We start from the raw sequence: 139858 nt of genomic DNA on the forward strand, positions 1-139858 counted from the left end.
CATTATCTCACAGTTTGAGGGTCAGAATTCCAGGCGTAGTTGAGCTGGGTGGCTCTGGCTCAGGGTCCCTCAGGAGGTCACAGATTGTCTGTTTGCTGAGACTACAGTCATTTCAAGGCTAGAGAGGGACTGAAAAATACACTTCCAAGCTCACTCATGTGTTTGATGGTGACCCTTAGTCCCTTATAGTTTGTGGGCCAGAGGTGTGGGCCACTCCACACAAGGCCTGAGTGGAGGCAGAATGGGTACTGAAGACCCCTTGCTTGGCAGGGGAAGGCACCCCCAGAAAAAGGGAAAATTAAAAAGTAAGCTGAGGGAGTCGGGACAAAGAAAAGTCAGCTAGTTTACCTTTAAGCCAGCCATTGCTAAATTTCCTATCTGAACAAGTTTCCGGCCTTTTCTGAAACTCTGGCCTATTGGAGATACAACTTACAAACACCCCTACAGAGTCTGTGAACACTCAGAGGAAAAAACAATGACCATAGAAGAGGCTATGTCAAGACCTAGAAAGACACAATATCTAAGTCATTTCCTGCCCATTAGACAGACAAAGCAGAAACCCATGGTGGAGATTTGCATCTGGCTGGGGCAGAGACCAAGGGAATAGCTCGAGCCCTGAGAAGTGGGCAGGAGAGCTTATATTCCTTATTGCAGAGGAAGATCCTCTGTGGTGGTGATGAGAGGAAAATTCCTCTCTCCCATTGATTCCTCCCTCGAAGAGATTGACACCAGTGGTATTTTACTCCACAGGGAACTAGCAGAGTTTGACAACTCCCTAGGAATCTGTGTGTGTGACTCCAGACAGGAGGCTGCCCCCACACAAGGCTCAAGTTTCAGATTTCTCAAGACTGCTCAGATCCTTCAAGTTAGTAATAATAACAATAGGAGCTGATATGCTCACTCAGAGAAACTGCTGGCATCTTTGTTCCCTCCCTCATCCTACCATCTGGGCAAAGAGATTTCAATAAAAGCTGAGTGGAACTGACACTCAAGGCCATTTGCCAGAACCCCACAAATGGGCAGTGGTCCCCTGAGTGCCCACCTTTGAAAATTCTATTCTGTCTCTTTTCTCTTTCTTGCAGTTTTTTTTTTTTTGCCAGGGCGGGGTTTGAACCTGCCACCTCTGGTATATGGGGCCAGCGCCCTACTCCTTTAAGCCACATATGCCACCCTCTTGTGTCTTTCTTTATTATCATAGTTCCTAACTTTATGTTTTTTCAGTCGGTCACCGCCGCTTCCACAGGTCTTAGCAAACCCTTCCCCAGGGTGGGACCCTGACACATGACAACTGAATTCTCCCTGAGTAAGGGACAGAAAAGAGAGAACACACTTCCACAATGGAAACTGAAAACTTTTTATTAATATCACCTAGTCTCATCTCTAGCTTCTGCAGACTGACCCTGGAAAACTGTGGAAGGAGTTGGGAATACCAAGAAGCACAGGTCATTGGGGCTCAAGTTAGAGGGGGACTACCACACTCACAGAATAAATAACCTGCTTGTCCTCTTCATTGAACACTCACTTAATACACCCAGTTGCTGCTCTTGGAGCACTGGCTGAAAGAAGTAAGGAATATTTCCTTTGTTCAGTGACTGTTTCCTGGAAAAGAGTTGAATTACAATATTTTATCTTTTTGATCATTCTCTAATCGAGTTGTCTCTTTCCTCTAGAGTCCATGGAGCACAGAAAAATGTGTTGTAAAGTTTTCTGCCTGCTCCTATGCTCTTCTAGGCCAGCTCTTATTACTCAAGTAACAACTTGAGTTGAACTCTACACCCTTGCATGGTACTGGCCAACAGCATGTCATAGCGTGGCCCATTTGGGCTATATTCTTACCTTAAAATAGAACAATGTCTCAGGAAAGAGAAGAAATGATAGAGACTCAAAATCACTCCAGTGGGCAACAAGTAGCTATAATTTTTTGAGAACCTGCTGTGGCCCAGTAACATTGCTGTTTATTGCAAAGCATTCTCCAATGCTCCAAACACTTCAAGAAGTGGATTTTTTTCTTTTTTTGAGACAGAGTCTCACCATGTCACCCTCAGTAGAGTGCTGTAGCATCACAGCTCACAGCAACCTCAAACTCTTGGGCTTAAGTGATTCTCTTGCCTCACCCTCCCAAGTACCTGGGACTACAAGCACCCACCTGGCTATTTTTTGGTTGTGGTTGTCATTGTTGTTTGGCAGGCCCGGGCTAGATTGGAACCCGCCAGTGCCAGTATATGTGGCTGGTGCCCTAACCACTGAGCTACAGGAGCTGAGCCATGCCAGCTACTTTTTTTGTTGCAGTTGTCATTGTTGTTACAGCAGGCCCTGTCTGGGTTCCAACCCACTAGCCCTGGTGCATGTGGCCGGTGCCCTAATCACTGAGCCACAGGCACTGAGCCCAAGAAACAGATTTTTGTTGCCACTTACAGATAAAGAAATTGGGATTTGGGATAAAGTCACTTGTCCAAAATCATTGCAAGAGCCAGTACTTTCAGATTCATGATGTAAGTTCAAGCCTACCCAGACCCTCAGCTGCCTCCTTCCACTCCGTGTCTGTAGGAGGGGGGCTCATATCCCAACTTCTTTCAGGGCTGTCTGCCCTACTCATAACCTCAGTGAATTACAGAAGCAGGACGTTCAAAGAGAAATATCTTCATTCATTTATTCGCTGATGAACAAGCATTTCCTGAAAGGCCTACTGTGTGCCAAGCCTTTCCCCAAGGGAGAATATAGGTGGTGGAACCCAACCCTCAGCAGGGAGTGCCCAGTGATCCAAGTTGGGAAGCAGAAAGGGAATTCCCAGGCCACACAGTGTAGGACTCCAGAGCCTCCTCAGTGGCAGGAATCAGACTGCAAGAGAAATTGAGAGAAGAGCTTCAATATAGGAACCAGTCAAATCATGTCATTCTTCCCTGCCAAGAACACCCCCCCCACACACCAAGACAGAGAAAATAGCAAGGTGGTGGAATAGTTGAAAGAGTCTTGGTGTCAGGAAACTCAGTTCAAGTCTAGTTTTCACTGTAAAACTCTAAGCGCAGAGCACTGAACGAGATCGTCCTCAAACTCCACTGATCTTTTGGGCTTTAACCTTCAACAACATGATAGAAATAACCTGAATAACAGATACCTAGTGCACACCGCGCTTTTCAAAGCACTTTCAGTTTTATTATGTCCATTTTACAGATAAGAAAACTGAGACTCAGAAAGTCACTTGCCCAGGGCCCTCGCCTGGAGTGGCTGGAAAACTCAAAGCCACAGGTGATCCGGTGGAAATCCTTGCTCTGAGTCCTGGGGAACAGTACTCTTGGAGGACTGGGAAGTCCTAGGCTCTGCAGGGGTTCGGGAATCCCCCTGCCATACTCCTGGACCTCCCGAGGGGTAAGGCTGAGAAGGGCTGGAGGAAGGGAGGTTGGTCTGTTCCAGCCCCTGGCTTACCTTTTGTGGGGGAAACGCAGGCTTTTCCGCACATGCCCTTGCAGCACTTGAAGTCATCCTGGCACTGCCCATCCCTCTCACAGTGGTTGGGCGGGTTAAGCATCATGCATTGGCCATGGACCACGGGGCACTTCCCAGGCTTTTCCTTCACTGGTGAGAGCAGGCCCACAGGTCAGGCCTTATACTTTGGACATCAGCCCTGCTCCAGCCTGAGCAGAGGCATCGTTTCTTGTTCCCCCACCCCCATCACGACCACCTCCTCTATGAGGCATCCCCTGAAGGTAGCACCTGGCTCCCCTCTAACATCAGGCCTCCAGTCAATGCACCAGCTGTCCAGTGCTGACTGGCGGGAGGCTTCCTGTGCCTGGCTACCTGAATGCCCCAATGATTCTCTGGAAGACTGACCTCTTGACAAGCCAGTTGCTTCACCAGCCTGGTCACTAACTTCCTGCCTGGTGCAGTGAGGTCCTTGACCCACTTGCTCAATAAGTCTTTGAAAGGAGGAGGTCTAGGCAGGACCCATTGCCCAGTTCCAGCCCCTGGATTCTGTGTCCTCCGATCACTCCCCTCTGCCAAGCTCCACAACCTGCTCACCTGAGGATGAGATGGCAATAGGATCCACGCATTTGGCGCCACAATCTTCAACACAACATCTCTTCTTCCCTGGACACTGCCAGTCACTGAGGCACTTGGACTTCTCAGATCCAGGGCACCCGATAAGTTTTGTGGGAGGGCAGGCTCCAGCTTTCACGGCTTTGAAGAGAAGATCCAGAGATCAGGAGAGAAGCTGAGTAGCCATCGTGACTCCTGGGCAAAGGACCCTCACTTTGCCATCCACCAAGTTCAAAGGGACATGCCCATCTGACCTCCAGGAAGAGCTTGATTGATTAAACTAGACACATGGACAGGACAGTCTCAGACACATGAAAATAGCAGAGAGCATCCAGTCAAGGTCTCCCACCTAGCCCAAGACAAAGCTATAGAAAGGCAGTGTAAGGAGGAAGGCTGGGAGTGATGGAGATGGAGAGAAATAAACAAACATACACACTGCAGAAGCAGCATGAGAGATGCTGAGGACTAAAGCCAGAGGCAGAAACACAGAGACTAAGCAGAAAGAGAGAGAGGCAAGGGAGAAGCAGGGACAGACTGGTAATCACGGGAGAGTCACAGACAGGGCTGAAGAGTGAAGGAGATGAAGACCAAGAAGGACGAGAAGTGTGTGGACGGGAGGAGAGTAAAAGAAGCCTTTGTAAATGCTCAAAAGCCCTTGCAGGGACCTTGGAACTCAGCTGGACACTTACTCTACCCTCAGGGAGCGCTCCTGAAACTAAGCTATCAGAGTCTAGAGGAGGGGGTATGCCTACACCACCAGAGACACCCCACCTCCGCCCCTGCAGCCAGCACCAGCTGTCCAGTGCTGACTGGTGGGAGATACCCTGATTGGCCCAGAGTGACTCCAACTCACCATTTTTAGAACCTTCCACAGCCCAAGGTGCCAGAGTTCCCAGGGCAAGAAGCACAGCGAGGGGAAATAGGCTGCTGGACTTCATGGTGAAGGCAAGTGACTCTGATGGTCAATGCCAAGCCTCACTATTTAAACTTTAGCTGGAGGGCGTGGCCTACCCGAACTTTTTTGGCCACTCCCAGCTGCTATTGCACAGACAGGAAGCTTGGCCAAAGACTAGAAATCCTGATACTAGGAGGATGGTGGTTCTTTTCCGTTCCAGGCAAGACTATGAAGCCCGCAGCATAATCACCAGAGAAGAAAAGGAAGAGATTGGTCTAGAAAGTGTCAACAGGCTGATAAGGACCCTACCTCAGGTGACCTTCTGAGCCCTGAACATCATGGGGGCCCAGCCTACTAGCCTTGTGGGTGGAGAGGGGAAGGAGAGGTCAATTGCAAAGGCGCTACCTGACCTGGAGTTGAAACCAGACACCCAGATTCCCAGCTGAGACTTTGTGCAATACCTCCCTAGTTCTGACGTTCCTAGTCTCTCAGGCAATTGCAAAACTCTGCTGATAGCTCTGTGCAATTTCCTTCTCGAATGTCCTATGACACTATCACTCAACGAACAGCTATTTAGTGCCCTGAAATATCTGCATCGTTATGTCCCCTAAGCTTACTCCATGCCTGGTAACAGGGAAGGCACCCCTTCAATGCACGAAAGATGCAGAAGGAAGAGCTCTGCCAGAAGTAAATACTTTTGGAGCTGGGTTTTCCCAGCTGTGAAATGGAATGGTAGCTACCAAGTCAGCCCTTCTCAAAGGGTTGTGAGATCAAGGATATGAAAGGATTCTGAAAAGAATAAATGAATTGTATCCTTTTCCCCCAAAGAGAATTGAAGTGAATCTGAGATAAAAGGGCAAAGCAGCTCACTAGTTACTGTAATAAATCACCATTTAGCGATGATGTAATTTGAGATGCTAGAGGAATATGCCCTAAAATGCCCCTCACTCCCCAACAGAGCCCACATGACAGCCAAAAAGTATGGCTGCTATATATCAAACTGGTTCTGTGTGCTACCTGGCCTGCATAGATCCCTTTTAATTGTGAAGAGAATGATCATTATGTCTAAAATTCAACCCACACCCCTCTGACTGCAAAGTCCAAGCTCTTGCCTCACCATCGTGTGATCTCTTGGACTTGGGATTCTCCCAGTCATTCCTCAAAGCAAGAGCATGTAGACATTCTGACAGACACGAAAGGCCCACTCGCTCAAGGAGTGACATCTCCACAAGAAGTAATTCAGTATTCTCCAACAGGCAGTCAACCAGCTGCAGATCCCTCTATGCCAAAGTCACTCAATGGTTTAAATTTGGATGGAAAAAAGAAAAGAAGAAAATGAATATGCACTGGATAATTACTATGAGCCAGGCATGTGCTCTCCTAGATGGAGTGGGTAAGAGAACAGAGTGTCTGAGGTTCACCAACAGGAGGCATCACTGTCAGTCAAGGTTTTTGTTCTCGCCTCCACCACCCAGGGGACAATCTGATTCCTCTCACAGAGCTCCTGGACTTCCCACTCTCTGTTTTCCTCCATCTTCTTCAACGCCATCCTCAAGAAGAGTATCTGAAGTTTTCTAAATATCTGGGTCTTAAAGATAAAACAAGGAGAGTACTATAGATAAAGCTCTCTGTCTGGGATTGACTCATTGATTGATTTAAGCCAACTCCTTTCTCATAAGACTCCTGTGATCAATTAGCACAGGCATCCTCAAACTTTTTAAACAGGGAGCCAGTTCACTGTCCCTCAGACCATTGGAGGGCCGGACTATAGTTTAAAAAAATAAAACTATGAACAAATTCCTATGCACACTGCACATATCTTATTTTGAAGTAAAAAACAAAATGGGAACAAATACAATTCACACTGTTTCATGTGGCCCGCGGGCCGCAGTTTGAGGACGCCTGAACTAGCATGTCTTCCAGGGGCACCATAGGATAGTGATGTATAATCATTTCTGTCCTTGACGCAGTTGGTTCTAAATCTTTAAATCACAGAATGTTAAGACTAATGGCTGGGCAGCACCTGTGGCTCAAAGGAGTAGGGCGCCGGCCCCATATACTGGAGATGGCGGGTTCAAACCCAGCCCTGGCCAAAAAAAAGGCTAATGGGAACCTCAAAGGTTATCTAGATGAAGGGTCAGAAAAATACCATTCCTGGACCAAATCCAGCCAGCGCCTGTTTTCGTAAATAAAGTTTTATAGAACAGAGCCACATTTTCATTCACTTATGTATTGTTTAAGGCTATTTTCCCACTACAGTGGCAGAATTGAGTAGTTACAACAGAGACCTAAAATAATTACTGCAAACCCTAAAATATTCACCATCTTGTCCTTAAAAATGTTTGCTGATCCCAATCTAGGGGACCAGAGACTAAATCTCTGGAGAGAAGGTACGAGCCCTAAGGTGTTCAATGAGCTCATTATACAACATGACCTTGAGCTTTTCAAAAATCGGTCACACACATGCTGAGTTGCAGAACCTGTTTGATGGTGGACACTCCCCCAACCCAATCTTAACCTGAGATTGATTCACTAAATCTAATTCACAGCCCCGACTGCCTCCTGCCCAAATCCTATAGACTCACCCATCCATTCTTCGGTTCATTCACACAAAAATAATTTAACGATTTCGTACCACATGCCAGGTATTGTGCCTATTATAGCCCACCCTGAGGCCCCAATAAAGAACCACAAGACATGGACTTGATGGCTTGTGGTTGTTAAGAACTTGAACTTTAAAGTCAGACTCACAAGTTGGAAGAAAATCCCTGAGCCTCTCTGAACTTTGGTTACCTCTGCTGCAAAGTGGGAATATTACTGTCTTGTATATTGTGCAGCTGTGAAGATTATTTAGTAAACACTCAGCAGTGTCTAGTCCATTCAGCACAGTAGATGTTGTTTTTGTTTTAGGCGCACAGGGAGCTGTCGGTCTCTAACACAGGCTTAGTCCTGGAGCTGGATCCATCTTGCTCTGCCCCATTCAATGTTTGACCAAATCTGCCCCTGTTTTTTTATAAAATAGGCCAGCTAGGCCTCTTGGGATGCGTGTGTGTGTGTATGTGTGTATTTCCTCTTGTTATGTGTGATATGTGTGTATGTGCATATATGTATGTATACCTCCTATTGGTGTGTGTGTATATATACAGGGAGTGCAAAGAAAGTATATAGATTTTAAGAAAGGAAAAAATTGTATTAAAATTGTAATACTCGACTCATGTTTGACTTCCACAATTACAAGAGGTGCTCCATGTGACTCGTATTCATCTTTTGTTATTGGTATATACTATCGTATACATACTGGGTCCGTCTGTCTGTCTGTCTATCTATCATATATCATCTATCTGATTCTATTTCCCAGGGGGAGCCTGACTAGTGCACCCTGCCTGGCACGGTGGCTCCCAGTACCATTTATTTAATGCTGGTTATATTATCACTTGTGAGGCTGCATCAGCCTTTATGCTGCCCCTGAATACTGGTTTCCAATTATTGTCTCAAGGATTGTTGGCGTGGTTCCTTGTCGCTAACCACCAGTGAGCTGCTGGGAAGAGAATCCTGGCAGCTGGTGGGTCCTGTACGTGCCCCAAGTGGCAGAGTGGGGACCCTGGGCATCTATGAAGGTCTGTACTTTCCCGGTGGGTATCCACCGTCTGTGGGGGAGCAACATTCAATAAGTTTGTAAAACACCAGGAGAGGTCCAGCGAGAGATTGCAAGAGAAAAGGAAAAACAGGGCGGCGCCTGTGGCTCAAGGAGTAGGGCACCGGTCCCATATGCCATAGGTGGCGGATTCAAACCCAGCCCCGGCCAAAAACCACAAAAAAAAAAAGAAAGGAAAAACATTAATTTTAGTATTTCTAACACTTTTTGCCTGCTTTGAACAAGGGGCTTCGTTTTTTTTTCTGTTTGCGCTGAGCCCTGCAAATTCTGTAGCTGGCCCCGGAGGGGCTCATGGGTGAAACAAGAGAAGCGTTTTGTTTGCACAAGATACATCGTTTCTCATCCGTCACATTCAAGGCTGACCGGGAGAGCCCACGTTGATCAGAGGCAAAACAATAAATAAAAAGGACATGGCCTGGAAAGGCGCTGGGGGAAGAGATAGCCGCGGTCACAGGCTCCTGCCAGGGGGCCGTTGAGAGGCAGGGGACTGCCCTAGATTCCACAGGGAGGGAAAGAGTAGAGATCAGGAAACAGCCCAGTGGGAGGAAGGAACACCAGGACCCACGCGGGTCTCAGTACAAGCTGAGGGTGCTCTGTCCCAGGGGTTCTGTTGGTCCCAGCTGGCCTCAGGTGCTGGAGGGGAGCAGGGACAATTTTGAGGAAAGCGCTCCAAAGCCTAAGGCCTCCTTGAAGTGTGAGGTGCAGAGCAGAAGCCTCATTGCTCAAGTGTAAGAAGATACGTGCCAGGTCTCTCCACCTGACAGCAGATGCCATCTTTACCCTTAAATATAATTCACTGTTCTTAGCTAAAATTCAGTATGTTTCACAGTCTCAAAAAAAAAACAGGAAAGAATAGCAAAACCAATCCTCTTTCAGAATCTGGCAGGAACTCAGATTCTCACTGTTCATCACTGTGTGAATAAGGCAGCCACTGCCTTTTTCTGGGGCTCAGTTCCTCCCTCTGTCCCAAGTTGGTAACTGTGACTCTAAAACCATTTTTCCCTGTTTCCTCCCAGGTCATAAATTCACCCCAGGAGCCTCAGCCAACTTTCTGGCCTTTACAGTTGCCTTTATAACTTCACCTGACATATTCCCATGAATGAAGACACAGAAGTCAGGAGTTTTGGGGAGGCAGCTGGGCACCGGTGGTCAGAAAACGGCTGAACTTGGACCAAGAAAGAGAGGAGAACAGGGAAGGGTGGGGTCATTTCTATCACCCCCGGAGATGCATGGGTGACAGAATTGGCAGTCAGATCTCCCACACCTTAGAGGCAAACAGATGCCCTAACCACTCCTTCTTGGTGTTTCTCTGCCAAGAAAGTTTGAATTTTATAAGCTTTGAACTTCCTTCCCAGCCACTTGTCATAGTCCTAGTAAAACCTGGAAAGGTAAACTGTTCTTTTGGGCTCAAGTGTGCATGGATGAGAGGTGGCTGAAGCAGAATCTGAGCAAGGGTGAAAAATGCCCATCCAGTGAAAAAGCAGCAGGAGGAAAGAACCAACCGTGGTCAGTCTCAGGTGTCTTTGTGTTTAATCCCTTCTGAGAGATGGTTTGGTGTACAGGTCAGGACCTGCAATTTATTTCTACAAAGTCTGTGCATCTGTCTCCCTAGAGCAAGGCAGCCATCCATTTAGCCTAAGGTTAATAAAGCAAAAGCCGTGGTATGTCATTAAGAAATACTTTAGGGTGGCGGGCGCCTGTAGTCCCAGCTACTCCCAAGATAATCGCTTAAGCCCAAGAGTTGGAGGTTGCTGTGAGCTGTGTGAGGCCACGGCACTCTACAGAGGGCCATAAAGTGAGACTCTGTCTCTACCAAAAAAAAAAAAAAGAAATACTTTAGGGACTTGGTGCCTGTAGCTCAAGCAGATAAGGCGCTAGCCATATACACCTGAGCTGGTGGGTTCAAATCCAGCCCGGGCCTGCCAAACAACAATAACAACTACAACCAGCAGCGCCTGTAGTCCCAGCTATTTGGGAGGCCAAGGCAAGAGAATCGCTTAAGCCCAGGAGTTGGAGGTTGCTGTGAGCTGTGATGCCACGGCACTCTACCCAGGGTGACAGCTTAAGGTTCTGTCTCAAAAAAAGAAAGAAAGAAATACTTTAGGAAGGATCCTTATGGCCAGGAGTTCTAGACCAGCCTGGGCAACATAGCAAGACCCTTTCCCTAAAAACAATTTTTTTAAATTAGCCAGGGATGGTGTTGCATGCTTGTAGTCTCACCCACTTGGGAGGCTGAGGCAGGAGGATCACTTGAGCCCAGGAACTTAAGGTTGCAGTGAGCTGTTGTGATCCACTGCACTGTAGCCCAGGCAACAGAGCAAGACACAGTCAAAGGCAGGGAGGAAGAAAGAAAAGAATTGCTTTAGCAATCTGGTAAAACAAAAGGAAAAACAAGTATTAGTAAGAAACTGCCAACAGGACTGTCTATGGAAGCAGATAGGGAAAGAAAAACTGAACTATTAATCCCTACAACAGAGCTAGAAGCAGTCTGAGAAAATATTTTCCTGAATCACCAGACTCTATCTCCTTTTGCCTGGATACTGCAAGCATCACAGACTCTGAAATCAGTCAGCCCTGGGTTTATTATGGCCTGGATTCATCACGTAAAAGCTATATTACTTTGGAGACAGTTACAATCACCACCATTAATATTTATCAGGAAATCACTTATTGAACCAGTCACAGTATCAAGTGCTTTGTGTGTTCTATAACATTTACCCCTGACCCAAAACTTGGTAGATACTAATGCCATCTCATTTTGCAAATAAGAAAAATGAGTCTCAGAGAATCTCTCCATAAAGCATGACAGGAGGTGGCAGAATCTTGGATGGACATGGTCCACAACACCTTGTTGATCACTACGACTGGAGAGTTCTATGTCCAGACTCACACCTGACAGCATCAGTTCTGGCATCCAAGGCCCTGTGGTCAGCTTGAGAGAAGTGATTGTAATATGACTACAGCATCTTTTCCCATCTTCTCGAATTCAAGTCCAATAAGGACTTCTGAGTAATTCCACTGACTAGAAGTGACTAGAAGTAAAGCTTCAAACCAATGATTGGTAAGAGGAAGAGACATACTGATCAGTTTAAGCCAAGGTCACAGGACTCCTGACTGTGTGAAACCCCAAATGCAGTGCAGTTTTCAAGAGTGGGAGAGAAGTGATTCTCCAGGGATAAATTAGAATAAAGCTGCCAAAAGGAGGGTAGAAGAATGCTCAATGGTAATATCGGCAATGTCCTCTAAAACCATTAAAATATTTTCAAAACCACCAATACCTACAAAAAAATGAACCCAACCTCTGTCATAAAGAAAGGCAACAAAATGTCTTTCCTCGTACCACATTCATCTCCAGGTCTAGAGTCTGGATAAAAGGAGTTCTTGTCAGTTAAATCCAGATAAGACTCCTTACAGATTAAGGTTAGTAGGCCTGAATATGTTTAACCATTTCAAATGTCCCCAATATAAAATGGTAGAATAACTGCAACAAAAATTCCTCTTTGCAAAGAGGAAATATAAGAAGCAATATATATTGCTGGTGGCAGGTGGTCACTGGCTCATAATATAAATTACATATCCTGTAAGACACAGAAATGACGACATCTTACCTGGAGGTGGAGTGACTTCCTTGTTCAACCTATCCGGAAGATCGAGTTCTGCTTCTTGGGAGCCTTTCTCTTGCCCATTACCATCCATGGCCACATGTCATAAAAGTATTGCAGAGGATGCAATTCTTTGGGGGAAGGGAAGGTGTTCCTTTTCAGGAACTCACTTCATATAGGTGCAGCCGGACCTGGAGATTAACATGAGCAATCAGTGGTCATTATCGGTTTCATATTTAGTTGGCTCTTAGTCCATTTGCTTCAAAGAAAAGCATGAGTTAATAGCTGTAGTCAGAAATCTTGCTGAGTTATGCTGTGTTTGATATATTCTGCTCAACCCTAAATGTGCACTTTTAATCTGACGATGCATATCTTAATTTAATTCTGCAAAATGTCCTCCCTTTATCTTTGAATATTACTTCTCTATCATTCTCTCCATTTTATTTCTGGAACTTCCACTGGATATTTGTTAGACCTTCTATTTCTATTATCTTTGTTTTGCCTTTGTCTCATAGTTTTCTCTTCTTCAACTCTCTGTACAGTGATCTGGGTAAATTCCTCAATACCGGGCGGCGCCTGTGGCTCAGTCGGTGGGGCGCCGGCCCCATATACCGAGGGTGGCGGATTCAAACCCGGCCCCGGCCAAACTGCAACCAAAAAATAGCCGGGCGTTGTGGCAGGTGCCTGTAGTCCCAGCTACTCGGGAGGCTGAGGCAAGAGAATCGCTTAAGCCCAGGAGTTGGAGGTTGCTGTGAGCTGTGTGAGGCCATGGCACTCTACCAAGGGCCATAAAGTGAGACTCTGTCTCTACAAAAAAAAAATTCCTCAATACCAGCTCCCAGTTCACTAATTTTTCTTTCAACTGCATCCAATCTAGATTCTCTTTTGTCTAATGAATTTTTTATTTCAATATTCGTTTATTTCCAGGTTTTCTATTTGGTTCTTTTTTATACACCCATCTGAATAAATCTAAATAATGTATTTTTTTTTTTTTGCTATCCTTTGAACAAACTAAGCAGAATGACTTTTGACCAATTGTCATGTGTCTTCATGCCCTGAAAATTCAGGTAGACACCTAGTCTTAATCAACAGCACCTAATAATACCTGCCTTATCTGGGATTATTCTTCCTTTTGTGAATAAGAATCAAAGTATCAATCAGTAATGTCTTACTGTGAATTTATTTTCAAGATTGTCTCAATCAAAAAATTAGCCAATGGTGATTCTGTACACAAAGATATCAAGTTATATATTGGTGGAAGAAGCAAAGGACAGAAATTAGCATGACTTGCAAATCTAATGTGTGCCTTACAATTTTCACATAGAAAAAGGACTCAATGCTATGCTATTCTGGTTTCTGCCATGTTTTGTAGGTCACTGGGTAACTTGGCTTTAATTTCTGGTTCTTATATACCAGAAAGCCAGAAGCACTCTAACTCCATTTCTTCTACTGACCCATGAGCTGCTACCCTTTCCCTGTCTTTCTCTAGTGTATTCATGTACATATCTTCAAAATTTGGAATTGTCTAAGCATCTACTTCTGAAGCACAGCTCTGCTGAGATGAACTTAAAAACTCTGAGTCATCTGTCACTGAGCAATTAATTGATAATGGCTCCTGAACACTGTTTGGTAAGAACTCATGAGAAAGCATTATACTTGATTAGTTATTGATATGCATAGAGGATAGGACAAGACCAGATATCTGCCATCTGTAAATTACAATTGATTCTAATCCTAAACTCATAGACTTTTTGCAGTAAAATGTATTTCATAAGCGATTTAGGTCAACCCATTTAAAAGAGCAGACAACAGAGTCCCATAAAGGAGGGGACCCATCGAAAGTCACACTTGCCATATGTGAAATTTGGTTTGTCTGAGTCAAGTCACTCCCAAGTAACCCCAAGAGTGTGTTCAGTTTTGGTTCTTTGGATTACAGGTTCTGACTCCATCTTCTCCATCCAGCCTCTATCATCTCTTCCTATGTCCATTAGCCTTAAGGAAATAATTTCCTTAAGGAAATTTATTCAGTCATTTACTTAAAAAAAATTGTTGAGTGCCTGCTATGAACCAGATTTAAACTGGGCCTTGGGAGTGCAACAGTTAGAGAGTCACATAGATGCAGTACTGTGTTGGGGATAAATACATAAACCCAGAGTTAAGCCAGATTCAACCCTTGGCACCACAGTTTACATCTTTGTGACCTTGGGCAAATCCAGAGATTTCTGTTAGTGTCTGTTTCTATAAAATAAAAGGGAATACTTTTCCTTCTTATAGTTGTAAAGAGTAAATAAGCATCTGGCCTACGGCCTGCCATACAGTAAGCACTTAATGATGGTGTCTGTCATTATTATTATAAAAGTGTCTCTCTCTGTCTCTCACACACACATGCACACAAGCATGTACACACACCCCAGAGCTCAAAGAAAGATACCAGGTCTTCTGACAAGTCAGGTTATTATACCTTGAAGGATCTTACAGAATCTGGATGACTATCGACCTAACTAGCTATCAATCTAAGGGTCACTGGCTCACTGGGTGACCTTAGTCAGAACACTGCAGCTCTCTGAGCCTCAGTTTCTCCATCTGTACTAGGAGGAGGTTGAACTAAGAAAATAGTGATGTTCTCATCTAGAACTGATGTTGCTGAGAAGTGAGACCCCCCCCAACCCAACACAGACTGAGAATAGCCTACTCACTGCTGGGGTTTCTCATGCTTTCAAGGGCCTACCGTGGCTATATTCACAAGCTGGTCTGCTGAGGTGGAAAGAGGGAACAATGGAAAAAGTAGAGGCTGCTCCTTCTAATGGGAGGCTGGTCTACGTCACCTCTGGTTCCTCTTGACTCTAAGATTCTTGTCTCTCAAGCCCATGTTTCTGTCTGATTGACTCCCTCCTGTACTCACAAATATCATCTGCTTTACCATCCACTGGCATTGGGGGAGGTGAGTGTAGGGAGTCTGTAACTCCCTTTCTGTGTTAGAGGCCCCTTCTTTTGGCCTTGCTTTATCTAATTCTTTGTTTGAGGATTTGTATGTCTCCACTCTGGACGGGACTTCCTCCTTAAGGGAGAAAACTTGTATCAATTTTGTTCCTTATTGGTACTAGTAAACAGTAGGCCTCAATAAACATAAGTGGTAAATTCCATGAGTTTAAGAACAGGATCTATTTTGTTTCATGGTGGCAGAGGCACCTGAGACCTAGTTTTGCTGTATCCCAGTGCTCAGCCTGGCATAGAAAAGCAGTTTAATGAAAGAAAGAGCCAGAGAATGAATGAATGACTTAGGGAATGAAGCTAGGAAGAGGCCATCAATGGTCATCTATTGATCCTCAGTCTTTCATAGTTTTGCTTTTCCTGAAGCAAAGGATCTTAAGACCAGAAGCTCCAAGAGACTAGCCAAAATGCAGGAAATGCAATAGTAGTGGGTGTTTAAAAAAAAGAAATCAATAAAAATAACCAAAACTCTTGTGCAGATGGGACAAAGAGAGGCTAAAAAAAGAATAAAAACACAGGAGGGTCTGAGTATCCAGTCATCCCTGTTGGTCCAAGAGCAACACACTTTAAGAGAGAGGCTGGGTATTCAACTCTTTCCCTTTTAAGCTCCCCTTGGCTTGAACTTGGCTATTTGTCCAGGTTGGATTCTTCTCAGCAATTCTGGACAGATGGAGAAAGGTGGTTGCCCTCAAAGAAGAAATCAGTAGTAAAGAGGGTTGGAGGAGGAAAAGATGGGGAGAGCTGGGATCTGGGGGCAATAACGGCAAAATCTGAACCTGAAATAGAAGAAAAATCGGGTGGTGGCAGAGGCACCTGAGACCTCCCCACCGAAGAAATGGTGTCAGATCTAGAAACAGGATGTTTCTTATGTTCCACCCTCAAGGGCCTGTATAATTTCCCAAAGTAAAACACTTGTTTGCTCTATGACCAACAGAAAAGAAGCTGTAACCAGTCCATAAGGAAGTGGCGTGAGGCCTTGGTAAGATGTTGAGAAACCAGTGTGGCCTCTGGGAGGTTGAACATGTGTTTGCTTTGTAATTATTCACTGAATAATTCTCAGCAATGCTGGAGCCTCTGGGAGAGGTCAAGACTTGAGAAAGAAATGACCTATCAGACTGTTCTAGAATAAGGATGATGCACACCCCAAGCTCCAAAGCCTGGGAAACATCTCCCAGATTGTCAGCTCCTAACTCCTTTGGCTTGAGTTCAATGACATTCATTAAAAGATCACAGTTCGGAATCAGACTGTCCTGTTCTCAAATCCTGTCTTTCTTAATAAATGTGTTCCTTCAGATAATTCTAATAATTATGGCTAATAATTACTGAGCATTTATTAGGTGCCAGGCACTATATTAAATACTTTGCATGATTTTTCACATTTAAAGCTCATAACGATGTATAAAGTAGGTACTATAGTCATCCAATTTTACAAGTAGGAAAAATAAGGCTCAGAGTTGGCCTCCTATACAAGGTAACAGGAAGAGGGAATATCTTGGATGAATTTGATAAGGCTGCCTGGGGACTAATGCTACCTGCCCAGGCCTGGAGAGCAGCCAAGAGGATGCCCTTTGCCCAAGGCTGGGGTCAAAAGGGAGAATGAGTGTGAGGGTCCCCTCTGTAGCTCATGCAATCGATATGCATAAAGTAGAAATGAAGTTCTGGGTAGGGGCACCAGGTAGAACAAACTGGTTGTGGTGTCACCTTTCAAAAAGGGTAATTTTTTTATCTTGATGGAGTACAATTTCACTCACTTTTTCCTCTATACGTTATACTTCTTATGTCAATTTTAAGCAAACCATCTTTACCCAAGGAAAAGTCTCTATAGTTTTAAAAATATTTTTTGAAATTTTATTTTTCACTTTGAGTCATTTATCTATCTATGATTTTTTTTTTTACAACAGTTTCTAGTGGAGACCTTGTTTTTTTCTTTGTTTGTTTGTTTGTTTCTAATACAGAGTGCCAGTTGTTCCCTATATCTTTGATCCCCTATTGATTTATAGAACCACATTTATTTTGTTCCGAGTTTTCATATATGGAAGTTTCATATATTGCTGTACCCCACCTGCTTTTCTTTTCTTTTTTTTTTTGCAGTTTTTGGCTGGGGGCAGGTTCGAACCCACCACCTCCAGTATATGGGGCCGGTTCCCAACTCCTTTGAGCCACAGGTGCTGCCCTCCCACCTGCTTTTCTTATTCACTTTGTCCATTCTCAAATCAATATCACACTCCTATAATTTGTACATATATTTTCTATGTCTTGGTGCTTTGCTGTTCAAGTCTTTTCTGTTTTACTTATTCAGAACTGTTTTGGCTATGCTTCTGCTTTTACTCTACCATATAAATTTTCGAATCAATCTGTCAAGGTCCTTAAAAAATCATTTGAAATTTTTATCACAATTGTATCAATGCTATAAATTACCTGGAGGAGCCAAAATATTTACCATACTACCAAGTCTTCTCGAGTATAAAAAATAAATATCCCTCTACTTATTCAAACCCTCTTCAAGTCACTTAATAAAATGTTATTTTCACTATATAATTTTTACAAACTTTTCCTGAGTTTATTTCCTGGTAGTTATAAAATCCATGACTGTTGTGAATGGGATCTTTTTCTCTTTTAATGTCTCTGTTTTGGGTGCCTAAATATCCAATTGATTGTTTGCATATTGACTTTTTGTTGATAAAAATTCAATGCCTTTTCTCATTAATTTCAATAGTTTGAAATTTGATTCTCATGAATTTCATATGAGGACAATTGTATTATCTGTAAGTATTGACAGTTTTCCCTCTTCCTTTCCAATATGTGTATCTCTTTATTTTTATGCCAAATTTTATTGCATTGGCCTAATATCCCTAACACAATGTTGGATGAGAGTGGCGATGTCCTTGCACCTGTCTTTAAGGATGCTGTTTCTAAAGTTTCACTATTGAGTAGAATATTTGCTGTAGGTAGTTGGTAAATACCCTTCATTGGGTTAATAAGGTTTGCTTTTGTTCCTAGTACAGGGTGTTTATATTTTTATCATGAAAGGATATAGAACAATACAGAATGATTTTTATGAATCTGTTTAAAGATTCATTTGGGTCTTCTTTAAATTTTTAATTTGTTTGATCCCCTTAATAATTTCTTTTTTCTTGAACTGCCTTTTCGTTTCTGAGACATACCCTATTTATTTATGAGGGATTCCTTTTAGCATACCGTAGAATTCAATATCTTAACATTTGTTACACATGTCACTTTGTGGCTCAAGGGGTAGGGCGCCGGTCCCATATGCCAGAGGTGGTGGGTTCAAACCCAGCCCCGGCCAAAAAAAACCAAAAAAAAAAAGAAAGAGTTGAAATGTACAGAAAAAAATGGAAGAATAATACAAAGAGTTGCCATAGTCCCTTAATCCAGATTCACTAAATGTGAACATTTTGCCACATTTGTTTCATCATTCTATTTCTTCCAAATATGTGAGAGAACAAAATGTTTTCTTCTGACCAGTAAGAGTAAATAGTGCATATTGTACTCCTTTTTTTTGAGACAGTCTCAAGCTGTCACCCTGGGCAGAGAGAGTGCTGTGGCGTCACAGCTCACAGCAACCTCCAACTCTTGGGCTTCAGTTATTCTCTTGCCTCAGCCTCCTGAATACCTGGGACTATAGGAGCCTGCCACAATGCCCAGCAATATTTTTGTTGCGGTTGTCATTGTTGTTTAGCTGGCCCGGGCCGGGTTCGAACCCACCAGCCTCGGTGTATGTGGCTGGTGCCCCACCCACTGAGCTACGGGCGCCACCATATTGTACTCAATTATGCATAAATACTTTAGTGTGTATTCCCTGTGACTCGGACCTTCTTTGTTTTTTTTTTCAAAGACAGAGTTTCACTCTGTACCCTGGGTATAACGCTGTGGTGTCAGAGGTCATACCAACCTCAAATTCTTAGGCTTGAGGAATCCTCTATGCCTCCCGAGTTGCTGGGATTACATGTGTGTGCCAATACGCCTAGCTAAGATTTCTATTTTTAGAGATGGGGGTCTGGAATTCCTGAGCTCAAGTAATCCACCCCTCTCAGCCTCTTGGAGTGCTAGAATCATAGGTGTGAACTGCCACACCCAGCCAGGACATTCTTTTTCACATAACCTCACTACAGTTATCTACTTCAGGAAATTCAGCATTGATAATTCTCTATCAGCATTGATAATTCTCATTGATAATTTTTCCATCTATCTTCATAAGCAATAAAAAGGGTCTATGAGCTTCTTTCCTGAAACTCTGATTATGCTATGAAATACGTGATTCAAAGATAAACTTCACAAAAGTTTCTCTGCCTTCTTCTTTGTCTCCGAAATAGTTTGAAATAGAAATTATATCTCTTCCTTGTAAGTCTGGGAAAGAACGAATAATATCATACCCTTTCCATTTATAAAGAAAGAGATTTGGGCGGCGCCTGTGGCTCAGTCGGTAGGGCACCGGCCCCATATACCGAGGGTGGCGGGTTCAAACCCGGCCCCGGCCAAACTGCAACCAAAAAAATAGCTGGGCGTTGTGGTGGGCGCCTGTGGTCCCAGCTACTCGGGAGGCTGAGGCAGGAGAATCGCCTAGGCCCAGGAGTTGGGGGTTGCTGTGAGCTGTGTGAGGCCACGGCACTCTACCGAGGGCCATAAAGTGAGACCCTGTCTCTACAAAAAAAAAAAAAAAAAGAAAGAGATTTAATTACCAATAAAAACATCTTCACCTGTTTTCTTTTACGAAAGGGGAATTTTGATTGCCATTTCAAATTCTTCAGTGATGAGAAGTTTATTCAGGGTTTAGATTTCCAGAAAGGACAAAGAGAGAAGAGGGAACAGGACCTACCAGGTAGCCACTGCAGTAGACACTTGATAGAACTCCCAATAAATGATGGCAAGGAGGCCCCTCCCCTTGTGTGTGCTGACCTAATTTCTGAATCACATCCAACAGAAATCACTAAACCACACTGACAATAGCAACATTCTCAACTGAAGGTGGGATGAGAACTGGTCCAGCAAAGAACCTGGGCTCATCTGAAAAGAAAATAAATACCAATCAATTTTGTTGTTGTTGTTGTTGTTATTGTTTTGAGATACAGTCTCACTTGATCGCCCTCGGTAGAGTACTATGGCATCACAGCTCACAGCAACCTCCAACTCCTGGGCTTAGGCAATTCTCTTGCCTCAGCGTCCCGAGTAGCTGGGACTACAGGCGCCTGCCAGAACTCCCAGCTATTTTTTGTTGTTGTTGCAGTTTGGCTAGGGCCGGGTTCGAACCCGCCACCCTCGGTATATGAGGCTGGCACCCTACTCACTGAGCCACATATGCTGCCCCAACATAGCAATTGTTGACCTCTAGTCACTGTATAACGCCTTTTATCCTCACCACCATACAAGAAAGGAATTATTACTAACCCGTTTTACATACATAGAAACTGAGGCTCAGAGAGGGGAAGTCACCTGCCCAGTGATGTGCAGCCAGTAACTCACACAATTATGATTCAAGGCATGATCTGCCTGACCCAACACCCTCTGGTCTTTCCACTCGACATGCTGGGGGAACCAGGCTAAACGTCCCGTTACCCCTCTCAACCTCTCTGCTTTCCTCCTATCATCCCCATGACCCATGGGATGTGTAGGAAAGCTATGTTAGGCAAGAATTCCATTTCAGACGAGTAAAGGGGATGTGACAAAAGATGTGTTAATAAAAAAGGAAGGCATTGGGTCTAAGAGAGTTGAACACCACTTAACTAGAAAAACTCCAGAAAGACTGCCTATAATACAAGGCCTGCTAGGCCTGCTCCTATGCAACCATCACACACCCCTTCCCAACCCGCCCAGAGATCCTAGCAAGCCTGCGGGGTCCTAGTAAACCTTTTTTTTGAGACATAGAGTCTCATTCTGCCTCTGTCTCCTGGATAGAGCGCCATGGTGTCATAGCTCCACAGAAACCTCAAACTCTTGAGCTCAAGTGATCCTCCTGCCTCAGCCTCCCATGCCTGGCTAGTTTTTCAGTAGAGATGGGGGGAGGGGGCTCACTCTTGCTCAGGCTAGTCTTGAATTCCTGAGCTCAAGTGATTCTCTTGCCTCAGCCTCCCAGAGTGCTAGGATTACAGGCATGAGCCCTTGTGCCCAGCCACCTAGCAAACCATTTTAGAGATGAAGGGCAGAGACCATGGTGGAATCTATAGACCAGTTCACTCAGCATCCATTTCAACTACCTTTTTGTGTACCTCTCCATTATGCAGAGGCCAAAACCTTAAAAGCCACACTTCCCAGACCTCCGAAGCTCAGGTTCTGGCTGCGATTTAGCTTTCATTAGTCTCTGATGTACTCTCACAAGTGTTGAACCAAGACTAAGTCAGGAGGGGAGCAGAGTGCAGGACATAAATCTCACTGGCGCAGACCATGGCAGGGGCAGAATAGTTCTCCAGCTGGCTTCTTCCGGAATTGGGCCAAGGCAGTGTGACTCAGGGCAGGAAAACTTCCCCAATACTCAATTTGGAGCTTCCTCCTTCAGCCCTTCTAGTGGTTATAAATCACTTGCTATTTAAACTAGTTAGAGTGTTTCTGATTTTGAAACTAATCCTTAACCAACATGGAAGATAGGAGAGATACAGAGGTTTGCCTGGGGTCAATTAGCCAGCCGATGGCAGTCCTGACATTCATACCCAAGACTCTTTAGGATGTGGCCTCCTGTTCCCTACTTCCAAGCAGCCTTCACTCTCAGGACCCTGATCAAAGGAGACTGGGGCAAAAAGAATTCTTAGGGAGATCCTACAGACTCCTCTTTAAATTGCCCCCTCTTTGCCCCTTTGGTGAAGGAGGGATTTCTGACCTAGGGTTAGGAGTATGGCCAAACACAAGCCTGGGCAGATGAGATCAACACACCTCAGAGAAGGAGGATGCTCCATGCCACACAGGGCCAACCAGGGGTTGCCCTTGGGAACAGAGTGAGAAACTGTGGAGCTGTGGTAGGCAAGATTTATAGTATCAAGAGGGTGGGGTGTCCTCTGGTTCCCACCAGAAGATATGGTTGACTTGACTAATCCTACAGGCTGGCAGGGAACCCCCTACTCAGGAATAATCAGGAACCGAGCCTGGTCCTTTGATAAGGAGGTTAGTTAGCTGGGGGACGTTATTTGCAGGAGCAGAGTGAGGAGGGAGAACTTAAGGTTAGAATATTCCAGGTCCCCCACTAATTTTACCAGATGTCAAGGCAGTAGATAATATTGAATCTTAATTTCTGATTTGGGACCACAGCTCCTTGGCAAAACTACTGAAGTGATGGAAGAAAGTGTTGAAAATAGAAATACCCACCTATTCATTACTTCCCCATGAAGTGATGAACAGGCAGATAGCTTTTTATCCATGGCCCAGGGTACCAGAGGTTGGGGCCATAAGTGGGTTACATGAGGTCAGCCTCTCCTGGATTTTTCACAGCAGGAATACAAGCTTTCCCACCCATGCCCTGATAGCACCAGAGGCCATCTTTGCACTGTCCTTTCTTCTGACAGTTGTTTGGGGCTTTGAGCATCATATACTGGCCTCTGGTATTTCCAGGCCTTCATTGCAATAGGTGAGGGCAAAACCATGGGTCATCCCTGTTACTCAGCCACTTTCTGCTGGTGCAACAGAGTCTGAGGATTACCTTCAAAAATAAGCAAGCACCCTGTTAGCAAAAGTTGGACTTTCCCTGGTAATGTAACCCATGTCTTCCCTCAGCTGCTTGTCGGCTTGCTTCCAATCAATGCCATGGACTTGTAACTGAAGCCAAGTTTATTGTTGCATAGGTGTTAGTTTATTCATTCTGCTCCACTCTTAACGTATGGTCTGACCAATCATATCTTTATTCAATTCTAGAAAATTGTCCCCCGTTACTTCTTCAAATACTATCATGTTCTTTTCCTTCATTCTAGAACTTGAGTTGGGTATATTTACAACCTCTTATTTTTTCCATATCCATCTGTTCTTGATTTGTGTCTACCTGATTTTATTATAACCTCTTTTATAGACGTTAAAAAACATGGATGGAAAGTCTTCTCTTTTCATGCATGTTATTCCTTTTATCCCCTCAGGGTCTCAAGATTCTTCTTCCAAAGTGAAGTTTGCAATTAGGCTATTATTTGCATTTGGTCTTGAGTGAACTCATCTACTTATTTTTAAGTTTGTCAGTTATTGTTTCAAGAGCTCTTTAACCAAAATGGCTTTTATGAGCCTGGAACCTCCTAACACTAACAATGAAACAATTTTTCTCAGTGTGGGTTTAAAAATAAAGATAAATTAAGAGTGCAACAATTAAGCAAGTTATGCCAAGACCAGTGTGCATTTCCCAGAGACATAAATTTTACATGTTGCAACAAAACGAACATAAAATGATTACAAAGGACACATGAGACCTTTCTTGGGGCAAACATGGTGCCAACAGGCTCATTTGTTTAATGTTGCAAAGCAGAAAAGGACTTGTGGAACCTGCCTCAGGGAAGTAGTGGAATGAAAGTAGGTTTCACCACAACTGATCATTTCTGCATCAAGAAAGATCAGGAAAGGGAACTGAACGCCTCCCTTTTTAAAAGTAAAGTTGTAATAAAAACCTTCTTTGCTCCTTCTTGCCATTACTACTCACTCCCTTAAAAGCACACATCTGGGGCAGCACCTGTGGCTCCAAGGGGTAGGGCGCCAGCCCCATATGCCAGTGGTGGCGGGTTCAAAGCCAGCCCCGGGCAAAAAAAAAAAAAAATAGCACACATCTGTTTGGATTTTTAGAAAATAAAAAGAAATCTATCAAACAGAGGACTGGAATCAGTATGCTGATGACTAAAGAGTGTATGGGGAACAGATTCAGGGCAGCAGAAAAAAGGGTCACAAGGGATTTTGATTTTCTAAAACTTCGGCCTTGTGGCTTGTATTAAATTAACCAAAATTAGCTCTACCATAAGACAAGAGTCTCCCTTGATTTTGTCAACTGCCTAAAATAGCTTACTAGCCTTGTTTTTAATGCATATGCTTTCTTTCTTTCTTTTTTTTTTTTTTTTTGTAGAGACAGAGTCTCCTACATCTTCTAGGCCAGAACCTGGTTTTATGTGATAAAGTTTTATAGAGTGAGACCTATGTAATGACAATAATGACAACAACTGTTTTAGGCTTGTTAGCCGTGGCGTCACAGCTCACAGCAACTTCCAACTCCTGGGCTTAAGCGATTCTCCTGCCTCAGCCTCCCGAGTAGCTGGGACCACAGGCGCCCGCCACAACACCCAGTCATTTTTTTGTTACAGTTTGGCCAGGGCTGGGTCTGAACCCTCAACCCTTGGTATATGGGGCCGGCTCCCTACCCACTGAGGCACAGGCACCACCTGGATATGCTTTCTTGATTTAGTTGGCAGACTTACCTTACCTAGAACAAAAGGAAGGCTTTTGTTTCCCTTCTCTGTGCCCACCCTTCTTGTTTGGTTTTGAGAGAGGGTCTCGCTCACTGAAGCTGGAGTACAGAGGCATAATCGTAGCTCACTGGAGCCTTGAACTCCTGAGTTCAAGGCAATCATCCTGCCTCAGCCTCCCAAGTAGCTGGGACAATAGCCCTGCTATTTTCTTTTATTTTTTATAGACACAGAGTCTCACTCTGGTGCCAGGGTGGTCTTGAACCCCTGGCCTGAATTAATCATCCCAAAGAGCTGGGATTATAGGTGTGAGCCTTTGCACCCAGCCTACCAGTGGTATGTGGTCACCTCCTTCCAGTCCCCAAGCATCTTCCAGGTCAGAACCTGGTTTTATGTGAATAGCTCAAAGCTAGCCTGACCTGGTTGTAAATCATAAAACCACAGTATGTTAGCACTAGAGGGGATCTCGAAGATCATTCAGGCTAAACCATTTCTCAGGGGAGGAAGAGCCCTGCTTGAGTCACCTCCCAAGTAGTTAGCTGCCTCTGCAGGCACTCCCAGGAGCCCTTTCTGTCATGCCCCGGATCTCTAACCTGATCTGGCTCCTGGAATCTAACTGAGGCTTCTCTAGCCAGCTTCCAGTACCTCCTTCTCAATCTTGTTTACTCCTTCAGTGCCTCCAAGATGCCTGCGAGGTTCCCAGCACTGTGCCCGACACTGGGACACCACTGTGAGTGAGGAACAGGCAGAGGCAATGGCAGTGAAGAGGTAGGCTATGGGATTTGAATGACTCAAGTTCAAAGCCTGATGCTGCAATTTGTTTCCTATGTGAACTTGGGCAAATCAAGAGATCTGTTATTTTTAATAACCTACATAAAACAGACTGCATCCTGCAGCCCTTATCTAGGGCTGTGAGGAATAAATGACAGGTCATAAAGCACCCATCTCAGTGGCTGGCACCGTACCAAGCCTAAAACAGTGTTGTCATTATCGTCATTACAATGCCCTTCCTGCCTTCCTGGAGCTGAGAGGTGATGTCAGCCTCTTCTGTCACCTGAGGTCCTCATCTCTGGGGAGCACTAGCTCAGGCTAAGATATGAATATCTTACATGAAATGTCCCTACATTCATGAAAATGGCATCCACAGCAATTGAATGCTGATTGAGGGCTGGGTATATGCCAGGTTGCTGGAAATAGAGAGGTAAAATATACTGGTACATCTTCTACTTTGAAAGGGCTCCCAGTCCACAGCCCAATCTGGTCCTCTGTCTGAATCTACAAGCCTTTCCTCACTGGTTTAGCAGATGCCATCTTTAACCTTGACTGGAGACCCTCTACTCTCTGTCCCACTGTCTCTGAGCTGGTAGTTTAATCACCTGAATTCTTGGGACTGTGTCCCTGATTCACTGTGTAATCTGGACCAATGTATTGCCCTTCTCTGGGTCTCTGTTGTGTTGGGCTAGATAAAGGTGAAGACTTAGCACTGAGATTCCTCAAGCTCCAGGAAATGCCATGCTCGTGTCCCCCCAGCCCTAGACTCAGATGGACAATCTCCCAGTGCAGGCCGGCCCCCGTGCTCCCGGGCCAATGTTCACCAGCTCCAGGCAGATTTCTTACAGGTGAGAAGGAAAGAGGACTCCTTCAGTGGGGCTGATCCAGCTATCCCTGACTGCGCTTCATTCTGAGGCCTTATTCCTCTGCCAAGAATTCTTTATCTGAGGTCAGTGAATCCTTGCTGAGATCACTAAATCCCAGGAAACCAGATGCAAATGTCCTATCTAAAACAGTACAGACCCCAGAAAGGTTAAGACCCATTGCTGAGAGTCTAGTTCATGCCTCTATCTCTTAACCTCTGTTCTTCTCTCCGTCTCTGCTGTTCCCCAAATTTCCCTGATTTTTTTTGCTTTGAGTTGTATCTACCAATTAGCTTGTGTTTCCTTGCACTTGACTGAGACCCCTTGAGGGTAAAGACCGTACCAATCTTTTTTACCTCTGTATTTCTATCAACCTAGCATATACCAAACACTCAATACTTGGCTAAGGCAATGGGAGGATTTCTCCCAGCCTGAGGGCAGGAGACTGGGTCCATGGCCACATGCCCTCCTGGTGGTAGTGGTGAAGACCTCTGCTAGGCAAGACAAGAGAGAGAGAAATTGGGAAAGGAGTGAAAATGAGGAAAGATCAGATTATTCATATCCTCCCTGATAATCAATGGGTGACAGATGTAATGGCAACATCACCTCCTACTCAGGAGACAACTGCATGGCCAGCCTCTCCCCGCCGGAGTTTCCCCACTCCGGCCTTCCTGACTTGCACCTTTGATTTTTTTTTTTCTCAATGATTTCCCAGAATATAATTCTATGCAGGCTGGTAGGGGGTGTTTATCTTTAGAGGTAAGAAGAGGGGTGTGAGGTTTCAGGGAAGACCCAGAATCTGGGGCAAAGGCAACAAAGGTGTGTTTTAGAAGACAGGGAAGTAGACTGATGAGGGGAGAGCTTGAACACCCTCCACTAGCAACCGCCCCAGAAATGATTTGTGGCAGAGATAGACCAGGGCATTTCTGGCAACCCCTCAGGCGTTTATGGGAAGGCATCCCAGGTGTCACATTGCTAGTGGACGAAGTTGTGATCTGCCACCAGGAATAGAACTTTGGAGCCATGACAAGACATTGAGAAAAGATCACTGGAAATAAAGCACCCATCAAACAGAGCTGAACACTGTCAGCCAGCGAGGCCTCGAGCCAGAGGGGGTGGTTCTCTAAACTATTAAACAGAGCACACATTATCTTCAATCCTTTTATAGGTACAGTTATATTCATTAAAATGCAGAGATCTCAAATATACTGGTTGATGAGTTTTGATAAATGTATAAACACATATAATCACTGTCCCAGTAAGATGTAGAATGTTTTTGTCACAGAATATTTCCCTGTGTTCCTTCATAATCAATTTCACCACCCCCATAATCCCAAATTTAGGCAGCCACTGATCCGCTTTCTTTCCTTATAGATTAGTTTTGTCTGTTCTAGAATTTCAGATACATGGAATCGTATTGTATGTAATATTTTGTGTCTAATTTCTTTGGTTTGACGTGTTTTGGAGATTCATCCATATTATTACTTGTGTTGACAAACTGTTCCTTTTTGTTGATAAGCAGTATTCCTTTATATGGATATACTGGAATCTGCTTATTCATTCTCCTCTCGTTGGGCACTTGGATTTTTTTTCTAATTTAGGGCTATTATGAGCAGAGCTTTAAGAAACATTCTTTTCAAATCTTTGCACAGACATATGCTTTCATTTCTCTTGAGTAAATACCCAGGAGTGGAATTGCTGATCATAGGACTGGCATTAGGTTTAGCTTTATTATAAACTTTCAGACAGTTTTATGAAGTGATAGTACCATTTTGCACTGACACCACCAGCGTGTAAGAATGCCAGTTGCTCTGCCTCCTCGGCAACACTTGATACTGTCAACCTATTTTGTCTTAGCCACTTAATTAGGTACAAAGTTATATCTTATTTGGATTAAATTTGCATTTTCTTGTGACTTACATGTTAAGCATCTTTTCATGTGCTTATTGGTCATTCATATTTCTTCTTTGATGAAATATCTGTTCAAGTCTTTGGCCATCTTATGTGTGTGTGTGTGTTTTGTCTTTGTATGACTGAGTTTGTAGGAGCTCTTTATATATTCTGATCTTATATGTGTAGCTTCTTTCAGATAGAACATCTGTTGGCAGGCTCTTGTTTTGTGAATACTTTCTTCAAGTTCCACTGACTGACTTCCATTTTCTCAACAATTTAGTTTTTTTCTGAACCACAGAAGTTTTAAATCTAGAAATCATTTTCAAGGCTACACTGCAGTCTGAAGAATAACAGCTCCTAAGCCATCCAACTGGCTCTCTGCCCTAGTTACAAAAAAAAAAAAAAAAGAATGGGCTCTGGGGTTAGACCAAGCTGGGGTCCAATTCCACGTGTCATCCCTCATTCAATCCTCACAGTAATTTTATGAGTTTGGTACTTTTATGATCATCACTATACAAATAAGAAAACTAAGGTGTAAAGATGCGTTGGCCACAGGCCAAAAGATATCTCAGACTTGAGGAAGAAGGAACGGTTTCTGTGGCCATGTCTGTAATCAAAGGACAGAACTATTAGAAGGGGCATTACCTGCTGCCTTCCTGAAACAGATAGTGGACAGCTACATGTGACAGTTTCACTGTGTGCCCCAAGAACAATGGTAACAATAGTGACCATCCTGGGCTAAGAAACAGACTATTTCTGATCGGAGGGGCCCTAATAAGCCTCACAAGAAGCTTGTAGAATCCCATGAAAATGAGAGAGGCTCGATGATGTACGTGGGTGGGGGATAAGGCCAAATGTAATTTAATTTAGAAAAAAATCAAATGAAATGTTTCTTACACCCAGATATTCTGGAAAAATTCTTGACTGTTCCTTAGAAGCACTTTCCGGTGCTACTTCATCCAAGGAAAACATACACCACGGTGTACACAGCCAGCCCAGTCTTGTTGATGTTCACATTGTTTCCGGTTTTCCCTCCCTATTATGAATAATTCTGACATAAATGTCATCTCATCATGCACAAAACTCCTCCCCTTATTTTATACATTTCCATCAGTCCCTATCTCCTGGGGAAGATAGTCAGAAGTGAAATTTTGACGTCAGTGTATTTGTAAATTTCTTGGTGCTTATTTCCCAAATTGCAAAATTGTACGAATTTGCACTCCCACCTGCATGTCTAAGAGAGACTGGGCGACATTCCTGGTGACTAATTGGGTTGTCCATGTATCTTAATAGCAGGAAGGGCAGAGGACAGGCTCCAGACCTCATACTTGGGTGTTGAGAACACTGACCAGGTAGATACTCCTCTGAATAAACTGTCCAGTCATGTTCCAGATGTTCTCAAATGACAGTGAGAACCCTGGCTTAGTCCAGACTGACCCTGATTCTAGACCTTACTTTATCACTTGCTAGGTGTGAGTCCCTGAGCAAGTCACACACCCCTCTTTCAATTTCCCTTTAACTTACCTACAAAACAAAGACAATAATGCCTGTTTATTGTGAAAATGAGGCCATGAACATTCTCATTGTGTTGCAAACCATAAGCCCCTGTGCTGTGTAGGCTCTGACCTTCTCTGTGTTTGTTGATGAAGTCAGTTCCTAGAACACAAACATCTCTGAGGATATCTATCAGATCAAGTTGGGGAATCAGAAAAGTTAAAAAGACTCAACCCTAGACCCAGGGGTGACCACCATGAAGGCCCAATCTTTTCTGCTCTGAGAACAGACACTTCAAAAGCCTGAACTCAACATTTTTGCCCCTCCTTCCTTCATGTAGAGAGCTCTGAGCACTGCCAACCCCTTACCCAGGATGCCCCTCTCCTGGAGTGAAGGCTTCAGCTTAGTGCCTTTCACGCATTTCAAATGGGGAATGAGACAGGCCTTATGCTTTTTCTACCAGCTGCCTCCTTAGCCTCACTAAGATCTAGCTCACAGGTTTAAAGTTGCCTCTTTGAATAGTGGTCTTGCCTTTGTGGTCTTTGTGGTCTTCCTCCCCAAAGCCCATTATTCCAGTGTAACCAGAGAAAGCATTAGACAGACCCCAGTTAAGGGGCTCCCTATAAAACCTGACCCTGACGGTGCTCTTAAGAACCATTAAGGTCAAAAACAAGGAAGGTCTGGGAGACCATCACAGTCTAGACGAGCAAAAGCAGCTGTGATGACTGTCTTAGTCCATCTGTGTTGCTGTAAAGGAATATGTGGGGCTGGGTATTTACAAAGAAAAGGGGTTATTTGCTCTTGGTAGCATGATGCCAGCATCTGCTTCTGGTCAGAGAGAGAGTCTCAGGCTGCTTCAACTCATGGTGGAAGGGGATGGGAGCGGGAAGGGAAGGGCAGTCAGTTCTAACTAACAGAGATAACTCACTTATTACTGCAGGATCTAATTTGATTTAATTAGAAAAAAATCAAATGAAATGTTTCTTACACCCAGATATTCTGAAAAAATTCCTGGATCTGTCCCCATGACCCAAACACCTCCCTGTAGGCCCCACCTCCAACACTGGGGATCAAATTTCAAAACATGAAATTTGGAGGGAACAAGTAGCCAAACTGTATGAGTGACCACATTGAATCCTGGATGGGATACTGGAAAAGCAAACGGAACGTTGGGTAAAAACCAAGGAAATCTGAATAAAGTATGGACTTAAGTTATAATAATGTATAAAGGTTGATTCATTAGTCATAATAAATAGGTCATACTAAGGTAAGATGTTAACAATAGGGTGAGGGATATATGGAAATTCTCTGTATAGTTCTCATGAGTTGTCTGTAAATCTAAAACTATTCTTTTTAAAAATGTGGTTTTAAAAATTTGCCTCTTTTCTGTTGAATTTTTTTAGCCAAAGTGGAAAGCACTTGTTTGCAGCAAAACTCCTCAAAAGAAGATAGTCATATCTGCTGCCTCTTTCCTATGTCACTACCATAGACTGAGGCGGCACCAGAGATGAGTTCAGGCCTTGGCTTTGCCCCTTTCTGGCAGTTTAATGGGGAAAAATAACAACATCTACTTCCTGAGACAATCCTGAGAATTACATCAGACAATGAACTTCAAGGGCCTGGCACTTGGCAATCATGAAATAGGTCTTTGCTGTTGCTGCCCTGCTGTTGCTACCGCCCTCTGAAAAGAGCTCCACATGCTCTAATTTAATCCCTGTGTTTAGAGTTGAGATTTACAGATCAGGAGGTGCTACCAGTGTTTTACAGGTAAAGAAATTGGGGCTCAGCGGGATTACAAGGGATTTCTCCATGAAGCTGGGAAGAGGCAGAACAGGGATTAAAACTCAGTTGGGCCTAGCCCTAAAAGCTTTGCCCTTCCAATATTATACATTGTATCCATTTGCATTTTTGGGTTTTGGTTTTTGAGGCAGAGTCTCGCCCTGGGAAGGGTGCCTTGGCATCATCATAGCTCACAGCAAGCTCAAACTTTTGAGCTCAAGCAATCCTCTTGCCTCAGCGGGGTAACTGGGACTATAGGCACCCACCACAATGCCTGGCCATTTTTTTTTTTTCTATTTTTAGTAGAGAAGAGGTCTTGTTCTTGCTCAGGCTGGTCTTGAACACCTGACCTCCTCCCAACTCAGTCTCCCAGACAGGCGTGAACCTGGTTTGAAATGACTTTCTCTGGGGAAGTGAAATCAGTAAAAAAAAAATATATATATATATATATGCACATACTCCTAGAGAGCAACATGGAAATATATCAAAAGTCTTACTGATGCTTATACCTTTTATAAAATGCCTAAGTAAAAATGGTTGGAATTATATATAACAAAATATTATTAGTTATCTTAGGGTTGTGGAAATGCTCGGGATGTTTTGTGGTCAGACTGTTTTTGCTATCTCAAGACTACTCTTTTGTCTGTGTTTCAGAGATAAGAAATTATACTGTGTATACAAGACATCAAGGAGCCAAGAAACCACAACTTTTCTGAAGGGCAACATGGCTCTGAGACAGAGCTGACACTTCTGGAGGTGGAGGGCAGGGGGACATGAATGGTTTCTACTGGAGAATATAACTAGAATTCTGATCTAGTTGCTGTGCCACAGTGTTACCTTCCAGAATTCTTTCCAATAACACAGGGGCCTCTTTGGATTCATCTCGCAGGTGTCTGTTTTTTTCCCTTCTACTCTCCCACCCATGGTGTGGTTTCTACTTTTGTTACAAATATTTAAATTAAACATGGTAGGCCAGGCGCAGTGGCTCACACCTGTAATCCCAGCACTCTGGGAGGCTAAGGTGAGTGGATCACCTGAGCTCGTGAGTTCAAGACCAGCCTGAGCTGGAATGAGACCCGCCCCCACCCCATCTCTAAAAATAGCCAGGTGTTATGGTGGGCACCTGTAGTCCCAGCTGCTCGGGAGGCTGAGACAAGAGAATCACTTGAGCCCAAGAGTTTGAGATTGCTGTGAGCTATGGTGCCATGGCCCTCAACTGGGGATGACAAAGTGAGACTCTCTCTGCCTCAAAAAAAAAAAAAAATTAAACATGATAGAAGGATGGCACGCATGAGGGGCCCAAGTGCAGGCGGCCCCTCCAACAGCAACACAGACACCTATTAGCTAGTGATTTTTCATTAGAAAAGTAATATGAAAATGTTTGGTTAAAAATGCCAAAATTCAGGTGATAACAGCTCCACATTCTTCTCTGAAACCCACAGCACTCCTTCTTTGATGAAATTAGAAAGCTGTTTCAATCCTGAGCCACAAGTGGTTTTAAAGATGGACATGGGAAGGAGATGGGGAAAATAAAGTCCACTAGGATGGGTTGAGGTTTAGTTCAAATGAAAACAATAGAAGTGACATCTCCCAGTGCAGGGCCTGGCTCACAGTGGGTGCTCGGTGGGCATGATTATGAAGAAGTTCTGGTTTTCCTCCTAATCGTGAGCCAGGCTAGGAGGCTCAAGGAGAAAAGTAAGCTTGAGTGAGGGCCATTGCCAAGAGAGGGTCTCTCTCTCTCTCCTTCTCTCTTTCTCTCTCCCCCTCTCTTTCTCTCACAAGCAAATACACACTTCCTCCAAGGGAAGGGGTGAATTCAAAGCCAAAGCTATGGGCTTGGCACCCATAGCACAGTGGTTACAGTGCCAGCCACATACACTCAGGCTGGAGGGTTCAAACCCGACCCAGGCCAGCTAAACAACAATGACAACTGCAACCAAAAAATAGCAGGTTGTTGTGGCAGGCACCTGTAGTCCTAGCTGCTTGGGAGACTGAGGCAAGAGAATTGCTTAAGCCCAAGAATTTGAGGTTGCTGTGAGCTGTGACGCTATGGCACTCTATGGGGCAATGTAGGGAGACTCTGTCTCAAAACAAAACAAAACAAAAAAGCAAAAGCCATGGAGTCAAATAGATCCTGGGGCAGAATCCTCCACAGATCGGCCAGCGTGAGGTTAACGAAAGCTAACGAAACAGCTTTCTAACCTCACGCTGGAGGACACGTGGAGGATTTGGTGGGGTGGGACCACAATACAACCAGACCCTTTGCCATTCCCAGCCTCCAGTCCAGACCCTCTGTTTTGCACAGCCTGAGACTGGAGAGGACATGGCTGAGCAGCAGCCCTGACAAGGGCCCCGCTTTCTCTGGCTCCCACAGCTGTGACCCATGGGAGGCAGCAGGATTCTGGACTGGGGTCCAAGATGTCTTGTCCTTCCCAGCTCTGTGAATAACTTGACAGATAACCTGAGTTACTCTTCCTTTGGAGTCCTTGAGTTCTCCTTCTGTAAAATGGGGATAAGCACATTGCTTTGTCTTCCTGCCAGCGTGGTTGTGGGCTCTATGGAGCTATGAACAATGGGATGTTGCCTTGTGAATGGCCCAAAACATTAGTCACTGTGATTATTGGTGCCATCATCATCATTGCTATTGTTCATCAATCTACACACCAGCATCCTCCACACCCTCTCTCCTCTGGTCCTTCTGGGATGCAGCTGAACTCAGAGTGGAAGTTGGCCTGGCACCCACACTAGCCCTTCCTTCACTCCTCTCTCTCCTCCAGGATTCTCAGCCTCTTGGCAGCTGAAACAGTGCCAAGGGAAGGCCCCCACTTTCACCTCCCTTGTCCTCCCCATGACTGACCACCCTGACCTAGTGGAAAGGGCCCTGGACATCAGAGTGATCACTGAGTGTTTTGGGGCCCATCCCTTTCCTCTTTGACCTCAGTTGCCTTAACTTCGGAATGAGAGTGATGACAACAACCTTACAGGGTTGCCATGGAATTACACTGGATCACGTCGGATAAGGAGGCCATCATAGTCCCTGGGACACAAGAAGGCCTTAGTACACACATGTGGCCTTGGCTTCCTGGAATCCACCATGAACCCACGATCTCCCTTGGGATAACCACTCCTCTCTTCCCTCCAGTGCCCATACGCCTGAGAGGGGACATCCAAGTCACTAGTCCCTGAAGGTATCGGAAGCCATGCAGATGTTGCCTCCTGTCCGAAGTAAGATCCCCTCCCAAGTCACCAACAACTTCTACCATGGCCCACTGAACTCTGTCATTCTGAAACTTCTGGCCAGTCCTGTGTCAATCAAGTGGGAGAGGTTCACACCTGCACTGTGTGAGATTGTGGACTGAGGTCACCCCCCACCCAATTGTGCACCTGTGTGGAGGGGTGGGGTCAGAGAAAAGGGTCATGAGGATGGGCAGTAGGCTCTCTGAAGCATGTCATCATATTCATCTGTGGAGGACAGAAAAGCTGTAAGTTACCCAGATGTCCATCAATAAGGGATGATCACATGCTGTATGCTGCAAACGTAGAGTAAAATACTATGCAGCCCTTACAAAGAGCAAGGGTGTGGTCAGAGTTCTTGGATGCAAGCAACAGACACATCAAATCTGGCTGATAATGAGGAGACTGGGAGCACTTTTTATGGCCGGGTTTTCCCAGAGCTGAGATGGACTACCAGACTAAGGGCCCCTTCCCTGAGGCATGTAGACTTGCCATTAATCAAGCAGCATCTTACCAGATGTATGTCAGTGACATTTATTTATCCATGAGCTGTTGTTACAATGAAGAGACAGGACCTCCTCCTTTTGCCTTTTTCTTCGAAGAACGGGCTAACGAGAAGAGAGAGCAGGCAAAGCAGCTCCTGAGACATCTGAGAAAACGTGAGGGTGCTATCTGCCTCCCCGAGATTAAGAGGCCTCAGGTAGCTGACTGGGGAAGTGACCTGCAAATCCTAAAATTTGCTCTGCAATTGGAAATCTCCTTAACTGAAGTCCTAGAAGACCTAAAGCTCTGTGCTTCTGAGAATGAAGAACCTGATCTTGTAAACTTTGTGAGAAAATTCCTGGAAAAACAGAAAGAGTGCACGGATTTTCTGGATTATCATCAGAGGACAGTAGAACTGTTTCTCCAGAATCCAGGCCTGGAGGAAAACCCTGATGAGCCTCCAGCAGGTGAAGAGACTGAATTTCCGAAGGCAACACAGCAAGCCTTCCATTGTAGTAGGTCCCAGAGTCAGCTACCTGAAGGTCTTTTTTTTTTTTTTATTACATCATAACTGTATACAATGATATGATTATGGGACATCATACACTCACTTCATAAACCATTTGACACATTTTTATCACAGTGGTTAACATAGCCTTTCCGGCGAATGGGTTACAATTGCCTGATGATTGCTCTCCTTTTTACCTAGTTCTCTAACCTCATTGCTATGCCTGCAAATAAATCTGCTTTGCATTATAAAAAAAAAAAAAAAATGGGGGCGGCGCCTGTGGCTCAGTGAGTAGGGCGCCGGGCCCACATGCCGAGGGTGGCGGGTTCAAACCCAGCCCCGGCCAAACTGCAACAAAAAAATAGCCAGGCGTTGTGGCGGGTGCCTGTAGTCCCAACTGCTTGGGAGGCTGAGGCAAGAGAATCGTGTAAGCCCAAGAGTTAGAGGTTGCTGTGAGCCGTGTGACGCCATGGCACTCTACCCCAGGGCGGTACAGTGAGACTCTGTCTCTACAAAAAAAAAAAAGAAATGGTGCAAATCGAAAGCTTTTCAAGGATATCAGGTAGTTCACAGAAATAATAAAACACATAAAAAAGTCAGCCAATGTCACCAGCAAGAATCATCTGCTCAGGATTCCATCATGGACTTGAACATCATGAATGACTTCCCAACTGTTCCTGTGGCTTATTCTCCCAAGATTCATATTCCCAAGAAGAAAGCATAGGATAATTAAACCTCAGCCATGAATTTTATTTATGTATAAACACTAATGTACCAGGCACTTTTCTAATAATGTTAATTGGATTATTTCCTGTAATCCCCATAATAACCCAGTGGCATAGGGAATATTCGTATCCCCATTTTACAGATGAATAAAACTGGACCCTTTTGACAGAGAAACACAGATGTTAAGATACTTGCCTAAGATCACATATATAGTGGCACCACTGGATTTGAATTGCCAAGCTGGCTCCCATGTCTGTGTTCTTTTTTTTTTTTTTTTTCCTGAGATAGAGTCTCACTTTGTGGCCCTTGGTAGAGTGCCCTGGCGTCACAGCTCATAGCAATCTCAAAGTCCTGGGCTCAAGCGATTCTCTTGTCTCAGCCTCCGGAGCAGCGGGGACTATAAGCATCCCCCAAAACACCTGACTATTTTTAGAGAGGGGTTTCACTCTTGCTCAAGCTGGTCTCGAACCCATGAGCTCAGGCAATCCACCTGCCTCAGCGTCCCAGAGTGCTGGATTATAGGCGTGAGCCACTGCTCCTGGCCCAAGTCTGTGTCCTCCAGAAAAGGAGTACTTGGCTCCCATAGCCTCCTGAAAAGACCCATGAAGAATTTTCCCATTAAAAACGATGGTCAGATACAAAATGATGACAGGCACAAAACAAGAAATGTCCTCTACTTGTACGTATGGATCCACAGGAAAATATGTCCCAGAGATAGCAATAAGTAAAAAGAAAAAGTTGCAGGTAATGCGTAGCATGTCATTCCATTTTTTAAAGACATTCTAAAAATACGTACTGAAATTGCTAACACTCACCTAGTACTTCCAATGTACCAGCCACTGATTGCTTTTAATCAGTGATTAATTAATTCTAATTAATTTATTTACTATTCACATCAATCCGTGAGGTTGGTGCTCTTATTTGATCCCATTTTCTGGATGATGTGATGGAGGCAACTTACCCGGCTTATTTGACACATAAGGAGCAAAGGTGGGATTTGAAACCGCGCTGGGTTTGAATTTGATTTTGAATCCTGGCTTCAGAGCGCTACACTAGCTGCCTCCGTACACACAGGGAATGTCTGGAAGGAAATCACGAAAGAACCATCATTCTGTGGTTGTCTCTAGGGAATGGCATGAAGGAGAGCCAGAGGAATTTTTTTCCATTTGATACCTTCTGTGCTATTTTAACAATAAGCCTGGGTGGTTTGTATAATAAAAAATAATAATACAAAGGTTTTATTTGCTAGATTTTAAAAAAAATCTGTATATATGGAGCCAAAAAACTAATCCCACACTGAGAGGGAAGTGAGGTGGAGAGAACAGTGAGTCATCAAAGAATCTATCAGAGTTGGAGGTTGGGGGACAATTTGTTGGCTACTAAGAATGAGAAAGAGGAAGAAGAGGTGATTGCCATAATTCTCCATAACTGTTCTTAAGCTTGAGTGTGCATTACAACCACAGAGGGCTTGTGAAGACACAGCTTGCTGGGCCCCATCCAGAGCTAAGATCGGTAATCAAGAGTGGACCCCAGGCGGCGGCTCAATGGGTAGGGCGCCGGCCCCACATACCGAGGGGGGTGGGTTCAAACTGCAACAAGAAATAGCCAGGCATTGTGGTAGGCGCCTGTGGTCCCAGCTACTTAGGAGGCTGAGGCAAGAGAATTTCCTAAGCCCAGGAGTTTGAGGTTGCTGTGAGCCGTACCGACCAAGCGAGACTCTGCCTCTAAAAAAAAAAAAAAAAAGGGTGCTCGCTTTGGCAGCACATATACTAAAATTGGAATGATACAGAGAAGATTAGCATGGCCCCTGCGCAAGGATGACACGCAAATTTGTGAAGCGTTCCATATTTTTAAGACCAAAAATCACATCATAACAAAGATAGTTGTACCAGAATGTTTATTGCAGCCCAATTCATAATTGCTAAGTCATGGAAAAAGCCCAAGTGCCCATCAATCCATGAATGGATTAATAAACTGTGGTATATGTACACCATGGAATATTATGCAGCCTTAAAGAAAGATGGAGACTTTACCTCTTTCATGTTTACATGGATGGAGCTGGAACATATTCTTCTTAGTAAAGTATCTCAAGAATGGAAGAAAAAGTATCCAATGTACTCAGCCCTACTCTGAGACTAATTTATGGCTTTCACATGAAAGCTATAACCCAGTTATAACCTAAGAATATGGGGAAGGGAGAAAGGGAGGGGAGGGACGGGGGAAGGGGGCAGAGGGAGGATGATTGGTGGGATTACACCTGCGGTGCATCTTACAAGGGTATATGTGAAACTTAGTAAATGTGGAATGTAAATGTCTTAGCACAATAACTAAGAAAATGCCAGAAAGGCTATGTTAACCAGTGTGATGAAAATGTGTCAAATGGTCTATGAAACCAGGGTATGGTGCCCCATGATCACATTAATGTACACAGCTATGATTAAATAAAAAAAAAAAAAAGAGTGGGTCCCAGCAATGTGCATCTCTAACAAGTTCCCTGATGTCAATGCTGCTGGCCTTAGACCCGGGCTTTACCCTTCTCTTGTGGGCAGCGTTTTATAATTTGTGAAGAATCTGCACATCCCTCTTCTCATCTGATCCTCCCCATGTCCTGAGAGAGAAGGAGAGGGAGGCGTGGCCATACCCAACATATTGCCAAGGCTCTGTGGCCAGTGATGGACAGGTGAGCACCCTCACCCAGTTTGCCAAGCTCCAGTTACCTCCCCCAGCCGCCCCTTCACCACAACTGACTTCCACACATACAGGCCTTCTTTCTAGTGGTCCCCAACCTCTGAGCTGCAGACCAGTACTGGGGGGTGGCCTGTTTGGGAAGTAGCTGCACAGCAGGAGGTGAGCAGCAGGTGAGTGAGTGAAGCTTCATCTGTATTCACAGCCGCTCACCATCACTCCCATCACCACCTGAGCTCTGTCTCCTGTTAAATCAGCCAGGGACTTCGAGTCTCATAGGAGCACAAACTCTACTGTAAACTGCACATTGGAGGGATCTAGGTTGTGCGGTCCTTATGAGAATCGAATGCCTGATGACCTGCGGTGGGACTGAGGTGGTGATGCCAGCACTGGGAAGCGACTGCAAATATAGATTGTCATTAGCAAAGAGGTTTGACCCCACAGACTATAATAAATCAATTGCTCACAGCCTCATATCTCCCCACCCCATCCTTGTGGAAAAATTATCTTCAACATGAAACCAGCCCCTGGTGCCAAAAAGTTTGGGGACCCTGCCCTAGAGCCCCCAAGGCCCCACAATTACACTCTCTCTGTCTGGAACACTGGAAGGCCAGCTGCAGCATCTGGACCTGCTACACCTGTGCTGGACGACACTGTAAACACGACCATGTGGGACAATTGAAATTTTAATTGATTAGTTAATTAATTAAAAAGTTAAAATTCAGTTCTTCAGTCACTTGTCAGTCGCCATATTCTGAGGATATAGAACACTCCATCTTCACAGAAATTGTCTAGCAGAGCGCTGTCTGCTGCCCTGACCCTGCTCTGTCCCCTTCCCAGCAAGTGTCACTCTTTGAAACCTTATTCATTTAGTTGTTTCCTTCCCCTCGTAGAACAAAAGTTCCTTAAATACAGCGTACGATTCCATTTTTTCACAAGTGTGTTTCCAGTACCTAGCACAGAACCTAATGTATCTCCAAAATAAGCATTTAAAAAATATTTGCTGGGGCCGGGTGCAGTGGCTCACACCTCTAATCCTAGCTCTCTGGGAGGCTGAGGTGGATGTATTACTTGAGGTCAGGAGTTCGAAACCAGCCTGAGGAAGAGTAAGAACCTTGTCAAAACTATTAAGAAAAGAGTATAATTATAATGAATGTGTTACTTAGTTCAATGTAAGCATTTCACATTGTACATCAAATCAGTACACCGAACCCCATAGATACATCAATATACACAATTATGATTTAATAAAAACAAACAAAAAAAAAATACTTGCTGGGAAGGTGTTTTATGGCCATCTGCCAAGATTAGGACAGCAGCTCTATAATGGGGGACAGGGGCCGCCCTGAGATTTTCTTGTTCATCTGGGAGAACATGGACCTCTATTATTATCTGCATATTGTAGTTAGTTGGTTAGTTGTTAGTTTTCTTTGCCTACCTCCTCCATCAATCCCCACCCCAGCTCTGCTGCCAGGAGGATCTCGGCCTACCCTGCACTCCCTGGCTGGCAAGAAATCCGAGTGAGCAGCGGTAATTCTATTCATTTCTTTGGAAAAATAATCACCTTAGACCTGGGAAAGAATAGAACGAGGGGGTGGGGTCGGTGGAGGTGGGATTGGCCAAGGCAGGATGAGAATTTTTGTGTGTTTGGGGAGCAAGGGGTGGGGTGGGTGGAAGTGGGATTTGCCAGGGCAGGATGAGGTTTTGTGCATGTTTGGGGAGGTGGGGTGCTTCTGCAAATTTAATACAGATAAAATATGAAATACTTGTGATCTCTATATGCTTGAAATGTAAAGAACCAGGGAATGAAGAACCAGACCCCAGCTCTTGACTCACATGGTCTGGCCTTCAGGCACTGCTCTACCGCTTGCTTGTTGAGCAAATTACTTTCTGGGACTTAGTTTCTTTGTCTGTAAATTGAGAATAACAATGTATTTTGGGAGAGGACACTGTCTGAGCCTTGCCCTTTACTCTCTCCCATCACCTATAGCCCTGTGTCTCCATTTGTCCCCTAATCACCTCCATGGTGTCAGGGCCCTACTTCCTGATGCTACAATTTCAACAAACTTGCCAGACGATTCATGAGCCCAAGCCCTTGTCATGTAACACAGGATGATCCACCTTGGGGACTGAGTCCAACCTTCTTCCTCAGCCTCACCTTCCTCTTGTGCCCTTGAAATGCCACTCAAGCTCTCTGCCTAGGAGACCTCTCCTCCCTGATCATCTGAGGAATGTCTGTTCTTCCCTTTGGGGCATCTCACTTGCCATCTCCTCCAGGAAGTCTTCCCAGCTCCACAGGGCTGAAATGCTTATGCCCTCCTCTGTGGGCTGAACAGCAATTTGCTTTTCATTGTGTGGTGTGACCCACAGCCCTCACTGGGCCTGGGATTCTGGAGCCCCCCAGGCAGGATCTCCTACTTCAGATCAGATGGGAGGGTGGGGAGAAGGGCAAATAATGTCCTGAAAAGTAGAAGGCCCTTCTCGGTCACCCACTGCCCATGTTCACGTTCATCAACAGCTTTGATGGTCCCTCCAAACTGTGAGGTTGATGTTGTCATTCAGACTCCACAAAGGGGGATCGCCAAGGCAAAAGTGCAATGGAGAGACTGCATTGCTAATGAATGGTGGAGCCGGACCTCCGCCCCTCAGCCTTATCTATTCCATATCCTGGGCTGTGCTCTTGTCCACCCCTTAAGTTTCCCAAGAAAAGTTTCTTTTAAAAAATCCAAACTTGGGTGGCGCTTGTAGCTCAAGTGGCTAAGGCGCCAGCCATATACACCAGAGCTGGCAGGTTCGAATTTGGCCAGGGCCTGCCAAACAATGACGACTACAACCAAAAAAAAAAAAGCCAGGTATTGTGGCAGGTGCCTATAGTCCCAGCTACTTGGGAGGCTGAGGCAAGAGAATCGCTTAAGCCCAGGAGGTTGCTATGAGCTGTGATGCCACGGCACTCTACCTAGGGCAACAGCTTGAGGCTCTGTCTCAAAAAGAAAAAAAAATCCAAGCTTGTCCTCCATAAGTAAAGGGTAGAAGTGTGAAATAGGCCTACTCTGGGATCAAAGCATCTGGGCTCATCAGCCTAACTTGGAAGCTCTGGGCCTTGGGCAACTGGCCTCTTTCAACTTCAGTTTTCCCTTCTGTGTTGAGGTCAAGAGGTTTCAACAAAATAGCACAGGGTTAGGGCCTGGCAGTTCCCAGCACACTGTAGGTGTTCTGTAATTGAGAGCTTTCTCTTCTATTTTCTCACTTTCCTAGGTCAAAGAGTCAGAAAGAAGAGCAAACAACCTTGGAGACATCCAGAGCAACAGAGAGAACTGTGAGACTAGGAATCATGGAAAAACAGAGAGCCGGAGAACAGAGAGAGAAGGAATCAGAAAGGGGGTCTGCAATGCACTGAGGGTGCAGGCCCCTCCTGCCCTCTGCGTTCCTATCCACGGCCATGTCTAGCGCATGTTACTGAGTATAAGAAACAGCTCCACGAGCGACATTTCTGCCAACCACTTGGGGGAAAGATAATATTGTCCTTTGTTAATTATTCAAAATCTCCAGGGTACCAAGAGGACTAAGTGCACTGAGTTCCCTCCAGAGGCCCTGAGGTCAGGACTTCCCCAATATGGAAGTGCTCTGTGCAGGTCTCCAGCTCTGAAAGCCATCTTCCTGGACACCCAGAGACTCAGGCCCAGGCTCTGTGCCTTCTTGATCTAAGCTTTCTGGGCAATGTCACTCTCCCCACACTGTCACTCAGTCCTCTGCTCTTGGGTTAACAGATGTTCATTTCATTTAATTGACAAGCCCTTTGTAAGTTTTTTCCTATCCTTTGAAGGAAGAGGGGGCATAAACAAAGAAGCAAGGGCTTCTTATGAGGGACATGTTTAGTGATCAGGAATTCTGTTCTAGCCAACAAGGTAAAGGGAGTAAGAGGAAAAGAGAGAGAAACCAGGAGGTGAGCTAGTACCCAACAACACCAGCACACACCTGGTAAGTAGCAGGGCTGGTCTTCAGATCTGAAGTGTGTGGCCAATGCCTAGGAACAGAAGTAGCTTATTCACTGGCAGGTGGAGACTGTCAGAGTAGGGGGAATGTTGTTAAGGGCAAAGCCTCATTAGTCCCAATGACGGATGCCAGATGCCCACAAAGGCGCTAAGGCCCAGCTCTAAATGAGAGTAACAGGTGCCATCCTGTGGCAACTATGGAGATTGCAGGAGAAAACAGCCAGTGAGAAAAGGAACTTGAGAAGGCGGTGCTGGCCAGAACCAGGAAGGAGAGGAGAGAGCCTGGCCTTTGCCCTCAGTGGCCCCTAGCAGTTGAGCACCCTGTTCCAGTTTTATCCTCCCTAGGCTTCTTCATGGTCCAGCTGGTGTTTTCTGCCAGCTAGGCCTCAGTTTCCCCAACCACATAATGAAGAGTCAGGCAAGGTGAGGTCACATGCCAGGTGCTGTTCGTAACACTTTAGCTCTTCTGATCCTCATATCCAAGCATGAGATTGTTCCCCTTCATCCATAAGAACACATATTCGTGCCTCACTTACCTGTAAGGTCCCCCATGGCCGCCTACAGAAATTCAAGCCATTGTTTAAAGTATGGCTCAAAGATCACCTCTTCTAGGCTTCCTCCAACTTACCTATCATTTGAAATTGTCTCATTCTGCTACAGAAATAGTCAAGTGGACCTCTCCCCTGCAGCCCTGAATTTCCTCAGCTCAGGAGATTTGCTCAGTCCTAAATTTCTCCCTCTTAACCAAGCCTAGCAAAGCATAGAGCATCTGTTCTGCCATCAGTCAGCCTTGCTTCCAGCCCTGTGTGGCAGGCAGGAGGACCCCCCCCCCCACCCAAAGACATCCAAATTCTAATACCTGGAATTCTAAAGTGATTATTTTACCTTATATGACAAAATGGGTTTTGCAGATGTGATTAAGATAAGACCACGTGTCATGGCTCACACCTATAATCCCAGCACTTTGGGAGGCCGAGGCAGAAGGATCACTTGAGGCCAGGGGTTTGAGACGAACTGAGGCAACGTAGAGAGACATCCATCTCTACAAAAAATTAAAAAAATTAGTGAGGTGTGGTACCAGGTAACTGTAGTCCCAGCTACTTGAGAGGCTGAGGCAGAAAGGTCACTTCAGCCCAGGAATTTGAGGCTACAGTGAGCTATGATCATGCAACTGGACTGCAACCTCGGTAACAGAGACCCTGTCTCAAAAAACAAACAAAAAAGATAAAAAGCTTGAGATGAGAGACATTGTCCTTGCTATCAGGGTCATCCCAATATAATCAATCACAAGGGTCTTTATAAAACAGAGATAGGCGGGTCAGGATAAAACGAAAATACCTGCAAATCACTTAGAGTACTACTGAAGACTAAATATACGTATTCGTGATTACTATAATAGTTAATATCTACCATTAATTGTGGGCCTAGTATATGTATCAGACACAGTGTCAGATACTTTAGAAGAATTTTCTCCATTTTGGCCATCACTCGAGGAAATGACAATTGCAATCTCCACTCTATGGATAAGGGAAAAATCCAAAGTAATTTGTTCCAAATCACTAGGGCTTAAAGCATGTAAACTTTGCCGTTTCTTGCACGCACCTGGGAAATTGTACTGACATGTACTCCTTACTGTAGAAGTGTTGGAGTGTGGCCCAGGAGGAGGACAGAAGGAAGGCCACGCTGCCTCTCACGTTCTCACCAACACCCCTCTGCCCAATCCTAACAATTTTAGAGCCGAGTTTGGGGCACCACGAAGTAGGCATGACCAGAGAGGCAAGTGTTTAATCCTAAGGAGGATAAGGAGCACACACTCGCTCCGACCCCAAGAGTTCCCGGTGAGCCCCCTCCCTTCCCGCAGCCTGCATAAGGAGCCATCTGTTCTTGGCTGAATAAACAAGGAGTGGGAAGCAGTGCTGGGTCTCCCGCCCCCCAGCCCGACCCCCACACAATGCGCCTTTCTCCAAGGAGACGCCGCCCGGGCGCCGCTGGAGCGCGCTCCGTCTGGCTCCCCTCCCGCTGGCGGCGCAGGAAGACCCACAAAACGACTCCGTGAAAGTCAGATTTTTTTTTTTTTTTTTAAGAAAAAGAAAACAAAAAAAGAAATCCAACAAGGAACCGAGTGCAGTACACAGCGAAGACACGCGCCGCCCACCCCCACCCTCGCATTGCCCCTGCGAGTCCGGCTTCTGGTCCAAGCGAGGCCAGCTCAGCACAGCCCTGGGAGCCCGCCAGCGCCCCCACCCGGACAGCCCAAGCTGGGTTTCGGTCACCAGTGGCCCTCACTTCTGGTTGGCTAACTGATTCTCCAGCTCTTCAAGGCGCTCCGTCAGCTGGGCCAGTGAACCGTTAAGAAAGCCTTTGGGGTTCTCCGGGGTCCCTTCACTCTCCCTCCGGCCCCCTCCCCACTCCGCAAAGGATATGGTTCTGCGTCAGGCTCTCGAGCGCCCCCAGCGTGCGCCCCTGGAATTCCACGAGGCTTTCGCATTCGCACGGACTCCGGAGCTCTGTCCCCGCGCCGATGCCCTCTTCTGCAAACCCGGCACAGAAAGTCAGCGGAATGAGGTACTGCCGGAAGCCGAGCTGGCCCTGGCCTCTGCCTGTTGGTTTACCTGCGTGCCTATGGTTGAGTATATGGGCTTTGGATTCAGACAGACTTGAGCCGAGACCCAGCCAAGTGAGAAGCTGTGAAATACTGAGAAAGTCAACCTTTCTACACCCATGTCCTCATTCGCAAAATGGATATATATAAGAGAACGTATTCATGGGTAATTTCTAGGATTCATTGATCTGTGTGTGCATGTGCGTATGAGTGTGTGTGTACAACTTACAAGAATGCTTCTCAAATCTTAATGGCTCCAAGAATCATCAGCGAAGCTTGTTAAAGTAGAGACTCCGATTCAGAATGGAGGAGCTGAGAACCTACGCTTCTAATAAGCTCCCAAGTGATGCTGATGATACGGTCGATGGAACACATTTTAAGTAGCAAGAGACCAGAACAGCTCTCTCCAAATGAAACTTTACGCAAGGGAAGAAGCATTCTGCATCTGTCCCATCCATTGCAGTAACCATAAGCCACACACATGTAGCTATTTAACACGTGAAATGTGGCTGGGGCAACTAAGCTAAAATTTATTTTATTTCACTTTAATTAACTTTGATTAAGTGGGTACATGTAGAAGTTACTGCCTACCTTATTAAAAAAAAAAAAAAGGGCGGTGCCTGTGGCTCAGTCGGTAAGGCGCAGGCCCCATATACCGCGGGTGACGGGTTCAAACCCGGCCCCGGCCAAACTGCAACCAAAAAATAGCCGGGCGCTGTGGCGGGCGCCTGTAGTCCCAGCTACTCGGAGGCTGAGGCAAAAGAATCGCTTAAGCCCAGGAGTTGGAGGTTGCAGTGAGCTGTGTGAGGCCACGGCACTCTACCCGAGGGCCATAAAGTGAGACCCTGTCTCTACAAAAAAAAAACAAAACACAGATCTAGAACATTTCCTCCCACAAGTAAGCACTTTCTGGTGTATTTCAACTAGACCAGCAGATCTGAAGTGTGGTCCTTGCACTAGCTGCATCAACATCACCTAATTTATCAGAAATGCAAATTATCAGACCCCACCCCAGGTCTACTGAATCAGAAACTTAAGGCTGGAACCCAGCAATTTGTGTTTTAGAAAACTGTCCAGGTGACTATGATGCACCCCAAAGTTTAAGAGTCACTGATCCAAACCTATTGCCCCACATACTTCAACATCTCTGGGGGAGGGGGAAAGCCTTACAATTAAATTTGGCACCTGTGTTTTTCTTAGCAGTACATGAAATAATAGTGAATTTTAAAACGAATAGTACCTTAGGTTCATAAAATTCTGTAAATGTGTGCCATTGTTAAGATTACAGGTGGTCAGGCCAGGAGTGGTGGCTCACACTTGTAATCCTAGTACTCTGGGAGCCCAAGGCAGATGGATTGCCTGAACTCATGAGTTCGAGACCAGCCTGAGCAAGAGTGAGACCCCGTCTTCACTAAAAATAGAAAAACTAGCTGGGTGTTGTGGAGGGCGCCTGTAGACCCAGCTACTCAGGAGGCTGAGGCAAGAGAATCGCTTAACCCCAAGAGGTTGAGGTTGCTGTGAGCTCTGATGCCACGGCACTCTACGGGGGACGACAAAGTGAGACTCTGTCTCAAGAAAAAAAAAAAAAGAAGATTACAAGTGGTGAAATAGTAAGCACAATGCCTGGCATTTAGCATTTGGCAAAGTTGCTGTAATGATTTATAAGTTATTTCTTCATCTTGTATGTCCCCTTAACAAACTGCTATAGATTGCATTATTGTTAGTAACAGTAACAGTCCCACAAAGACCCGTAACTTCACAGATGGAGAAACCAAGGGTTGGGAGGGGAGATCTGCCCAAGGTCATACAGACAGTTGGTGAAGAGCCTGGACCACAGAGCCCAGACTTCTCTTAGAATTCTAGAGCCGGGGCGGCGCCTGTGGCTCAGTCAGTAGGGCACCGGCCCCATATACCGAGGGTGGCAGGTTCAAACCCTGCCCCGGCCAAACTGCAACCAAAAAATAGCCGGGCGTTGTGGTGGGCGCCTGTAGTCCCAGCTACTCGGGAGGCTGAGGCAGGAGAATCGCTTAAGCCCAGGAGTTGGAGGTTGCTGTGAGCTGTGTGAGGCCACGGCACTCTACCGAGGGCCGTAAAGTGAGACTCTGTCTCTACAAAAAAAAAAAAAAGAATTCTAGAGCCACAGGCAACCTTGGCAGCCAGTATCTCCCCTATTACACAAGAGGAAAGTAAAGGTAGGGGGGTTAAGTGACTTGTCCAAAATCACCACAGGGGATATAAGAATCAGGACGGAAAGAGAAACTAATTCAGTATCTCCAAAATACCCAAGCTAACTATTAGAATTATTTGGGGGAGGGAGACACGTGTGCATACGTATGTATATGTACACACAAGCGCGTAAACACACCTACACATTCTCCAGGCCTACTGACCCTACCTCTGAGGGTGGAGCCTGATAATCTGAAGGAAGTGTCACATCTTTAGCATGGGCTGGAGTGCAAAGAATCTGGTAAAAAATTGCCCTGGAAGCATTTCCTACCTCACCTAGGAAATCCAAGGTTCAGCAGCCCCTTCTCCACAGATAAAGCTGAACCCCTTTCCTCAGCTGAGCAACAGAGAAAGCAGAGAGATTGCATTGGTGAGCTGTTGTGCCCCCAAATTATGTGTCATCTTGTACTTAAAACACACTCAGTTCTCTTTGCCAAGTCCATAAAGTTGAATTCCAGCAAGTTCAAGGGATATATGCTGTGACTCCACTTAGAAATGCTTAAGTTTGGCGTGCCTTTGAAAAGGTTTTCCAAAAGTATTCTGACCTCCCATTAATGTGGGGGACAGGGAGCCTAGTCTAGTGCTGCTTAGATTTTAATATGTTTACAAATCACCTCCGGTCTTGTTAAAATGCTAATTTGGTTTCATTTGGCCTGAGAGCCTCGGAAGTGTTTCAGTTCTAACAAGCTACCACGTGGCCACCGTGCCCTTGGTCCTGGGACCACATTTTGAGTAACAAGACTGTGCATACAGAGCCCACCCCTGGCTATAACTCTATGCAGGGGGAAAGGGGGTATATCGCAGGTGGGCCCAGAGAGAAGGCGGGGAGTCCCAAGAGAGATGTGCTTACCCGGGCAGATGCTGCCTCTGAGGTTCTCCAGCAGGTGCGTCATGGTGTTGAAGTCCGGGGTGTAGGACACGTGCAGTTCCGCGGGCTCGGAGGCGATCTCCCGCAGCTCCTCCTCCACCGCCTTGCCCACGCCCACGGCGTACATGACAATGCCTACAAGGCTGGGAGACTCACAGGGTGCCCCAGGCTTCCCGAGAGCTGCCTCCCCGCGTCCAGCCCAACCCCGGTCCAATGTGCCCAGCCAAGCCCACCTTCGTCCTTGGCACGCGCTGCCCACACCGAGATGTCATCTTGGGAGCGGCCATCGGTGAAGACCAAGCCCACCCGAGGCACATTGAGCGCGCGAGGCCGCGCTCCCTGTGCCTCAGAGAAGCTGTGCTCCACCATGTGCCGCAGCGCCAGGCCTGTCATGGTGCCACGCTCCATGTACTCCACGGCGAGGACCGCCTGCTTCACCTCGGCTGCGGTGCCGTAGCGGCCCAGAGGGAACTCGGTGCGCACACGGCTCGAGAACTGCACCAGGCCCACACGCGTGCCCTCGGGGGACACATCCAGGAAGTCTACGATCTGGTTCACGAAGCGCTTCACCAGCTCGAAGTTCTGCGGGCGCACGCTCTTGGAGCCATCGACCAGCAGAACTAGGTCCACGTGGCCTTCTCGGCATCCTGACCAAAGAGAAGGAGCTTGGAGGGACAAGTCCTTGGATGGCAGCGTCGTCTATCCAACTAGTTGTTCGTTTGTAAACATTTATTATATAACAGCATTCACTGAATCCTTGCCGTGCCAGGCAGTGTGCTACATATAATTATCACCACTATCAGTATCATCATTCTAATTATAACCTTTGACAAAATTTAGTGAGCACTTAGCACAATTAGCAGAAGCATCTTTTAAAATGATAAAGAAAATAGTAAGTACCATTTATTGATTATCTACTATTATCAGGCATAATTCTAAGCTCTGTACCAGTATTAGTAACAATAATAGCTAAAACATTATTTACTGATAGCTTACCATGTGTCAGGCACAGGGATAGGCTCTGTATATACATGTTTATTCTCAGTCCTCCTAATGACTTTGTTATTATCTCTATTTTCTATAATTTGAGGTTCTGAAGGACAAAGTGATTGTCCCAAATTTCACAGCTTGAAGTGACTGAGCCAGGACTTGAAGCCTCTACAATGTTACCTCCCCTATTTTAAGCCAGGGACTTTGCTAGGCCCTGAAGGGGGTTCAACAATAAATAAAAACACAATCTTGATCCATGAAGAAATCAAGATAGAGCAGAGCAAGTCAAATATGCTGTATGCTATGGTTAAGGAAAGTGCTAGAAGAGAAGGTCACGCAGGGAGCCCAAGGTGGGAATAATTTATACTTCCTAGAGTTGTTAAGAAAGGGTGAATGGAGGTGATGACAACTGATTTGATCTTGGTTATGGACTGAATGATTGGGTCTCCCAAAACCAATTTGTTGAAACCTTATTTCCTAATGTGATGGCCTTAGGAAGTGGGGTCTTTGGGAGGTAATTAGAATTAGACGAGGTCATGAGGGTAGAGCCCTTATGAAGGGAATGAGTATTCTTATAAGTGTTCGAAGAGGGCTTGCTTCCTTTCTCCACCGTGTGAGGACACAGTGAGAAGAATACCATCTATGAACTGGAAATCAGGCCCTCACCAGACACTGAATCTGCTGGCACCTTGGTCTTGGACTCCCCAGCCTCCAGAACTGTGGGAAAATAAATAATGTTTAAGCCACTCAGTCTATGGTACTTAGTTACAGCAGCCCAAATGCCCTAAGGCAGCCTTGAAGGATGAGTAGGAGTTGGCCAGGGCAGGGGGGACATTCTGGAAAGTGGGGAGCAGCACGTGCAGAGGTAAGGGAGCTGGGAAGCTCTTGACACACTCAGCAAGGGGCAGACCAGCATGATTGAACATTCTAGCATGGCAAGAGAGGTGATGGGGGTGAGCTGAGGTCAGATTGATGAGCTAAAAAGTGGTTTCAAAATTTTGGCCACAGCCCACTGTCAAAATAGTAAAAAAAAAATAACAGCAATAATAATAATACATACTACATAGGTTCACATGTAACTAAACAAGTATCAAAAGTAATATTCTTTCTACATGCAGTAAACTATTTTATTGTCTTTCAGTCTTTATTTTTTTTTAATGCTAGTTGTAACCCACTAATTTTATTTCATTATCCATTTTAAATGGTTGTGCCCACCATTTAAAAAACTCAAGGGTAAGGCATTCGATCTTTATTCTGTAGACACTGGTGAACACAGAAGGCTCTGGAGCAAAGGAGAAATGTGATCATCAAATACATGTTTTTTAGATTAACATTGGCAGCAGAGTAGAGGATTGAGGGGAAGACAATGGAGGCAGGGTATGGCACAGCTTCCAGTATCTAATACCATCCCCTCAAAACACACACATATACCACAGTCTTGGGGCCAGCAAGGCCAAAGTCAAGGACATTCAGAACATGGGCAATGGACAGCAGCAGACAGAACACTCTCCCACCCATCACTCACGGTTACAGCTCTTGCCATCTGCCTGAAGTTGCCGCCCCTCAGGGCACAGGCAGCGATATGAGAAGCCCTCACTCACACACTGGAACTCGCAGCCATGGTCCACGCCGTTGCATAGGTCCCGGACTTAAAGGAGAGATAGGTCAGGATAAGTCAGTGTGGACCCCACCAAACTAAGGTCTCCTGAGGCTCCCTACCCATGTAGGAGATCCCTCCTCACCCTGGCAGCTTCTCCCATCAGGCAGCAAGTGGTAGCCCTCTCTGCAGCGGCACTGTGGCCCAGCAATGGTGCTGACACACTCGTGCTGACAGCTGTGGTTCCTGAAGCTGCAGTGGTCAATGGCTGGCGGGAAGGAAGAGACAGCAAGATGTCACCTCTGACCGGAGTCATCACAGGCCTCAGACCAAGATGCTCGTGTATGGGTGAGGCACTCACCCCTGCAGCTCTTCTGGTCCTGCTGGAGTACAAAGCCAGCATGGCAGTGACAGAAATAGGAACCCGGGGAATTGACACAGTGGTGCTCACATCCATGGGTCCCTTCAGCGCACAGATCAATGGCTGGGGAAGAGATGAGATCAGCCTCTGCCCAGGGATGCCCTTCTGAGCCCTGGCAGCACAACCATCCGAGGGAATTTTATTTTTTTTGAGGCAGAGTCTCACTCTGTCACCCTGGATAGAGTGCCATGGCATCATGGCTCACAGAAACCTTAAACTGTTGGGCTCAAGCAATCCTCTTGCCTCCCAAGTAGCTGGGACCACAGGTGTGTGCCACAATGCCTGGCTAGTGTTTATATTTTTTAGTAAAGATGGGGTCTCGCTCTTGCTCAGTCTGGTTTTGAACTCCTGAGCTCAAGCAATCCACCAGCCTAAGCCTCCCAGAATGCTAGAATTACAGGAGTGAGCCACTGCTCCTGGCCAGGAAATTTTTGAAACACCCATGACTATCATTTTATCAAAAAGACACCTGCACTCAAATGTTTGTTGCAGTACAATTCAGAATCACAAAGATGGGGAATGAACCCAAGTGACCATAAGTCCATGAATAGATTAACAAAATGGGGTATATGTATATCATGGAATACTGCTCGGCCGTGAAGAAAATGACTTAAAGTCTTTTGCAGCATTTTGGATGGAACTGGAGACCATTATCTTAAATGAAATAATTAGATAATAAAAGACCAAACACCACATTTCTTCACTATTAAATTGAAACTAACTGATGAGCACACACACGCATAGAGGGAAGTAAAACTCAATGGAAATGGAGCAGGGGGGTTGGGTGAAAACCTACCTAATGCATACAGCCAACACCATCTGGGTGACTGGCATACTTATAACCATGACTCAAGTCATAAAAGTGATCCGTGTAACCAAAAATATTTGTACCCCATAATGCTTCGAACTAAAAAGAAACAGAAGTAAAGCTCCCATTGTCATATGAATAATTCCATTTTCCAAATCAATTAAAGAAGATATAATCTGATGATGAGAAAATACCTAGGTCTGGGCCCCAACCCCAACAATCTTGACTGAGTTATTCTGAGGTAGTACTCAGGTGTCTGTACTTTCTGGGGCCCGGTGATCCTCCCAACTCAAGCCGTTGATACAACCCAGAGCCAGCATGCCCATTACTAAGCCAGTCATAAGAGTGAGAATCCACTGTTCCCCTGTCCTCAAGATGCTCCCTGACTCACAGGAGAGGATGTGGCTCAGCCACATTCCTATCTGAGCTTCCATCTTTCTCATCTGCAAAATGGGAACATAATGGGAAAAAGCAATTGTGATTTGCAACTTCTTTCTGAGGAGGATGGAGACCTATGGCCCTGTTGAGCATCTTGACGGTTTGTATGTACAAAGATGGCCTAGAGCTAAGGGAACAGAGCTGAAGAGAGAAGAATTGCCCGTTATAAGAAAAGTGAGAATTTAACATTTCTGGAAAGAGAGGAAAAGAGAACCAGAGAGATGGTGTGAAGATGAGCAACTGTGGGTTGAGGATGAGGCTGCTGGTGAAAAAGCCCCTGTAGTGGGCTAGGAGGACTTTCAGGAGCAAGGGTATCTAATATTCAATTATAAATGATGGGTTTTTCTGGGCAGTGCCTGTGGCTCAAAGGAGTAGGGCACCAGCCCCATATGCCAGAGGTGGCGGGTTCAAGCCCAGCCCCAGCCAAAAACTGCAAATAAATAAATAAATGATGGGTTTTTCTTTTGTGTGTGTATGGTGTGTGTGTGTTTGCCTTAGATGTAACTCACACCTCTGTTCATGCCTATCTTTAGAAAAATTAACTTATGCTCATTTACATACACACACGTCCTTGTGAACACAAGTGTGTAAACCAAAGCAAAGGCTGATTTACATGCATGGACGGAGAATGGCATGTGTAGGGTTGAAAAGTTGAGAGATGATCCATAAATCAAATATATTCAGCAGAAGTTCACAGCAAGGCTCAGCACCTGTAGCTTGGCAGCTAGTGCGCCAGCCATATACATCAGGGCTGGTGGGTTCAAACCCAGCCCGGCCTGGCAAAAAACAATGGCAACTATAACAAAAAAATAGCTGGGCGTTGTGGTGGGCACCTGTAATCCCAGCTACTTGAGAGGCTGAGGCAAGAGAATCACTTAAGCCCAAAAGTTTAAGGTTGCTATGAGCTGTGATGCCACAGCACTCTACTGAGGGTGACATAGTGAGACTCTGTCTCAAAAAAAAAAGAAGCTCACAGCAAGAAGTGACCACCAGCTGGGCATGGTGGCTCCCATCTGTAATCCCAACACTTTGGGAGGCTGAGAGGTGGGTGGATCACTTGAGGTCAGGAGTTTAAGACCAGCCTGAGCAAGAATGAGACCCTATCTGTACTAAAAATAGAAAAACTAGCCAGGTGTTGTGGCAGGTGCCTATAGTCCCAGCTACTGGGGAGGCTGAGGCAAGAGGATCTCTTGAGCCCAAGTGTTTGAGATTGCTGTGAGCTATGACACCACAGCACTCTACCCAGGGCCATAGAATGAGACTCTATCTTGAATAAAAAAAGAGAGAGAGAGAGAGAGAGAGAACACCAAAATGGAGCCCTTGGGGAATTTCCAGAAATCTTGAAGAGGGATTTGAATGTTCACATTCATAGAAATCAGGGTTCAAGCCAACCTTTTGAAGTTTCTAGAGAGAAGAGCCAGCTGACATCTGGGTAACTGGGATTATATAATGTATGAAAGATAAGGTAAAAAGTGCTCCCAGCACAATGTCTGATACTAACTTGGAACTCAGTGATGGCAGCTGCAGTTACGATCACAGAGTGGACACACATCTACATCAAAAAGAAAACCCAATTATATAAGCAAGGCATCGTACGGCATTGTTTTTCAGAAGACAAAAGTGAACACCCTTGAAATCTTGAAACAGTCTTGAAATATTTTCAGAGGCACAGGGGTGAAGCGGATGAGCCCAGGACGGCAGCACATGAACAGCAGAGGTGGACGGGCAGGAATGGGCGGCATGTGGGGGGAAACCCACCGAACTGAAGATCCCCCAACAGTGTCTAAGAAAAGAAACTGAAGCAGGAGTGAGATCCAATCTCTATTAAATAGAAAACAAAAACAAAAAACTAGCCAGGTGTGGTGGCAAGGTACCTGTAGCCCCAGCTACTGGGGAGGCTGAGGCAAGAGGATTCCTTGAGCCCAAGTGTTTGAAGTTGCTGTGAGCTATGATAACGCCACGCTCTCTACCCAGGGCAACAGAGTGAGACTCTGTCTCAAAAAAGGAAGGGGGAAGGGGAACCAGGGAGCAGGAAGAGAAAAGGAGGGAAGGAGGGAGAGGGATGGGTGTGCTCTCACTTAATGGGCACAAGTTAGGGCGAAGGGCTTACCTGGGGACAGGACACAATTAGAAGAGGGACTTCACCTAACAAATGCAAACATTGTACCCTAATTCTTTGTACCCTCAATTAACCAGAAACAATAAAAGAGAGAGAGAGAAACTGTAAGGATGAGTCTGTGAGACAACAGAAACAAGTTTAGGAGGTGGATTGAAACCAAATATGACCATCCTGAAAATAGGCAGAAAAGGCGGTAGAAACTAGCAAACTTAACTGTGGGGTCTCACCAAGGACTGTGTGACCCCAGGTAATACCTCTTTTTTTTAGGTGGGTAAACGGAAGGAAATGGGCTTTTACTTCCAAAGGCCTTTCCAGACTCATTGGTCTGATGCTAGGGCAATAGGGAACCAAAGAAGGTTCAGGAGCAGTGAGATTGCAGGGCAGGAGTAACTCTCACCCAAACAGCTTTTGTTATCTGGCGCTAGCTTGTAGCCAGAGTTGCAGGCGCAGTGGAATGTGCCCCGGGCGTTGACACATTGGTGCTGGCAGTTGTGTTCCCCCTCAGCACACTGGTCCTTCCCTGAGGACACACAGAACTAGAATCAGCAAGAGACAGAGGGCGGAAGCCTCCAACAAGAGTAAGCTGGGGGTCAGAGGCAGACACCACCCTTAAGTATGGCCTTAGGAGGGATGCCATGCATTTGAGAGAGACAGGACCAGGTGGGAAGGCTTAACAGAGCTTGAGTAGCCTTTGGGAATAGGCTTGGGAACCCCACAGGACTAGACGTGTCAGTAGGATAGAACTACATAGGGCAGTGGTGAGATAGGGAGGTGGAGGGGTGCTAAATCGGGTAGGCAGAATAACTCAGAACAAGCCTGGAAACTACGCTGCTGCGTTTATGCGAGGAGCCCAATTGAGTGGGAGGAGCTATGCCCCGTGGCTAGGAGCTTGTGACTCTTTGGAGCCTGAGGTCGCTCTCCGCTTTGAGGGGCAGTACTTCTTTATGTTCAGGAGTTTGGTGTTGGAGTTTGGCACTAAGCCAGTGGAAAACCACAAATGCTCATCCTGGTGGGCAGGGTAAGCTAAATGTTGTTCCTTGTGGATAGAGCCCAAGCAAAAGTGGCCTGAGATGAAATTTGACACAGCCCGCTGTTGGCCAGAGCAACTCTACTCTACCTGGACCGCTCAGGGCCACCCGGGTAGAATGGAATTCACTGTAATGGGGACAAGAATCCAAGCGGCTGGATAGAGAATTGGAGCCTTACTCCAGCACTCCCCTAACTCACCACACAGCCGGCCCTGGAACTGCAGGCCAAACTCCTGAATTAGGTCGAAGGACTCAACTAGGAAGACGTGCTGGTCTAGCGGGTGCGACGCCATGGCGCGCAGGGAATCCACATCTGCTCGCTGCACCCCCACAGCGTAAATTTCAATGCCGCGAGCGCGCGCCTGAGCTGCCACCTCAGCCACGCGATCCTGGGGCCGCCCATCTGTCACGATGACAGCAACGCGCGGCACGCGCTCCTCTAGGGGGCGCGCGCCCTCCGCCACACTGAAGGCCACGTTCATGGCGTACTGGATTGCCAGCCCAGTCATGGTGCCCTGAGCCAGCGGCACCAGAGCACGAATGGCACGCTCCATGTCCTCAGCGCGCGAGAAGGCGCCGAGTGGGAAGACGCTTTGCACTTGACTCGAATACTGGATCACGCCGACGCGCGTGGCATTAGGCCCCACGTTCAAGCCACGGAGGAGGCCCACCAGGAACTGCCTCATCGTCTCAAACTCGAATGGGCGTACGCTGCGGGAGCTGTCAATCACGAACACCAAATCCAGGGGTCCAGTGTGGCACCTGGTACCTGCTGAGAAATCAGAAAGGACTTCCCTGTGTCAGCAAAGTCTCACCTTCTAGGAGACACCACCCCCTCCCAAAAAAAAAAACAACAACCCCAAAACCGAAGGGGAAATACTGTTATCCCGGTATAACAGCATCCAGTGCAAATTAACCCAGCAGACTCACTCGCTGGATGCACTTGCTCCAACGCATCCACCATTTATTTAGGACCTGGGCATGGAGATTTCACAAATTCCCTAGAGTTGCAGGTACAGTGGAAAACGCCTGGGTATCAACACTGAGACCTGTTCTGAAGGGGTATTATGGTTAATAATAAGTGGTTAATAATAATAAGTGGTTCTGTGAAGAGGAGATGTCACAAACTCAAATGCCAGAAGAGGTGACATAAATGAGTGAACTGTTTGGGTTATGATGGTGGACACCCAAAGAGCCTATAACCTTAAGGCAGGCAACTCTAGCCAAGTGTTGCCGTCTGGCCATTCACATTAGATGTTAGCAAATCCTTGGGGTTTTCAAGAGAAGTCCCAAGAAGGAATCATTATGTACAAATCTCCTGAGTTTTCCATGTTTTCAATTAATTTTCCAAAATTAAATGCCAAATGGGCAGTTCTGCATGAGCCCCGAAACTACAATGAAGAAACTGAGGCCCAGAGAAGTAAAGTGGGGAACTTAACCCCACTTTGGTATGTTACAAAGTCCTTGTTTTCCTCTCCCCAGCAGGCCCAGGTGGCTGCCGAAGGAGAACCAGCTTCTGCTTCTGCCTCCCACTGGTGAGAGCAGGGCCCGGCTCACCTGCCACCTGGAGCTGAGTTTCCCAGAGCTGGAGAAGGAGCAGCCACATGAGCAGTGGCCAGAAAAGAAGGCCTCTCATGGTTCTCAGGCGACAGGAAATAGGAGGCGTCAGAGCCTGGAGGAAGGAAGGAAAATAGTAAAGCAATATTTACAGAGCTCTTATTCTGGGTGATGGCTGCTTGGAGAGGGAGGAAGATTATGGATTTATTTTGCTAATCTCTCCATTATTGTGTATGCTCAAAATGCATCATAATTTAAAAATTTTGGGCTTGGAGGCTAGGCTCCATGGCTCACACCTACAATACTAGCAATCTGGGAGACCAAGGCAGGTGGATTGCTTGAACTCAGGACTTGAAGACCAGCCTGAACAAGAGTGAGACCTTGTCTCTACTAAAAGTAGAAAAATTAGCTGGGCGTTGTGGCAGGCAACTGTAGTGCCTGCTACTTGGGAGGCTGACGAAAGAGGATCACTTGAGCCCAAGAGTTTGAGATTGCTGTGAGCTGGGTTGATATCATGACACTCTAGCTTGGGTAGCAGAGTGAGACTCTGTCTCAAAAATTAAAAAATAAAATGAGAAAATAAAAATAAAAATTTCAGGCCCAGAACAGTGGTTCACTGGAAGGGGGAGGCAGCAGAATCATTTGAGACCAAGAGTTGGAGATTTCAGTGAGCTATGATTATACCACTGCACTCAAGCCCCAACAACAGAGCAAGACCTTGGGATTGCTGAGAAACACAAATGGTTCTTTGTAGAACCACAGAATAACAAATAAATAAAAAGTAGGTAAAAATTGGACAGCGCCTGTGGCTCAGTGAGTAGGGCACCGGCCCCATATGCCGAGGGTGGCGGGTTCAAACCCAGCCCCGGCCAAACTGCAACAACAAAAAAATAGCCGGGCGTTGTGGTGGGCGCCTGTAGTCCCAGCTGCTCCGGAGGCTGAGGCAAGAGAATCGCATAGGCCCAAGAGTTAGAGGTTGCTGTGAGCCGTGTGACGCCACGGCACTCTACCCGAGGGCGGTACAGTGAGACTCTGTCTCTACAAAAAAAAAAAAAAAAAATTAAACATTAATGGGCGGCGCCTGTGGCTCAGTGAGTAGGGCGCCGGCCCCATATGCCGAGGGTGGCGGGTTCAAACCCAGCCCCGGCCAAACTGCAACAACAAAAAAATAGCCGGGCGTTGTGGTGGGCACCTGTAGTCCCAGCTGCTCCGGAGGCTGAGGCAAGAGAATCGCATAGGCCCAAGAGTTAGAGGTTGCTGTGAGCCGTGTGACGCCACGGCACTCTACCCGAGGGCGGTACAGTGAGACTCTGTCTCTACAAAAAAAAAAAAAAAAAGTAGGTAAAAATTTACAAAATTTAAACAGAAAGAAAAACCTTTCCTAAATGGGAGACACAGTGTTAAATGTTTTGCATGCAGTGCAGCATTTATCCTCTCTACAATTCTGAAACTAAGGCCGTTGTTTTTCCCATTGTACAGATAGGAGACTGAGGCTTAGAGAAGTTAAGCGCAAGGGAGTGGCTGCACCAGGGTAGAATCTTACGCCAGCAAGAGTTGTTCAGGGCCCTCTTCTCCTGCCAGGCGAACCTCTGCAGACAGAAGCGTTCCCCACCTCGGCCCCCTCCCCTCTGCATACTAGGAGGTGTGTGCTGTCCTTAAGACTACACTTCCTCCAACTCCTCCCCACACCAACAGACAAGCACCGCCAACCGCAGACTGCGAGGGATGGCTGCGCCCTTTCGCCGGATTGAATGGGGCAGGTGGGTGGAGGCAGTGAGTGGGACAAAACCCACTGCTCGCAAGAATTCTGGGCTTGGAGTCTCCTTTTCCTTCCTGCTCTCAGGAAAGGACGCTAGAGGGCATCTGCTCGGGTTTGGCTGCCACCACTGGGTGGCCGTGGGAAGCCCACATCTGCCCAGCAGGTGTCCCTGCCGAGAGCAAACAGGGGACCGGGAGCCCCGGGGCCTTGGAGATAAGACCTGGACGGGATATATTCCGCGCGAGGGCCGGGGTGTGGGGTGTGTAGGTTCTGGGGACCGCTGCGCTGCACGCCCCGGAGGGCCGCAGGTGAGCGGCAGAGGCTTCTAACAGCCGCCATGGACCCTGTGGGGGCAGCAGGTGAGCCTTCATCCTCCCCCGGCTCTGGGCGACACCCTTGAGAATTAGGAAGGTTCCCCATTGTACGGATGGGAAAATTGAGGCCCAAGAAAGCAGCCTACAGCTCTGCAAAAGCAGGATTAGATCCTGGGACTCCTGGCTCCCCTTCTCCTTCCTGAGCCACTTGGCCCCCCTAGCGCCTAGTAGTCCCTAAACCTCTTTTCCTTCCGTCGCCTACCTCACTCTCTGGGCCCCATGCTGCATCTGTGTAGCCATCTTTCTGTTGCTATTTCTTGGTAGGGAAGGCCAGCCGCCCCCTACCCAGTCGCAGCCCCGCCTCTGCCCTCTCCCCTCCAATTTTGTGAATGGGCCTATTCTGAGCAGGGTCGGGTGCCAGCGGCTCACTCCGGGCGGCCTTCCGGTCACAGATTCTTCTCCTTCGCCTTCCAGGCCTGGTAGAACAGAAGTCCTTCTGGCAGGGCCCATCGTGGGAGGGTGACTAAATTACATATGCCAGAGGCTGGTGGAGGTGGGAGGGTGTGGAAGGCCCTCTCTAATTTGGGCCATAGAGGAGGCCGGCATCCCTGGATAGCGTGAGGGTAAAGTCACAAGGGGCCTTCACTACTCCTCATCCTTTCCCACGTGGAGAAGCCTCTGGGCCTCAAAATCGTGATGAAGATCCCCTCATCCTGCTCTTGGTCTGAGCCAACATCTCACCAGACAATCCACCTCCTCCCCCCAAATCCTAGAAAATCAAAATAGCCACTGCCTCCAAGTTCATCACCTTTCCAACCCCCTCATTCTATACAGAAAAGGACTTGGTCCAGAGAGGGTAAAGTCTCCAGCGACTTCCTGGTGGAGCTGACACTAGAACCTGGGACTCCTCTGAGGGGTTAACCCTTGGTTTAAAAGATGCAGAAATGCCCTGATGAGGGAGGAGGAGTGGACTGGCACCAGAGGAGAGGTCTGCAAATAATTCCTCAAGAGTTGGCCAAGAATGAACACCTTGGGGACACTCCTTGGGGTTCCTGAAAGGACAAGATTAGGGAAGAGATGACCCGATTCTGGCGGCGTTGCTGGTGGGGGCTCAATTTGGAAAGGACCCAACAGAAGCGGGGTCAGTGCAGCGCAGGTCAGACGGGGGCATGGTAGGCGGTGCATCGCTGCTAAATACGGTCGCCTAGTCTGACTAGACACCTGTCCCCCAGGAGACCCCTCAGCGCCCCCGGGCCCTTTGACTCACCTGAGCCTGCCGGACAGCTCAGAGGCGCGGCTGCAGAGCGGAGCCAACGGGCGGAGCCTCGCAGGCACTTGGACCAGGTAACGGCGTGGGCAGCGCGCCCTCGGTGGGGATTGCCAGGCAGCTGGAGCGAGCGTAGGCGGCGGCCGCATTTAATCCGGGGCTGGCGGGTGAGGAGGGGGAGCGCGGGCTGCGACCCTCCCACTAGCAGGGAGCGACCCCCCCTTCCTCTGAGGGCCGGGGCGGAGCAAGCCCGGCGCCCCCTGTTCCCACCACCTAGGAACCGCAGGCGTTAGCCGAAATTAGGTTGCCGCGGGAGACTTGGGCGGCGACACTCTCCGCAGCCGGAATGCGTTGGAAGCCTACGAGGCACTTCCCTGAGGAGAGCCCCAAGGGGCGGAGCGGTCCCGGTTCTGGCCGCTGGCTGCCTGGCCCCGCTTCCGAGGGCGCGGCCGTACACTTGCCCTCCGCTGTCCCCTCCAGGAGTAAGGAGAGACCACGGATTCCCCTCTTGCCAAGAGGGTAAAGGGTTCAGAAGGGCAGCGTCTCTGTTGACGGCTTTCCTTCAGCCCCAATCTGCTGGTTCCTCGAATCTCTTCCACCGCAGACTCTTTTACATGCTCCTTACAATGGCCTAGAACTTGGGCCCAGCCACTCTCACCCACACAACCCCAAGCTGAGAAGGCGCCAGAACCCTAGGCTCTGACCGGGCTCACTCCACAGGACCAGTGTAATCGGCCTTGATTCCCCATAATCAGGGTCGGAGCCAATACAGCAACAGGCAGAAGTGGAGGAGTGTTGCTTTGGCCTCAGAAAGACTCAGATTCTCCCACCCCACCACCAATCTGGAAACTCGCTTTAGGGGCTCTTTCGTGTTTGCGTGTTTGCCAGCACGTGCTGGTAGGAAGCCACAGAGGGCACTAGGCAGAGTGCACGGACTGGGTGTCCTGCAAAGGCTGTTCCCTCTGGCTTTCTCCTGGGGTGGGGAAACTTAACCTCTATCAACTCCATAGGCCCTAACATACTTCTCTCCAACCCAAGGCCAGCATAAGAGAGGCCTTTGTATCACAGCCAGGTGTCCTTAAGGCCCTGAGCTGCAATGGGCGTGCAGCCAGACCTACAGAGTGGCACCTGGGTGGTCGCAGTGGGCTCCATGCAGGCCTCATTGAGCACCTTACAGACCAAATATTTAGCCCATGACTTGCACTGGCTTGCACCCAAGCCCCCTCCTTAGAGAACACTTCCTCTCTCTGACCCCATGAGAGCAGAATGTAAGGCAGCCCCACCCCCACTTCATTTCGCTTAACCGGTGTGGGTTGGGCTCTGTTCCACCTTGGCCCTTGACTCTCCCTGGTGTCGTCTGGTTTGCCTGCCTGCCTCCACTCCCAGGTCATCCCCAGAGCATGCCACCATCCTGCGAGAAGGCGTGCGAGAGTGCCTGCAGCAACAGTGTGAACAGACAGTGAGGATCCTGCATGCCAAGGTGGCCCAAAAGTCATATGGAAATGAGAAGCGGTAGGTGCCTCGGTGGTCCTCCCAGTCTGTGCAGCCTTCAGCCCTATGCGCCCTTCCACCCATTTGGCCTCTGTTAGACCCAGAGGAGGCCTCAGGGAAGAGACCCCAGCTATTGGCTAACCAGGGGGCCTTGGCTCCCACTTTGCTCTTAGCAGAGCCTTCTTGTGAATCTCCCCCCAACTTTCATTCACTTGCTCACTCATTTATTCATTCATTCATTCAACAGCTACTTATTACATGCTAGGCTCTGTGGGCTCTATGGGCACTGGACATACAGCTGAACAAGACATACGCAATGCCTGCTCTCATGGCATTTTCACTCTAGTGTGAAAGAGAGTAAAACCCCCACAAGTCAGTAAACAAGATACTTGCAGATTATAAGGAGCACTGGAGGGAAAAACTGGACAGGGTCCCGTGATATAAACTAAGGCTGGGGGGGGAGGTACCTTAGCTAAAAGGCCTTTTAGGAGGTGACATCTTAACTGAGACTTGAATGTTAAAATGGAGCCAGACACCAGAAAACCTGGGGAAAGCATGTTACAGTTAGAAAGAACAGAAAATACAAAGACCTTGAGGCTTTGTTCAAGGTACAAAGGAAATCAGAGTGGCTGGAATTAGAGACAGAGGAAGGAGTTGTAGGAAATAAGTCAGAAAGACAAGCAGGACCCATATCATGGGAGGACTTTAGATTCATTTTATTTTATTTTATACAGAATCTCAGTCTGTTGCCCTGGGTAGAATGCTGTGGCTCATAGCTCACAGCAACCTCAAACCTCTTGGGCTCAAGTGATCCTCTTGCCTCAGCCTCCCTAGTAGCTGGGACTACAAGTGTGCACCACCATGCTCTGCTAAGTTTTCTGTTTTTAGTAGGACTTTAGATTTTATTCTGTTTTGTTTCGATTTTGCAGTTTTTGGCTGGGGCTGGTTTTGAACCCACCACCTCCAGTATATGGGACCAGCGCCCTACTCCTTGAGCCATAGGCACCACCAGGACTTTAGATTTTAAATCAGCAGAGGACTTTTAAGAAGAGGAGTAACATGATTTGACTCATGTTTTTTAAAAAGCAGTCTGTGTGAAAGACAAGTTGAAAGGGGGTGAGGTGAAAACAAACAAATTGAAAGGCTGATGCAGTGGTCCAGGCAAAAACTAATGCCACCTGGGATGAAGGCTGAAGTAGTAAGAAGCCAATAGATTCTAGATATCTTTTGAAGGTGGAGTGAACAGGACTTACTGATTAGTTGAAAGACAGGTGTAAAAAAAGGAAGTCTGTGTTAATGGAATTCACAATCATGGAGAAGCCTGGGGCGTATTGGGGGATCCAGAATCCAGGGTTCTGTTGGGTTTGTGCTACCTTGCTATGCTTACAGGACAGTCAAGTGGAGATAGATAAAGGAATCCAACTCTCATTTGTCTCTGCAGGTTCTTCTGCCCCCCACCCTGCGTCTACCTCTCCGGTCCCGGCTGGAGAGTGAAGCCGGTGCAGGGCCAAGGTGAGGGCTGCGACTGTCTACTCTGTAGGGAAGACCACAGGGTGGGCCTGGGAGCCCGGCGGTTCGTAGTTGCAGTCTCGCGGCGCCCTCTGGCGGGAAGAACTAAGCTTGCCTAGCACCTGAATCCTTCCCGAGTTCCTCCAGAGCTAGCCCGCGTCCCTTTCTAGCTCACCAGGCAGGAGAGACCGGGCCTACGGTCTGCGGTTACATGGGACTGGATGGCGCGTCTGGCAGCGCAGCTGAAACGCAGAAGTTGAATTTCGAGGAGCAGCCAGACTCCAGGGTGAGAGCGCAAGGGAAGGAGTTTGATTCCTGCTCCCCTCCCTGCCTCTCCCTTGGAAAGGAGGGCTTCTTCACTCCCCTTCGGAAGCCAACGCATGGATAGGGAGGCTTGAAGGCCAGGGTTCTGCCTTAAGGCTGAGCCTAAGAGCCTGTATCGAGGAGCTTCTTGTCACCTCCGATGGGGTGGACGTAGATATCGGGGCGGGGGGGGGGCGGCTGGTTCAGCCTGGAGGGCTGGAATAAGACCGCTACATCCCCACGAGCCCGTAGGAATTCGGATGCGCCAAGACCCTGTACATCTCGGATGCGGATAAGAGGAAGCACTTTCGGCTGGTGCTGCGGCTGGTGCTCCGCGGGGGCCAGGAACTGGGCACCTTCCACAGCCGCCTCATCAAGGTCATCTCGAAGCCCTCGCAGAAGAAGCAATCGCTGAAAAACACTGACCGTGAGCGGGGCGGGACCTCAGCGCAGGGCAGGAAGGGGAGGTGCAACCAGGTCAAGAACTGCTAAACTGGGGGGTGTGGGAAGGATGCGGTGGTGGTGCTTGGATCAGAGAGGTGGAGTCAGAATCAAAAAGGTGGAGTCTGAGCTGAGAAAGGGGCGGAGTCTGGGCGAGTGGGCGCAATTCAGGCTTGGGGATGAGAAGAGTTAAGGATCAAAAACAGGAAAGGGGATCCACACAAGATTTGAGGGTGGGAGTTGGGGGCCCAGAGCAAGTTGCTCTCCTAAGTGGAAATAATATTATCTGCCTCAGATAATAATTCTCTCTGGCTCGGCGCCTATAGCTCAAATGGCTAAGGCGCCAGCCACATACACCAGAGCTGGAGGGTTCGAATCCAGCCGGGGCTTGCCAAACAATAATGACAACTACAACAAAAAATAGCCCGGCATTGTGGCGGGCGCCTGTAGTCCCAGCTACTTGGGAGGTTGAGGCAAGAGAATAGCTTAAGCCCAGGAGTTGGAGGTTGCTGTGAGCTGTGATGCCGCGGTACTCTACCCAGGGCGACAGCTTTACGCTCTGTCAAAATAATAATAATAGGGCGGCGCCTGTGGCTCAGTTGGTAAGGCGCCGGGCCCATATACCGAGGGTGGCGGGTTCAAACCCGGCCCTGGCTGAACTGCAACCAAAAAATAGCCGGGCGTTGTGGCGGGCGCCTGTAGTCCCAGCTACTCAGGAGGCTGAGGCAAGAGAATTGCTTAAGCCCAGGAGTTGGAGGTTGCTGTGAGCTGTATGATGCCATGGCACTCTACCAAGGGCCATAAAGTGAAACTCTGTCTCTACAAAAAATAATAATAATAATAATAATTCTCTCTATTGAGATAATCAGAGGAGCCAATGCATGTAAAACACGTGGCATACAACAAATGCTAGGTATTATTCAAAAGAAGATAACTTGGACTAGGTATAAATTGAACATCTACAGGAAACCTACCACTGTGAGGGGAGAGAGGAAGGTGACCCACCCAGAGCTTGCTCCCCAGTGGTCAAAGTCAAGTGAGAATACAAAACTGTGGCTCTGGTATGGGAAAGATAAATGTCAGGCCCTGAAAGTATTGTGCTACGGCTCCACACCACAGTAATTTGTTTATGCAGCCCTGGGTGTAACTGCCGCCCTCAGCATGCTCACCAGCTGAGAGTATTCCCTCCTCCTAGAAGGCCTCCTTGGAATTTTACACGTGTGCCCTTGTCTTCCCTTCCACACTGTGAAGTCTTCCAGAGCAAGACTGAGTTTAACTCATCCTTTTTAGTGCCCATCACCCTGTGCAGTGCCTGGCACAAAGTAGGCTCATTCGTACTGACTAGTTGATAAAATTATGCCAGGCATAGTGATGCACGCCTGTAGTTTGGGCTACTTGGGAAGGTGAGGCAGAAGGATTGCTTAAGCCTAGGAGTTCAAGACCAGCCTGGGCAACATAGAGAGACCCCCCCCAAATTCTTAAATAAATAAATAACTTTTTGTTTTAATATATAAAAGTGTTTTTAAAATTCCGTTCTTTGAACTGAAGGACGCCCAGGCAGCAAAGGGGGGCAGGCAAAGGGACAGAAACAGGACTGCAGCAGGTATGAGATAAATATCTGTGAACTACAAGTGCCCAGTGTATCTAGGCCAGTGGGCATATCAGCCAGGTTGGCTGGAAATTGACTGGCAAGTTCAAGATGCCAGGCCAGGGCACTCATTCCACCTCCCCCACAGTGTGCATATCCTCTGGCTCAAAGGTCTCCCTCTTCAACCGACTGCGCTCCCAGACGGTCTCCACACGCTACCTCTCTGTGGAGGACGGGGCCTTTGTGGCCAGCGCACGACAGTGGGCAGCCTTCACACTTCACCTGGGTAAACACATCTTCAGCCTGGGGCTGAACAGTTCACAATGCATTAGCTTATTTAATCTTCCCCACAACTCCTCAAGGAAGATAACTTTGCCCCATATAACTGAGGCTCAGAAACACAAAAAGACTTCCTCAAGGTCCCAGTGACTCAGGGACTGATGCAAGCCTAGGATTCCAAAATCCCCACCTTTCCCCCTCATATCACCTAAATAGCCTGCTGCCAAGCCCTGTCTCCAGGAGAGAACATTTGGGAAGATGGCCATAAATGGCCTCTCCAGGATTAGAAACTCCAGCTTCAGCTGCTTCCCTGAGTGCCAAACCTTCCCACAGTGCCCACTTGTGAGAGGGAGCAAGTGGCAAGAAGGTTGGGTTTGGGACAGAAACTTGGACCCCTCAAAACCTTTGTTCCTTCCCTTTTTTGGTCCCCAGCTGATGATCACTGTTCCCAAGGGGATTTCCCACCTCGAGAGGGCTACGTGCGCTATGGCTCCCTGGTGCAGCTCGTCTGTACTGTCACTGGCATCACACTACCTCCTATGGTATGGGAAGGGAGGGCATACCTGTCAGGGTCCCCTGAAATCCACGCAGATGGTATGACCCATATGGGCAGAGATGGAGGGAGAAGGGCTAAGATACTTATTCTCACTCTGGGGATACTTTACGGGATTGGACAGAAGTTAAGGGGCAGGGAGAATAATCTTCAGTGGCTGTGTAGCTCTCCTAGTAGCAAATAACTGGCTGGGAGGCCAACCTTTGGTACCCAGGTGCCTTCTTACCACCCTTCCATTGCAGATCATCCGAAAAGTAGCCAAACAATGCGCACTCCTCGACGTGGATGAGCCCATCTCCCAGCTGCACAAGTGTGCATTCCAGTTTCCGGGGGATCCCCCAGGAGGGAGTGGCACCTACTTATGCCTTGCCACAGAGAAGGTGGTGCAATTTCAGGTGAGAAGCAATGAATACCGGCACCAAGCGTCAAAGAAAGTGAGAATGCAGAGAACCACAGAATGTTAGGTCATCATCATTGTCATTATCATGCTTGCAATTAATCAGACTTACTGAGCAATACTGCCTCCCAAGGAATATTAAAATCATAGCCTCTCAGGACAGAATCAGAGTATGTAAAAAATAGTAATAATTAGGGTGGCGCCTGTGGCTCAGTCAGTAGGGCGCCGGCCCCATATACCGAGGGTGGTGGGTTCAAACCCGGCCCCGGCCAAACTGCAACCAAAAAATAGCCGGGCATTGTGGCGGGTGCCTGTAGTCCCAGCTACTCGGGAGGCTGAGGCAAGAGAATCGCTTAAGCCCAGGAGTTGGAGGTTGCTGTGAGCTGTGTGAGGCCATGGCACTCTACCAAGGGCCATAAAGTGAGACTCTGTCTCTACAAAAAAAAAAAGTAATAATTAGAGCAATGTTCCTTCCCAGAGAATTTTAGAATCATAGAATGTTGGGGTATAAAATTGCAGGATATAAATAAAAATCACAATAGGATAGTATCGAGTATTATTATGCAAAGTCCATTAGAATCGTAGAATGTGAAGACAGAGAATATGGAAAATGGTAGAATGTGGAAAATATTATTAAGCACTATTACTACCAAAAGAACATTACCGGCTGCAGCGCCATGTCCGGCCGCGAAGGTGGCAAGAAAAAGCCCCTGAAACAGCCTAAGAAGCAGGCCAAGGAGATGGATGAGGAAGATAAGGCGTTCAAACAGAAACAAAAAGAGGAGCAGAAGAAACTGGAGGAACTAAAAGCGAAGGCTGTGGGGAGGGGCCCCCTCGCCACAGGTGGAATTAAGAAATCTGGCAAAAAATAAGCTGTTCCTTGTGCCTGAGATGATGGTGATTGATTCCTATTTAAACATCTATATTCCAGGCTGTGCCTGTGGCTCAACGGAGTAGGACACTGGCCCCATATGCCAGAGGCGGTGGGTTCAAACCCAGCCCTGGCCAAAAACTGCAAAAAAAATAATAATAATAAACAACTGTATTCCCTGTCATAACATCTTTTGCCACCTATAGGTAAAATGAAGTGTTGTCTTAGAGCCTGTTGTACATTTAAGAATAAACTTTTGTTAAAAAAAGTCAAAAAAAAAAAAAAAAAGAACATTACCAAAAAATGTTAGGAGATGGAATCATCATACTGTATGTAGAAAATAACAATTATAGTTGGGTACGGTGGCTCATACCTGTAATCCTAGCACTCTGGGAGGCTGAGGCGGGTGGATTGCCTGAAATCAAGACCTGCCTGAACCAAAGTGAGACCCCCCCATCTCTAAAAATAGCCAGACATGTGTTGGCGCCTGTAGTCCCAGCTATTTGGGAGGCTGAGGCAAGAGAATCGCTTGAGCCCAAGAGTCGGGGGTTGCTGTGAGCTATGACATTGCAGCACTCTACTGAGGGTGACAGAGTAAGACTCTGTCTCAGAACAAAAGAAAGAAAGAAAGAAAGAAAGAAAGAAAGAAAGAAAGAAAGAAAGAAAGAAAGAAAGAAAGAAAGAAAGAAAGAAAGAAAGAAAGAAAGAAAATAACATTATTATTGAGCAATACCCCTTCCCAAAGAACATTAAAATTGTAAAACATTAGGGCACAGAATTGCACAATGTTTAAAAATTCCATAGAATTCTAGGGCGGCGCCTGTGGCTCAAGGAGTAGGGTGCTGGGCCCCATATGCCAGAGGTGGCGGGTTCAAACCCAGCCCCAGCCGGAAAATAAAAAAATCGAATTCTAGGCTGGGGCTGGGTTTGTTGGTGGCTCAGGCCTAAAATCCCGACACTTTGGAAAGTTTGGAAAGTTGAGGCAGAAGGATCACTTGAGGCCAGGAGTTTGAGACTAGCCCAAGCAATATAGCCAGGTCTCTGTCTCTAAAAATTAGCCAGGTGTTGTGGCAGGCACCTGCATGCTCAGCTACTCAAGAGGCTGAGGCAGGAGAATCGCTTGAGCCCGGGAGTCTGAGTGAGCTGTAATTTTGCCACTGCACTCTAGCTTGGGCAACAGAGCAAGACCTTGTCTCTTTAAAAAAGAAATCAGAATTCTAGAATCTTAAGAAAATCAGACCATAAAAAATCAGTTAGTCCGACAGACTTACTTAACTCTGAGAGAACTTACGGGCCTCAAGGGACAGGTACACGGCAGAACGCAGAACTGGTACCTCTGTTTCGCCTAACGCACGCGGTGCACCGGCGGCCACCTTCCGAAGCTTCTCCCTCGGCCCCTCCGGTCTCTTCCCAGGCCTCTCCCTGTCCCAGGGAGGCGAACAGAGCGCTGCTCAACGACAGCTCTTGCTGGACCATCATCGGGACGGAGTCGGTGGAGTTCTCCTTCATCCGCAGCCTGGCGTGCACGCGCGAGCCGGTCACCCCGGTGCCCCTCATTAGCACCCTAGAGGTGAAATCAGGCGCGGGGGGCGCGGGAGGCGCGGGGTTCTAATGAGGGAGGGCGGCTCATCCAATGCCTCTTCCAAGACCCCAACTGGTCCCACCCTCCCCCAGCTGAGTGGCGGGGGCGATGTGGCCACGCTGGAGCTCCACGGAGAAAACTTTCACGCGGGACTCAAGGTGTGGTTCGGCGACGTGGAGGCAGAAACCATGTACAGGTATGGGATGCGCAGACAGCCTCCCTCGGGCCCGGGGGGGCGGGGAGCTGGGGGAGTGTGTCCTCAGGGGCACTGCAGCCCCGACCCCTGTGCTCCACCCGCAGGAGCCCGCGGTCCCTGGTGTGTGTGGTGCCTGACGTAGCGGCCTTCGGCTGCGACTGGCGCTGGCTGCGCGCCCCCATCTCGGTGCCCGTGAGCCTGGTGCGCGCCGACGGGCTCTTCTACCCCAGCGCCTTCTCCTTCACCTACACCCCCGAGTACAGCGTCCGGCCGGGCCCCGCCGGCGCCTCCGAGCCCGCAGCCGCCGACGCCGACGCGCTCCTGGACAGCATCCACCACGAGTTCACGCGCACCAACTTCCACCTCTTCATCCAGACCTAGGCACGGCCTGAGCGCCGCAGCTGCCCTCGCCGGGGTCTGTGCCCAGGCCCGGGGCGGGCTGCTTTGGTGGGTCTTTGGCCCAGCTTTCTTGTCCCTTTGCTGCGGGAGCCTCACACTGTCGCCCCCTCCTCTCGTGCGTACAGGAAAACACAACCCGAGAGAAGCTCTTTCTGTGTCTAAGGAGTGCGGCTCCCCCTGCCTTTCTCTCTTCTCCACCTCTAAATCAGTATGAGCCCCCTGGCTCAGCGCCTGTTGCTCAGTGGTTAGGGTGCCAGCCACATGCACCGGGGCTGGTGAGTTGGAACCCGGCCTTGCCCGGGCCTGCTAAATAAACAAACAGAAACAGCCGGGCATTGTGGCGGGTGCCTGTAGTCCCAGCTACTTGGGAGACTGAGGCAAGAGAATCGCTTGAGCCCAAGAGTTGGAGGTTGCTGTGAGCTGTGACGCCACAGCACTTTACCAACATAGTGAGACTCTGTCTCAAAAACAAAAAGTTGGGCCCCCTTCCCGCCTCAGTAAGTTCATCCTGCAGATGTCTCCCTCTTTCTTTCCCCGTCTCACACACAACTCCACACACTCTGAGGAGCCAAGCCTGAGGCATTTGCCCTCCAGGCATCTGTGTTCCCTCTGGTAGAGAACACACAGTTTCACACACCTGGGCCTGGGGGACAGCCCTTGGGAACACAGCCAGCATGCCCTGGAGCAGCAGATCCTGCCTGGTACCAGCCTCTGATCGTCCCCTATGGGAAGACTGGTCTGAAATGTGGGTTCTGGGTTCTAAGCCCCTGGGCCTTGCCTTGACTTCCTGAGGAAGAGCTCCTTTCCTGTAAAACTCCTCCCCCAGAATATGCAAAGTTTCATAAGGAAGAAGCTGATATTTCCCAGAAGGAGGAAGTGGGGTTTGTTTTCTAGACGGCCCAAAGTCTTGACTAAGTTCTATCATCTGCCATCAGCAGGCTAAAACCACTGTGAGGGCCGAGGGAGAAGCTTGTTCAAAGGCATGTGTGGCCCTGGAAGGTGAATCCTGACTGAGGGATGCGGAGAACACGTTGAATGGGAAATGTCCTCAAAATGAGTGCTTGCCTCAGGGAAGCTGAGCTCACTGTCCCAGGTGGTGGTGTCCCTCCTCTCAGCCTCTTTATGAGTACAGGAAGCTAGTCATAAGGAGGCTAAGAGGAATTTCACAGCACCACATGGGAAGTTGAAGCTCCAGGGCCATCCAGCCCTGCTCTCCAGGGCTTCCTCCACCACTCCTCAAGGCAGAAGACCTAGAAGCCAAGACCCTAGTTTGGTCTAAAGGCCCAGACCCAGTCATGCAACTCTGTCTTCTTCCTCCCTCACGGGGGACCCTATAACTCTTGGTCCCACCTATGCACCCATGTGGGAGTCTGTAACCCCAAAACTCCAGCCCTGACCTATCTTCTGAGTCTCAGCTGCTGGACCTGTCCTTGAAGGTCCTCCTTGTACTTGAACCTGAATCCATTGAGCATCAAACTCCCTTTCCCTCCCTCCCCACCCCTCCTTGGCAGCACCTGATCTTCTGTCTCCTTCCCCCAAACCAACCAGTCACCAAGACTGAGGGACTCCTCCCCTCCTCCCACACTAGAATATGCTGCTTCTTTTCCTCTCCCTCCACTGCTGTCCAGCCAGGTCAGATGTCATCTCCTCCAAAATGTCCTCCCCAAGTAGGACCCAGTTACATTCATTTGTGCAAAATGAAAACATACAGCCCTTTGTTCAAAAATTATTAAGAATTTCAAGACAGTGACAGGAGATGATGAAACCAGGTGTGGTCCCTTGTAAGCACAGGTCAAACACCTATAAAGTCAGCCCCGGCTTCAGGCTTCCTTCTTACAGTCCCACAGAACCTCACTGGAACCATGTCAGTCTGCCCACCTTGGAATAAAGGGTTTTGGGGTGGTGCCTGTGGCTCAAGGAGTAGGGTGCTGGTCCCATATGCCGGAGGTGGTGGGTTCAAACCCAGCCCCGGACAAAAAAAAAAAAAGAAAGAAAGAAAAATAAAATAAAATAAAAGGTCTTATGTGCATGCCTGTTGTCCCCTGTAGACTGACAGTTTCATGTGAAAAGGAGCTCTTATCTGTGTGTCCTAGGGGGCACATCACAATCCCTTACACATTGAGTTGGTGCTCAATAAATAGTAAATTGCATTACAGTGCATTGGCAGATATTTGGATGTTGCTAAATGCAAAGTGAAAACAGCAGGTGGCACTGTTCCCCTCCAAGCATTGAGTTTTCTTTTATTTGTTCGAGGTTAAAAAATATTATGTTCTTTAAAGATAATCTTATCTTTTTTATGCTCTCAGGATCCCTTGGAGGTTTAGACACACAATTCTTTTTTTTTTTTTTTTTTTTGTAGAGACAGAGTCTCACTTTATGGCCCTCGGTAGAGGGCCGTGGCATCACACAGCTCACAGCAACCTCCAACTCCTGGGCTTAAGCAATTCTCTTGCCTCAGCCTCCCGAGTAGCTGGGACTACAGGCGCCCGCCACAACGCCCGGCTATTTTTTGGTTGCAGTTCGGCTGGGGCCGGGTTTGAACCCACCACCCTCGGTATATGGGGCCGGCGCCTTACTGACTGAGCCACAGGCGCCGCCCCTAGACACACAATTCTTTATACTTCCAGGAAATTTCTAAACACTCTAAAATCTATTTACAGATTTAATCCTCTTCACATTAGAATAATCTATTGAGATATAAAAAAATTATTAATAAATATCCAAGGTACAGTGGCGCGCACCCAGCTACTCAGGAGGCTAAGGCAGGAGGATTACTTGAGCCCAGAAGTTCAAGCCCGGCCTGGGCAACAAAGGGAGAGACTCCCTGACACCTGTCCCTCCCCAGCCCCACTACCTCCACCTCTGGAAAAAAAAAAAGACATCTAGGCATCTGTCTTGTTTGCAGACCCTTCCATGTGACCCTAGTGAGTAGCCAGGGTTGAGAATTGTTGCTCTACTCCGTATTTCCTCCACATTTTATAGATAGGGAAATTGAGGGTTCAAGAGAGGAGGCTAAAGTCATAGCAGGTTGATGGAAAAGGTTGTCATTGATTCAAATCCTGTACTCCTGACACTAATCTGGGACTCTGGGGTTCTCTTAATTCTCATTCTACCATGCTGCTGGGTGTAAGTGGAGCATGAGTGGGGGGGGCGGTGGATGGGGCAGGTAGAGAGGATAAGGCCAAAATTTCTGTTCTAAAATCTCCCAGGTCACCAGTTCACATGTTGCCTGAGGTTCCACCATTAACAAGTTAGTTTCCCAGTTTAAGCACTGACTTGGGGGTTGTTTTTTCATTTACATACAAGTTTTTGCCAAGGGCCAGCTCTGAGAATACTCATATTTTAAAAAGGGCCCCTAATCAGGCTCTGTTCCAGACTCCATGGGACAAAGGCAGGCAGGGTAGTAGCAGTGTGATGATGCTTTCAGAGGGCAAAGTAGTAAACACCTGCTGTAGCTGGCTGCTTGCCAACAAGGGTGCCCCTTCATCTTTGCTATCTAAAGTAACCTAATCGTAAAATTCATTGCATCCCATCATATTTACAGGCCCTGCTCACACTTGTGGGAATTATTCAGGTTTATACACCAAGGGGCAGAAATCTTTGGGGCCATCTTGGAATTCTGCCTACTCCCCCAAATCACATAGCACATCAGTGGCAAGGGAGATCTGTTTGGCCTGTAGGGCTTCCCAGGCCCCATGCATTGTCCTGTGTCGAAGTCAGTGCTTCTGCTGCCCAAGAGAATTAGCAGGTTCATGAACAAAAATGGCTCACTATTGTCCATGATACATTTTGCATCCCCTGCTCAATTCTCACAAATAACACTGTGCCTATCAGAGTTAGCCGTCCAGATAAATTAACTCTTGTCCAAGGTTGACCAGTGACGGGGCTATGCCAACCAGGCTTTAAGATGGCTTTCTGAGAGTCTTGCCTCCTGGTGTTCCTGCCCCTTTGTAGTCTAGTCTATTCACAATGAATAGGTCTGACCTGTGTGACCAATATCATGAAAGTGACAGTGGATGAGTAGGCTAGGTCATAAAAGGTATCACAGCTCCCACTTGGCTCTCTTGGATCACATACCCTGAGTGAAGCCCACTGCTGTGTTATGAAGGCAGTCAATCAGCCTTGCATAGGTCCATGTGGCAAGGGACTGAGGCCTCCTGCCAATATCCAGCACTGTGTTACAAAAATGTAATCAAGCCATCTTGGAAATGGAGCCTCTAGACCCAGTCAAGCTTTCAGATGAGACTGCAACCCTGGCTAACATTTTGACTGCAATCTCATGAGACTCTGAGCCAGACCACCTGGCTAAACTGCTCCTAAATTCTGACTCACAGAAACCATGTGAGATATTTCTCTTGGTATAAACCACTAGGTTTAATGGTAATTTTACAGAACAATAGATAACAAATACAGGGCTCTTTTGGAGCTAATATCTTACTCAAAAAGCTAGCACTGATGTGAAGAATACCATTTATTGAGCAAATACTGTGTACCAAGATCTAGCTTACTTTTTTTTTTTTTTTGTTCTCTGTCACCTGGACTAGAATACAGTGGCGTTGTCATAGCTCATTGTAACCTCAAAGGTTACAGCAATCCTCCTGCCTCAGCCTTCCAATTAGCTAGAACAGGTGACACCACACCCAGCTTAATTTTTCTATTTTTTTTTTTAAAAGCTAGTCAAATTTAACAGTGGGGGGGTTTATAATAACTTTAGTGACACTAATGTTAATAAGTTCTCATAACCCGCTACCATCAGATCATCCTAATGTTTCTATTTTTTGTAGAGACGGGGTCTCATTCTTGCTCAGGCTGGTCTAAAATTCCTGAGCTCAAGTTACCCTCTTGCCTCAGCTTCCCAGAATGCTAGGATTACAGGTGTGAGCCGCCTCATCCAGCCTACCTTATCTTTTTGTAGGCTGTTGTAGCACAAGGCAACAGCTAGTAAAAGCTGAAATCCAGGCCCAGAGGTCCTGACTCAGTCTCATGCCACACAACGTTGTCTAACAGAAATTTCTGCACCATGGAAAACGTATCTGCACCATCCAATATGATAGCCACATGTTGTTTCTGAGCACTTGAAATGAGGCTAGTGCAACTAAGGAAATGAACTTTTAATTTTTAAAGTTTAATCAATTTAAATAGTCACAGTGACTAGTGGATACTGTATTGGATAATGAAGCTCTAATTGAGTGAGGGCCTTCTGTAGGACGCAAGTTACAAGAAACAGAGACCCACTTGAGCCTCAAAGGACTCAGGAAAACAAAATGGAGCGGGGTCTCGGGAGAGATTTGAGACTAGACTCATTGCTTCTCTGAAGGGGGTTTGTGGAGGCTTAGCAGCCCCCAGTGAAGGGGCCTTGGGTGATATTAACCCTCACTTCCGGTAGGCAGTACAGTTGGGAGCAGGCTCCAGATCCTAACCATCTGGGTTCAAATCCCACCTCTACCACTATAGGCTGCGTAGCTTTGGGTAAGACATTTAACCTCTTGGATAGTTTGCTGATCTGTGAAATAGGGATACTAATGGCACTTTCTTGTGGAGTTGTAATGATTAAATGAGTTTAGGTATAAAGAGTTGAGAATGGGCTCCTGGCCGGCTCATGGTGCAATTTGAGGGTTTGCTACATCTACTACCAAATCCTCTGCGTCCCTCCCCCACCCCGGTAAAGCCCTGGGCAAGATGGTGCCAAGGGAACACCCCCAACATCAAGGACCTAGAATTAAGGTCCATGTGTCATCACAGGTGTCAACAAGCCACACGTGTCATCTCTGTATAGACAAACTAGGAGCAGGTTGCCCCCTTGGTGACAAGGATCTTACCTACCTCACAGAGTAGTTGTAAGGATCAAGAGATGTCATCAATGGTACTTCCAGAGCCTGCCAGTTACAGTGCCTGCGTAAGGCCACACAGGTGACATGAGTGATGTAAGCAGAGACCATGGCCTGGCAGAGCTCACATCCCAATGGGTACCTGACTCTTGGCAACTCCCACTTACTGCCATGAAGGCTGACAGTTGCCAAATTGTGAGGTCTTTTTCCCCAAGAAAAGAAAGAAACCAGGATCTTTATGAGAAACCTCCTGATTTCTATAGGCGGTAATTAATTTGAGGGTTTTTGTGTTTGTCTTTTAAACATGGGGCCACCTAAACAAACCAAGGAGGTAGGAGCAGTGACACACCACCCGTGTGCACATCCTGACATCCTCCCTTCTCTCCGGGCCCTTTCCTGGCCCCTTCTTACATCTTGGCCCCCTGCCCTGCCCCATGTCCGGCACCCCATCGAGGATTTGGTCAAAGTGATTTTTCATGCTCCACTGAGATCAAGGAGAACAGGGCCCAGAAAGAATGACTTGTTACAAACCAAAATGATGAAGACAGGCAATCTAGAAAGTACCAGGTTTTATTATCTTTTTATCAAAAAAATCAGTAACAGACGACAGTGTGAGAGGTGACTATAGAAGAGGTGCTCACTCCAATACAACCCGAGGTAAAGGGAGCTGGGGGAGGAAGGGGACCCAGCCAGCAGGGACCCTGGGTTAGAGTGGCCGTGGGAGCTGACAGCCACTGGTGCAGCAAGGGAAGGTGGTTTCCTTCACCCCAGCCAGTGAGGGTAGGAGACATGGCCTGCCCAGGCTAAGCCACCACTAGGCCTCTCCTCTATGGAGGGGGGTCCCAGATGACAGGGCCTCGTCAGCCCTCCCCCATGCACCCCCAGCTCAGGGAGACAAGGTTCATCCCAGCACAGCTGAGGCTGTGAGTTCCTAAGCCAGTTTAGTTCTCTAGAGCAGCACTCTCCAATAGCAGGAAATGCCCTCTGCTCAGTCAATACAGCAGCCGCAAGCCACACATGATGACTGAGCTCTCAAAATGTGGTTAGTGCAAGTGTGGAATGAATTTTTAATTTTATGTGATTTTAATTGACTTAAATTGAAACCGCCACATGTGGTTACTGTATTGGATAACACAGCCCTAGTGCTTGGACATAGCAAACCAAAGAACACCAGCTGGTTTCCCAAGCAGAAGGCAGAAAGGGTAGAGCTGTCTACCTCAACTATTCTAGCCCAATCTGGAGAAGGCACCAGAAACAGGGCAAGAGAAAAAAAAGAGGCAAAAACCCACCCAGCCGCACGAAAATCCACTCACTCGACCACCCAGCCAACATCAAACTGGAAATACCACACTATTTCCTGAAAAAAATATATTTATCTATTTTTCTAGAACCAAGGAAGAATAATAATATATTACAAGTACAGACACAAATATCCCACCATCCCCTTTCATTATATTTTGGGATCTGTTAAAAAACTGTTTCAGTCAAAGCTACTTCTTAGAGGAAGCAGCTTTAGAAAGGGCCAAGGTCATGAGCAGGGAAGTGTAAAGTATAAAAAACTGAGGGGAAGAAGTTTAATGACAGAAAGAGGGAAGGAGAGGCCCTGTCTAAAGCTATAAATAGTAAAAAATAAAAATAAAAATCATGTCTCCGGCTCTTCTCTCATTTCCAAGAAAAAGAAACAAAAAAACCATTAAATACAAACTTAGCAGGTGTGATGGAAATGTGCGAGAGGACAGAACATCTCAGCATCTCCACACTCCCGCCCAGAGAGACACTGCAAAAAGGAAGGAACCATTAAAAAATAATAAACAAACAAAACAAAAACACATACAAAAAAACCCTAAAAATAGATTTACAAATATTCTATAAATCCATTTCAGCATGAACTTCCAGCTCTTCCCCCCAACCCCCAAATAAAAAAATGTTGATTTCCAAAAGTCACTTAAAAGAGCCTAGAATGGCCCAAGGTATACCACAGAGACTTCCCGTAGTGTGATCCTAAGAATCCATTTACAGACACATCTCAAGGTGCGGATGGTGCTAGATCCTTCTCCCAATTCCTGGCAGAGGGACAGGCTGTGTGTGACAGGGGGGCAGGAATATGGCTGGGGGTAAAGCTCCAGCCAGGACTCACAGAATCCCCCCAACCCATGTGACTTCAGAGGGGCTCTGGATGAGGCATGTTCAGAATAAGGCTTGAAGTTGGACCTAGATTCTAAACAGTAAGTTTATGAAATGATCCAATCCCAGGATTGCCTTCAGAAAGGCCAAGTTTAAGCCCATTTTTCTGCCAGGGCAACTGAGGCCCAATGAATCAAGAAGAGCCAGGCAGAACAGTAGAAGGTAATGTCTCTTCTGACACTTAAAAGGTAATCAATCAGAGCTGGAGATACTGACAAGTCAGTATTAGGTTGACTTCCCCCTACCTAACGTCCACCCTTCAAAATCCTCCGGCTTCCCTCCCCCCTAACGTCCAAAACCAGTGCCCTGAGGAAGCTTCATGCATAGAACTCGTTGGTGGGGGCTTTTTTGTAGATGGGTTTCTTGCCCAGGTCGTAGCTGCCTTCATCCTTCTTCTTCATGCGGTACACCAGCAGCAGAATCAGGAAGACGGCAAAGAGGATGCCCACAACGCCGCCCACAATTAGAGCTGGAGAGGGAGAGAGGGCAGAGGCAGGGGTAAGAACTCCTCATTGGGACCTTGGGGTACATCCCTTCCCCCACCCTAGTCAGTTCTCTCACTAGGACAGTCAGACATCCTTTCCATCATCACCACCTGTGCCAGGCAGGTTGACACCTTATTTAATTTGACCCTCCCAACCTCAATCAGAGAAAGGGTGTCACCAGGCATCATAAGTCAATAAAGACCATAGGGCTAGAGAGTTAAGCCCACTATTACAACCCACATCTTCCTGAGTTCAAAGCCTAGGCTCTTTCCAAACACCAAGCTGACACCCTACCTCCCTCAGCAACGGCTTAGCACTAACTGAGCCAGCAATGGGGAAAATGGCAGGCTCTGGACTCCCCACCCCCGTGTATATATCTGCCCTACAGTCCTTAGCACGGGAGCATATACACACCCCTGCAGGGCTACACTTCTGTAGACAGGTGCACACATTCCAGACGCACACACAGAATGTACTAACGTCCATACTATCATGGTACTGATGGTTACACACCATGGTTTACATTCCCACATAGAACCCAATGGCAAAGGCCACATTTCCAGGTCCACTCCTCCCTCTTACTGGCCAAGTTCCTTCATCTTTCTCATTGTACAATGGAAATAATAGAACCTTTCTTGTACCTTTGTCCTAAGGAGTGAATAAACTAATTCACTGAAAGTGCTTAGAACAGCGCCTCGTACATAGCATATTCTCAAGACTCATTAACTGTAAATGTTTAAGGTTTATATCTGTGTCCCCAGCCCACGCCTCCAGCCAATCAGGTTTGCACCACAGTAAGTGCTCAATAAATGCCCCAGGAGCTCAGGCTCGTATCAGGCAGAGGTGGGCTTCTATAACTTGGGTGAGCGTCTATTCTGTCCACTCGGCCAGGTGGCCTGAATGACTCATTCCTGTCCGTTAGGGGCAGGGATGTCTTGTAAAATCCTTTCTGGGGCAGATTGAGTCCCCTAATTCCATCTTACTCGGGCTAAGAAGATTAATTTTCCAACCCTGTACATGTTACAAATCTATGCACAGTGTGGGGACAGAGTGGCACAGAGGAGCCAAGGAAAGTTCTTTCTTGGCTAAGATCCTATGAAAAAGCAGCAACAGGGTGAACAGTGCCCCCAGAAGGTGCCAGGAAAAGCTCACAGAATATCAAGCATCAACTCCATTCCCTTCGGTGTCACCTCTACCTCTGCTGACCCCAGGTCTTCCAGAAGGCCATTGATCTGGGTCTCCCCCGAGTCAGGGTTCAAAGCACAGGGTCAAAAGCTGACTGTGGTCTGAGGTCCTAACGCCAGGTCTGTCAATCACTTCCTGGCTCTGTGACTCTGGAAAAGTTCTTTAGACTCAGTTCCAAGTTGTTGTGGGGACCCAACAAGGGGCACAGGAATTGCCCCATGGCACATAACAACCACTTATGAAAGTTCCTGGGTGCTCTTTCAGAGTTAATAGGGCTGGGTGCAGTGGCTCACTGAACCTGTAATCCTGGCACTCTGAGGCCGAGGCAGGATGATCCCTTCAGCTCAGGAGTTAGAGACCATCCAGAGCCAGAGCAAGACCCTGTCTCTACTAAAAATAGAAAAACTAGCCAGGTGTTGTGGCAGGCACCTATAGTCCCAGCTACTTGGAAGGCTGAAGCAGGAGGATTGCTTGAGCCCAGGAATTTGAGGTTGCTGAGAGCTACGATGACACCACAGCACTCTAGCCTGGGTGACAGTGAGATACTGTCTTAAAAAAAGAAATGGTTAAGTGAATGGAGGGAAACACCTTAGCTAAGCAATGCAACTCTTCACATAAGGAACTTATACTTGAATAATTCTGAAATGGAAGGAAAATGAAAGACACGGGCTGGTTTCAGTTCTTTTCTTTCTTTTTTTTTTTTTTTGTAGAGACAGAGTCTCACTGTACCGCCCTTGGGTAGAGTGCCATGGCGTCACACGGCTCACAGCAACCTCTAACTCTTGGGCTTACGCGATTCTCTTGCCTCAGCCTCCCGAGCAGCTGGGACTACAGGCGCCCGCCACAACGCCTGGCTATTTTTTTGTTGCAGTTTGGCCGGGGCTGGGTTTGAACCCGCCACCCTCAGCATATGGGGCTGGCGCCCTACTCACTGAGCCACAGGCACCGCCCCAGTTCTTTTCTTGCTGTGTGACCCAAAGCCTAGGTCTCAGCCTCCCTGTGTATAAAGTAACATTGCTTGGACTAGATTAATAGTTTTTTTTTTTTTTTTTTTTTTTTTGGTAGAGACAGAGTAGATTAATAGTTTTTAAATTTTTCTGTTAAGAGTAATAGAACCTGGCTCGGCACCTGTAGCAGTGGTAATGGTGCCAGCCACATACACCGAGGCTGGCAGGCTCGAACCTGGCCTGGGCCGGCTAAACAACAATGACGACTGCAACAAAAAGTAGCCGGGCGTTATGGTGGGTGCCTGTAGTCCCAGCTACTTGGGAGGCTGAAGCAAGAGAATCACTTAAGCCCAAGAGTGGGAGGTTGCCATGAGCTATGATGCTACAGCACTCTACCAGGGGTGGCAAAGTGAGACTCTGTCTCAAAAAAAAAAAAAAGAGTAATAGAACCTCTAGAGAATTAAAACAAAACCTTATGCAAATCTAAAACATGCCAGCTGAAAATGAAACCCTGTGAGGAAGAGGTGTTACCTCTAATTACTTCTGTGGGGGATAGGGGAATAAGCAAGGGGGGAGGGGGAGGAGGAAGGAGGACACACCTCCTTAGAGGGCACACCTCTTAGGGGTGGGACACAATTATAAGAGGGACTTTATCTAACAAATGCAATCAGTGCAATGTAATTCTTTGTACCCTCAATGAATCCCAAACATTAAGAAAAAAAAAAATACACACAAAAGAAAATAAAAATAAAATACTTCCATAAAAGTATCTTACAGTTTGAAACCCCTGAGACTAGATGGCCCCTAAGGGCCTCTCTAGTTCTGACAGCACCCTTCTCCCCAACCCACCCACATCACACATGAAGTGGTAAAGAAAAAGTAAAATGAACATGGAGGGTTCAAGGACCAGCAGACCACGGTCAGGGCTATCCCCAAAGTCACCTGGGCATATATTCCCAGGGAGCCTCAATTCAAGACACAGGAGAAGGCCAGGTGCTGTGGTTCACACCTATAATCCCAACACACTGGGAGGTCCAGGCAGGTGGGTTATCTGAACTCAGGATTTCCAGATCAGCCTGAGCAAAAGTGACAGCCTGTCTCTAAAACCAGGCCCTGTGGCGGGCACCTATAGTCCCAGCCTATTGGGAGGCTGAGGCAAGAGGATTGCTTGAGCCCAACAGTTTGAGGTTGCTGTGAGCTATGAGACCACAGCACTCTATCAAGGGCAAGAAAGTAAGACTTTGTCTGAAAAAAAAAAAAAAAAAGACACAGGAGAGATCTTCATCTGTCCTGGATGGCAGCAGGACACGATGGTTGGCACAGGGCTCCTTCCCCATCTCAAGCAAGATCCCTAGCCTGGCTGGTTCCCAGCAGACAGAAGTTACCCAGCATGGGCCTGAGGCATCCACACACCAGGCTGGTTCATCCAGACTGGCCCTCAGCCACAGCTTGCTCCCTCTGACAATACCCTTTAACAGTGGTTCTCAACTTTCCTAATTCCTCCTAATGCTGCGACCCTTTAATACAGTTCCTCATGTTGTGGTGACCCCTAACCATAAAATTATTTTCGTTGCTACTTCGTAACTATATTTTGCTACTGTTATGAATCGTAATGTAAATATCTGATATACAGGATGTATTTTCATTGTTACAAAGGGGTCACGACCCACAGGTTGAGAACCACTGCCCTATAACAAAGCTTTCCCCACAACAGTCAAGAGCTCTTTCTTGAGGCCACACATTTAACCTCTCTAGGGCTCAGTTTCCTATTCTATCATCTGAAGAGACCCTGTGCCCCACCTACTAAAGGGTCAATGAAGACCAGATCAATGGCTGATCTGTCTAATGACAGACAACACTAAAAGATCAGAACAGCCCTTTACAATTTGCAATGTTATTTCACATTTTATTTTTCATGGACTCATCACATCAACTCAAGGAAGTATCATTGTACCCATTACCCAGGTGAGGGAACCAAGACTCATGGAGTTCAAAAGCGTCTTAGTCGAGGTCATAAAGCTGCCAAGTGACAGCAAGGGGAGGCAAAGCCAACCCAATTCTAAAGAGCCTCCAGACCTTCAAGTGAAATTAACTTTTAATGATTAACCCTCAGATGCCAAACCCAGGCTATGAAAGTGCTTTGAAAATTCAGTGAGAAAGGCTTAAGGCAAGGGAATAACTCAAGGCCTATTCTTTAGAAGCCTTTGATATGAAATTCTTCCCACTCCCCTGGCAACCAAGCTACGGTCAAGGCCATCCTTTAAGGGAGGTGTAGTTCTTAAATGCCTCAGGGCAACCTGAGTGAGCACAAGGAAGGCTAGAGGCCTCCCTGCCTGCAGACACTGCCCCATACCGAGGCCCCTTGCCCCAGCCTTACCTGCCAGGACCTCTGTCCTCTCAAAGATGTTGCTGTCCTGTGCGGTGCTGGACATGGACACCTTGTTGGACACATCTTCATCTCCATCAAAAGGCGAGATCCTCTTAGGGATAACCTCATTCTCCTCCAGTTCCTTGTGTTCAGTGGGGACCCGACTCCCAGGCCCTGCCCCCTCAGGGATATGGTTATCTAGAGGTATCTGGATGAGAGGAAGGAAAAGAGACACTCAGAAGATTTGGGGAGGAGTCAGGGTAGGGCACGGGGACATTCAGCTGGGCAGAGAATCCAAGTCTGCCATCTTGGGCTGAACCACACGGTCCTGGAGCAGGAATTGGCAGCAACCTCTCCACAATTACGCTGCCAAAATCCTTATCCTCAACTTTTCCAGTATTATCTATTCTAACTAGGAGATGAATATTCAGGACCAAGGGCAAGGGAAACAGGTGTTCCCATGCTCTGTTAGCCGGTGCCTACACTCTGGAGGCAATTTGGCAAAACCTTAGACATTGTTTGCCCTTAAAGGCAGAGATTTTGCCTTGGGGAATCTATTCTAAGGAGATAATCAGAGATTGTGTGTAAACAGTGTTCTAATTTCATGATATCAATAAGGGAGATCAGGTGAACTATTACCCGGCCTATAAAAAATGACAAGAACATTTAATTATGCAGGGAAATACTCATGACCAATCTAAGTCAAAAATGCAGTAGACAGAACTGTATAATTTGATATCAAAGCTGAAAAATACCTATAAATGCAGAGAAAAGGAGTTGGTGTTGAGAGTGAATATTCCTGCAGAGAGAAGGGTCTACATGTAGTCCACAGTTGCCTGTCCCTGAATAGGCCCAAGGCCATAGGCTAAAACAAGCCTTCTTACAGAGTGGGGTTCGACCCTTCACTTATTCTGCCCAAAGGGGCTGTATTTTCACACTTCCCAACATGTGTGCAAGGGTGGTGGGAGGCAAATACAAGCAGCTACTTACCAAGGGTTGGCTCACTTCAGGGAAGACCGTGGGGTCCTCTGAGTCATCTGTAAGGTCAGAATGGCTATGTGAGTGTGAAGTCCATTACCCCAGGGAAACAACCCCTTTGGTCACAGCTGGTGGAAGTGCTAACCTTATAGCCAGCCCCCAAATGCTCAAAGTTCAGCAAGTGGGCATTCTGATCCCAACCTATGTCCCCCATGTATAAAATGGTACTGCTAAGACCTGCCTCCCTGGAATGTGTGAGCTGGGAGCCGGACACATGCTTTTAGCTCCAAATCCTTGTTCTGTAAAGTGTGGGTCCAGAAACCAACAGCCACACCTGACAGCTGGTTAGAGATGAAGAATTTCAGTGCAACCGAATCAGAACCTGCATTTCGATAAGATCCCTAGGGAATTAAAGTTTGAGAAAGAAGATCCTGATTGCAATAAATCATTTTACTGGGTAACTATGTGAGATGATGGAGAGGTTAATTTGCTCCATTATAGTAACTTTTTACTATCTCTATATACATTATAACATCATGTTGTGTACCTTAAATATACACAATAAAATTTATTAAAAAAAAAAACAAAACCCAAACACACATTTACTGAGTGCTTGGTATGTGCACAGGGCTTCACCTCAGTTTGTCCCCATAACACTGATGTTCCATCATTATTAGTCCCATTTTACAGATTAGGAAACTGAGCCTCAGAAGTCACACAGAGTGGAAGTTTGAACTCAGGACTGTGTGATTCTAAAACTCAAACTTCGAATCATTAACACATCCCTGCACATAGAAGGGATGCTGTCTGGCCTGGAACCCAGGCCCAGGGAATCAAAGACCATGAGAGCCCCAGGCCCCTGGTCCAGTGCCAAGCGCCTCGGTTCCTTCACCTACCCGACACCCCATTGAAACAGGAACTTATTCTTGGTTACCTCAACCACATCTCTGCCCATATGTTCCTTCCCATCCCATCCTCACTTCTGAGCTAGATTTTTTTCCTTTTCAAAAGAAGGGACACACTGCCGTAAGTCTTCCTTCCTCACCCTGACCCTTTCCTGCCACTCACCCACCCCCACTCCGCTATGCCCCCCCACCAAAGAGAGGAGCCTCCCTCTGGCAGGTTCAGGCTGGTGCTCAGAAAACCCAGTATTACAAATGAATTCAAAGCAGCAAATGACTTGCCCCTCAGGGGCTCAGGGATGGAAAAGGTAAACCAGTGACTTCTGTCCCCCTAGTATTGTGAAGGAAAATTGTGTAGGAAAATTCCCCACAAAATCCAAGTCCACAGGCATAGCTACCCTTCTGCTTGGTGAGGCCACCATCCCCTCCAGCCTGCCCGCCATGCCCTCTGTACCCAGGTCTCCTGAGCCGGACAGCTCAAAGTCATTGGATTCTTGCTCAGGCCCCCCAATATCCTCATCATCCGGTAGGGCTCCCGAGTAGTAGCGGTCTTGCAGGAGTTCCTGGGGGTTGATGACCTCGGTCTCCCGGATCTAGGATAAAGAAAGGAGACAAATAAGCCAACATCCCTCATGATCAACAGCTGCTCATACCCCAAAACCCAATGAAGTGGGTATTCAGGCCCAGAAGGGGACCAGGCCAAGGCTGGAGACCTGGGTCCTGGATCCCACAATGCTCTAACTTGCTGTGTGTCCTTAGGCAAGTCTCTTTCCCACTCTGAGCAAATAAAAAAATAGTAAAGGTGGTAATAATCACATGATTACTATTACTAGGTACTATGAATGTGCTAGCCCCTATTCTTAATAACTCCAAAGGCATGATAATAACTTATTTTACATCCGAGAAAATCATTTTCTTTTGATGACATGATTGGTGGATGGAGGAGTGAGGATTGCACATAGGGCTGCCGGACTACAGAGCCAGCGGCCCCTGTGCACACAGGCCAGCCCCTGGACACTGTCCTCAAGGGTTCTCTGATGCAATGGCAGCTGAGTCACTTGTGGCAGAGAGTAGGCTGCTGGCTCTGGTCTTGCCCAGTCCTGGATACCTCTCCCAGCTGAGTCAGACTGGGCTGGGGCAGGCGGACTGGCTCACCCACACCCCAAGACAGCCTCTAGTCAGGGTGCTGCCCAGACCTGGTGACTCAAGAGCACACTCTGGGATTCAGTCATGTCTTCCAGACATCTCCCACAGATCTACTCTACTGCCAGCACCGTGCTGGGCACAGAGTCCCTGCACTCGCAGACATTCACTCCAGCACCTATAAGTGTCACTCTGTCCCTACCCCATGGAGACCTCGCTGGTCACAGCAGAGTCATAGGTCCACCCCCTCCAAGCAGTTTCAAAAGGAAAGTATCAAAGGTCCAGGGAGGCAAAGAACTTCCCCAGAGCCCCACAGCTCAGCAGAGTGGGAAACCAGGCTTCCTTACAGGACAGCAAACAAGGGTACACCCACCATACTTTCTCTAGCTTCTGGGCTCAGGCGTCTGTCTGCGCACAGAACAGCAGCCCTGGGCAAGGTTTATGTTTCATTAAGTAATACGAACATTAAAGTGCCTACTGTTTCCCAGAACACTGGGTGTTTGTTTTTATTAAGTTCAATACACCCCCTCACCCTGCCACAAGAAAGCCTCATCTTATCCAGACTTCACAACTGCAGGAGGTAGGGGTCTGCTTAAAACCACAGAATACCAGCTGAAGACCCAAGAAGCTCCTGCCTTCCCCTTTCACAAGATTTGGGAGAAGTTCAGCCTGGAACAGGGCAGTGACTTGCCCAAGGTCACATGGTGAGTTTGCTACATAGCTCAGAGTGGAAAGAGGCCAGGTCTCTCTGTTTCTGACTTCCCCTGGCTATCCTTTACCTCGCTGGGACTGCCAGTGACACGGGGTGAGGGGGGAAGTGTCTGAGAAGGAAGGAATATCCGTCTTGTGGGTGCAGGTGCAGGAGAGGGTCCCTAAGACGAGGCTATTGTGGGTCCAGGTGCAGGAGAGGCCGGTTTCCTCCTATATTTTCTCCTTGCTGAGCTTCTGGGAGAAGCGGGGAACCTGACTCTGCCCTCGCTTTCCACCCTCGGGGGACAGGATGCTGGATTCCAGGAAGGCAGCAGGGCCAGGCATCACTCTCTCCCCGGGGGCGGAGGAAATCTCTGCTGAAAGCCTGGCACACGTGGGGGTGAGAAGCCAGAAGGGGTTAAGCCCTGGTTAGGGATGACTTCATGACTCCGGAATCAGGAGCTGCTGAGCTGCTGCCACTGGAATTCCAGCCCCCGCACACAGCCTGTGCCTGTGGCTTTGGTTTGGCAAAGCAGGAGAAAGGCTCCCGTGTGGTTGCGCAAGTGCCTACACCGAGGGCGGGGTCCCTGGGCTCCTACCCCCATCTCCAGCGCGGGGCCCAGAATCTGAAGCAGCAAGACCTCCAGTGCTCCAAGTGATAGGCCTCACGAAGCACACAGCATGCTGTATAAAGGTCCTGTTATTTAATAGCCCCTTTTGGCAGAGATAGGAATGAAGGCTCAGAAAGGTAAAGCCCCTTGTCCAAGGCCATACTGGCCACTTTCTAGGCTAATAGTCACTCAAGCTTTTAACCACACACATATAAACACATACACAAACACACATGCACACAGGGCTGCCAGTCCACTGCAGGTGAGAAGGGAGCCCTGTTTACTGGAGGTCAAAACCAGCCAGAAGAGGGAAAGAAGGTACTTTGGCCGCTTGTGGACCTGCAGGGTTCAAAGTCCTCAAGTCAGGGGCTGGGATTTCCTCACTGGGGCCTGTCTCAGGTGGAGACCTCCTCCCACCCCGCTTTGTCCCCCACAGCCCAGTGGAATGTTGTTTATGCACCCAGCCTGCCTTTTACTATGTGAAAGTGCTAAGGGGAGTTTCAAAACAACCCTTGGGATTAGCGTGCTGATTGGCTGTCACTACCTCTGTTTTACATTTTTACATTAGAGAAGTGAAGACTCAGAAGGAAGGTGGAGTGTGAAGATCTTGCTGCCAAATCAGCAGTAAAACCAAGGCTGAGATCAAGATTTATTTCCCGTTTGGCCCTCTTCCTGGGCACCTGATCATCCCTATGTCTTCTTTTATGTTTGTTTGGTTTCTCTCTCTCTTTTTTTTCTTTTAAGACAAGAGTTTTTCTCTGTCACCCTGAAGAGCACCATGGCATCATAGCTCACAGTAACCTCAAACTCTTAGGCTCAAGTGATCCTCCTGCCTCAGCCTCCCAAGTAGCTGCGGTTACAGGTGCACACCACCATGTCCAGCTAATTTTTTTATATATATATATTTTTTTTTGTAGAGACAGGAGGATCTCATGATGGGTCTCGAATTCTTGGGTTCGAGTAATCCTCTCACTGCATCTTCCCAAAGTGCTGGCTGGGGTTACAGGAAGGAGCTACATCTGGCCCCCTAACCCTTCATTTTTATACCAGGTTTCCAGAAAAGATGAACAACTTCTCTAGGGTCACACTGGGGATCAGCAAGCAGCATGGCCAGGATTAGACTCTATTGCAGACTTCTAAAAGGAAGGAGACTTCAAATACTGCATTAGATGAGCCCAGATTTCCTTTCTAAAGAAAGTCAAGGTGCTGGTGGGAAGGCACAGGGGATTAAACCCTCCCTGAGCTCTGGAGGCAGCTTCTCTGCCCTGTTGCGGCCTTTCTCCACCCCTGACCTCTGATTGGACAGAAACTCCCAAGTGGGCAGGAGCCATTTAGGATTAGGCCAGAAAGGCCAGACCAAGCCTCATGGGATTGTGGGCAATTATCCCTTTTTTAAATAAAGGTGGAAAGGCCCTGACAGTCCTCTCTTCCCCCACCCTCTTTTCAGACAAGACCCATTCAGTCTGGGGTGGCTTTGAAGAACCAGGCCACCCAGCAGCCCGACCCAGCCCTGACCAGAGAGGGACAACGCCCTGCTCCTGGCTAAGGATGTGGCCTGTTCTCCTTAACTTACCCCCTCCCTGCCCAGGAACCCGTGCTCGAGTGTGTGTGGGCATGTACAGGCACCTTCTCCAGGCCCTCAGGTCTCTCTGCATCTTTGTCCCTTTCACAGACAAAAGAAATTACTAACTAAAGAAGCCAGTGGGGTGGCGCCTGTGGCTCAGTGAGTAGGGCGCCGGCCCCATATGCCGAGGGTGGCGGGTTCAAACCCAACCCCGGCCAAACTGCAACAACAACAAAAAAAAATATATAAAGAAGCCAGTGGACCTGGGTCCTAAAGACCATGCTGGACCCATAGCTGGTGGGGACCTGGGGTTGGTGCTGGGCGTTTAGAGATCCCAGATTCTTCCCCCAGACTATCCAGGGAAAAGAAGAGAGAGGTTCTCTTTTGTTCTGTAGGGACAAACACCTGCCAACAGAAGGTATCTAAGGCACGGAGCCCAACCATCTCGTTTTATAACCTAGCAAGCAGATTAGAAGACAAGGGACTCGGGCGGCGCCTGTGGCTCAAGGAGTAGGGCGCCGGTCCCATATGCCAGAGGTGGCGGGTTCAAACCTAGCCCGGACCAAAAACCAAAAGAAAAAAAAAAAGAAAAAAAAAAAAAGAAGACAAGGGACTCTGCCATGGTCACCTAAGCAGGTGGCAGCAGACTTAGAACCTAGGTCTCTTGGCTCCCAGGCTGGAACTGTTTTCCCTCCCCTTCTAGGGTCTTAGCTGCCCCTACAGGGTCTCAGCAAATCCACAGGCATCAACTGTCACTCCCCTTGGGACCCCAGGAAAAGTACAGGTGACTAAGAGAAGTATGCACTACTTGCCAAGCACCATGCTGGGTGCTTTCTCTATCTAGGGCTCACTGAATTGGCACAATGATCTTATAAGGTACTCCACCTATTCTGCAGATGAGGAAACTAAGGTTGAGCTGGTTCTTCAAAGCCACCCCAGACTGAATGGGTCTTGTCTGAAAAGAGGGTGGGAGAAGAGAGGACTGTCAGGGCCTCTCCACCTTTACAAACAAAGGGATAATTGCCCAGCCAAAGTCACACAGCTAGAAAGCAACAGAGCAGGGATCCACACTCACAGCTTTCTCAAGACCACATCCTAACCACAACCAGGGCTTCTTGCTGCCACCCACTTTTCACCTCTAACCGCCAGTCCATAACACAGCCCCAGGCCAGGGCTCCAGGACACCCCTTCCCCCTGCCTAGGAGTAAGCAAGGGTGAAAGTGACAATGCTTAAACAAAGAAACAGAAACTTGGCCGGGGCACCAGGGAGGAGTTCAGGTCAGGGCTTGGAATACTGTGAACTAATGAGCCTTCTCCCACCTGGCTCCTGCCCAGGGGAGGTAGGGTCAGGGACACACTCGACCCTTCTTTTAGGATGCTAGATCCAAAGGGCAATGACTGAGCAAGTCAAATTTAGTGGGGGTAGGAGAGTGATGAGTACCCGGACTCCAACTGCTGGACCCACCAGAGTGATTTCCTGCAGAAGATCATAGCAGTGTGCACTGGCTTGGTCACTGTCCCCCCACTCACCTTCTGAGGGGTCAGACGTTCCCCAGAATGAGTACAACCTGTAGCCACAATCAGAGCTCTACCACCCAAAGGGGTCGTTCATAAAGGCAGAAGTATAGTACTGCCACTCCCTAACTATGTGAGCCTGGGAATTTATTTGTCTCTTAACCAGAGCTGGTAGCACCTTGCAGGGTGATGAGGATTAAGTGAAATGAATTACTATGTGCAATGGACACAGCACGTGACCTGGTACACAGCAGGTGCTCAATGAGTAGTGGCTATTATTAACCCCCACCTGCCTTCCTTCTGGCTAAGGGGATTAGTGCTCAAAGGGTCAGAGACCTGGGAAAAAGAAGCAGTCCCCCGGCTGGAAAGAACCTGTTCAGTGAGTAGGGGGGGTGCTTCGAAAACTGTAAAGTAACATAATCGTCACCTATAGTGGGTACTTTTTTTTTTTTTGAGACAGAGTTTCACTATGTCAGCCTTGGTAGAGTGCTGTGGCATCACAGCTCACAGCAACCTCAAACTCTTGGGCTTAAGCGATTCTCTTGCCTCAGCCTCCCAAGTAGCTGGGATAATAGGCGCCTGTCACAATGCCTGGCTATTTTTTGTTGCAATTGTCATTGTTGTTTAGATGGCCCGGGCTGGGTTCGAACCCGCCACCCTCAGTGTATGTGGCTGGAGCCATAACCACTGTGCTATGGGTGCCAAGCCCTATAGTGGGTTTTTATTTTGCTTCCAAGACTAGAGATTTTTCTTTCTTTTTTCTCTTTTCTTAAGACTAGAGATTTTTCAACAACCAGTCTAGGTCCCTTCAGACTGGACTGGGGAGGGGGAGACCAGAGATGGACAGAGACCTGCCCAAGATCACACAGCCTTGAAAACCTGTCCTAAGCAGACAGAGGCAAAAGAAAGACTATTTGTATTCACCCAGTGGGAGCAAACAGTGGTGACCAGAAACACCCGAAATTCTACTTGGGGACCTGGATCCCCAGAGTATTTCCTGACTTCCCAAGAAAGTAAAAAGAAGCCACACACCAATCCACGGTCTGGTGCTCTGGCACCTGAATGGTTAAGCCAGATCTGGGCATTGAGTGGATGGAGTGAAGGTTCAAATGTCGGCTTCAGGGTTGGGTTACTCTGAACACAATCACTCTGGAGAGAGCCAGGCCTGGCACTGCCAGCAACTTTTACCAAGCCCCAGGGCAGCCCATTCCCACAGCAAGGACTCCAGAATCCTGGGGTGCCAGCAAGAAATAAGAGTGGGAAGCTTCTGCAGCCTCCACACATCTTGTCTGGAGCCAACCCAGCACTCTTGTCACTAACTTCCTGGGTGATCTTGGGCGATTCCCTCTCCAAGTCTCAGTTGCCCTATCTGTAAAAGACCCACCTTCTTAAATTTAACTTGCTCCAGTCATTACCCTTCTGGTCTGGCACCCTGAAAGGGACAAGCCTTCCTCTGTCCCAAGGCCTGGCAACCAAGCTGGGCATTGCTCAGATTAGATTACCGGTGGAGACAGCTGGGAGGGGGCTGACTCCCTCAGGGCCTCAGAGACAGAGGTGCATTGAACCGAAGGCTTGTAATCTAGGCAGCCCATCCGAAATCCCTGCTGGATCCACAGACCAGGGAGGCTCTCAGAACGTAAACAAGCCTCCTGTGTTCTCAAGAGTAGAGTCGAAGTCTACGCTGCAGCCTTGGCTCAGTTGATTAGATCAGCCCTGGGTTCTGGCTTCTTGCCCCTTCTTTGCCTCCCCCGTCACCCAGGAAAGCCACTGCTCCAGACCAGGTCAGTCTGTCCCACAGACATCTCCCAGCTGGGCTTCCCCGAGGCAAGGAGTGTCCCCACTCGGGTAACCAGCCCTGTCATTCGCCACCCCTGCCCCCATGCCCAGAGGTTTGAGTGGTACAGCCAGTCCTGGCCACCAACCGCCTGGGTTCAACAAGTCACTGTTTCCACACACCAACCTCTCCCTCCCCTTTCCATTACCCAGGTGTCACCTGACTCGCAGCGTCTTCTCCTGTGCCAGAGAAAACTGGAGCTGCCAAGCTCCTGCCTGCGGAAGGACAGGGGAAGGGGAGAGGCAGGGAGAGGGGTGAGGGCACTGAACAGGAGGGTCTGGCCTGAAGGAGGAGGTGAAGAGAAAAGGGGAAGAAGGCGGGTGGGAAATGGGGAATGACAACTGCAGAAAGCTGGAAATAACTGTTAAGACCAGTTTTGGGGAGTCCCAGAGCCCTCTGAAACACATAAAAAGTCTGAATCCCAAGAACTGTAACCATCAATTTACATTTTCAACATGTGCACAGACATCACCTCCCTGAAGCCAACCTCTGGCCAGGTTATGAACCCTCGTCCAGCTGCTAATAATAAACTAGACTTAAGCCAGCACTTTACAAGTTTGCCAAACACCGATTATGATCCTTGAGAGACACAGGTGTTTTATAGAGGACACTGGAGCTCACATCAACAAAGTGACTTATTAACTAACTGTGTGTGTCCCTGGGTGAGCAGCAGAGCTGGGACAAGGACTCGAGTTTTCTGGCTGTGAAGCCTACCCACCTCCTAGTCACCCAGCCTCCAGCAGACAGGGACAACAAGGCCGGTGAGGTTCAGGAATGAGCCCAAAGGTCACCAGTGAGTTAGTTAATGACAAACCAGCCCAAGAAGTCAGGCTTCTTGTTTTCTTAGGGCCAAATCATGTGCCTTCTCCTCCCTCTGGAGGGCACCAGACAATGAAAATGTATGGAAATCTGGCTTTTCAGAACGCTGTACCTATTTTGTCTACCAACACTCTGCCCTCCAAAGCTCAGTGTGCTATTTGCAATCACTCAGCCTCCTTCAGCCTGGAAACTCTGCCTGTCCAACACAGGAGGTTGACCTTGAGTCCAGGGCAGGGTCCAGCGTGGTCCTGTGACCTTGCCAAATCCCTTAGCCCCTTGCCCTCCAGGGTGCAAGTTGCTCAGTGTGGGGCCCCTGCAGATCCCAGCAGGAGAGGTGGGGCTGCCAGAACTGGTTCTGGTTTAAATATAAACCCATCAGATAATTAGCGAACAGCCCACTTCTAAGATAAATAAATAGGAGATTTAGCCTCCACCAGCCCCACCCTAGACTCCTCCCTTCTCACCTCCCAGCTGTGGGGTTAGATATGGGGGAGGGGACCTGAGCATGGAATTCTCAAAGGACCACCTGGAATCAAGGTAGCCTGGGTAAGGAAGAGAATTGTCACTGAGTAACACCTCCCCCTACGCCAGACCCATGAAGCAAAGAGGAGGTATCAGACATCAGAGAATCCTGGGGTCAAATCAAATCTGAACTTCAGGCCAAGTGCAGCTTCAGTTCTGTTTAAGGGGGGAGGGAGATACTCCCTGCTCTGCAGAGGTCTGAAGGCCAATTTTGAGGACTGGCTGCACTCTGTGCAATGTCAACGTCCACCCGCAGGCAAGGGGCTGTGAAGGTTGGAGACCTAGTACAAATATTTCCTGTATGTCCCCTCAAAGCCCAGAACACTAAGACACTGACTGCCCCACCACAAAGCTATCTGACCTATTAACCTACACATGCCTGCAGTGACTCAAAGCCCCATTCAGCCCCCTCCCCCAATTTGGAAGTCACACCCGCTCATCCAGTTCAGGACCTAAAAGACAGCTAAGGGCCAATTCCTCTCAACAGGGCACTGCGGCTGGGAGCCCAGTCTGGCTTACCCAGCTCTCCATTCAGGCCTTCTCAGTACTCCAAGTCCTTGGAAAAGCTCTCTGTTTCTAGGAGCTGGGGATGGCAGGAGCTGAATGTCCCCGACCCCACCCCCTACTTCTCTTCTGACACTGGTACTTATTTAGACTCTACCAAGGAGGCCAAGAAAGGTCTCCTCTCATCAATGGGCTCTTAGAGCAGAAGGACCCTTACAAAGCAATGTTCCAACTTTCTCATTTTAGAGTTAGGGACACAGACCCAGAGACAGGGCACATTTGCTCAAGGTCACCCAGCAATGCATTAATAGGACTCTAGAGATCTACTTTCAAATCCAGCAGAATTTCTTTATCTGGGATATTCTCAAATCAGAGAACTTGCCCTATCATTCAGACCTGATTCTGACCTTGATAAGCCACAACATCCTCTGAGTATTAGTTTCCTGTAAAAATAGAGATAATAGTACCCAGCTCACAGCATCACTGAGAGACACTCATTCTAGTAATAGGTAACTTTAATGCACCATTTAGAACAAAGTTACATGCGCGAACTTATTCATACAAATATTTCCTGAGTGTTCACTAGGGGACAAGTATTTCACTATAACCAACAGAGCAGAGTTCCTGCCACAGGTGTGTCCAGATGGAAGGGAATGAGGGAAATGGGACTTGGAATGCAGTGGAGTTAATTCTCCCAGGAACAGTAAGTTTCTTTTTTCTTTTCTTTCTTTCTTTTTTTTTTTTTTTTTTGCAGTTTTTGGCTGGGGCTGGGCTTGAACCCGCCACCCCTGGTATATGGGGCCAGAGCCCTACTCCTTGAGCCACAGGTGCCGCCCAGAAATGGTTACGTTTCTTCAAGGGACAGAATGCTTTAGATGTCTTTATGGTTCCCACAGCCCCTTTTGAATAGTAGAGACTTAAGTATTAATCAAATTAAGAGCTGGAAACGACTCTGGAGGCCATTTTTTCAAACCCCCCACTTTACAGATGGAGATTGTCATCCCAGAGAGGGAAAGGGACTTCTCCCAACCTCACAGAGACCTCCAAAGCACAGCCCAAATATTTTCCCAGGTGTTTGGTAACTCTCTTCGTTCTGAGATGTCTCAAGAGCTCTCACTGGGTCACCCAAGCGTCCTAGAACCCCTAGCCTTCCGCCCCCACCCTTCTTCAATGCAATCAAGAAAATTCTCAAGGAGACCAGAAATATCTTTAAGTTGAAGTACATTTGATGGGTGGGGTACACTTCCCCAGAACTGCCTGGGCCTGGTGCCAAGTCGGTGGGCTGTGCCCTTGGGCAACAACACCTTTAGGGGGAGGGAGGGTCCCAGAACAAGGCTACCTTTAATTGGTTAGAGAAGGAGTGGCTGGAAGGCAGATCAGGGAATGCTCCAGCTGGACAGGAAGAACTGGTTTAGGATGGCAAACCCCGCCAAATGGAGAGGGCAGCTGGGTACTCAGCTTGGGTTCCCTTCCCCAAACCTACAGCACCACACAAGGGGAGAGCCACTATTCAGAGATGCTGATGGCCTGGATGCTCTCTCTGCTACCTCAAAGTAGTACCACTTTGCCTCTCTTATCTGGAAAATGGGTATATTGTAATCCCCACGTGCTAAGACTTCGTGAGGATAAAATGCACCATCCCTGGCATCTGGAAAGTACTGGGCATGTATAAATCATAACTGCTATTAGCGAAGCCCTTCTCCCTTGGCCTCATTTTTCTCCACCTGCTGAATGAAAAGGTCAGGGCAGATGTTTCCTTGGTCTAAGCCAACTGTGGCTAGGTCTGATTTTTCCAGCCACAACCTTGGGGGAGGGGGGAGTAAAAGGGGTAGCCTTGTGCCCCAATTAGAGGCAGGAGGTCTGTGACATTAGTCAGGAAGGGAAGAGCTGAGGTCAGGATGAGAACTTTCTCAGGAAGCAGCTGCCCAGAGCTGACATCTCCCCCAGCTGACGGGTTGCCCTACGCAGGACTGATAAAACCCCCTCCCCAAACCACATCCTTCTGACTGTCCCTAAGACACAGCTGTCAGGTTCTCACCTTGACTGCACCAGCAGGCTCAGCAGCCCTGAAATGAGACTGGCATGTGACTGTCCATGCGGTGACTTCAGCAACCTCCTATGTCCTTTCCTCTTTTTCCCCACACTGTCCAGGCAGTGTTCCTTCAGAGGCCTCCCCAGGCACTTGACCCCATCATATCCTTCAGGGCCTCATTTAGAGCACTGCACACCAGGGAGGCAGAGGGCTTAGGTTCTAGTCCCGCTCAGTCACTAACCTTTAGGCACAGTTGCCCTTAGTTTGGGAATGTCATCACCTCCCTCAGGGCTTCTGTTTCCTCCCACCTCATTATTCCTTGAGGCCTTACAGCCTAAAATCTCAGCAGATTCTAAACCAGTCTTGAGTTACCCAAGAAGGAACACAAAAGCAGCTAAAAGTAAAGATAAAGTAGAAATTTGGAAACACGGCTGCCTAAATTTGGATCTGACTCAGCCCCTTACTAGCAGTGTCACCTTGGGCAAATTACTTAATGTCTCTAGCCTCAGAACCAGTTTAAAAACAATAAACAGCAGGATTGCTGTCTGAATAGATAGTTGACAGAGCCATTAGAAACCTCTTAGAACAGTATCAGGCACACCAAAAATGCTAAATGTTTGCTAACGTCACTGCACGCCTGAAATTGTGCTGGGTGGTATTACTCAGGGCCTCATTCATTCCTCAGTAGGAGCTGGCCAGCCCAAACCAACTTTCTCCTAAATTCAGAGGAATAGGAGCCCCAGGGCTTTCAAAGAAATTTACATTAATGATTAAACTCCAGGGACTCACTCCCCTTAAAAACTGGGGCCAAAGGACACAAAGCCCAGGCTGGAGGGCTGGGATAGGGACTGCCTTTCCCAGTCATTCCCATGCCCCCAATTTCCCAGATGGTTGCCTGGTGCTGGGCAGGATGGAGCTTCTGCTGGCCCACGGCTGCAGAAACTGTGGCAAGAACCAGTGGACAATGAAAAGGGAAAGTTTCTCTGGGCTCACTGAGGCCTTTCCTCCTCCAGCTCCCTTCACCCTATTCCAAGTGAACACTTCTATTTTCCCACCTGAAGTTGGGCAAAAATGAACACTCTTCTTGCAGGAAGCAGAGGCTCAACTCCTGGCCAAGTGCTGAGCTTAAACCATCCCTCCCCTCTGCCCTTGAAAGATCAGAGTCCCCAAGTTTCTGGGAACCCCAAATAAGCAGCAGTCACCTCCTGCCCTCTCCCCCATAACCTTTGTGCAAAGGAGGGAAGAGACTCAGAGGGGCAGGGGCTTGCCCTAAGTCACAAGTCAGTGGCAGGGCTGGGGCCAGAACTGAGGTCAGGGCTCAGATCTCCACTCCCCGCGCGCCAGAGCCCCGCACAACCCAAACCCCTCCCCTTCCGAGTACACGCAGCTCCCACGCCAGGGCCATCACGGATTCTACGGCTGCCCGCCCAGGACGCCCAGAGGGCGAGGAGCGGGATCCAGCGCTGCGACCTAGGAAGGCACGAGGGCGTTGGGGGTTGAAGCGTTGACACCGGCTTAGTCACGTCCGAGCCAGAGCCTGCGGCAGGGCTGAGCCCAAGGGAGGCGGGAAGAGCAACAGGCAGGGGGTGCGCGGCGCGCGGAGGAGTCACCGGGAGGCTCCTGTGACCCCGGAGCAAAGTTCCCAACGAAGTTTCCCGGGCCTCGGCGGCCAATTGGGGGCGGCGCAACCCCTTGAACAACTCCCCCTCCACCCCGGATCCCAGGATCCCGTGAACAAAGGAGGTACCAGTCTGTCCCCCTCCACTCCTCGGGGACCTCCAAGCCACCTACCGACTCGGCGGCGGCGGGGGCGCGTACAAAAAGCAGGAGCAGCGCGAGCAGGCGGGCGGGGGCCATAGCACCGCGGTCCAGAGAGGGCGCGCTGGCAGCGGCGAGTGGCCCTGGGCGGGCGCGCGGCCCATCTTATAGGCGGTCGACTCCGCCCCGGCCCGCCCCTGCTGCCCGCACCCCGCCCGGAATTCCCCCTCGAAATCTGGGCCTGCGGGGCGCTGCGCCCGCCCGCGGAGCTGGAAACCCCGAGGGACCGGCCCCGCGCGCGCGGGCCAGCTCTAGGTCAACCCCTCAACATCCTCCCGGAGCTCCAACCCCCTCGGTTTATTTGGTCCACTGCTAGGCAGGCCCGCAGAGATCACCGCGTCTAACTCCATTTTATAGTTGGGAAAACTGAGGCCCAGGGACGGGAAGGAAGTGTCCAGGGTCCCAACCTTCAGACTGGGTGCGCTCCCCTCGGAGAGCGCGAAAGACTTTCTGAATGACGTGAACGCGGTTAGCGTAAGACAGAGGTCAGCAAACTTTTCTGGAAAGAGCTAAAATATTTTCAGCTTGGTTAGGCTTTGCTGGCCACACAATCTGTCACCACTATTTGAGTTAGGTGTGTCCTAACTCAAAAGCAGCCCTGAATACTAGGAGTGAGCGTGGCTGTGTCCTAATAAAATATTTGTGAACGCTGAAATTTAAATTGAACATGATTTTCATGTGTCACAAAATAGTCTTTTGACTTTTTTTTCCCAACCATTTAAAAATGTAAAAATCATCCTTAACAGTGGGCTGAACAAAAATAGGCCATGGGCAGGCAAGTTTGATCCCAGGGTAGCTGATCTCTCTTTTAAGGTATTCATTTTGCTCAGCGGGTAGTGTGTCAGCCCCATATACCGGAGGGTGGCGGGTTCCAACCCAACCCCGCCAAACTGCAACAAAAAAATAGCAGGGCGTTGTGTCGGGTTCCTGTAGTCCCAGCTACGCAGGAGGCTGAGGCAAGAGAATCACCTAAGCCCAAGAGCTGGAGGTTGCTGTGAGCTGTGACAGCACATCACTCTACCGAGGGTGACAAAGTGAGACTCTGTCTCTTAAAAAAAAATTATTCATGGGCGGCGCCTGTGGCTCAAAGGAGTAGGGCGCCGGCCCCATATGGTGGAGGTGGCGGGTTCAAACCCAGCCCCATCCAGAAACTGCAAAAAATAAAATAAATAAATATATATATATATTCATTTTCCAGATTTTGAACTTTCTAAAAAGTTTGATCTGTCTGAAAACTAGTCTGCAAGTTTATCTCCATTCTCGGGTCAGCTTTCGCCCTTTATTTATTTATTTTTTTTGGTAGAGACAGAGTTTCACTTTATGGCCCTTGGTAGAGTGCCGTGGCCTCACACAGCTCACAGCAACCTCCATGGCCTCACACAGCTCACAGCAACCTCCAACTCCTGGGCTTAAGCGATTCTCCTGCCTCAGCCTCCCGAGTAGCTGGGACTACAGGCGCCCGCCACAACGCCCAGCCATTTTTTGGTTGAAGTTCAGCCGGGGCCGGGTTTGAACCCGCCACCCTCAGTATATGGGGCCGGCGCCTTACCGCCTGAGCCACAGGCGCCGCCCGCTTTCGCCTTTAATCGCCCTTTATAAAGTTATGCGTCCCCCTTACCTCTCATCCTCCTAACATTGGAGGACGATGGTAAAATTCTTGGGAAGTCACAAGCACATGAACTGCTGGAATTACTGGGGGTAACATCTTATGAGGATCAAAGTACAAAAGGTGCCTACCCCTCCCTGTCTCTCCCTGACTTCTATGTAAATCTTTCTAAGAGTGTAATAACATGGCTTTAGAATTAGGATAATTTTGGCCTCTGCTGGCACTCTATTTCGTGTACCTCAAGGGGTGGAGTGATGGAAGTGATTTCCCCTCTTCCATCACTTGAGTATTATCAAAGAATAAAAGTCTTCAACGGCTGACCATGATTTTTTTCCCACAGATTTAAAGGTTAGCAGTTTTATCAATCTATTCTTAATGGGATTTGGAAAGAAACTGAAAAAAACAATGAATGAATGAGAAATCCTTTTGCGAGTCAAATGGTTCGTAATCTTTTGCTTTCCACAGAAAAGAAGGAGGGCCTAATCTCATTGTCACTCGATAGATCATTAAAAAAATATAAAAATATTCTTCTTAGCAAAGTATCTCAGAAATGGAAAAAAAAGTATCCAATGTACTCAGTACTACTGTGAAACCAATTTATAATAACTCACACTTTAATATGAAAAATGAAACACAACTTTAGGCTATGATGAAGGAGGGAAGGGGAGGGTGAGGAATGGGGATGGGGGTGAGGGACAGTAGGGGATAGTAGGGGGACCACAACTATGGAGCACATTGCAAGTACAAGTTGGTTTCTATCATCTGTAGAACACAAATGTGTAAAGGAGATGAAAGCTATGCTGATTAGTATGATGTGAGCACTTCAATTTGTACAAATAATCAACACACTAAAATGGGCATAAATGTATTTATGATCTATGTACAAAAGACTTAATAAAAATAAATAAATAAATAAATAAATAAAAATTAAAAAATAAAAAAAGTCTCAAGTTGTTGCCCTGGTTAGAGTGCTGTGTCATCACAGCTCACAGCAACCTCAAACTCTTGGGCTTAAGGGATTCTCTTGCCTCAGCCTCCCAAGTAGCTGGGACCACAGACACCTGCCACAATGCCCAGTTATGTTTTTTTTTTTTGTAGTTGTCATTGTTTTAGCTGGGTTGGGCGGGGTTTGAACCTGCTAGCCTCAGTGTATGTGGCCAGCATCCTATTTTTTTTTTTTTTTTTTTTGTAGAGACAGAGTCTCACTTTATGGCCCTCGGTAGAGTGCCGTGGCGTCACACGGCTCACAGCTACCTCTAACTCCTGGGCTTAAGCGATTCTCCTGCCTCAGCCTCCCGAGTAGCTGGGACTACAGGCGCCCACCACAACACCCGGCTATTTTTTGGTTGCAGTTTGGCCGGGGCCGGGTTTGAACCCGCCACCCTCGGTATATGGGGCCGGCGCCCTACTCACTGAGCCACAGGTGCCGCCCGGCCAGCATCCTAAACACCAAGCTACAGACACCACCTAAAAATAATTTTTGATGATAGATCATGATGCGATTTTAGTATCTGTCATCACTGCTATAACAAAACTCCTTTGGTGCCTATCAACTTCTTTAAGTGAAGAAGCTCTCTCAGAGCTTACAGTTTGTGTTGGTAAATGTTTGAAAATAGGCTAAGGGAAGCAGAGACTGCTAATTTGTACCACTTGACAATTTCGGTCCTGTAAACATTCTTCCCATGGCTGACTTGGAGATGTCACTGAATAAGGAGTCGGGAAGAGATGAGCAGTGTTTTATCCTACAGACATAATAGATGTAAATATCTCACAACACTAGTAGTAAAGTATAGTGAGATAATTGAGATATAACAACTACTTATTTCGCTGCGGCGCCTGTGGCTCAGTTGGTAAGGTGCCCGCCCCATATACTGAGGGTGGTGGGTTCAAACCTGGCCCCAGCTGAACTGCAACCAAAAAAATAGCTGGGCGTTGTGGCGGGCACCTGTAGTCCCAGCTACTCGGGAGGCTGAGGCAAGAGAATCGCTTAAGCCCAGGAGTTGGAGGTTGCTGTGAGCTGTGTGAGGCCACGGCACTCTACTGAGGGCCATAAAGTGAGACACTGTCTCTACAAAAGAAAAAAAAAAAACAACAACTACTTATTTCCTTTATTTTTATTTATTTTGGAGACAGAGCCTCAAGCTGTCGCCCTGGATAGAGTGCTGTGACATCACAGCTCACAACAACCTCTAACTCCTGGGCTCAAGTGATTCTCCTATCTCTGTCTCCCAAGTAGCTGGGACTACAGGCACCCGCCACAATGCCCGGCTATTTTTTGGTTGCAGCCATCACTGTTGTTTGGCGGGCCAGGCTGGATTTGAACCCACCAGCTCAGGTGTATGTGGCTGGCGCCTTAGCCGCTTGAGCCACAGGTGCCGAGCCTATTTTCTTTATTATTATTTTTTTTTTTGTAGAGACAAAGTCTCACTTTACTGCCCTCAGTAGAGTGCCGTGGCATCACACGGCTCACAGCAACCTCCAGCTCTTCGGCTTACGTGATTCTCTTGCCTCAGCCTCCTGAGCAGCTGGGACAACAGGCGCCCGCCACAACGCCCGGCTATTTTGTTGTTGTTGCAGTTTGGCCGGGGTGGGTTTGAACCCGCCACCCTCGGTATATGGGGCCGGCGCCCTACTCACTGAGCCACAGGCGCCGCCCCTTTCTTTATTTTTAATATAGTCGAATTCGCTTGTAAGTTTATGTCATTTAATTTGCAGTGAGAATTGTTGGACAACTACCCTGTTTCCTCGAAAATAGGACAGTGTCTTATTTTAAGGTGTGCTCCCAAAGACGCGCTAGGTCTTATTTTCAGGGGACGTCTTATCTTTCCCGTAAGTAGGTCTTATTTTTGGAGGATGTCTTATTTTTGGGGAAACAGGGTAGCTCATGGAATTCCTAAAAACTGACTTTCATGAACCAGTACAAGGTTCTGCTTTAGCACACTGCTCCTTGACAACTATAAAAAATGAAAACTAGGAATAAAATTGTTGCTAAAATTTATTTCATTCTAGCATAAGCAATATTCATCAGGGTTTAAGCAAACTAAATGGAGAGAAAAAATTGCCCCGCCTACCTCATTAAGACAGGCATTTCCAAGACAACTTTGCTTTTCCTGTTTAGTAATTATTTATCAAAGTTTGTAGGACTGGTTTTCTGAGTGTATACTTATGTCCGATTGTATATTTTAGATATGCGCAGTTTATTTTATGCTAGTTCTACCTCAATAAAGCTTTTTAAATTGTTGTAGGACTTTATTTTTTTATTTTTAATTTTTTTAGTATGGGCTCAGTAAATATTTATGGAATAAAAGAATAATTGAGCAAATTTCCAAAGGCTGCCCAGTGATTCTGTGAATGGCGGTGAACACGTTTGGTCTTTGTCCGCGTGACCCTGAGACTTACCGCATTGAGGCTGTTGGAGGAGTTTCACCAGGGCAGGATGGCTGTAACCTATGGGGACAGAGGAGATCTGAGAATACAGGTCCAGCATCCGGTTGCCATCCACATCAACCAGGTAGTTGCCTCTGCTCTCTTCATAATTGCAGAAGAAAAGCACAGCCTCTGCGAAGGACTTTATTTATTTTGGCCGGGGCTGGGTTTGAACCCGCCACCTCCAGCATATGGGACCGGCGCCCTACTCCTTGAGCCACAGGCGCCGCCCAGGACTTTATTTTTTTCTTTTTTTTTCTTTTTGAGACATAGTCTCAAGCTGATGCCCTAGGTAGAATGCTGTGGCATCATAGCTCACAGCAAACTCCAACTCTTTGGGCTCAAGCAATCCTCTTGCCTCAGTTTTTCTATTTTTAGTATAGACGGGCGTTGGGGGTCTTGCTTTTGTTCAGGTTGTTCTTAAACTCCTGAGTTCAAGCAATCCACCCACCTCGGCCTCCCAGAGTGCTAGGATTGCAGGCATGAGCCACTGTGCCTGGCCTATTGTAGGACTTTCAAAGATTGTGATATATTGACATGTTTTGATCTATTGCATTTAACACAATTGTAATGATAGAAAAATTTTGATACCTAGACTTATGTAGAAAGTAAAATAAAATTTACATTTATATTTTCAGCAGAGAAATATGAGAATCATCAAAAAGCCTCTTAAGCATAAAAAATATATGATGAGGCTTGGCACCTGTACTCAGTGGTTAGGGTGCTGACCACATATGCAGAGGCTGGCAGGCTCAAATCCACCAGGGCCTGCTAAACAATGACAACTGCAACAAAAAAATAGCCAGGCGTTGTGATGGGCACCTGTAGTCCCAGCTACTTGGGAGGCTGAGGCAAGAGAATTGCTTAAGCCCAAGAATTTGAGGTTCCTATGAGCTGTGACACCACAGCACTCTACCGAGGGTGACACAATGAGATTCTGTCTCCATATATATATATATATATATATGTATAATATATAATGATAAAATTTTCTGGTGGAATAGAGAGGGGAAATTTGAGTTAAACAGCCAAGGAAATGATGCAAAATTTCTGACTCTTAGAGACGCTTCTGTTTCTTTTTGTTGTTGTTGTTTTTTTGAGACACAGTCTCACTGTGTCACTCTCAGTAGAGTGCCATGGCATCACAGCTTACTATAACCTCAAACTCTTGGGCTTAAACGATTCTCTTGATTCTCTTACCTAAGCCGGGTTTGAACTTGCCAGCTTCAGTGTATGTGGCTGGCAGCATCACCACTGTGAAATGGGTGCTGAGCCTGTTCATGTATTTTTTAATCAGATGACTACAAGTATCAAATTGCCAAGGCATTTAATTCAACTGGATACATTTAAAAGAGTGGTGTAACTTTTATTTTTAAGTGTATAAATTTACAATATGTTGGAAATTATCTTTGTGACTGTTTCAACTGCTGATGAAAAATGTCAGCTATCAACTAAAAAATGTGTGAAGGAGTACATCATTTTAACCTAATCATTAAAGACTAGCTGTGGTGGCTCACACCTTATAATCCTGGCACTTTCAGAGGCTGAGGTGGGAGGATTGCTTGAGGTCAGGAGTTGAATAGTAGCCCTGGGCAAGTGTGGTATCTACACACAAAAATAGAAAAACTAGCAAGGTATGATGGCTTGCACCTATAGTCCCAGCTACTTGGGAGGCTGAGGCAGGAGGATCACTTAAGCCCAGGAGTTTGAGGTTGCAGTAAGCTGCGATGATATCACGACACTATAACTCCAGCAACAGAATGAGATTCTCTCAAGAAAAACAACTCACTTCTATGTGTTTCTTTTTTTTTATTTATTTATTTATTTTTTACTTCTATGTGTTTCTTTCTTTTCACATCTGTGATAGTGTATTAGTCCTGAAGCCCATTAGAAATGGGGTATCGGGCGGCGCCTGTGGCTCAAGGAGTAGGGTGCCAGTCCCATATGCCGGAGGTGGCGGGTTCAAACCTAGCCCCAGCCAAAAAAAAAAAAAAAAAAAAAAAAAAAGAAATGGGGTATCATGGGGCGGCGCCTGTGGCTCAGTCGGTAGGGCGCCGGCCCCATATACCGAGGGTGGCAGGTTCAAACCCGGCCCCGGCTGAACTTCAACCAAAAAATAGATGGGTGTTGTGGCGGGCGCCTGTAGTCCCAGCTACTCGGGAGGCTGAGGCAGGAGAATCGCTTGGGCCCAGGAGTTGGAGGTTGCTGTGAGCTGTATTATGCCATGGCACTCTACCAAGGGCCATAAAGTGAAACTCTGTCTCTACAAAAAAAAAAAAAAAAAAGAAATGGGGTATCATGTAAAAACAGTAATAAATTGCTTTACTGAGACAACAATTAAAAAAAAAAATGAAAAAGAAAGAAAAAGAGCCGAGAGACAGCTTACAGCAGAGGTAAAGATGTCCTTCCATTTTCTCAGACTTCCAGCCCAAAGGGAACTGAGGCTGGGCACACACCTGGAACATCCAGAGACACCAAGGCCAAGGTGACGTAGCCAATCCTGTCCTCACATGCCCCCTTCTCCTGGAGGCCTTCCTGAATCCATTGCCTCGCCTGTGGCTCTCATCCCTCCCCAGAGATTTCTAGCACTCCACCTGTCACTCTCTTGGGGACATCCCTTTCTCACTCATATTAGTTAGAGCTTAAGAGTACAGGCTTCTATGTCAAAGAGATCTATACTGTAATCTTTTTTTTTTTTGCAGTTTTGGCCAGGGCCGGGTTCGAACCTGCCACCCTGGGTTTATGGGACCGGCACCTACTCCCTGAGGCACAGGCGCCACCCTATACTGTAATCTTGGGTTGGGTGACCTAAAGCAAGACATTTTAACCTCTCTGTGCCTCAGTTTCCTCATTTATAACTGGGGGTCATTATAATTCCTAAACATTCTAAGAATGTTGAGAGTATGATGCTCAGCCAATACATAGCACAAAAATGTTAATTTATTTCTTAGCTGGGCGTTGTGGTGGGCGACTGTAGTCAGTCCCAGCTGCCTGGGAGGCTGAGGCAAGAGAAATCGCCCAAGAGTTTGAGATTTCTGGGAGTTGTGACACCCCGGCACTCTACAGAGGGCGACATAGTGAGACTTTGTCTCCAAATAAATAAATTAATTAAATAGAAGAAAAAATGTTATTTATTTCTGTGACCAAGGAGGTCTCCTTGGAAGAGTCTTGAGTTATTCCCCTCCCCAGTAGCTCCTCACACATAGTAAATAACAGGTAATTACACCACCATTTTCAGTACAGCTGAAGGATTGGGCAGAGTGGCCCTCTCTCCCAGAATAGTGGTTGGCAAGCCTCACTTCATGCAAATCTCTCTCCATTTCCAGATAATGACAGCCTGGAGTTTCCCACAGCCATGGAATGTCCAGCCACTGCCTTGCATAACCACAGAAACTAGGAACACTAGACTCAGAGGGTCCTCCCAAACTCTTCAATCCAACAGTACCCCCACTGTAAGACAGGCAAAGCAAGGCCCACACCATGAGTCAGCATCCACAGGAGGTATTTGGAAGAATTCTAAAAATAGCCCCTCTAATCACTCTTTCCGCTTCCATTGCTTTATGTTTTATCACAACATTTTCCTTACCTGACATCATGTATTTATTCTTTTAATTGTTTATTATAATTTGTTTCTCCCACCAGATGTAAGTTTCATGAGGGCAGGGATCTTGTCTTGCTCATGGATGTATTCCTAGACTTGTAGGATCTGGCCTATGTAAAGGTTCAGTAAATTTGTTTTGTATGGATACAAAAACTTTTCTATAGTAGTTTAGACAAACATTTGATGCACATCTTGTATGTCAAAGGCATATAAATTCTCTCTGTGCCTCAGTTTTTCATTTGTAACATGGGTGTCATTATAATTCCTAAACATTGTAAGAATGTTGATAAATCCTGGTGAACAAGACACTATCCTTGCTTATTTATTATTATTTATTTTTATTTGCATTTTTTTTTTTTAGAAACAGAGTCTCCCTTTGTCACCGTCGGTAGAGTGCTGTGGTATCACAACTCACAACAACCTCAAACTCTTGGGCTTAAACGATTCTCTTGCCTCAGCCTCCCGAGTAGCTGGGACTACAGGCGCCCGCTACAACGCCTGGCTATTTTTTTGTTGGAGTTTGGCCAGGGTCGGGTTTGAACCCACCACCCTCGGTATATGGGGCCGGCGCCCTACTCACTGAGCCACAGGTGACGCCCATTATTATTATTTTTTATTTTTTTGAGACAGAGTCTCAACTTCATTGCCTTCGGTGGGGTGCCATGGCATAATAGCTCACTGGGCTCAAGCGATTCTCTTGCCTCAGCCTCCCAAGTAGCTGGGACTATAGGCACTTGCCACAATGCCCAACTATTTTTTTTTAATTTTTTTTTTTTATAGAGACAGTGTCTCACTTTACCGCCCTCGGTAGAGTGCCATGACGTCACAGGACTCACAGCAACCTCCAGCTCTTGGGCTTCCGCGATTCTCCTGCCTCAGCCTCCCAAGAAGCTGGGACTACAGGCGCCCGCCACAACGCCCAGCTATTTTTTTGTTGCAGTTCAGCCGGGGTTGGGTTTGAACCCACCACCCTCGGTATATGGGGCCTGCGCCCTATTCACTGAGCCACAGGCGCCACCCATGCCCAACTATTTTTAAAGATAGGGTCTCGCTCTGGCTCAGGCTGGTCTGGAACCTGTGAGCTCAGGCAATCCACCAGCCTTGGCCTCCAGATTGCTAGCATTACAGGTGTGAGCCACTGTGCCCAGCCTTATCCTTGCTTTTAAGCAGCTCCCTTATTAGTGGACAACAGCTGCCAGTTATATAGTAGGCTAAAGATCTACTATGTCAGGCTATGGGCTCACAACCTTATATGTATTTTCTGTGTCTTAGTCAGCTCTGGCAACTGTAAGGAGATATGCCTCACTCAGGACTCCTTAAGAAAAAGGGGCGGGCGGCGCCTGTGGCTCAGTCAGTAGGGCGCTGGCCCCATATACCGAGGGTGGCGGGTTCAAACCCGGCCCCGGCCAAACTGCAACCAAAAAATAGCCGGGCGTTGTGGCAGGTGCCTGTAGTCCCAGCTACTCGGGAGTCTGAGGCAAGAGAATCGCTTAAGCCCAGGAGCTGGAGGTTGCTGTGAGCTGTGTGAGGCCACGGCACTCTACCGAGGGCCATAAAGTGAGACTCTGTCTCTACAAAAAAAAAAAAAAGAAAGAAAGAAAAAGGGGCTTAGGCCAGGTGCAGCAGCTCACACCTATAATCCTAGCACTTTGGGAGGCCAAGACAGTAGGGTCACTGGAGGCCAAGAGTTCAAGACCAACCTGAGCAAGAGTGAGAACCCATCTCTACAAAAAATAGAAAAATTAGCCAGATGTGGTAGCTCACATCTGTAGTCCCAGCTGCTAGAAAGGCTGAGGCAGGAGGACTGCTTGAGCCCAGGAGTCTGAGATTGCTGTGAGTTTCGATGACACCATTGTACCGTGTTCAAGACCACAGAGTGATATTCTGTCTTAAAAATACACACACGCACACATACAGAGAGAAAGAAAGAAAAAGAAAGAAGGAAAATGGGCTAGAAGTTACTAGGTTGATCAGGAGGGCTAAAGACTAAAACTGAAAAGAAAACATCAAAGACTTAGATGACTCATAGGCTGGCAGAATTATCTGTAGCTCTTTAAGTCTGCATGGTCTTTTTTTTTTTTTTTTTTGTAGAGACAGAGTCTCACTTTATGGCCCTCGGTAGAGGGCCGTGGCCTCACACAGCTCACAGCAACCTCCAGCTCCTGGGCTTAAGCGATTCTCTTGCCTCAGACTCCCGAGTAGCTGGGACTACAGGCGCCGGCCACAACGCCCGGCTATTTTTTGGTTGCAGTTTGGCCGGGGCTGGGTTTGAACCCGCCACCCTCAGCATATGGGGCCGGCGCCCTACTCACTGAGCCACAGGTGCCACCCAGTCTGCATGGTCTTTATTTGAGGGTATCTCTTCTTTTTGCTGGACTCTCTCCTTTGCTGACTTACTGGCTCTCTCTTCTAATCTAAAGGAGCAGAAAGAAAGATAGGCTTCATCCATTTTCTGCTGCTATAACAGAATCCCACACTGGTGGTATTCTGAGTGTACTATCATTACTTGATGCTAGATTTCATTTTGCTGATTGACTTGTTTACTATTTGTCTCCTCCATGAGATCATTTTTTATCTTATCCATATCACCTGGTCCAGTTCCTAGCATACAGTAAATACTCAATGAACAAATATTTATTAAGTGAATGATTAAATAAATAAATGAAGATGAAAAGAAAGGTGAAGAAAATATCTTTTCTTCTTAAAGAAAAGCCCTGAGTCCTTCAAGTTCAGAGTAAAGAATAATTTCAAGTAGAGGCAGGGAGTTTAATACACAGAAGGATCAAGAATCAAGGTAAGAGGGCAGCACCTGTGGCTCAGTTGGTAAGGCGCTGGCCCCATATACCGAGGGTGGCGGGTTCAAACCCAGCCTCGGCTGAACTGCAAACCAAAAAATAGCTGGGCGTTGTGGCGGGTGCCTGTAGTCCCAGCTACTCGGGAGGCTGAGGCAAGAGAATCGCTGAAGCCCAGGAGTTGGAGGTTGCTATGAGCTGTGTGATGCCACAGCACTCTACCGAGGGTGATAAAGTGAGATTCTGTCTCTATAAAAAAAAAAAAAAAAAAAAGAATCAAGGTAAGAAACCTTGAAGGGGTAAGGCAACTATCTGAGAATATCTTACCCCCTTCTTCCTCTCCAGGGAGCTTCAGCCCTCAGTAATCAAAGCAACCTGGAGAAGAGTCCTTTACTCAAGACAACAACTGCAATCAGCCCTCTGTATCCATGGTTCCACACCACTGATTCAACCAACCACTGAGCAAGAGTGAGACCCTGTCTTTACTAAAAATAGAAGGAAAAAAATCCAAAACCTGGCTGGGCACTGTGGTGGGTGCCTGTAGTCCCAGCTACTCAGGAGGCTGAGGCAAGAGAATTGCTTGAACCCAGGAGTTTGAAGTTGCTGTGAGCTATGATGCCATGGCATTCTATCCAAGGTGACAGAGTGAGACCGTGTCTCAATAAATAAATAAATAAATGAATATAACCAACCCAGCAATGCAATAGTAAAAATAATATATAATTTTAAATACAGTTGGGAGCTATTTACATAGCACTTACATTGTATTAGATACTATAAATAATGCAGAGATAAGTTACAGTATATGGGAGGGTTGTGTAGGTTATATGCAAATACTATGCCATTTTGGATCCTGGAACCAACTTCTTTGGATACTGAGGGACGACTGCACTCAGAGGACTAGCCACCCACGGGCCTGCCCAGCATCATCCACTCTCTGTAAAGAGAAAGTTTGCAGAAAGCCACTGACCCTTAGGTATATGAGGTACAGAAAACCAATTACCTCGCTCCCTTTGGTGTAAAGGAAAGAACAGGGAGGTTGGAGTGGAAAGACAGACACTCCAAATGTTTCTTTTTTTGTTTGTTTTTGTTTTTTATGGCTGGGGCCAGGTTTGAACCCGCCACCTCTGGTATATGGGGCTGGCGCCCTACTCCTTTGAACCACAGGTGCCGCCCTCCAAATGTTTCTTTTTTTTTTTTTTTTTTTTTTTTTTGGCTGGGGCTGGGTTTGAACCCGCCACCTCCAGCATATGGGACCGGCGCCCTACCCGCTGAGCCACAGGAGCCGCCCATCTCCAAATGTTTCTTAACTTTGATTATTCCAGCTGGCAAGACCCACCACACCCCAGCCGAGTACTGTGAGTCACTTCCTTCTCCAACCCTCAGTTTCCTCATCTGGATGATGGGGCAAATGAAATCTTAGACCTACCTCCCTGGAGTTGCTCAGGAAATGAGGTCATATACGTGAAAGCTCTATGTAAACTGTAACATGCAGAGCACTTTTTATCATGCTTGGGAAAAGGCAGTGTGTGCAGTGAAACTGACCTGGGCTGGAGGTCAGCTCTACTCTGCACTGGCAGTGTGGCGTTGGGTATGTGTCCCTTCTCTGAGCCTCAGGTTCCCCCATGTTCAACGGGTTAATAGTATCTACAACTCACAGACTTGTCTGAGAAGTTAAATCAAGATTAAATGAGATAATATGAGTGTCTGGCACACAGTACGTGCTCAGCATATGTTCCTCCCCAAATGTAGATGCACACGTAACTGTTAAAGCAGTCTGGGTAACAAGTGCTCTCAGTCTGGTGGAGAAAACAGGCAGCCAGTGAGTTCTCCCTCCAGTTTCCTTTCTAAGACAGACTTGCTGGCCAGAGCACAGGATGGACAAACAGAGGACAGGCTGCCAACTGCTAGCCTCCCACACGGAGTTTCCAAAAAGCATGAGCGCAGAGTTGCATAACCTGTCTCTGAGGCACGTGTCTCCGCTGAAGTGTCCTCATCAAATATTCCCAGAAAGGGAACTTGTGAGCAGGGCAGTAGGGCAGCCTAGGGGAGGAAGAGGGAGGGAGGAAGGGAGGGGCTGGGGAATCTTGGGAGTGAGGGTGACAGCAGGAAGAGAAGGTACTTCATTTATTTACTCATTTCTTTATTTTGAGACAGAGGCTTATTCTGTCACCTTGCATAGAGTGACATGGTGTCACAACTCACAGCAACCTCAAACTCCTGAGCTCAAGTAGTCTCCCTTTTGTCTCAGCCTCCTGAGTAGCTGGGACTATAGGCACCCACCACAATGCCTGGCTATTTTTAAAAATAGGGTCTTGGTCTCACTCTTGCTCAGGCTGGTTTCTAACTCCTGAGCTCAAGCAATCCACCTTCCTTGGTCTCCCAGAGTGCTAGGATTATAGGCATGAGCCACCAAGCCAGGCCCAATACTACGTTTATTATACAGCTCCTACTAAGTACTGGGCACTGAGCTAGCTGTCTGATACCTAGTTAGTTTCTTGCCATACATCTGAGAGATCAGGTATTTCCACTCCCACATTCCAAAGGAAGAAATAATAACAATCACTAATATTGCTAACGTTTACATAGTGCTGACTGTAACAAAAGAAAAGAAAACATAGTGCTGATTGCGTATCAGGCAGTGGGCTAAGCACACATTTAGTCTTCAGGACAGGCCCATGACATGGATACTCTTCTGATTTCAATTTTGTAGTTAAGAGGAAACCAACTGAGGCCAGTTGCAGTGGCTCATGCCTGTAATCTTAGCAACTCTGGGAGGCTGAGGTAGGTGGATTGCTTGAGCTCAGAAGTTGAAGACCAACCTGAGCAAGAGCAAGACCCTCACTTCTACTCAAAATAGAAAATTAGCTGGGCATTTTGGCGGCACCTATAGTGGGAGGCTGAGGCAGAAGGATCACTTGATCACTTGAACCCAGGAGTTTGAGGTTGCTGTGAGCTAGGCTGATGCCACAGCACTCTACGGCACTCCACCTTGGGCAACAGAGTAAGACTCCAACTCAAAAAAAAAAGGAAACCAACTAAGACTCAGAAAGATGAAGTATCTCCAAGGTCACCCAGTAAGACTGTAGTAGGGTGAGAGCTGCAACCACGATTAGAATCTAAGCAGGGCTCCAAACCCTATGGACCCTTGGGAGAACATTTCCTAAGGGATTTATGGGGGTGGATCCAGAAAATAATCCCAGTTGGATCTGTCCTTAGATGCCCACAATGGAGCCCCAGTGAGGGAATGACGTAAGTGACCAAATGACCAGAGGGACTTCCCTCTCCTTCACCCAGAGGACAGTATGTCCCAGCTTGTGGCTGTTCATCACTCTGCCTCTGACCTAAGGTTTAAAATTTCATTCATAAGTTTAGAACCACAGACTTGGCAGAGTGTGAAGGGCCCTGGGAGACCAGCTATTCTAGTCCAACCCCCTCATATTACAGATGGAAAAAAACTCGAAGCTTGATGAGTGCCATGGACTCCAAAGTCACAGAGAAGTTTTCTGTTAAACAGAGGAGTTGGTTAAGGGGTCAAGGACAGATGGCCTTGTTCTGTAGTTACCCAATGTAGCTGCACCTCTCGTGCTGGGAGCTCTTTTTTTTTTTTTTTTGTAGAGACAGAGTTTCACTTTATTGCCCTCAGTAGAGTGCCGTGGCATCACACAGCTCACAGCACCTCCAACTCCTGGGCTTAGGCGATTCTCCTGCCTCAACCTCCTGAGTAGCTGGGACTACAGGCGCCCGCCACAATGCCCAGCTATTTTTTTGTTGCAGTTTGGCCGGGGCTGGGTTTGAACCCGCCACCCTCGGTATATGGGGCTGGTGCCCTGCTCACTGAGCCACAGGCACCGCCCGGGAGCTCTTTAAATATAAAGATTTCTGCACTCTGCTTTTGGAGATTTAAACTTAGGTTTGCCACAAGGCCTATGAATCTGAATTGGTAACATGTTCCTCAGGTGATTCAGATGGCACAGGGCCATGCACTGCTTGGAAGTCAGAGTCCAGTGTGCCTTTCCTTTAATAGTTTAGGATAATAGAACCCAGCAAAAGGGACTTGTCCAAGATCACATAGCCAGTCAGTGGGGCTCTAGTTCAGGCTGAGTAGTCTGAAGCAGGCTGCCTGTGGTCAAATTTCAAAAATGGCCAAGGAGGCTAAACAAGGGAGTTGCCATGATTTCCCCTAGCTCTCGGTTTCTCTGTTGAATCTAAATGAAGAGACACAATGATGTTCATTTTCAGGTTTTAACAAGGTGGGAATCAAAGAACTGAACTCCCCAAGGCAAAAGGAAAAGGCAGGAGACTATTTTGCAGGCCCAGTGGGGTTTCAGGAGGCAAACTGTAGGCTCTGGGGATGAATGACGTCAGACACCAGCTATCCAGCCACAGCCTACCTTTGTTTTCCGTTTCAGAAGAATGAATAGGACCTTTCCTGTGTGGAGGAGATAGGGTGGAGTAGGCCCAGCTATGACTATAGGTGGAGTAGGCCCAGCTATGACTGGCCCCATCCCCCAGACTCCAGCACCTGGAAGGAAAACTGAGCTGCCTTTGGGAATTAGTCAAACCTCTCTGGCACTTTTCCTAAGCCTTTCCCTCCACTTCTCCCAAATTCTTCCCCCCAGAGTTAATGGAGCAAAGATTCACTGCTTCTTTTCCACTTTCAGCTGCTCATCACCTGACCATTTTACTGTTTTCCTTCCTCCCTTCCTTTTCTTTTTTCAAGAATGGTGTCTTGATATTTGGAGACAGATGTCCCGGGTTTGAAAGTCAGATCAGCTCCCTGTGAGCTCTCTGACCTGGCCCCTTCTGCATCTCACCTATAAAAGGCGGGATAATATCAACATTTTCCAACTGTGAAGATAAAACAAGATCATGTCGGTACTTCAGAATCAGAAGGGATTTTCTCAGAAACACTAGATCCCAGGACTAATCAGTGGACCAGAGGAATCTGATTATATATATATATATATATTTGTTGAACCTAATCGAGGTGCTTAAAAAAATGGTTGAGCTGGAAAGTACCTTATGGGCCTTAGTAACTCCCATACCTTCAGAGTCCAAGTGAACTGTTTACAGTATTTCCAGATGATAAGAGAGATCGCATACTTACTCTTGATAAAGTTTCAAGAGTCTTTACTTTTGTCTGGAATCGTATCAACTCAAAGTGATAACATGTCTATCACATGCTGTTCAGAAATTCTGACTGGCAGTTACATGGGTCTTTGAAAAAACTGTTTTTTTTGTTTTTTGTTTTTTTTTTTTTTTAGACAGAGCCTCAAGCTGTCGCCCTTGGTAGAGTACAGTGGCATCACAGCTCACAGCAACCTCTAGCTCCTGGCCTCAAGTGATTCTCTTGCCTTTGCCTCCCAAGTAGCTGGGACTACAGGTGCCCGCCACAAGGCCCGGCTATTTTTTGGTTGCAGCCGTCATTGTTGTTTGGCGGCCCGGGCTGGATTTGAACCCGCCAGGCGCAGGCGCCAAGCCTGACAAAAATATGTTTTAAATGGGAAAATAATTAATGGAGGTAAATGTTGGAAAACGTTAATCCTGTTCAACTGCTCATTTCATGAAGAGGGGAAGTGGCTTGCTGTCACACAGCTGGGAAACCGCAAAGCTAGCTCTGAAACTCAGATTCTTTTCCTGGAACACGCTAACTTCCTTTCTTTCCAATGCAGACGGGGGAACATACCATCAATGAAGTTGAGGGTTTGAGGTCTACTGGAGAAGGAATAAAGTGAGTCATCAATTTGCTGTTACTCTTTCTCTGTTCTTGACTCATTCAACAAAAGTTACTGACTGGCCACTATTGGAACTCCAAGGAGAAGACAGAGAAAAAACAGTCATGGCGGCAGGAGTGGGTCCGGATTTGGTCTAATGGTATGACGTCTGAACCTGTGCTTTTCCCCATTAGATGGCTGCGTTTTAGAACAACCACTACTCTGCCTTCTAATATAATTAGGCTGTGTCTGAGGGAAAGGGCTGTCTCAATCATGTTTCCTAATCGGGCTGACACCCAGCAGGTGCGAAATCAATGTAGTGTTGTAAACACCATAATTCTAATCCTTACTTTGCCACTAACTCTCGCGTCTTTCAGACGTTATGTTGATTTCCTTCTCTGGCCCATAGTTTAGCAGTCTCTATAATGGAACAGCGGCAAAATCATATACGGGAGAGCTTGCAGGTTCATGTTAAGGAATCACAGATTTTAACCATAAGAAAAAAAGTTGGAATATAGGCTGAAAATAGAGTCAACGTTTAGCACCCGGTTAATTTCCAAGCATTTGTTTCCTCGGCTAAGCTGCTCCTTCCCCCACCCCAAATTCCCCTCTAGAGGGCGCGCAAACCATTGAGGAGTTTGTGCCTCACTTCCGTTCTCCTTCACTCTTCATTCTGCGCATGTGCATGGTTTCCTTCCTGGCTGCCCATATCCCGTGTATGTGGTTGTACCTATTACGCCTGCGCAACGCCAGCCACGCCTCTCGGCCACCGTCCCCGGAAATCCTTCCTCCGCGGCCTGTGCCCACTGCTGAGGTCGTTGGCGCTTTACCTCTCTAGGCCAGCAGGGCCTCTCCTCCATGGTCCTGTCAGCACTGTTTCGGGAACCAGGAGGTGAGGCCGGGCCACGCTCGGACTCTTCGAGCCTCTAGTCTGTCACTGGTGAGTGGACCTCAGAGGAACTTGTCTACGGGTGGGGGCCGGGGAGCGGTACTGGGCAGGATTTCCCCTCACTCCGGGAATGGGTCTGTCCGCCCCTCCCACTCCCCCAGGTCCTGGAATGGGCTCGCCTCCTTGGTTCCGGTCCCTCCTCTGGGGCGGGGCGGCGTTGTCATGGCGACGGACTGCTGGCTGAGGCCCGGCGTGTATCCCTGCAGGGGATGGCGGGCCAATTCCGCAGCTACGTGTGGGATCCGTTGCTGATCCTGTCGCAGATCGTCCTCATGCAAGCCGTCTATTACGGCTCGCTAGGCCTGTGGCTGGCGCTAGTGGACGGGCTAGTGCGAAGCAGCCCCTCGCTGGACCAGATGTTCGATGCGGAGGTAGGTTCTCCCTGCTGGCGCAAGTGGGGTCTTGGCGCCGAATAGGCATTGTGGTTTTACGTTACTGAACTCTAGATCCGGTAGGGCCACCTTCTTGCTTTGTGGCCGTCACCTTTCTGAGCTCCAGCTGTCCCATCCATAAAATGGGGTGACTGATAACAGAGGAGCAGGTTAGTATGAAGGAAACCACGTGGATGTTACAATAAACATGTCTGTGTTTGCGGCAACTCTGATACATCTCCTTTTCTGAAACTCTGAGAAAGTGACTTCATTTGTCTGAATCCAGATTTTCAGGTGCAACAATGGGGAGAGAGATGGATAAAGAGCTTTCATGCGGTACATGCTTTGGAAACTGCCTGGACTTTGGGATCAGACAGTCATCCCTTTAGTTGTTCCACATACGAGCTGTGTGACTTGGGGAATATGTTGTCACCCCTCTGAACTTATTTTCCTGTCTGCAAAATCATGTGATTGGTAGCAGAGAGGGCATGGACTGCAGTACAAAGAACCTGTGCTTTGGAGTCAAAAAGGCTTAAGGTCTAATCTAGTCCCAAACATACAAGCTGTGGGACCTTGGACAAGTAGCTTTACCTTTCTGAGCCTTGTCTCTTCTGTAAAGTTGACAGACTGCTCCTGCCATGTCACTGTCAACAAAATGTTATGAGGGCCAGATGGGCCTAGGAATAAGAAAGTGCTTTATAAAGTGTAATGGAAGCTTGTAAGTTGTTGCAGCTGAGAGGCCGCTGTGGTGTATGATAATGAGCCAGTAGACTCAGGGTAGAGTACTTGCTCCTGCTGCTTATTCTCTGAGTAGCGCTTCAGCAAATTATTATCCCCAAAGAGGAAAGAACACAAATAATAATAATAATGGCTTTGAGAGGTGGCGTAAGGGTAATGTGAGATTATAGATATCACCGGGCACCAGGTTCACGTTTGTAATCCCAGCAACTCAAGAGGCTGAGGTGGGAGGATCTCTGGAGGTGGGAGGATGTCTCTAGAGCCCAGGAGTTTGAGACCAGCATTAATTAAAAAAAAAAAAGCAAGAAAGAGAAAAATTATAGATGTTAAAGGCCTTTCTTTGTAAGCTGGAAGTGTTGTAGTAGACATATCTGGCATACAGTAGTATTGTGCTGGATAGTAGAGGTTGCACACTCACCAGGTGCCCAGTAGTAGCCTCTTAGGAGCCTCTGTCCTCCTGGGAAAGGCATGTGGGAATCCTGGGCCTTGTGCTATCTGATGCACACTACCTGAGTTCTAGACCAAGAGTCAGCAAATCTTAAAGGGTGAAGTAGTAAAGATTTTAGGCCACAACTACTCAGCTCTACCATTATAGCACAGAAGTAACCATAGACAAATATGTGAATGGATGTAGTTTTGTTTCAATAAAACTTTATTTACAAAAGCAGATGCTTGGCCCACAGAGCTATAGTTTGCATAACTATGCTCTAGACCTTACTCTTGCCATTTATTTACTGTATCACTTAGGGCAACTTAACTTTTTGGAGCTTTTATGTCTTCCTTTGTAAAATTAGAATAATAATCCCTTTTTCCCTACTGTGAGGATCAAATGAAATACCATAATGGATGTCTGTGAAAACATCTTGTTGGGAATAGGCTGCCATACAGATGAAGGGAAGTATTATGTTTTGTGCTGTAGGAAGAATGCTTGTTCCTTAGGAAGGCTGCTAGGTTCCTGGAGCCCAATGGGGCTCTGTGTTAGGTCCCTTCTCCAGCATATCTCTATTTGTGATTCCCCTTCAGATTCTGGGCTTTTCCACCCCTCCAGGCCGGCTCTCCATGATGTCCTTCGTCCTCAATGCCCTTACCTGGTGAGTATCATCAGTTTTGCTGTCCACCTTTTGGGGACTTTGCACTGGGGCTAACTTCCTAAATTTGGACATGAGACAGGCTGGTAATTGTTCCCAGGGAGTGGTAGACTAACGTAAGTGGCGGAGGATAATACTGGAATTAGCTCTATCATGGGGCTCTTGCCATTGCTATTTTAACTTATCTAAAAAACTCGTATGTTGTTATGGATGTGCTGCTGCAAGACAGCTTCCATCTCAGATCATTTCCCTGATGTGGAGTGAGGTGAGGAAAGGATCAGACTGAGAGTCAAAGGAACTGGGTATTATTCTTGGTTCGTGTACCAAGTCACTTCTGTCTTCTCCAGGCCTCCGGTTCCCTCAGCTGTCCACAAGGGGTTGGATTGGCTAATGTCTAAGATCACTCATGACTGTTGCCTGTCTCTTAAGGGGCAAGTTAGCATAATGATGATGGTCTCAGGCTCTGGAGGCAGACTTACTTGGCTTTGAATTTCAGCTTTACCACTAGTCTAGTGACTTTGAACAAGTTAATGTATCCTAAGCCCCAATTTTCTCATCAGTAAAATGAGGCTTGTAATACCTACCTCATAGTTATAAGAATTAAGTTAATTTACAAGAAGTACTTAGGACAATGCCTTGTACATTATTATTGTCCTTTCACTGGAGGTTAAAAACTGGCAGGCTAACTTTGACCTAAATTTTTCTCCCAGATAGGATTTCTTTGGCTTACACAGATCTCAGCCCACACATGGTGTTTTGAAACATTTTTTTTCATTTAGTTAAAAATCAGGACATTTTGGGCGGCACCTGTGGCTCAGCGGAGTAGGGCGCCAGTCCCATATGCTGGAGGTGGTGGGTTCAAACCCAGCCCTGGCCAAAAACTGCAAAAAATATATATATGTATATATATATTAGGACATTTTATGTAAAAATCCAGATTTCTGATTTCTCTTGAATAATAGGATAACTAAAATTGATTTCAGGCCAACTTTGTAGCATGGCAAGATCTGCCTAGATGCAAGTAGCTACTGCCCCTTCTTTAGCTAGAACATGTATGCTTCAGGATTTCACAATGCCCACCAATCTCTAGGCTCCCCTAGTGACAATTGCCATTTACCAAGTTTGCACTTTTATTTTCTTCTATTTAGTCTGATTCACTCTTGATATAACCTGTTCCTCTAGGCATCTGATTCTGTAACCCTTGCTTACTTGTCTTACTTCTGACTACCAGGTTGTCATCTTAATTGTACCCCAAAATAATCTAAAGCCAGGACAATACAGTGACAACTCACTGCTGTCCTCTCCCCACAGTGCCCTGGGCTTGCTGTACTTCGTCCGGCGAGGGAAGCAGTGTCTGGATTTCACTGTCACTGTCCATTTCTTTCACCTCCTGGGCTGCTGGTTCTACAGCTCCCGTTTCCCCTCAGCGCTGACCTGGTGGCTGGTCCAAGCTGTGTGCATTGCACTCATGGCTGTCATCGGGGAGTACCTGTGCATGCGGACGGAGCTCAAGGAGATCCCCCTCAACTCAGCCCCTAAATCCAATGTCTAGAATTGGGCCCTTTGGATACTCTGCTGGCACTTGGGCCCTTGGGTTGCTCAGACTCTTCAGATGAGGTCCAGCCCATGTCTGAGAGGAACCCTGGAAATGTGAAGTTCTCTGTTGGTGTGGGAGAGACAGTGAGACCCTGTCAAGAAGGCAGGTAGCAGTCAGGATGACAGCTCTAAGAATGGCCTCTGTTTTCTGAAGCCTTGATATCTGGGAGGTCAGGAAAATGACCTCTTTAAGGGTAATAACAGAATTGGAACCATGCCACTCTTGAGCCACCATAACTGTCACCAGCCTCTTATTTTTAAAAAGAAAAAAATCAAGGATATCTGATTGGAGCAAACCACTCTTCTGATCATCTGTCTTACCTCCTTGGGACAGCTGTTACCTTTGCCATATTCCCGAACCACAGCAGTTCAGTTTGAAGAAACACTTGGTTTCTGGATCCATAGCCACGGAAAGAAATGTAGGTGTAATGTATTAGGCTGCTGTCAGGGAGACAATGGAGGCATCAAGCACAAGGAAAACGCACAACCTGTGTCCTGTTACATGGATGTGAGTGTGCATCCAAGAACCATGACTTTCTTCCAGATTGCTCTACTGAGTCCCCGCCCTGCTGCCAGTTCTCAACACAGCAAGCCATAGAACCCAAAGAAGAATCCCAGCATCACTCTTGTTCTAACCCTCATCAGAGAGACAATGCCTGTTCTCTATTGACCAGGCAACCCAGCTCCCCTTGGACCCCATTGTTTTTCCTGCCTTATTTGAAATTCTGTAGTGGGAAGGCAGGGATGGGTACCCAGAGACAAGAAGCCCAAACTTCCAACCTGGGCTGGACTGATAATGGACTGAGGGAGATAGGAATTTGCTGCTAAGATTTTTCTTTAGGGTAGAGTTTCCTCCTATGAGGGGCTTGCAGTTGTCTTTCCTATGTACCTAAATACAGTATTTTCCATGGTTCTGCCTATACTTACTTTGTAATGCTATGGTTGAGGCTGAGAGAGATCACAGCCAGACAAAGGACCTGTAAATAATCGTCAGGCCACCTTTTCCTTTCCTGGACCCCAGAGTCCTTCCTCCATTTGGCAAAATACTAACAGTAGGAAATACTTAGGTCCCTCCCCCGCCATTTGCAGCCTCCTTAACTATATCTCCAGTGAACATCCTTGACTCTTGAAATTCCTTTCTCACCTGCTCATGGTTCCTGAATATGGGCAATGGAGTGCACTGGTCTAGACTCGCTCCTGCATTGCAACCATCACTGTTCCTCTTTGACTTCTCTGGAGGTTGCCTAAGAGAGCCATTAGTTTTTAGCTTTCAGTGTTAAGGCTACACAGATGAGGTTTTATGTTTGTTTTTGCTTTTTAATTGAGACAAAGTCTCACTTGGTCATGCAGGCTAGAGTGAGGTAACATCATCTAGCTCACTGCAACCTCAAACTCTTGAGCTCATACGATCTTCCTGCCTCAGCCTCCCAAGTAGCCAGAACTACAGGCACATGCCAGAATACCAGGCCAATTTTTTCTATTTTTTGTAAAGACCGAGTCTCACTCTTGTTCAGGCTGGTCTCAAACTCTTGACTTCAAATGATTCTCCCACCCGGGCCTCTAAGAGTGCTAGGATTACAAGTGTGAGCTGCCGCACCCGGCCAACACAGATGACTTTAGCTGTCACTCTAGGAAGCATTTTTTTTTTTTTTGAGACAGAATCTCAACTTTGTTGCCCTCAGTAGAGTGCGTGGCATCGTAGCTCACAGCAACCTCAAACTCCTGGGCTCAAGAGATTCTCTTTCCTGAGCCTCTGGAGTAGCTGGGACTACAGGCACCCACTACAACGCCCGGGTATTTTTTAGAGAATGGGTCTCGTTTTGGCTCAGGCTGATCAGAACCTGTGAGCTTGAACTGGGGGCTCAGGCAATCCACCCACCTCTGCCGCCCAGAGTGCTAGGATTATAGGTGTGAGCCATCTTGCCCAGCCTTAGAAGCCTTTCTAACCTAGCTCTCAGCCCTGCAGAGTAGAGTAGTGAGTTGAAGCTGACAGGATGAGGGTTTAGGAGTGTATGACTGGGCAGAGGGACTGGGAAAGTGCTGGGGTGAGGCACCTCAGTAACTCAAGGGGCTCTGGCCAGGCTGGAAAGCAGAAGCTTGTTAATGGGACACTGTAGTCTTGGCTGCAAGGTCTGGGAGGTAAGGCCAGCTGGGATGACTTTCCCTGGGTAGGTGGATTTCCCCCTGGACAATACAAAGTCTACAGACATATACCTTTGTTTTGAAAGGCATCAGAATACACATCATGTGGCTTCTGTCTCCCTTGGTCAGCTGTGGTTGGAATACCTCTGAGATTTCCTTCAAGGGCTTGTGCTTGTTTTTCTGCATACTGTTTATGATCATAACAGATCTCTTTTTTTTTTCTTAGAGACAGAGTCTCACTTTATGGCCCTAGGTAGAGTGCCGTGCCCTCACACAGCTCACAGCAACCTCCAACTCCTGGGCTTAAGCAATTCTCTTGCCTCAGCCTCCCGAGTAGCTGGGACTACAGGCGCTCGCCACAACGCCCGGCTATTTTTTGGTTGCAGTTTGGCCGGGGCCGGCTTTGAACCCGCCACACTTGGTATATGGGGCCGGCGCCTTACCAACTGAGCCACAGGCGCCGCCCCGCATAACAGATCTCTTTACTGTGAGTGTTAACTTAATTTTTGGAAACTTCCAAACGTTAGGGAGCCAAATTTTTTCCCAATACTATAGCAGCTGAGCTGAGTGACATCTGGAGATCAGAAATGTGACCGTAATGAGATTTTTATGATTTCTGAAGTAACAGAGCAGTTTTTAGAGGTGACTTACAGCCAGGACTGGGCAATAGCAGTGTGACATGTTGCCATTTATTACATCTGTTGGGTGCTTAATAGGTATCCAGCAGTGGGCTAATGGCTTTATGTTTTCTCTGTCAGTCTTCACAACAACACTTTGAAGTATGAAATGACATCATCCCTGTCTTACAGATGAGGAAACTCTAAGGCACTTACCCAAGGTTACTTGTCGGAGCTCACAGAGGATTTAGGAGCCCAAGATTTGGGCCCTGGTAGTGACATTAATAAGCTTATTCTGAGCTGGGCATGGTGGCTCACACCTGCACTTGGGAGGCCAAGGCAGGTGGAGTGCCTGAGCTCACAGGTTCAAGACCAGCCTGAGCCAGAGTGAGACCTCGTCTCCAAAAATAGCCAGGTGTTGTGGTGGGCGCCTGTAGTCCCATCAACTTGGGAGGCTGAGGCAAGAGAATTGCTTGAGCCCAATAGTTTGAGATTGCTGTGAGCTATGATGCCATGGCACTCAACTGAGGTGGGCAAAGTGAGACTGTGTCTCAAAAAAAAAGTCACTCTGAAGAGGTCAGTAGTTAAGGATGTTTGGTTAGACTATCACCTTATAATCATAACTTCTCATCCTGTTTTAAATATGAAGGATGAAAAGCACTTTATTAGCATTACTAGTTTTCTAAGAAAAGCTGATATTTAGTACATTAAATATGGCCAGGGATTTTTCAAGTGATTGAAGGAACATAGAAAACATTTTTCCAAAGGATGGTCCAAAGCTACGATCAGAAACTAGCTTTAACCCCTAGCTCTAGGCAGCCCTGTCCAAATCAGGGCCAAATGGGAGCCAGGATGGTTACCGCACACAGGGTGGAGTGGGAAGCTCCAGGTGCCCTTAGACAGGAGTTCCCTTGGGTTCCTTTCTTTATGCCTTCCTGATGAGTTTAACTTCCTTCTGCCAGTCCCAGAGAGCAGTCAGTATACAGATGTGGAACATGCCCCTGTACCTACAGCCCAGGGACCACAGAGCCTCATGGGCAGGGCTTCTGGGGAAGTAGGAAAGGGTGAGAAAGGATGAATTCAGGGCACAGGAGAACTCTGTGGAGAGGAGATTAAAAGCCACTGTCTTGCTTGAGGTTTTCTTTAGGAAAATAGTAAAGGATAGTAAAAACAGCACTGAGGCAGGAGAGATTAGAGGGAGCTGAGAGGTGTTTTTTTTTGTAGAGACAGAGTCTCACTTTACTGCCCTCGGTAGAGTGCCGTGGCATCAAACGGCTCACAGCAACCTCCAGCTCTTGGGCTTATGTGATTCTCTTGCCTCAGCCTCCCGAGCAGCTGGGACTACAGGCGCCCGCCACAACGCCCGGCTATTTTTTTGTTGTTGCAGTTTGGCCAGGGCTGGGTTTGAACCCACCACTCTCGGCTTATGGGGCCGGCGCCCTACTCACTGACCCACAGGCGCTGCCCTGTTTTTTGTTTTTTTTTTTTTGAGACAGAGCCTCAAGCTATCGCCCTGGGTAGAGTGCTATGACATCACAGCTCACAGCAACCTCCAACTCCTGGGCTCAAGCGATTCTCCTGCCTCTGCCTCCCAAGTAGCTGGGACTACAGGGGCCTGCCATGACGCCTGGTTATTTTTTGGTTGCAGCCGGCATTTTGGGGGCCTGGGCTGGATTCGAACCCGCCAACTCAGGTGTATGTGGCTGGCACCTTAGCTGCTTGAGCCACAGGTGCCAAGATGGAAGCTGGGAGTTTTAATCCTTTCACTACCTGGGAAGGTCCTCTTAGATTCCTCATGTGTAAAATGAGGGTAATATCACATAGTGTTCTATACTTATTTCCCTGGGTTACTGTAAGGATTCAGTGAGATGTCATATGTAAAGCACTTTGCAGTGTCTGGCACTTTGAAAGTGACCCATAATTCTAGGCAGTTATAGTTATCAGACTACTGTGCCCATCCCCCCAACCCCCAATCTTCATTTTACAGAAGAGACACCTTTCTTCTACATCTCATTGTTTTCAAATGTGAGATGGGGAGTAAGCTTGCCTATGATCTAGGTACCACTACCAGTTATTGAGCTCCTATCTGCCATCCACTGCAGAGCAATTTATATGTATTCTCTCTTAATCCAACGAGATAGGCACCCTTATTATCCACATTTTGCAGACAGACTGAAGATTGGGGACTAAACAACTTCCAACATTACACAGCTGATGAAAAGCTAAGCCTGTCTGCCTCAAAAGCCTTGTCCTCTTTTCATGTTCTAATTGTTTGAAAATTATGTGGTCCAGACAATTGGGAGAAGGACAGTCTTGGGAATTCAGATGCCGTTTTAGCAAAAGCTTGTGACTGTGAACATTTGCTTGGCTTGTTAACAAGCAGCGAGTTCCCTAGTGGACAGGTAGGCAGCTGCTCATTTAGTGAGAAACAGGGCCAGTACTGGCCACAGGGCTTTCTTATATCTAGCAAAGAGCCAGGGAGGAGATGTGGGGAAAAACCCAACACTTTTTCAACAGCCCACAGACTGGCCTCAAGCCTATTTGGTTAAAACCCTCTGAAAGGGGGAATCAGTATCCCTATTTCATAAACAGATGAAATAGGCTAAGAGGGGTCATGTGACTTGGTAAAAGTGACTCAATATACACTGAAACACTTCAATTTTTTTTCCCCAATTAATTGTTAGGGAGCCACTTCTGGGTAACTTTCTCTCCAAATCAGAGTCTTACAGAGCCCAGAAGAGGAGCCTCATATTGAAGTGGTTAAACAAATGGAGGGTGGTAATGGGGAGACCCCATTTGTGTGACTATGGGAGGCAGCTCTCCAGAGGCATAAATGCCAGGGTGGGTGGGAATAAAAGGCTGTAAGTAGTGTACTGCTGGGAGTCATTCACCTTCAGACCTGCAATCTTAGCTCCCCTGGCTATGCTGGGTCCCAGCCTCATCTCACAACCCCCCGCCCCATACTTGGTGGCATTCCCCATGGGCAGCTGGCCCCCAACTCTAGTTCTCTGTGGGGCAAGGCAGAAGCTGCCAGTCTCGCCCAGGCCCACTCCATTCATGCCTGGGGCTCCCAGGAAGACTAGAGCAGCAGACTCCCTAGAGAGGGTTTGATTTTTTGGTTGGGAGCGTGCTGCCCTGACTGCCCCCTAAAGTGCCCTGAAGACAAGTTCATGCAAAGGTTAATGGAATGAAAGTATTTTCAAAGGTTGATGAGATTGATGAGTCCTGCGAGGGAACTGAAATGGCCACTACTTAGGAAATGGCCTGGAGTGCAAGCTGAGCGGAAAGACTGCTGGGAGGTTGCTGGGGGGGAGGTTGCGCGGGCAGTGGCGAGAATGGCAGGGTGGCAGCGTGGGGGTTCGCACTGTAGTGGGGTTCCGCGTGAAGATCGCGCGGGGCTGGGAGCTCCGCCAACGGTGGAGAGCGCTCAGCAGGAGCTCGAGGCCGCCTGGCCTTGCCGGGGCTGAGCCGCAGCTGCGCGGGGCGGAGAATCCCCGGGCCCTGGCTCCGTCTAGTCATCCAGCCGAGCACCAGTGTGGAGGAGCGATGCGAGCCGGTGGGATAAGAGGGAGCCTGCCGATTGTCCTCCCACTCTCCCTAACTGGAGATCTCATCCCTGTCCTGAAGGCCTCCGGGAGGGCTCTGCCACCCCTCGGTGGCGCAGCTGCTCTCCCGAGGGCGCCCGCTCCCTGCAGCCTGGAGCCTCCGGGAATATGGAGGTCTTCATCCGAAGAAAACTCAGGCCCACTTGACTTTTCTCTCTCCCATTGAGCGTTCAGGGCCCTGTGACTACTACTGACAGAGGTGACCCCAACCACGTGGGGTCGCCAAGGCTTGGAGTTGAGGGTGGGCATGCCAAGTCACTCTGGAGCCTTACTACCTCTGACCTGAAGCTTTCTGTGACCTGTGACCCAGGAAAGGGGCACATTGGAGGCCCAACTTACATCCATTTAATGGCATCAGAAGCATCAATAATAAGGTCGCAATGCGTGTGCCCGACTCACCGGATGCTGGGGCTACTCCACCCGCCCCATGACTACTTGGCAGGCTTTCATTTTGCCTTTATTTTTCTTGGGGAAACGGGATGGGGAACAGCCAGGAAACAGGTTACTGAGTCCTTGTTCCTGCTATTTTCCTAGCTGAGTGAACCGGGCAAGTTACTTTTGGTTTCGGCGCTGCCGTTTACTCATCTCTTTGGGTGGCAGGGCCATTGTGAGGCGCCTTGCACCCAGGAAGCACACGGCAAACGCTCCCCCTCTCTGACTTCATAGAGAGGAATGCACCAGTCAGGGGACCCGCTCGCGGAGGTGGGGGAGGGGTACAGCTCGCTGGCTTCTTTGTTGGGTTCTAAACTGACCTTAGGGACCTGGAGATGGGAGTCGGGAAAGCCTGAAGTCGTGACAGCCTCCCTCCCCACCTCTGCACAAGGCCTCTTTCCTCTATCCTCCCCAGCCCTAGACAAACAGGCAGAGTCAGCAGTAGTATTCTTCGGTGGCATATGGGAGATTTTATCTGTAGACTCGTGAATTTCCCTATCCATCCCTCCCATTCATCTCATTCAGTGATCATCCATCCGCTCTGCTCACACTTCCGGCTCCCGCGGTGGGTCACAGCACCTGCGAGAACAGAGACCTTCGTGTTAGGTGCTAAGACCGCCCCCAGAGGGCGCTGTCGTTTGGGGAGCGGGCGCAAGGACAAGGGTGCTGCGGAGTCTGGCAGGTTCGAGATGCTGCTTTTGCTAAAGGCAAAGAGCCTCCCTTTAAGCTGGAAGCGGGGAATAGTCACTCCCTTCCTTTTATGGGACTTCAGTTCTCTCATTGAGGGTCTGGAGTATTTTCTTTTTTTCCCCCTAAATAACTGTTCATTCCAAGCCGAAATAAATCAAACCTGTTCTAAGAGGGGATGGGATGGAGCAAAGCCCTACTTAACCACTTTCTCCTCCCACTTTTGGAAATCCTTAAACTACTTACTCAGACCTCTGACTGTGAAATTCACAGCCCTACCAATTTCCTCCTTTCCTAAGGCCTTCAGACAATGAGATGAGCCACCCCGGAAACCATACTTTAAATGTCCCTCCTTCCCCAGAGCCTCTAGTTGCATCCTGAGGGGCCTCAGCTTAGCCATTACCCTGCTGTGTGAGCTTGGTCAATGGTTCTCCCTCTCTGGGCATAAAGACAGAGCCTTCCGGCACCACCTCCAGACTCCAGAATCTGAGCCATGTAACTCTAGGGCCCAGCTCTGGGCCTGGCTCGGGCCTGCATCTCACTCTGGCCTTGTAGTGGTGGTGTTGCACCCACCTTGTATGAACGGAACATAGGCAGCTCAAGAGATGCAGAGCAGAAGCGGGTGCAGCAGCGCTTAGCCCAGCGCAAAGTGGAAGATCTGCACATCACCCGGGGAGCTGGAAGGTGCACTCGTGTGGGCAGCCCCTCAAACCAGACCCGCTGCTTCATGTCTCCCATGGGAGTTCTGTGATGGTTGGTATTCAGGATGACTATTGGAGGGCCCTCAGTGAGTAGTTGCCTCCTCTGGGTTCCAGTGTTCTGGCCATGACTCATCGATGTCCTTGGGGCCTCAGGCTCCACCTGTTCTTGCCACGGGACTACTTTAGGGGACCCCTTTGCCTTGTTCCTCATCCTTGACCTCTCCTTGGGCTTTGTCTCCTTAGATTCCCCTGCAGACTCTAATCTCTCGGACTTTGCTTCTGTCTTGGGGCACCTAGTCTCCTGGAACTCTTCATGATTTTGCTTCACTTTATTGCAGACGTCGTCTTCCCTGGCAGGGAGAGGGAAAGCAGTCAGGAGAGCAGGACTAAGGCCTTGGGACTCTAGCCTAGCCCTGAGATGGTTGCTGTGCAGCCAGCTCAGGGGGAGCCTGTTAGGAAAGACAGAGAGGGACTGAAAAGAAACTTCTCTACTGCCTAGAGGCCTTAGGCTTGGGGTAGGGGATGTAGTAAGTTTTGGCAGAAGAGATATGAGAGGTTGGGAAGGTAAAAGGTATGACTAGTAGTTAGGAACATCTAGGAATGTGTATTGTCTGCATCTGCCACTAGATTAGGGCTCGGTCTCCCTGGACTTCAGTTAAGATAAGAGGGTGAACATTTTTTTGTTGTTGTTGTTTGTTTGTTTGTTTTTTATGTTCTAAGAAACCTTAGGGTTCTGAGGAAGTGTCTCAATGCCCTCTCTCTCCTCTTCTACCCAGGCCCAAGGGCAGGATAGGGTAGAACACCTCCCCTCAAACCCCCGACAACACAATTGGGGCTTAGGATAGAGGTTCCAATGCTTTGAGAAGTTGAGAAACTGGGATTAGATGATCCTGATCCCTTTTTTTGGCTCCACATTTCCTGGTGGCCCGATCTGGAGGCCAAATCAGAGAGAGGAGCCCAGAGAGGTAGAGTTAACAGAGGTGCTACAAGGAGTAGAGCACCAAAGGGCACAGCAGATTGGACCCCCTGCACAGGCACCCCCAGTGGCAGGACCATCCTAGCTGAGTGTGTGTGGAGAGAGGTAAGGCCTTGGGCTCAAGATAGTGGCAGTACTGATGAGAACAGTGGCCACCACTGATGGAGTGCCCACTCCATGTCAGGCTCCCTCCTGCAAAGTAGGAGGTAGGGAAGCAGCATAGTGGGTTCTAGAGCACAGGCTTTACTTCTCTGCCTCTTAGCATCTGTGTGATTTAGGCAAGAAATTTCACCTCTCAGAACCTTAGTTTCCTTATCTATAAAACTGGGATAATTCTACCTACCTAATAGGACTGCTGTAAAGAATAAACTGGGAAAATCCCCATAAAGTGCTCAGCACAGTAGCTGGCTCTTTTTTTTTTTTTTTTTTTGTAGAGACAGAGTTTCACTTTCTCTCCCTCGGTAGAGTGCCGTGGCGTCACACAGCTCACAGCAACCTCCAAGTCCTGGGCCTAGGTGATTCTCCTGCCTCAGCCTCCCGAGTAGCTGGGACTACAGGCGCCCGCCACAACGCCCAGCTATTTTTTTGTTGCAGTTTGGCCGGGGCCGGGTTTGAACCCGCCACCCTCGGTATATGGGGCCAGCACCCTGCTCACTGAGCCATAGGCGCCGCCCACAGTAGCTGGCTCTTAGCAGGCACTTGATAAATGTTAGCTTTCTTAATATTCTGATGTGACAGATGAGGAAATTGACCCTCAGCAAGATTAACTAGTCCTTGGACTTTAGGGGCCAGTCTGCAGGTGAATCTCTGGGGGTATGTGGACTTCGAGGTGGGAAGGAGGAGTGACCCCTTGCACTTGGTGCCCAGGTGGAGGTTAGGCCTATAGTTAAATGATAACCATTGTTATGACCACACCTCTGATATCAGCCAGGAATGGCTTCAAATCCTAGCTCTGCAACTTACCAGTTCGGTTAACTGAATGTGAGCACTTGAGCCTCAGCTCTCCATCAGTAAAAGAGCTAAGAAATACCTTTCTCAAGAGTCTTTGTGAAAATTAAGACTTATCCTCTAAAATAAGTGAGCACAATGCCTGTTCCCAGTAATGACAGCTATTGGGTCCATCCTGGGGGCCATGTGTGGGTCGAGCTCACCCAGAGGTAATGTGGAGAATCTTTGGAACTCTAAGCAGTGAATTCCAACACCTTTTGGCCAGGTTATGCAGGTCTTGGATCCGAGGATTTGAGCTCTTGAGTATCTTCAAAAGTGACAAGTTTCTTAACACCTGCCAGGGTTGAGAAACCAGAAAAATAGAAGCTTCAGCTCTCCTGGGAAAGCCCTCCCACTCTGCTGCCTGCCTCAGTTTAGCTCGGGCTCAGCTCAGCTCAGAGTTAGGCCTGCTGGCTCCTCCTACGTCACTGGCCTGACAACCAAGAGCAGCACAGCGTGGGTACTTAGGCTCCCCCAAGCTTGGGCCAAAATGGGGTATCTCACCATTTTAAGTCTGTTCAGCTCAATTCCTTTGCAGAGAGGCTGCTTTATCTTCTTGTCCCTCGGCTTCTCATATTGCGGCTGGGCAACAGAGAGAGAAAGAAAACACCGGAGAAATCTCCCTGAATGCCTCCATTCTGCCTTTCCATTTGGCTGAGCATGGTTTGGCCAAGCCTAGACTTGTCACCTTAGTTTGGGGACAGACTGAGGAGACTATTTTAACTCTACTGACCACCCTTCACCCTTCACCATTCCCTTTCCTCCCAAGCTGGAAGGCCTCTGTCCTTGGTAAGTCTGGACTCTTTGCTGAGGTCCCTCCCAGGGTTCACTCCCAAGGTTTAATTCAAAGTCTGACCTTGGAAACCATGCTATTCTTGGGCCTCTTCTTTGCTGATGGACTCATGCTGGGGCTGGGAGACCTCAAAATCAGATAAAATAAGGCTTATATCAGGCACCACTTGCGCCTTGCCCCTCTCAGTTCAGCCAGCATTCAGGCTGGGCATCAGATGGTGGTGATGTGGTGATGGCTTTTGCAGTGTAGGCAGCTGTGACATCACTGAAATGTGACAGCAGCAGGGCTGGATCTCCAAGGAGTGTGTGTGGCAGGTGTGGAGGGTAAAAAGGAAACTCCCCTCTGTAGAGAAACATAGATAGTAGGTGACAGACAGCAGTGTACATTGTCACATTGTACATTATCCTATGAGGTAAGAGGATTATCCCCTCTTTTTAAATGACGAAGCCAAGGTTCGAAGAGGTTAAATAATTTACACAGTTGGGTAATGGTGAACTTGAAACCTAACCAAGGTCTGATGGTCAACCCATGAAGCCCAGGGTTCCCTAAACCATGCTCATCTATCCATTCTTGTCGCATGTTTGGGCACTTGCTACATGCTAGGTGCTTTTCAAAGCACTAGAGTAACATAAAATTCTTACTCTCAAGGAGCTCACATTACTCTCACTAATGGAGGGGAAACAAAACAATATGTGTTTGTACATGTTTAAACATTGGCTCTCTGAGACAAAATAAAAGTGCACGTATTATAAATTTTACCAATAGAAATCTAGAAATAATACAAAAATTTTATAAGATTCTCTAGTATAAATTCCATTAGCCAATTGATTTTCTTTTTTTATTGTTGGGGATTCATTGAGGGTACAATAAGCCAGGTTACACTGATTGCGTTTGTTAGGTAAAGTCCCTCTTGCAAGCATATCTTGCCCCAAGAAGCCAATTGCTTTTTACAGTATGCTTTTCTTGAATTTTTCCTAATTCTTCTATTCATCGCCACCTGTGGTGGTAACTGATAAATGAACATAGGACCATTTTCTTTTACACTAAACAGTAAGAAGAAAGTGAAAAAGCAAAACAAAGACATCAGAATTTCACTCACTACTCAGTGACCTGATTGACTCATTTGCTGAATTGTATCAGAGGTTTTGAACACTGGAAGTATATTTTCTTAGATTTTGATGCTATTTACAATGTAACAGCTTTAGATATGACATTTGTTTAATATGCATTATTAGTATTTTCTCCATTATTTTCTTTTTTTCTTTTTGAGACAGAGTCTCACTCTGTTGCCCTGGATAGAATGCTGTGACATCATCATAGCTCACAGAACCTCAAACTCTGGGGCTCAAGTGATCCTCTTGTCTCCTTGGTAGCTAGGACTACAGGTGCCTGCCACAGCAACCTCAAACTCTTGGGCTCAAGTGATCCTCTTGTCTCAGCCTCCCAAGTAGCTGGGACTACATATGCTCACCACAATGCCCAGCTTAGTTTTTCTATTTTTAGTAGAGTTGGGGGTCTCACTCTTGTTCAGGCTGTTCTTGAACTCCTGACCTCAGGCTATCCACCTGCCTCGGCTTCCCAGAGTGCTAGGATTACAGGTGTGAGCCACCATGCCCATCCTCTCCATTACTTTCTTTTTATTTATTTATTTATTTATTTTTGTTGTTGCAGTTTGGCTGGGGCCAGGTTTGAACCCGCCACCCTCCGTATATGGGGCTGGCACTCTACTCACAGAGCCATAGGTGCCGCCCCCCCCCCTTTTTTTTAATTTCAGCTTGCTTGTTCATTCTTCTTCGTTTGAAGTTCTTTTTTATTTTTTTTCTGTTCCTTTGGCGATTCTCTTTCCCTTTGCCTCTCCAGTAGCTGGGATTACAGACGCCCGCCACAACGTCCAGCTTTTTTTGGTGTTGGTAGAGACGGGGTTTTACTCTGGCTCACTCCTGCTCATACTGGTCTCGAACCTCCTAGCTCAGGCAATCCACCGGCCTCGGCCTCCCACAGCGCTGGGACTACAGGCGTGAGCCACCATGCCCGGCCTCCATTACTTTCTTGTTAGCAAATTCTTCCTATAAAAGGCCAGATAGAAAATCTTAGGCTTTGTGAGCCAGCATGGGCTTTGCAGGCCAGATAATTATAACTACTTGTCTCTGCTCTCGTAGTGGGAAAATAGCCATAGGTAATATATAAATAAATGGTCATGGCTATGTTGCAATAACTTTATTTACAAAATTAGTCTTTAGGCTAAATATTACCAACACTAGTCTAGGCAATAAATAAAACGATTAATTTGTCACATTTACCTGTTTCTGGGATATACTCTTAGCGAAGCTAATTTCAAGCTACCAGTTGATGTCACTGAACTTGGAGTTGGGCAATATTCACAAGATCATTATGCTGTATGTCTCTATTGAACAGATATAAAGAAGCTCAAGAACAGATAATAGTAAAAAGTCAAAAAATTATAAAGTGATGAGTTTAAGCATTTTTCACCTTGTTATTTAATATCATTTATTTAATTATAAGTTTATATAATTTAATTTTTAGTAATGGTCGTGCTTGACCAGCCTGCAGAGTTCCTAAAAACATAATGTAGACTTCTGTGAGCCCTTATGAGTCAGCTTCAGCCACCAAGGTTATGTCAGGTGGGAATAAGTGCTTGGAGAAAAGCAAACAGGGGGCTGGGCGCAGTGGCTCATGCCTGTAATCCTAGCACTCTGGGAGGCTGAGGCAGGTGGATTGCCTGAGCTTACGAGTTTGAGACCAGCCTGAGCAAGAGTGAAACCTGGTCTCTAAAAATAGCCATTGTGGCAGGTGCCTGTAGTCCCAGCTGCTTGGGAGGCTGAGGCAAGAGAATCACTTAAGTCTGAGGTTGCTATGAGCTGTGATGCCACGGCACTCTACCAAGGATGACAAAGTGAGACTCTGTTTCAAAAAAAAAAAGAAGAAGAAGAAGAAAAGAAAAACAAACAGGGTAAAGGGGATAGACAGGGCAGAAGTAGAGGGTATGCTGGGTTACTAAGAGGGGCTGGGGAAGTGGGGAAGATTCAACAAGATGAGATTTGGGCAGAGACCTGAAGGAAGGGAGGGATTGGCAGTGAATGAAGCAGAAAGGGAGTCATGGTCTGAGGACAGATCATGGCAGGCTCTGGAACCTTCTGGCTGCTCTGAAGCCCTGGTGCCCAGGTAGCTGCATCAGAATAATCTGAAGAGCTTGTGAAAAGCAGCTTTGTGGGCACCACCCAGTGCAGTAAGCCAGTCTGATACCCAGCCAAGCGCAGGAGCCACTCTGCACCATACCACTTCTAGGGGGAGAAGTGTATAGATGCAGGGATGCTCAGCTCTGCCTTGGAGGGGTGCATGTGGAACAGCTTCTTAATGCAAATGTTTTTTATTATTAGGGTGAAGGTGAGGTAGGGAGTTGTGGCACAGGGAAGAAAGCAAGGGGGGTGATTTGATAGGACAGAGAGGATACTTCTCCCTTCTCTGCCCCTACCTGCTCACACAATTTTAGCTCTTATCAACTGAACTCCACTGGACTATAGCTGCTCTGAGGCCCTGGTACTTGGCCAGTTGCATCAGAATCTACAGCTCAGCCCCTGGGCTACAAAAGCTGGGGACCCACTGTGTGCTAGGCACTGAGGGACAGCAACGTGGTAGGCAGATCATGCCTCCCTTCAAGTTCACAGGCCAAGGGGAGAGGTACCTCTAGAATGTAGATTACTCCATAACAGGGATTTATATCTGTTTTACTCATCATTGATAAAGTCCCAGAGCCTAGAACAGTGCCTGGCAGAAAAGAGACACCCAATAAAAATGAAATAAGTGGCATTAGTTATAATAAGGGTAATCTGAGGGCTGTTGGAACACAGAGTAGGTACCCCCCAACCCTGAGCAGGTCAGGGAGTCCTCCTAGAGATGGTGATGAGGAGTGAAGGATGAGCGGAAGTTAGCCAGGCAAAAGGTGAGGTGAGTAGAGCATTCTTAAAGAGGGGGATTTAAAGAACATAGGTGTAGAATGGAATTATGAACAGCTGTATGTTGCTGAAATAGAAAGTAGTGGCCAATAATGGCAGGGGTTGCAGCTGGAGAAGTGGGCAAGATTTAGATTGCTAAGGCTTTGGAAACCAGATTGATGGAGCTTGGAGTTTGTCCCGAAGATCCAAAGATCCCTGGAAGAGCTCAGTCAACTGAGGCAAGGTGGCTAGGTTCTGTACTGGGAGTTTGGCCTGGCTACCTCTGCCCGTGTGGTGTTCTTCTTCTTTCTTTTCTTTTTTAGACAGTCTCAGTCTGTAGCCTTGGTAGAGTGCCATGGCATCACAGATCACACCAACCTCAAACTCTTGGGCTCAAGTGATCCTCTTGCCTCAGCCTCCTTGGTAGCTGGGACTACAGGTGCATACCATAACACCTGGCTAGTTTTTGTTTTTCGTTTCTTTTCTTTCTTTGTTTTTTTGAGACAGAGTCTCACTTTGTCACCCTTGGTAGAGTGCTGTGGCATCATAGCTCACAGCAACCTCAAACTCTTGGGCTCAAGTGATTCTCTTGCTTCAGCCTCCCCAGTAGCTAGGATTACAGGCACCCACCACAATACCTGGCTATTTTTAGAGACGAGGTCTTGCTGTGGCTCAGGCTGGTCTTGAACCTGTGAGCTTAGGCAATCCATCTGCCTTGGCCTCCCAGAGTGCTAGGATTATAGGCGTGAACCATGGAGCCTGGCTGCCATTCTGTTCTAATTCATACTTTTTAATTTTTTTTTTTTTTTTTAGAGACAGAGTCTCACTTTGTCACCCCCGGTAGAGTGCTGTGGCATCACACCTCACTGCAACCTCCAGCTCTTGGGCTTAGGCGATTCTCTTGCCTCAGCCTCCCAAGTAGCTAGGACTACAGGGGCCCGCCACAATGCCCAGCTATTTCTTTTTTTTTTTTTCAGAGACAGGGTTTTGCATTTGCTCAAGCTGTCTTGAACATTTGAGCTCAGGCAATCCACATGTCTCGGCCTCCCAGAGTATTAGGATTACAGGTGTGAGCCACTGTGCCCAGCCTAGGAAACCATTTTATAATTTTACCATCAGTTGCCATTGGAGAGGCTGAGCATTTTCTAAAGCCTCAAGTCCTGGCTCTTTCATGTTTAACATTCCCTCCTTTGTCTCAGCGCCTGTAGCTCAGCGGCTAAGGGTGCCAGACATACACCAGAGCTGGCGGGTTCCAATCCAGCCAGGGCCTGCCAAACAACAATGACAACTGCAACCAAAAAATAGCCAGGCATTGTGGCAGGCACCTGTAATCCCAGCTACTTGGGAGGCTGAGGCAAGAGAATCGCTTAAGCCCAAGAGTTGGAGGTGCTGTGAGCTATGATGCCATAGCACTCTACAAAGGACAACAAAGTGAAACTCTGTCTCCAAAAAAAAGAAAGAAAAATTCCTTCCTTTTAAAAATCAGGGTTTCTCAACCAGAGCACTGTTGGTATTTTGAGCAGGATAATTCTCTGATGTGTGTTGGAGGCGAGGGTAGGGGTGGTTTGAGAGGGGCTGTCTCATACATTCTGGGGTGTTCAGCAGCATCCCTGGCCTCTACTAATGAGATGCGAGTAGAAACTTTCCCAGCTTTGACATCCAAAAATGTCTCCAGACATCTCTCAAAATTGCCATCTGTATTAGCCATACTGAGTAAGGGCCCAGGTGAAAAAGGTCAGGGCCTTCCAATGTTGACATACTCAGTAAGACATGTTGAACACAAGAGGCTTAGGGAGGACGCCTCCTAATGTTTTTTTTTTTTTTTAAAGAATAACCAACACTACGTTTATTTATTTTTTCATGTTCAGTAGTCATTTTTTTAAAATAAATTTTATCGTATATATTTAAGTTAAACCACATGATGTTAAGAGATACATACAGGTAGTCAAAAAGTTACTATAGTGAAGCAAATCAACACATGTCTCATAACACATAGTTACCTATTTCAATATATTTATCATTCTATTGTACTTCCATTATTGCCTTGTTACTTACATCTCTTAAAAATGTTTTTCTTAGTGGCTGTCTTGGAATTTACGATGTATGTCTTTAGTGAATCACAGTCTATCTTCAAATAATAATATACCACTTCTTATATAGTAAGGACCTTTAACAGCATATTTCCAATTCCTCCATCTCATCATTTTTATTATTATTGTCATACATTTTACTTTTATATATGCTATAAATCCACAATGAATTTTTTTTGCTTTAGGCAAGCAATTATCTTTTAAGATGATTAAAAATGAGGAAAAATGTCTCTTCTATTTACCTTTACTTTATCCATTGCCAGAGATCTTCATTTTTTTGTGTGCATCCATCCAAGTTTCTTTTGGATATCATATTTCTTCTGCTTATAGAATTTCCTTTACCATTTCTTATAATGCTGGTTTGCTGGTAATAAATTTTCTGTTTTTGTTTATCAGGAAAAAAATGTTTGTATGTCTATGTTTGAAAGGTTATTTTGCTAGGTATAGAGTTTGGGTGACAACTTCCCCCCACACACACACACTCCCACACAGCATTTTAAAGATATCATGCTGTTATCTTCTGGTCATATAATTTCTGATGAGAAACATGTTCTAATTGTTATATTGGTTCTCTATAGGTAGCATGTCTTTTTCCTCTAGATGCCTTCAAAATGTTTTTCTTTATTTTTGGTTTTCAGAGTTTGAATGGGACAGACTGTGTTTGTATGTGCTTGTTTATTGTGTGTTACACACTTAACCTTTTTTGAATTCTGTGGCTTTCTTGGCTTAAAGGTTATATACTTAACCTTTTTTGGATTCTGTGGGTTTCTTGGCTCTGTGGTTTAATAGCTTTCCTTACTTTTGTAAAAGTATTGTGTGTAGATCAGTAGAGACTGAATTCTATGTTATTTCTGTGTGTCTGTGGAGCCTATGGATTCTATGCTCTCATGCTAGCCACATGAGGTCTTTAGCAATTCAATAAAAATTTTAGCTGAACCCTTCTTATCAACTCGGATGGAGACCCTGTCTTCCTCCTGCTTCACAAGTAAGCCATTGCCTGCATTCCACTTCTTTTTGGAAGTTCCCATCCTTCTTTGGAATTCAAGTGAATTGGTTGCACTGCAACATTAGATCTCTAATGGGTTTGACGAAAGTTTTGATTTTGTAGACTAACATTTAAAAAAAATGTTATGAGTGCAGTAATGATGCTCTTCCTAGATTTCTGTATCCTGGTGGGAATCCAGAAGTCTCAAGCCATCTACTTTTTCACTGCTCTTTTAAACTCCTTTGGCCATCCACTCCTGGTCTGCTGCTTGAGTCTTTCTCTTGAGTGACACCCTTCCAGCTTGGGCCCCTAATTATTTTTAGCTTGGATGTTTCCCCCTCTCCACCCCTTCTGGTGGCAAATACCAGGTGAAGAGAAGGGACAGAGGTTCGTAATCTTTCTTCATCTTAAACTCAAAATAATCCATTAAGTCCCATTTCCAGGGATGTTCAAAAATGGGAAAGGTGACTTGGGGAGCTGAGCTCTCAACCACTGTACTCCTGATTTGGACTTATTCTTTCTATGCTAGAAAATGAGATGAACTATCTACTCTATTCATAAATGAGAAATAAGAATCATACTGACTGAAATATTTCTTGGAATATGAAAACTGTCACGGGATAGAAGGGGAATAGGCTGGGAGTATGGTTACAAGCATAGTCTCAGGAGCCAGCTTACCTGGGTACAAATTCCAGCTCCATCACTTACTGGCTGTAAGGCTTTCAACAAGTTCCTTCACCCCTCTGTCTCTGTTTCTATATCCGTAAAATGGAAATAACAAGAAAATTAAAAGAGTTAATAATAGTGACGGGTGCATAATAAGCTCTGTAGATATGGTGACAATTAGAATTCACTTGCTACAATTTCAGTAGTTCATGGGAGAAAGCAGTTCCTTCCCTTTCTCAGAACTCACTACAATCAAAACATCTAATGTTCATTGAGCATATCCAAGTACCCAAGTCCTGTCTTAAGTATTTTTTTTTTGTAGAGACAGAGTCTCACTTTATGGCCCTCGGTAGAGTGCCATAGCCTCACACAGCTCACAGCAACCTCCAACTCCTGGGCTTAAGCGATTCTCTTGCCTCAGCCTCCCGAGTAGCTGGGACTACAGGCGCCCGCCACAACGCCCGGCTATTTTTTGGTTGCAGTTTGGCAGGGGCCGCCACCCTGGGTATATGGGGCCGGCGCCTTACCGACTGAGCCACAGGCGCCGCCCCTGTCTTAAGTATTTTATGTGAATTTTTCTCATAAGAGATAGGGATTAATTATTCTTACATAATAGGTGAGGAGATCAACGATCAGAGAAGTCAGTAGGCTAGAGGAAGCAGAAAGTTTACAACCCAAGAGGGTCTGTCTACAACGTCTGTGCTCTTAACCATTACACTTGTTGCCGCCCACAAACAAGTTACCAGGCTTGTAAACCAGTGGGAAAGCTGCTTGCTGTGTTTATCTCACCGGGTTGTTTTGAGATCCCAATAATCTAGTAGAAAAGGCAGAGCT

At 47.2% G+C, this 139858-nt stretch overlaps 7 protein-coding genes and 1 non-coding gene across 12 annotated transcripts; 4 read left to right on the top strand and 4 right to left on the bottom strand.

Moving 5' to 3' along the window:
* Window positions 1–2624: 2624 nt before the first annotated feature.
* On the bottom strand, window positions 2625–5047 carry SLPI (secretory leukocyte peptidase inhibitor). The gene is made up of 4 exons (XM_053574118.1): window positions 4889–5047; window positions 4018–4176; window positions 3424–3573; window positions 2625–2838 (listed from the first exon to the last, which is right to left on the bottom strand). The coding sequence occupies exons 1-4, from the start codon at window positions 4971–4973 to the stop codon at window positions 2834–2836; spliced, it is 399 nt and encodes a 132-aa protein (XP_053430093.1). The 5' UTR covers window positions 4974–5047; the 3' UTR covers window positions 2625–2833.
* Window positions 5048–38042: 32995 nt separating this feature from the next.
* On the top strand, window positions 38043–38149 carry LOC128574438 (U6 spliceosomal RNA). Its single transcript, XR_008376789.1, has one exon. It is a non-coding gene; the product is annotated as a U6 spliceosomal RNA (small nuclear RNA).
* Window positions 38150–45238: 7089 nt separating this feature from the next.
* MATN4 (matrilin 4) lies at window positions 45239–61320 on the bottom strand. Of its 4 annotated transcripts, none has more exons than XM_053574674.1 (11): window positions 60969–61320; window positions 57629–57743; window positions 56271–56843; window positions 55441–55563; window positions 51619–51741; window positions 51403–51525; window positions 51186–51308; window positions 50327–50377; window positions 48904–49317; window positions 48653–48805; window positions 45239–45505 (listed from the first exon to the last, which is right to left on the bottom strand). In XM_053574674.1, exons 2-11 carry the CDS (start codon window positions 57705–57707, stop codon window positions 45357–45359), a joined length of 1911 nt encoding a protein of 636 aa, XP_053430649.1. In that variant the 5' UTR covers window positions 57708–57743; window positions 60969–61320; the 3' UTR covers window positions 45239–45356. The 4 variants fall into 4 exon arrangements, with proteins under 4 accessions (XP_053430649.1, XP_053430652.1, XP_053430650.1 ...); XM_053574678.1 differs by lacking the exon at window positions 50327–50377 and having other exon boundaries at window positions 45257–45315; window positions 45398–45505; XM_053574677.1 differs by lacking the exon at window positions 51619–51741.
* Window positions 59641–71103, top strand: RBPJL (recombination signal binding protein for immunoglobulin kappa J region like). Its single transcript, XM_053574680.1, has 12 exons — window positions 59641–59746; window positions 60934–61045; window positions 62355–62480; window positions 63901–63971; window positions 64139–64254; window positions 64524–64698; window positions 66449–66586; window positions 67012–67121; window positions 67375–67527; window positions 69815–69970; window positions 70075–70178; window positions 70283–71103. Exons 1-12 carry the CDS (start codon window positions 59725–59727, stop codon window positions 70557–70559), a joined length of 1560 nt encoding a protein of 519 aa, XP_053430655.1. The 5' UTR covers window positions 59641–59724; the 3' UTR covers window positions 70560–71103.
* LOC128574042 (translation machinery-associated protein 7) lies at window positions 68177–68655 on the top strand. The gene has a single exon (XM_053574679.1). It carries the CDS (start codon window positions 68207–68209, stop codon window positions 68399–68401), a length of 195 nt encoding a protein of 64 aa, XP_053430654.1. The 5' UTR covers window positions 68177–68206; the 3' UTR covers window positions 68402–68655.
* Window positions 71104–76959: 5856 nt separating the features above from the next.
* Window positions 76960–98613, bottom strand: SDC4 (syndecan 4). Its single transcript, XM_053574099.1, has 5 exons — window positions 98480–98613; window positions 85909–86047; window positions 84565–84611; window positions 83584–83782; window positions 76960–79058 (listed from the first exon to the last, which is right to left on the bottom strand). Exons 1-5 carry the CDS (start codon window positions 98543–98545, stop codon window positions 78907–78909), a joined length of 603 nt encoding a protein of 200 aa, XP_053430074.1. The 5' UTR covers window positions 98546–98613; the 3' UTR covers window positions 76960–78906.
* Window positions 98614–116397: 17784 nt separating this feature from the next.
* On the top strand, window positions 116398–121300 carry SYS1 (SYS1 golgi trafficking protein). 2 transcript variants are annotated; one of them, XM_053574064.1, is made up of 4 exons: window positions 116398–116588; window positions 116699–116968; window positions 118730–118797; window positions 120106–121300. In XM_053574064.1, exons 2-4 carry the CDS (start codon window positions 116807–116809, stop codon window positions 120344–120346), a joined length of 471 nt encoding a protein of 156 aa, XP_053430039.1. In that variant the 5' UTR covers window positions 116398–116588; window positions 116699–116806; the 3' UTR covers window positions 120347–121300. The 2 variants fall into 2 exon arrangements, with proteins under 2 accessions (XP_053430039.1, XP_053430038.1); XM_053574063.1 differs by having other exon boundaries at window positions 116402–116588; window positions 116804–116968.
* Window positions 121301–127726: 6426 nt separating this feature from the next.
* Window positions 127727–131441, bottom strand: TP53TG5 (TP53 target 5). Its single transcript, XM_053574055.1, has 5 exons — window positions 131394–131441; window positions 131042–131119; window positions 130702–130832; window positions 128447–128924; window positions 127727–127765 (listed from the first exon to the last, which is right to left on the bottom strand). Exons 1-5 carry the CDS (start codon window positions 131439–131441, stop codon window positions 127757–127759), a joined length of 744 nt encoding a protein of 247 aa, XP_053430030.1. The 3' UTR covers window positions 127727–127756.
* Between the last annotated feature and the right edge of the window lie 8417 nt (window positions 131442–139858).

This window comes from Nycticebus coucang, chromosome 21 (genome assembly GCF_027406575.1).
Source record: "Nycticebus coucang isolate mNycCou1 chromosome 21, mNycCou1.pri, whole genome shotgun sequence".
NCBI classification, from domain to species: Eukaryota; Metazoa; Chordata; class Mammalia; order Primates; family Lorisidae; genus Nycticebus; species Nycticebus coucang.

Bases quoted from the DNA above. Each gene is read 5' to 3' on its own strand.
- SLPI (XM_053574118.1), bottom strand. From the start codon at position 4,973: ATGAAGTCCAGCAGCCTATTTCCCCTCGCTGTGCTTCTTGCCCTGGGA. The intron at 4,177-4,888 runs GTGAGTTGGAGT...TTCTCTTCAAAG, and splicing joins TGTGGAAGGTTCTAAAAATG to CCGTGAAAGCTGGAGCCTGC. The intron at 3,574-4,017 runs GTGAGCAGGTTG...TGCTCTCACCAG, and splicing joins TATTGCCATCTCATCCTCAG to TGAAGGAAAAGCCTGGGAAG.
- MATN4 (XM_053574674.1), bottom strand. From the start codon at position 57,707: ATGAGAGGCCTTCTTTTCTGGCCACTGCTCATGTGGCTGCTCCTTCTC. The intron at 50,378-51,185 runs GTGAGTGATGGG...ATTTTCCCACAG, and splicing joins AGATGGCAAGAGCTGTAACC to TTCTGGAGGCTGGGGAGTCC. The intron at 45,506-48,652 runs GTAAGCACATCT...CCGGGTTTGCAG, and splicing joins CAGAGGCAGCATCTGCCCGG to AAGAGGGCATCGGCGCGGGG.
- RBPJL (XM_053574680.1), top strand. From the start codon at position 59,725: ATGGACCCTGTGGGGGCAGCAG. The intron at 62,481-63,900 runs GTAGGTGCCTCG...TTGTCTCTGCAG, and splicing joins TCATATGGAAATGAGAAGCG to GTTCTTCTGCCCCCCACCCT. The intron at 64,255-64,523 runs GTGAGAGCGCAA...ACGAGCCCGTAG, and splicing joins AGGAGCAGCCAGACTCCAGG to GAATTCGGATGCGCCAAGAC.
- LOC128574042 (XM_053574679.1), top strand. From the start codon at position 68,207: ATGTCCGGCCGCGAAGGTGGCAAGAAAAAGCCCCTGAAACAGCCTAAG.
- SDC4 (XM_053574099.1), bottom strand. From the start codon at position 98,545: ATGGCCCCCGCCCGCCTGCTCGCGCTGCTCCTGCTTTTTGTACGCGCC. The intron at 86,048-98,479 runs GTAGGTGGCTTG...TCTTTATCCTAG, and splicing joins CCCCCGCCGCCGCCGAGTCG to ATCCGGGAGACCGAGGTCAT. The intron at 79,059-83,583 runs GTAAGGCTGGGG...CTCCCTCTCCAG, and splicing joins GAGGACAGAGGTCCTGGCAG to CTCTAATTGTGGGCGGCGTT.
- SYS1 (XM_053574064.1), top strand. From the start codon at position 116,807: ATGGCGGGCCAATTCCGCAGCTACGTGTGGGATCCGTTGCTGATCCTG. The intron at 116,969-118,729 runs GTAGGTTCTCCC...ATTCCCCTTCAG, and splicing joins ACCAGATGTTCGATGCGGAG to ATTCTGGGCTTTTCCACCCC. The intron at 118,798-120,105 runs GTGAGTATCATC...CTCTCCCCACAG, and splicing joins GTCCTCAATGCCCTTACCTG to TGCCCTGGGCTTGCTGTACT.
- TP53TG5 (XM_053574055.1), bottom strand. From the start codon at position 131,441: ATGAGTCCATCAGCAAAGAAGAGGCCCAAGAATAGCATGGTTTCCAAG. The intron at 130,833-131,041 runs GTGAGATACCCC...CAACCCTGGCAG, and splicing joins AGCTGAACAGACTTAAAATG to GTGTTAAGAAACTTGTCACT. The intron at 128,925-130,701 runs GTGAGCTCGACC...TCTCCCTGCCAG, and splicing joins ATTCTCCACATTACCTCTGG to GGAAGACGACGTCTGCAATA.